Below are 144,179 nucleotides of genomic sequence, written 5' to 3'. Positions count from 1 at the left end.
CAAATGATTCTACAGTAATCCTTTCGGATCTTTTTACCTTGCACACTAGTTTTCTTGACAGTTTTTTGAGAATGAATGTCCTCTGGCTCCCATTGTCGAGCAGAATACGTGAGTAGCACCCACTGTCTTGTCCCTCCGTCCACGGAGAGGCTGTCTGCAGTAGTATGCACTTGTGTTCATCAGACTGCTGTGCGCGCATGTTGCTGGACTTGCTGGTGTCTAACCGGTCAGGTTGCGCGCTTTTACGCACTTGCTCAACATCACCGCTTTGCTGCTGTGCTGATTTTCCTGCAGGCGTACGTGGTCGACACATGGATGTCGCGTGCCTTCCCTTGCATGTTTTGCAGCGTACGTTAGCGCGGCATATCTTCGCCGTGTGGTGAGGTCTGGTGCATCTGAAGCACCTTCGTTCCCGTTGCAAGGCTTCTTTCTTCTGTTGCATACTAGTGCTTCTTCTGCAATCTTCTGTGTAGTGTCCAGTCATCTCACAGAAGATGCATTTCTTAATCGATATGCTTTGAAGCGTAGATGTTCTGTGCGGTGACTGGGTCACGTCGTATTTTTCCTCTCGAGTTTCTTCTCTGCTGCGTATATATATGTTTAAAAACTCCATAATTTCTTTCAAACTGCTCGTGCTGTCTCTTGACGCTGAGTCAGATTCCGTAGTTGCTGGTCTATTGTCACCTTTTTTTAACTCCATCTTCATCTCAATCCTCATATCCACCGGTAGCACAGATTTTACAACAGGAGCTATCACTGTGGCGTAACTACCCATTTCCCCTCCTAATGACTGCAATGCTCGTGTGTTCACTTGCAACTTTTGGAAGAGTTTCTTCAACCCATCTACATCTTTAGGACTCTTCACTGCTTCCAAGTTTGCAAGCTCTTTTATGTAGGTTTCTTTAAAATTATCTTCTCGTCCGAATGTTTCTTTCAGAAGAGCGACTCCATGCTCGTAATGCTGATCAGAAAACTGCAAACCTTCTATAAGGAACGCTGCCTCCCCGCTCAGAGACGCCAGAAGGTAATTAAATGTTTGATTCTTCGGCGTGTTCGCTCTGTTATGCACCGATGTCTCAAACTGATGCCAAAACCTTGGCCATGCTGTTTTTTCCCCATCAAACTTGATCATCTCAAGACGTGGCAACTTAACAAGCTATTGCGTCTCCGAGATTTGGTTAGTACCTTGCACTGAACTCGCCTGTTCTGTGACTATTCTCGTAGTCAGTTGCGTCGCTTGTTCTAACTCGCGTAATCGCTCCTCTATTTTTGTCGTTGCAGCAACGACCTTCATCTCATAATGCAAAACTCTTTCAAATTCTGCCTCCGCGTCGTCTTCTTCAATGAACGGTTCTATCTGTTCGTTAACTTGTCTTAACGTCTGTGACACGCTCTTCATCTGGTTCAGAAGCGTCATAAGTTGCGCTCGATCGGCGTCTTCTTCTATCTTCTTATTGATTTCGCTCGTAAGCATCGTCACATTTGCTCGAAGCGTCTTCCGCTTCTTCGATAGGACCTCTTTATTCATGCCTAAAACGTGTTGAAAGAGCTCTTGCCTTTTTATGTGCGTCTCCAACAGTTGTCGGTCGTGGTCCTTCTCTCGACGGTTCGTCTTTGAGCCAGACGCCGCTGCTTCCTTTTTCAACCCGTTGTTGCGAATGGGGTTGAAGTCTGTGCGTCTGTCTTCAGACCCTCCTGGTCACGGCACTTTGTTTAAAAGGACCAGAGAGACCGCAGAACCGATACGTCTTCGGTTTATTGTTGACAGAACAGGAAAAAAATATGCAGAGCGTGACCCTGGCTACTTCTTCTTCCTCGCCTCTGAGCTCCATCTTCCATCAGTTTTCTACATCCTTGTACTCCCTGATTTGGTGTATTCCCGTGAGCTCCTAAAGCAAGCCTACATATTCCACGGTGCCTAATTTCTAATCTCGCTTGAACTTCTGACCTCATGCACAAGACCGCATTGCCAAACGTCAGCCCAGGAACCATGACTCCTTTCCATATTCCTCTCACAGCATCATACCTATTGTAATTCCACAGTGCCCTATTTTTCATCACTGCTGCCTTCCTGTTACTTTTAGTCGTCACGTATATTTCGTGTTCCCATAGGTATTCGGTCCCATTGCTTATCCTTACGCCCAGTTATTTGTATTTATCTGTTATCTCTAGCGTGACTTCCTGTATTCTAAGCTCACTACCTTCGTTATCATTAAAAATCATGACTGCTGATTTTTTCCTTACTGAATCTGATATCTAACCTATCTACCTCATTACCGCAAAAGTCCAGCAATCTCTGCAAATCTTCCTTGTTGTCGGCCATTAGCACTATATCATCTGCGTACAATAATGCTGGTAGTGCCTGATCAATGAGTTTTCCTTGTTTGACTAAAGAGAGGTTGAAACCAAGTTCACTTCCCTCTAATTTGGCCTCTAATCCTTGTAGGTACATCATGAATAACAAGGGTGACAGCGGGCACGCCTGCCTAAGTCCACGTTTCACCACTGTGGGCTTGGATACCTGTTTTTCCCACTTTATAACTACCTTGTTAGTTTTATAGATTTCCTTTAAAATATTAGTGGCTCCATCTTCCACACCCAGTGTGTCTAGTATTCCCCACAAGTTTTCTTGAACCACGCTATCCTACGCTCCCTTGATATCGTACGCTCCCTTGAATTTCTCTGCAGGCCGGTAGGAAGCTTCACAGCGCAGCGCCTGATCTTGTGAAATGGCGCAGCCATGCAGGCAGGGCATTCAATCCCCTCCCTATTTTTTGTATACTACTGTCCTTGTGTACATCGTAGAACACATAACAGTAATGATAGCAAAGAGATCACTGATTTGGGTAGTCTTGGTGTTTTTATTTAAAATCGAACAACGAGGAAGCTGCTGAAGTTTGTGCCTGTATACAGCTGCTTTATATGGAGATGAAACTTTAACGAAAAAAAAATGTAATGATAAACAGTAAGCTCATAACAAACAACATTTCTCTGAGGGTGCATGGAATATATGTCCCATGCAAGGCTATGCATTGCCATCCTTACTGCATTAATTATGTACACGTACTGCAGGGCATGCAAGTGTATGCAGACATACGCTGACGAAATGACATTTTTTGCTACATACACACGTGCACCGCACCAAATAAGACGTACGTGTTTGTATAGTCAGGGAACACTCGTGAATATTGATGAAATCACACAGCTGGCTTACAGTATAAGACAAACACGATTGCGAGCAATAAATTGCGGCGCTGTTTAAAGAGGCGGACCCAGGTTACGAGGAGAACTATCAGTATGGCATACACACCACGTGTCAAGCTTTTGCAACATCTAAAGAGACTAAATATGGAAATTTGCCTTTGTAAGTTAACATGGCAGCACCAAATGGAGAAACCACACGAGAGAACAATTCATCGTGGACTAAAGAATGTGTTTTAAATATTATACACAGCTTTGCAAGATAATATCGGCGAGTTTTACTCGTCTAGGTGTGGGAGGTGTAGGCCTGATAAAATGCGATGTTGCTTCAGAGCCTTCCTTTCGTAATACTGCAATTTTATTCAACTCTCTCAAACGCGGCACCGTAAATTTCTAATGGGTGCTCGAACATAGCAAGCAGGTCACGGGGCAAAATCTTTGTAACATTTTATTACCGAAACAGCGATACTAGCGATGCTTGAGCTGCACTTGCTGTTTTCGATATTGTAACCTCCTCAATCTCATCACTGTGATCAGAAAACAGAGAGGAAAAGTAAAACAGTAGTACGCAGAGAAATATTCAATTTCAAGCCCTTTAGCAATACCATCTAAACAAATTGCCAGTTCACTGGGCTTTGAATTCTCGACGCAAACAAACAACTCATCAGGGATGCAAGCTTGGCTTGGCACTGGCTTGGCCGTTCATTCAGAGCCGAAAGCCGCTGCAGAAAACTGTATTGCGGATCGGATTGAGACAAAATATTTTATACATTTTTGTTTTCTTTGTTTCATTTCTCTAATTGCTCTTGTGATGCCATGGACCGCGCTTCGTGATCTCATGTACCGGCGCACTGTTCTTAAGCTTAGTATGGCGCACGATAATACGTGATTGCGTGCTTTTATTTAAACAGGTTCGCGAGTATGGCAGCAACACTGCAATGTCGGGAAGTGGATAGTAGTAGAACCAGTAGCAGCTGCATGCCCAGATAGAATGACTCAGGAATGTGAACCCGATGCCTTTTGTGTTGGCCGTTCTGGCAGTTCCGCCGACTGTATAAAAAGAGACAACCCCGTCGCTTGTCCTCTTCTCTTTTCCTTCGGGCATCAGCGAAAACATTGACGGACGACGTGTTCGATTTCACCGTGCACGTGAGTATAGGTTGGTTTTTCATTCGAGTGAATTCTTGTTCAAATTTGCAACTTGTCGACTTCATCCTGATCACCTGTCGCCGGCAATAAGTCACATACGTGTGATAAGTAGGTGAAATGAATGATAATGCACATTTTCTGCTTTATTTGCGGGACTTAGCTACACCAGGACGTGAGGTAAAGCCTTTGTCGCCTAGCCACTAGCAGGAAAGATCGATCACTCGCAACCTTCAATTCACGAATCAACGCGCCTGCCTTAAAATTAGTAAGCTGCTCACAAAGAAATCTCACCGAGGCAATTTTGTTTTCTGTGAACAATGCACCGTAGATTTGTCTTGAATAACAAAAAAACTTGAAAAATAAATGTCGCGACCTTTTAGAAAACGCAGTGTCTAAGGGCTAGACGCGGCATTTTGTAAAAGGCTCATTAAATTCACTCTTTTTTCGTTGTTTCTGCTTGAAATTATTATTGTCTATAAATTTCATGGCCCAATCTTTCACTTTGGCTGAAAATCTCGGCGGCAAAAATTTTGTTCAGTGTCCCTTTAAGGGCAGGTGTAGATGCCATCATTTCAGTCGCAAATCTTTTTGCTAGTCGGTCGGCTGGTTACCAATAAGGGTACAAACTAGAGTTCCAGATTTCGTCAGCAACACATCATCATGGCTTCATCATATGCTGCATTATATACATTCTATTCTCCTTTTTAAATAGGTGTACCTATGGTCCACTGTTACAGAAAACAAGCGAGCTCATGGACAGTGAGCCATGTGGTGCCAACTGACAGCGAGGCTTGTGAATGGGACGCATGCGCATAGAATCGGGGTGCGCCCAGTTTTGTCTGCCATTTTTCCGCCTGTACGCATGACAGCATTGAAAAGCGCACCCGTATTTTAGCTGCGCAATTTATCTAGCCCAGTGCCTCCTGCTTCAGGGATTTCCTGTGAGCACAAAAAATGCATGATTTTAATCAATGCTGCAGTGTTTTGCAAGTTGTCACCGTAAAGCACATAATATTTTTCGCATAATGCTCACTGCAACTGGCAAGTTTTGATGACTCAAAATGCTGTTCAGGTCTCATGTAGCAAACATTTTAAGCTCGTCCTCGTGACCATTGAATATTGGTTTATTAAATAATGGAAGGCAGAGTTGGTATCAGATGATTTACTGTGTGAAAAGGAAAAGTGCGAAGGACCGTGCCTCGCAAGTAAGCCCCGAGAGCATGAGCAGAGAAGTAGCAGATGAGGATGCGCATGCGCTGCATTTCCAAATCTCACCAGCACTAGTGCTTGACAGACTGCTGGCCACGCACTAGCGTGTTCCTTCTGAAACAGGACACTGGCCCTGTAAGGAAGTTCTTAAAGAGCATAAGTAAAACGTAGAATGGGCCCCCTAAATGCACCCATCCTTGAACCATTGGGCTTATGAATTAGTGCCCTTTTCAAAATAAAACTATTCTGAGCAATAAATTGTGACAGAACAGTGCATGAAGTTTAAAAATAGGAAAAAAGTCTTTAAATGTCCCCTTTATACATTGTGTTTATGTGATGTCCCTTCTGCCGTTGTCGCCCTCTCCCGCCATGCCCGGGTAACTCCTTGGGTACCTACGGCAGTTCACGTGCTGCAGGGCGGTTTGTTGGGGGCTCGTCATCTGTTGCTGTGAACGATGTTGAAAGGGAAGCATTGTGGTTTTTTGTTGTCTTACTTTAACGAGCTCATTGAATCAGCAAGGCCTCGCACGTTCACTCGATACAAGACCAGATAATGAAGATGTGCGACACGTACACCAGCCACCGCGTATACCGGCTGCCTGCCACAACCTACGAGGGCCTATTATCTCGCTTTCACTACAAATTGCCTGGGCCAAAAACAAGTTAAAGCTCAAAAACTCTTGAGCCGCAATTTTAAGAGTGGATGAGCGAAGCGCAGCAGCTCCCACCGAAAACTAGTCGTGCCGAGCTAGGCAAGTTTACAAGAGATATAATATTAATATAAATATATTGTCGCGGCCCACACCACCAAGGTAGCAATGCCCCCCGAGGAAAATATTATACAAGGCAGATAGAGACTTTGCGCGGTGTGTGCCACGGTAATGCCGGTCATCACTTTTTTTTTCTCGCGTATGTTTTAACACCTTTTTCACTTTGTATTTTACTTTTGTTGTACGCTAATGTACAGTAGAGTCGCTGAACATTACGGAGACCGTGTATAGAATTAATTGACTAATTTTCAAAAATCCTGGCCCTCCAACTTGAACCGATTGGCTATACTTCAAAGTGAACTAATATTGTTTCCCATTCTTTATCAGTTTGTTTCAATGCAATACGCAAATTTCCGCGATCGCCATCATGATTTTAACCGCCTCCCTCACCATCATGATTTTAACTGCGGACAAGTTTGTATGTACAGTATCTTGGTAAGCTATATCTGTTTGCAGGTAAATACTTGGCTATGGCACTTACCCGTAATGAAGTTGCACCTGAAGATGCAAATATTGCAAAGTTTCTTCAAGTAGCTTTTGTTAATCTGCACCAGCCAAATACGCTGGTACTTTTAGGAAAATCGCAATGAGCGTTCTCAATTTTAGGTAATAACTTTCAGCGAAGAAACACCCTAAGCTCTGCTCCCTCTGCGTGGACTACTAAATCAACTTGCCTCACTAGCTGCTCATAATTCCTCAAACTTACATCGTGAGGCAAAACTAAACGGGTGCAAGCACGAGGAGACAACATGGCAGTTGTAGGCGATAGATTCGGTAGGTGCCTGGGGATGTCGGTGGCGCATTTCGGAAGTGAAGAAAAGGCGCTGCCAGATGCACGTGCACACTTTGTGTAGTTGCTGTATTGGACAGCAAACTTTTTTTCTTATCTGGGCAGTTTTACCAAAAGAAGCTTCATCATATGGCATGATAAATGAAGCGAATCCACAGGTTGAACCACATCAATGTCTCGCTGTGCGTTTGTACTTTTTTTAGCTCGCAAAACTTATTTGTACATATAAGTGACAACTTGCCAGTAATAAGGCAGCACTCGTTTCTTTACCATGTGATGATCTCCGGTGTGCTGCTGCCTCAACATTTCAAATTCTAAGCGCTTACACCATTGTATGCTAACTTTTCCTTCAAAGTGAGACAAGCCACATGTGTATCGTAGATCAAGAAGCATGCCAGTTTCACGTACTTGTAAGGTGAACTTCAGAAATGCACAGTTGATCAAAAATATTAGTTTAATGGTGCATCTACATAGCAGAGCACCTGTAGCACCAATTAAATCATTTAGCATAGCTTCCACGTATTCATTGTACATCTAAGACTACCAATTATTGTGCTGTTCCACATTGTCCATGTGGCTATCAGGCACAGAATAGATCATTGTTGCATGTGGCAGTACTTTGTATGGCACACTAGACAAGGTCGAACAAGCTGTCAGCTGCAGTGTGTTCAGGAACAATTTATGCTATTTTGTACAGACAGTGCTGTCACACTTCATCAGTGTGCAGTTTTATCGAATATCAATAAATATACCGCAACATCCTTATTTACATTAGGCATATTGCAGAGAACAATTAAAAAGCATTGTAGCATAATGTGAAAGATGTCAGTTTTTTTTTTCAATTTTAGCACTCTATACACTATAATTTCTCTTTTTCATTCATGTAAATTATAAGCTACCATTTTTCAGTGTATGTTTCCACCTGTGGTTACAACATAACATGTAAGGCACTTGGTACCTCTTCTCATTATTCATAAACATTGATTTTTTCTTGAAATTTGAGGCGTCTTCTTTATTAGAGCTGCTCTGGACTTGACATGAAGTTCGTTATCAGTGCATGAACAAAATTGACGCGGTATCTTGGCTACAAACTTTACCACTTTGATTACAGCATGCCAAAGCTGTTTGCTGTCGTGACGTTTCCCGAAGAACAAGATAAAGTGGCCGTTGTGCCACTCTCGTGGCTAACGGAAGACCGGGTCTAGTGCCACTGGCCTCCAAAGAGGAGGGGTTTTCGGGTCGAAGAATTGGTTCGAGACCGGGTGGACCCAACTGCAGCCTGTCAAAAGTACGCAGTTTGTCTTGTGGCTCGTAGCAGTAAGTGAAGTTTTCGAGTTTTTTGTGTTTACCTTGGGCACATCAGAGTAATTATAACAAAAAAGAACAACTTTTCACCTAGGAAAAACCCGAAATTTCGGCACATTAACATGTGCCACCTTCCTTGTCCCTTAGTTTTCTTTGTTTTCTTATTGTGTTTTTATTCACACACTAATTTCTTATTTCTTATTCACACAATAATTTCTTATTCACACACTAAATTAGGCATGCCACTTTATCTCAGTATCTCTTTCCATTTTTTTTAATGCAGAGCACATCAGATGGTAAGGCTGTTGTGGGCTGTCACTGTTGCTTGGCCTGACACCTGCAAATCTACATACAGCACATTGAGCGCATGCTCACACTTAAAAGAAGTCTTCTTCCTCTTCTCTGAGTGTTTCGACAGTGTTAATAAGGTGGTACGTTCCTCTGTGGCTATGTGCAGCGTTAATATTCTGTCTAACAAAAAAAATGAGCCCTCAAGCGTACACTTCTTTTTTATTGCTCCACAAACACGACAATGCAAACCATGTGTGAAAATTACGAAAGTAAGCTGGCAAAAATAAAAAGAAAAGAAAAGAAAGGATACAAAATAAAAGAAATAGAAACACAAAGATAAATACAGAAAAAAGTGAGGAACGAGGAGAGGAGGAAAAAAAACCAAAGAGAAACAAAAAAGGCTCCACACTTCCTTTAGGCTTAGCAGCAGCAGGGCTAACCTGCCTTAATTCTTTCCTCACCTCATTTTTCTATTTGCCCTTTCCTCTGCCCCTCTTGTTTCGGAAGGGCATAGAAAGCATGATATAAACCTGCTATGGTAGGCACTTATGAAAAGAGACTGCAAGTTCGGTATAGTGACAACCACTGTTCATGGATTTTTCACTAGGCAAATAGTCACATAACACTTTTACTTTCTTTGAGGCTGTAGCCGACGCCAGCTGAAGAACAGGGACCAACACTGCCAAGTAATTAGTCGTACATATCCCCGGAGACTGGTGTGCATCATGCGTCTGTGTAATGCACAGCCTTCTCATTCTGGCGCATGCAACTTACTCTATGATAATTTTCGTGATGATGAATCCACGCATTGAAAAAGTACTGGCTTGAATTCTTCAGAATATATATGAATTGATTAAAAATTATATTAGACACCTTGTGTCACCGACGTTCGGCATAGCAATCGCCATGTGGGAACACAAGGCTCAAAACAAACAAATTATTAGGGTGACTGAACAGATGTCACTGTCATGAAGTCGGAGCTTCTGAGACTCTTGATCCTTTTCGTGGACACCATGCACATCGTCCACTAAATGGCCACCTATTAAAGCAAGCAAGATGTTGCCATCAAGCAGTCTATCTGCTTGACATGTCCACATGAGCTAGCTTCAAACAGTCTATAAAAATTGTCTAATTAAGTTCGTTAACTAAAAGTTAAAGTACTCCAAATCGCACTTGAGGACTTTAGAAGGGTCGTTGTAGGTGCTTGTAATGGAGCATGTGTAACATCCTAGTGGATGAAGATGCAGCTGGTATAAGCTGTCTTGGAATCATGACGAAGTTGCGGTACTGCGGCAGTAGCCATAGTAGTTCGCAGGCAATCGGCATAGCAGTGTACTCAAGCAAATGTCAATTCTGAAGTAAAGAATTCGCAAGGTGCACAAAGTGTAGTGCCAAAAACTAGCTCTGCAGACGAGCGCTGCGTGTTTTCTTTCAACGCTGTGTGAAGACCTAGTAAAACTAAAGGCAGGTGCTCGGTCCATGGAGTTATTGAGAATTGTGCTCGTGACGCTTTTAGTTGTGCTGATATTTTGGGGGTGAAGTTGCTGCTGAAAATGTATTGCTCTGGGTGTTTATTGGAGGGTGAGAGCACATTGTGATAATCTGCTGTGGCAACTTCTGAATAGTTGCCTTGCACGGACAAACTATGTCTTAGCTTTAAGTTGTCACGACTTGCTAGGTTTGCCGCCCGCTTTGCAATACTGTGATCTATCCTTAATTTGGTTGCAGTGCAACACAAAACGAAAGCAACAGGGAGTGAATTGACAGCATGGCACTGTGTTGTTGCTTTTCTTTCTGTTGTCCTCATCTTGACTTTTGCTGTAATTCAAGTTAAAAAGTGATTGCAACCAGCTGGCCCAGCATGCCGTCTACAGTTGAACCCCGCTACAATGAACACCGCTACAATGAGTACCAGCTTAGTGAATTTGTACAAATTGTTAGTGTTTCTAACCAGGTCACTTTTTCATTGATAGTAGAAACACATATTAAGATATGTACTGCAACATGACACTTCCATGGGTCATGAAATTGACTGCTAACAATATGTACGACTGATAACTTTTAAAGCATGTAGAAACATTTAGAACTGTTAAGGAGAGATGTGGGTCGAAAAACAAGAGTTTTCTAAAAAAACTAACAATTTTTGTTCTCACCTGTTAAGAATAGAACCTTTACTGTACCGAAAGAAGATATATATGTCGACACTCAACCAAAAATGCTTTAATATTGTGTCTAAAGAGCATAAGTTGGTTGTTAAAAAGTTGTTAGAGTGCAGTCTTTGAGGACCTTAGCCCTGATAATGCGCCGCCACTCGCCATAGTCGATCGCATGAGGCGAAGAGCCAGGCCTCACTCTTCAAATAACTACTGTTTTCTTCACTGCTTCAGTGCAAGAAATGAACAGAAGCATGCTTTTCCCAGTTTTTTTTAATGCCGCGACTGGCTTTTATATTGTGTGTTATGGATCAGGGATAGCCACTGTGTGTAATGTAGAGCCTACTTGCGGGGCTCATGTCTCGTCAAGCAGCACAGTTGAAAGCTTTTCTTGTGTGTTTATCTCTGTTATGGATCCGGAAAGGTGTAGTTCAAGCGATAGCTGTGCTGCCACTGGGAAAGCTGTTGTGGCAGCGCTTCCTGTAGGAATGGGCTATGAGCAGTTGGTCCGATTTGCGGCAATTTTTGGCTTGAACTTTGGCCAATGCATCATGAGTCATTTATAGCCACCAGCAGGAAAGCCCGTGATTTGGCAGTAGACGTCGTCTGTGGCAGTCTTGCGAGGTCGAAAGGGCTCGCAGTGAGAGACATTGGTGGGGATGACATTGCCGTTATGTATGACGGTATGTGGCACAAACGCGGCCACAAGAGCCACAAAGGTATCGGTATTGTTGTGTCCCTCGACACTGTATTTTGTTTAGATTTCAAAGTCCTGTTGAAATTCTGCATAGCTTGCAGGCACAAGGCTCTGCCAGATAGTGTTTGGGAAGGGTTTCATGGCCCTGTTTGTGAGGGAAGTGTGTGAAGAGTCTGCTCGAAAGAGCTTTGAGGGATAAGCTTATGGTGCTGGCGCATTTTAGTGGCAGTTGCCACTACATGAAATATTATTGTTTTTTGTGTGAAAATTTCATTCCAATTATTGCATTTTTAGTAAATAAACAATCAGTTTTAACCAACTCGTTTCTCTCAAAATAAATGTTGCCATTTTTCGCAATGTGCCCCTCTTTTTTCGGGTACTTCTGGTGCTTGGATCTGCATAAAGTTCACCCAATCTGTTCCAAAGTACGTGAAATGCGGTTATCTTGATTCAATTTCAGTATTTCTATATAGTAAAAAAATAATTCGATGTAAACTTTTACTAGGGTAGAATAAACAGACTTTCTATGTTGTAATTTTTTATGTCTATTACATAATTTGTATACATATTCTGATTGGCTTTCTGCATTCTATACTTTATTTAAAATATTATGAACTATCAGTTAGTAGTGGAAAGAGAAGGGGGGGAGGCTAGAGGTTTTTGCTTTGTCACGTTGCGGGACTCAAAGTATGCAGCTTGCGAAAAAACTAATTATATATTTAAAATCTCCATAAAAAGTTCTGCAAACAGCTCAAGTTTCATTGCTTTAAAACGGTTGTTTTGGTGTCATTCTTCAGTTTCTGATCATATCTGTGCCAGTTCGCTGTCAATATTTTCTAGGGTTGCAAATTTATTTCTAGGGACGTTTGTCTTTCTGAGAATTAGACCGGCACTCTTTAACTAGTTGCGTGACCCTATGTTGCCTTTATCATGATTTTCTCTGAAAAATCTTTCGTTCGCAGGCACTCTTGAGAAAGCCGAGTGCCGTGCCACTGGTGCACAGTACGGCCTAGCGGCAGACACAACGGAGCAGTCAGGTAATTGCTTACATTCATTCTTTGCTTACATAAAATTGTAAGCTGGTGCCTGCTTACCATGCCTGTTAAAGAAGGTGAAACAAGTTCGGAAGAGATGATGACCACTTTGATAATTGAGCTAACTAGGAGGTTAACCTGAAGGAACCATTCGGATATATTTGGCAAGCTGAAGTGTAAACCAAAACCGATGTTTATGAATAACACAGTGCCTAAATTTCCAGTCTATTTGGAACCTGTGGTCATATGGTAGCTTCCAATTCTTAATGCCCCAAAACGTGGTAGTGCTCATTGAATCCAAGGAAAAAAATGGAGCTTCCATTACTGCAGTATTTTATTTTTAAGGATACGGTATAAGCTTCTTTTGCCACTTCATGCAACCTTAAAAGGTTCACTAATCTGTTTCATATCTAACTGTTGTTTAAAATAAATGTACATGCATAAACATTCTTTTTAGGCAGCGAAGACCACAATGAACTGGAGGGTGGTTCATTGCCTGTGGTGGGGTTGCCCGAACCTCGTAAGTAATTCATAAAGTAATTCTCAAAGATACTTCAGTGAACAACGCCTGTGTTATTACTGTGTTAAAATACTTGAAATTGTTTTTTTTTCATTAAAGTCAACTAACAATTTACGTCAGAATAAAAGTTCAATGTGTGACAGCGTATAAAACGACACTACAGGTAAACCTCGTTGTATCGAAGCTGAAGCGGGAGTCTTAAATTCTTTGTTATAGCATTAGTTTATTTTAGCCCATATTCTTTTCTACCAACCATTAACCAGCAAGAGAGAATGTGCTCGCCACTGAATATCACAGCAGCCTGCCTCGCAGAGAAAATCATTTCACACTTTGTTATAACGAGGTATTACTGCATTATCAGCAGCAGTGCCCTATTTGCCGAGAAATTAAGGTAAATGCACAAGAATACACGTGCTGTAGTAGGATATTATCAAAATGATCCCGGTGACATCAGACGAACCGCCTACAAAGCTACATGGCATGATCAGTCTACTGTAACCAGGTGAAAATTGAACTATTGAACCACTCGCGCCATTCACCATAGTAACGCCTGGGAGTTTTTTTTTTTTTTGTGAATCAAACTGAAACGAACAAGCAGCATTTTTTTAAGTCTCTTGATGCACGGAAGGTTCTTTATTTAGTACAGCTAGTTTGAATGTTAGTGATAATTGTAGGCTGTAACTGATGTCATCAGGATCAATGTGCTATTTTGACGCATGTGTTTTCGTTCATTTACCTTAGTTTTTTGGCAAGTAGGGCATTGCTGTTGATAATATTGTTGTTTTAGACATTATACATTGAGCTTTCACTGTCACGTAAAATGTTACTTGACATTTGTGTCCCTCTAACAAGTGGCGGGAATCTTGCCGCTGTGTTGCTGTGTACACCAGTGCACATTCACTAGTCGTTTGTTTTCACATATGCTGAAGAAAAAATGCTGTTGGCACTTCCAACATAGCACCAGTGCCACACTTTTCAACATGCGGGTCTGGCATCACACTGTTCTGCGTCCTGTGTGCAGGCTGTGAGCGGCAATACATTTATAAAGTGGGCAGTGGTAACAGTCAGATGTATGGTACAGTCGAATCTCGATGATGCGAACTCGAAGGGCCCGAAAATTTGTTTGAATTGAAAGAAGTTCGAAATAATGAAAGCTAAACAAACGGAGGGCTCTCTGTGCAGTGGTGCATGTGCATTGAGCTAGCACACGAGGGGGAAGTTTAAGAAGACCTACATTTATTCACAAATCACGGGACATCTGGTATTATTTGAGGTAATCGGTAATGCACGTCTGCACACGTTTGCCTTGCAGTGAGTCAATCAAGTTCGTACACGTTTTGCAAAGCACTTCTACTTCGGCTTCAGCATTCTCCTGGCAAGAGAAGTTTCGCGCAAAAATGTCCATCGCCGACATTTTTTAAAGATGACAACGACCACTGCGTGGTGGAGCCTCCCGCTCTCCGCCACGCAGCTGTAGCATGGCCAGCACGTGACGAGAAAGGAGGAGGGTCTCCACATGGAGAGAAGCAGATCAGTATTTGAGAGAAAACCAACACTCCTCGGCAGCTTTTTTTTTTTTTTTTGCTCTCTTTCGCGATCGTCGTTGAATGAAGAAGGGCTACATGGCAGGGAAGGGAAAAGAGCATGTCTGGAACCAAATCGTGAAAGCCCCCCCCCCCCCTTAAGGCGCAGAGCCATGCTCCTGCAAGGGCTACAGAAGTTAGTGCCTTTATCCTTTCCTTTAACCACACAATAATTCATTTAGCGACGGCTTTCTTTTTTTCCCTGTCTCTTTTTGTGTGCAGCGTTGGAAGGAGGTGGGATTCTTGGCAGGGACGGATAAGGGAGAAGCGTGACACGGGCGCGTCGCAGATCGGCATTTGAGAGAGCAAACATTCCACCCCAGCCTTTTTTTTTCCTTTTCATTTCCTTTGCGGGCAACGTTGAGGTGCCGTAGGTGCTGCAGCGGAATTGGGCCGGGTGCTGAGAGCATTTTCGGAGCGTGGTATGTTCGAATTATTAGTCGGAAGTGCTTGGGCGTTTGAATTACCGGGTCTTTTCGCCTATTGGAATACACATAGCTTTGACGGGGCCTTATCGTGAGTTCGAATTAACCAGAAGTTGGAATTAAGTATGTTCAAAATAATGAGATTCGACTGTATCATGCTTTGAGGATTCAGTTAAACGAAGCGATAACCAGCCAGCACATGGATTTGATCTTGGTGATAATAAAAAGATCTTGAATATAGCTACAGATTGAAACATACGTTTTCCAGTTTGAGTATTGTATATGCTCTCGTAATGAATGCACACCTTCTCCTGAAAAATTGAATCAAAGGTGGGAGTGAGCTTATTATGTGGGGTAAATTTAATGAAAACTTTTGAGGGATCAGCAAAAAATGTGGTTATGCAAAAAAAAAACGTCATGAAGCTTAACGTTTTACAATTCACATATGCAAACACTGTTTGGAAACAGTAGAAAGTAGATTCTCTGTTACACTTCACATCCTCAGTGCTTGATGGTGCTATCTTCTGCAAGCGATCTTCGCACCACCCGTGCAACCCATGAAAGTGTTTCGCCGCTTTCTATTCTCACTATCGTTTAACGTGAGACGTCTGTCTTGAAAAACTTTTTTCTTATTTGTCTTAATTGAATGAAACTTATTACACTTATTCAGTTTCTTCTGCAGATTCCAAATGTATAAGTAGATTTTCGATGGCTGCGTTAGAACAGAGGATGTTAAAGTTTTGTAATACACAATTGGAATATTTCTTATGAGGCTTTTAGCAATTTTACGATGTCAATTACAAGACCAAAGTATATATCCAGATTACCAAGGAGCTGGCATAGCCTACGATGCTAATTTAATAGTTTGTAACAAATTGTGAATGTAAAATAAATAAAGGGATACATACATGAGAGAAATTTCTGCCACATATTGTTTACTATCGTCATGAATTACAATTTGGTGAAAAAGGTATAGAATATGAATAGCATAATCGGCCAGATCTATTCGATAAAACACATTGGTATCAACCTTCTTAATGTGAGTCATTGAAACATGTCAAAATTCCCCGCAAGGCTACGTATTACGTCTAAAAACATGAAACTGACAAAAACGCATTTGAAGTTTTCGTTTCCTATAAATTGATGTGGTGTTGCGACATAACTGTGTAAATGGCATCCAGGGTGTTGCTTTGTTTCTCGGGAACAAGATAATGCCACTTATGTTACAACAGATAATTAAAAAAGACAGGGGACGTGTTGTGAACAAATAGAAACAAAAATAAAAAGGCACGTGGCAGCGAGCGAAGGCGGGATGGGGGGGGGGGGGGAAGCACGTGGGACTGCAGCGGATGAACGTAGGGTGTGTGTTTAATATGTGGAAGAAAAAAAATCAAAGTTTTGCCGACTGAAAGGGGGTGACTTAGTGAGTGCGTTCATGACGAGAGTAAACACGGTTATTACTTTTTCAAATCTCTTTTGAAAGCCACGAAAGATCTGTATGTGGTGCAGCCTAACAGAAGATCCGTAAAGGCAAATTATGAATTCGTCGTTGTACGAAGGCCTAATTTTTTCATGCGCACCATAAATAGTGCTCAAAATTTGATTGCATATGTTGTTTTCATCCTCGCTCTATTCCATGCTGTTTATGATGTAAAAAAAAGTAGCACGCTGAGAATTGGTGCTGCTTTTGGGCAACATTTGAAAATGGCGGGATGCATGAATGCGGAATACTGCCGCTTACACTCAAATCACTCTTGTGGTCACATCCCACTGTTTGCAGCATGTGTTGTGTGTACACAGCTGTATATTTCCTAGCTAGAAAAAGTTTAGTTTAGATAATTCACGCCATTTTCCATGTAACTATTCCACGATTACACACACTGATCAGCAGGCTTTAAATTGCACTGAAGGACACAGGTGCCATGAAAATTCATAGTCGATTCTTTCAAGAAACCGCATGTAAAGGCTGAAGCTTCATGTGTACATACACACACACACACAGCATATTGTTTTTTGTACTTTATGAAAGCTGCCAAGGTCTCACGTGCCTCCAAGCGTAACCTGTCTTATTCATTCTCCATCACCGCAAAAGTTTTGTGATTTTCAAATAAAAGTACTTTGCGCATGGCCACGTTTGGGTAATTTTTTGTGTAGGTGTTATTTGAGCAGCCCACAGTGTTTACTTTTTAAGCCTGTATGTATATGTTGCATTATAAGGATGCAGAATGTGTGTGGCTGTACAATATAGATGAAGTGTAAAAATTAAGTGTGTCTATTGTAGTGTTCTTGCAACCAATCTTACCCCCGTATTCTAGAACGTCCCTCCACTCAACGCTTCACCTTCACTTGAGATGGCCGATGGGAGCGTCGTCTTTAGGCGGAGAAAGTCGCTGCATGTCAGCAATAATCTGCTGTGATTCTCGAGTAGCGCAGCGTCGCTTTCAGATGAGCAGCGGCACAGTGCTCAACTCTGTCAAGTGAAGTGTGAAAGTCGAGTCGAGGAGCGTTTATGAATATGAGGGTTAGTTTTGTTGTCTTGTTAACCTGCCATTAACACTGGATTGATGCTACTTTGCTCTAGCTGCACAGTGCTCTCCAAGGCACAAGGAGGCACCGCAGGGGGAAGGTTCGGAGCAAACCTTGCGTGAGTTTTCTTTCATTGTTACACTATGCACGTATTAAGTGATGGACTTTAATGTATGCTATTTGTATTGTGCAAATTTTTGGGGACATACAATTTCCAACACTTATATGTTCTGACGAAAATCACGCAAGAATGAGAGAAGCTTGTGCAAAAATCATGCAAGAGTGTAAGAAGCTTGTGCAGAAGTATGTGAAATGAAGTTTTGAAAATTTGTGGCAATGTGTCATTGTACAGTGGTCAACAGTCTTGCTCAGCATGCTTGACTGCAGGGTTCCCGGCTGCACAGGCGCATCTATGGAGTGCCTGATGCATGATGGGCCAAATGTCAGCCTGCACAGTCCCTATTAGCGCACCTGCTGGGAATTCTCCCTCTTTGTTTATCGTCCGGGCTTCAACACTGTTATAGCATTAAGAAGTGCTGTAGGTGATGCAGCACCACAGAAAAAAAATTATTGACCATCTCCCCGAAGAGAATCCTGATGGGATGGGAAGCAGCAGTGGTATACCCGATGTTGACTTGGCTGAAACAGGCGTCAAGGCGGGCGCTGAAAGAACAGGTTGAAGTGAAACTGTGTAACCTTTACTCGAGTAAACGTTTCTTTGCAACGCAAAGACACGGGAGGCGGGTTGGAGTTTCATCGCAGATAAAGGAGCCGAAAGAGTATTTCCACTCGATCGGCGGTTGAGCATTGCGGGTGGTGGAGAGGGGGAAGCGATAGAAAAGCCTGTTGCGAGCGGGTGGAGAAGCAACACCACCTGGGTTTGTTGGGAGCTGCTGCGGGTGAGGGAAAGAGTGATGTCAATGTGCAGCTGTGGCTTGACCTACTTGGCATCGTTCCAACAACTGTGGCTGGGCAGCGCAGTGAGGCGCTTTAGCATGGAGACAGGGATGAACAGGTTACACAGGCTGCTTCGCATCTAAAGAAAAAATGTGGTGTCACTAGACTTAGTACCCTATGGAAGAAATGCTGCAAAAGTTATCTTCAGTCTGTAGTGTTTGCAGGTTTGCATAGGATGCGGGCCAAGACGATTTCTCGTGTTTTAATTTCCTTTTTTTTGCGGTTTTGCTACACCGTCGGCAGCACCTCTGATGGCCTAAACAGTTATAGCCACGACAAAAAACAAAGAATCTATGTGGCATTCTTTATAGATTGGCAATGCAGCTCCGAGTGCAATGCTCTGGTATTTTAGAGAAGTATGTTAATGTCTGTTCCTATTCTTGAAATGCCGCCCTTAGGTATTCGAGTAGAATAAAAGCTGAGAAAATTCATTTTGAGCCATTAAATATTTGCATGGTGATATCTTTGCAGGCAAGTTGAAAATAAAGTATTTTTATTGGTGGTGACATGTTGAACCTAACTGTACCAAAGCATCACCAGTTGTATACTGCTGCTCTGCATAAAAACTTATTGTTCCTTCTGTAGTTGCAAGACAGCCAGTAAAGTTGGTATTACACTTGAGAGCGATGTACCGAGAAATGCACCGGGGAGCGTTTCTTCTCTATTAGATGAGGCATCTCTTATCAGCAGGGTACTACTACATATGCATTTTTTATCAACCTGTATTTTACTGTAGGCACACTGGTGCCTTTTATCCCCGTTTGTCTGTTACATCAGTGTCTGTTGTAAAGGGGATCAACTGTGCTACCTTTTTTTTTTCAAATGTAATGAGTTCTTTTTCCAGATTATTGTTTTTTAAGGTGGAGCCTCACATTTCGATCAAATACTAAAGATTCTATTTTTCCTTCTAGATGCTATGAAGTCACTCCTTGTGTTACAATGGAGTGAACACTGTTATGAGAAAAGCTACTTTATGGAGTTAACTCACTCCATATTGACTTAACACACAGAATCGGTGGAAACTACACTTCATTCTAGCTGCATTAGGAATAATGTTCATCTGCATACTTCTGTTTCTTTGTTTGTTGGCTGGAGGTTTGGAGTATAGGGTGGCCAGAGGGCACTGTGTAGTCTTTCTTGATCTTCCCAATTCTATCAACATCAATTGATAGGCGTATGGGGAAGCCAGCATGCAGAAACAGCGGTGCAAACATGCAAGATGTTCACCATTGCATGCAGTCAGTTGCTTTGAGCAACCTACTGCATACAATTAACTATGAGTCGTGAACTAACGCTGCCCTATGTGTGCCTCCTGGAAAGCTTCAATGGTAAAGTGATATATATGCGCAGATGCAAAGGGAAAATGCTAACCTCAGGGCCATTGTCGAGCAACTCAGGGCAGAAATAGCCGACTTAAGGAAATCACAGCAGGTTTCGTCTCCGTCTCCTTCAAACACAGTTCCCTGTACAGAGGCCACATCGGATGCGAGTCACGATGAGGTACCCATGGACGTCCATCCAGGGGCAAAACCAACAAAAAGGAGAGCGCTAGCACAACCGGCCAATAACGAGGACAGAGATTTCAAAACAGAAGTCAAGGAAACTTTGAATGATATCAAAAATGCTCTCAGGGTGGTGGTCGAGTCGATTGCGGTATTGGACAGCAGAGTCACAAAGATCGAGGCTGACCATGTTAAAGCTTTACAATCAGCCGAGGCTACTCCGGCCCAAGTAATACCTAAGGTCAAGATCGTGCAGAAGGTGGCAACCCGTAGCGTCTCTCAGGAGACAGCTTTTGAGGGTCCCAACAATGGCGGGACACCTTAAAAATTTTGTAATTTGGCAGTGGAGCTGCTGGGGCTTCCAATCAAAGAAGGCAGCTCTCCAGCAGTATATTAAATCCCAGCCAATTCGACCACATGGTATTATGGTACAGGAGACGCTTACGGAAACAATGAGCCTGCCAGGCTACACCCATCACATCACGAAACCTCCAGATGGCCGCGGTATCTGCACGTTTGTGTCCAAGAAGTACATTTACATTGAGCACAATTTGCACATGGCAAATAGCGAGATTGAACACTCTCTTTTAGAAATTATACCTGGCAGCAACCTTAAAAATAGCATTTTCATACTCCACATATATAGCTCTCCAAAAGGCAGGCACCATCGCTTCACCTCATTGTTATCAAAAGCCGTTACGATCGCTAGGAAAGTGTACGCACCCATAGTTATAGCGGGGGATTTCAACGCACCCCATCAAGCTTGGGGCTACCCTCGCACCACTGCCAAGGGAGCCGAGCCGAGCTCTGGCAAGCGGTATCGGATCTGAATCTTACTTTGGTCACTGACCCCACGTTTCCTACCCGCACTGGAAATTCTTGCTCTAGGGATACTACCCCAGACCTCACCTTTGTCACAACCATGGGGGAGCTATCATGGTTAAACTTAGGAGAAAACTTGGGGAGTGACCATTGTATTTTGAGTACGACATTACAAATTCAAGCAAAGCTCCTAAAGCTTTCAAATTTACAGATTGGGACCTCTTCCGTAAGATCAGAGCGAAGAGCGCAGAAGAGAATAATGACTCACTGAATTTCGACAAGTGGCTGTCTCAGCTGGTCGAAGACGTCAAGTCGGCCACCAAAACAATAGAGACTGATCTACCGGTCAATAAAATGGATAGTAGGCTTGCTCATCTTCTTGAGGCTAAAAGCGCCCTCCTAACCAGGTGGAAAGCACACCGTATGAATCGAAGACTGCGAAAACGCATCGCAAGTCTTAACCAAGAAATAACAACTTATTGTCAGACGCTGGAAAAACAGCATTGGGACGAGATTTGCAACAAGGTGGATGGTCAGATGAAAGTTGGGGGAAAATGGAACCTCCTCAAACACCTGCTGCAGGAGACCAAATCTAAATCCAACCAGACGCGCTTGGTAGACCGAATACTGCACTCAGAAAGGAAGGTTAAATCGGACACGGAAATAGTGAAGTGTCTGGCACAGAGATACCTCCCTTTGGACACAACCCGGCCTCCTTCTGGCTACGCGCAATACACGGGATCACCAGCCTTCGAGTTGGACAAGCCCTTCCAGGAAGAAGAGGTCCGCACCATCTTAAACAATCTTAACGGGAACTCCAGCCCGGGCCCGGATGGCATTACAAACAAGACACTACGCAATTTAGACGATGACTCTATCACCTACCTCACCAAAGAAATCAATCGTATTTGGGAGACGGGGACTTTCCCTGAGCAATGGAAAAGGGCGTCGGTTATTCTCATACCTAAACCTGGCCGGAGTCCCAGTTTTAGCAACTTACGACCCATTTCACTGACGTCCTGCATAGGCAAGGTCGCCGAGCATGTCATCAACGATCGAATATCAAAGCACATAGAGAAGACTAACCTGTTTCCGTACAACATGGTAGGTTTTAGACCACACCTATTTACTCAGGACGTCATGAAAATGCTGAAGCATCACATCATAGATCAGGAGACAAAAGACGTTAGAGCTATTCTCGGTCTGGATCTTGAAAAGGCCTTTGACAATGTCTCGCACTCCCACATACTTGCCTCCATCTCTTCTCTCAACTTAGGAGCCAACTTTCACAAGTTCACCAGCTCGTTCCTCAGGAATAGAAAAGCCACTATACAGCTTGGGGATCTCAAGTCTGAGCCCTACGATCTCGGTTCCTTCGGCACCCCGCAGGGCTCAGTCGTCTCCCCACTGCTTTTTAACATTGCAATGTGCGGCCTTGCTGCAAAGCTCTCAAACCAAGAGGGCATCAAGTTCGCCATTTACGCGGACGACATCCCCATATGGAGTGTCGGTGGCTCGGAGGGCTGAGCGGAGAACTCTCTTCAAGAGGCCGTAGACTGTGTTGAAGTCTACATAAATGAAATGCGCCTCAAGCTCTCGCCAGCAAAGTCTGAACTTTTCTTATATCGACCCACGAGACGGGGACCCAAACCCAAAAACTGGCAACCAGTGGCTGACATCTACATTAGGCTGCACACGGCATTGGGGCAGCGTATTCCAAGGGTGGACTTCATACGCGTTCTGGGCATGATTATCGAGGCTAATGGACAGAACGGCCGCACGATCGACCGTCTGACTTCCAAGGCGGAAGGGGTCATCCGACTAATCTCACGCATTTCCAACAGTCGGGGTGGTCTTCGAGAGCACAACCTCCTCAGACTATTCCATGCATTCTTGATGAGCCACATAAGCTATGTCGCATCTATGCACAGGTGGCAACTCCACGAAAGAAATAAATTGAACATCCTCATAAGGAAAAGCATCAAGAAAGTTCTTGGCATTCCTATGCGCACAAGCACTGAGAACCTTATGATACTTGGAGTCCACAACACGCTTGAAGAAGTTATCGAGGCTCAACAAATGGCACAGGTTGCCAGGCTTTCGATCACACCAGCGGGGAGAAAGATTCTGATTGACACTGGAGTCAACCCCCTGACGCTCGAAGTGCAAAATACGCCACTCGATGATTATATACGCTCTCGCATCAAAGTATGCCCCCTTCCACGAAATATGCATCCACAGTACAACGCGGGCAAGCGTGTCGCTCGAGCTTCCTCTCTTTTAGCTCAAGCTCACAAACAATCGTCTGTTTCATGCTTTGTTGATGCCGCCCAGTATGGCGTTTCCGCTCGCTTTGCGGTAGTATCCGTAGATACTAAGGGTCAGATTTTATCCTCGGCGTCGGTTCGAACCCCTTCTTCTTACAAAGCAGAACAGATGGCCATTGCACTAGCACTCCTTGATCCACAAAGGACTGATATTTATACGGACTCTAAATCCGCTGCTAGGGCCTTCGCTTCTAGTTCCGTTTGCAAGGAAGTTTTGAGAATTCTCGCTCACAAAGAACTCACCCACCACACAATTTTTTGGTTCCCTGCTCACCTTGGCTTAAGGGTTGGAGGCCTTCCCAATGTCAACGAGCTTGCCCACTCAAAGGCGCGAGGCTTCACTTACCGCGCCGGGACTTGTGCTTCTCACACAGAGGAGTCAGCCAGCGGCCTTCACTTTAGGGACATTTTGACTACCTTCAACGAGATCACGAAGCATTATCAATTAGGCCGTAGGTCATTTCCATTGCCACACGAAAAGTTGTCTAGGCCACAGGCAATCTCTCTTCGCATGCTTCAGACGGGAACATACCCTAGCCTCGTAACCTATAGCCAATACTCCGATATTTCAGAACTTTGTCCAGACTGCCAGAATCGCAGTGATTTTAACCACATGCTCTGGAGGTGCCCCTCTTTACAAAGAAAAAATGAAGAATTTTCTGAGAACTCCTTTCATTCAATGCTCACGAGTCCGGTTCTCATACAACAACTCAAGGCTGTCCAGAAGGCCCACGATGCGGCGGTGAGGCTGGGCCTCCCCGTCCCAACGTGGGAGCGGCCCGCGATTCTTCTACCCCTATAAAACGGGGGTAGAATCCTTCAGGACCCCAATAAAAGTTTTTCATCCATCCATCCATCCGGTAAGAAAAACTCCCTACTAATAATGGTTACATAATGGCAAGCCAATCAGTAGCCAATATTCGTCGTGCAGAAAACATCGGTGTAATAACGGCATTTGATTGGCTGCAATGTGGCCCTGGATTGGTCCAATGTCGGTCGTACATCGGTAGCCAATATTCGTCGTGCAGCGAACATTGGCGTAAAAATGGCATGTGATTGGCTGAAATATGGCCCAATGTTGGCCGAACATTGGCAGCTTTGTCGGCAATACGATGGGCCTTCGTCGGCATATCTACAGAGGCCCAATGTTGGTTGCATACTGGCTAAAACATCGGTAAAACGTCGGCCCATCCCTGGCTTGAACGTCGGCCCGACATCGGAAGAAGTTGCACTTCCGACGTCGGCCCGACGTCGGTGCCGATGTTAGCCGGTGTTAGTCCAAGATTGGTCCGACGGCGGCGTGCTGCCTGGGTAGTTTTCTGCTTGGCCTAGTGGGATTTTACGCCAACTTCGTTCCTCATTTTTCGGATGTTTTACAATCTCTGGGGCATTGCTTTGAGGCAACGAAGCCTTTCCTTGGACGTCAGCGGCCGAAGAGAGTTTCGCTCGTTTTTAATCTCTGCTGACAACTTTCAAGGTTCTACATTTGTTTGACCCAAACCTTCTTGTCATCATTACGACCGATGCCTCTGGATATGGGCTAGGCGCTGTGCTACAACAAGACAGCAAGGGAATTATACAGACGGTTTTCTTTGCCTCCCGGTCCTTCAGCTCACAAGAACGGAAATATTCTGCAGGTGAACGCAAAGCTTTAGCATGCGTTTGAGCTTGTGAGCTTTGGTACGTGTATCTTTGGGGTCGCCTTTCATTCTGCGAACTGACCATAGTGCCCTTCTTACTTTATTGTGAACTAAGTGTATTGGAGATTGACCATTACTCATTACTCGTTGGTCAGCGTGACTGCTGTGCTACAACTACACTGTAGAGTACCACAAGTGAAGTGATAATGTGGTGTCTGATGCATTCTCTCGACCACCTTTACCTGGAGAAAGCAGTCAGGTCACTGACAATCAATTTGTATGCCTTTTTTCTCCAGGAAACAAGCAGCGAGTGCATCTAGCAAGATAATCACAAAATTCATGGACTTCTTTTCATCCTCTTGACCTCAAAAAAATCTCTGTAACGAGGCTTATCCCATATTTCCATGTACATGCAGAACTATTTATTGTGCACGACTTGCTTTACCGTGGTGAAAGGATTGTAGTTCCAAGTAGCCTTGCTCCTCGTTTGATGGAAGTCTCACAAGAATCGCATCCGGGGTTCATTCGTACGAAACTTATACTGCGAAAGTTGTACTGGGGGCCTCGAATGGGTGACCATGTAGAATAACTGGTTATAACATGTCTTGTTTGCCAGTCATGGGACAAATCTGCGCAGCCTAGTGCAGCCCCTGTGTAGCCAGTAATTTTCCCTGACAAGCCTTGTGAGAACATTGCCAGTGATATTATTGGCCCCTTTCAACAAGCTCCCATCAATTGCAGTTATGTGGTGTTGTTTATTGATTGTCACAGCAAATAGCTATAAGTTTCTTTCAAGACAGGTTTCTAAAGCGAATGTCAAGAACTTTCTGTTATAAGTGTTAGCTTGTTATGGCTACCCGAATGAAATAGTTTCAAATGACGGACCACAGTTCAGCTCAGCTGAATTTGAGGAGTTGATTCGGGAACGTGGCATAGGCCATTGTTTTTCTTCTGTTTACCACCCGCAAGCAAACTAGCTTGTAGAAAGGTTCTACGGAGTCCTCAAGTCTGTTTTCCAGATGGCAGTATACGAGCGGCATGACATCCGTGACGCCGTAACTGACTCTTCCGGCGTCTACTGCTGCACACCTCATGCCACAACTGGAGTTTCACCCGCCGTTCTCCTGCACGGACGACTGCCACGAACTCGCTTAAGCATTGTTAGATTACCCCATTTTTTGTTTCACGAAAATTCAGTAAAGTCGATGAAACGGCTGCGTCAGCGTGGCCAAAAAAAACAAGGTTCTTCTAAACTTTGCACTGACTGTCGTCGTGGTGTTCGGACCAGAAACTGCCCTCGGCAGCTACATCCGTGGAAGAAAGCCATTTCATTCCGGGAAAATATCCTCGCACTTTTCGAAACCGAAGAAAATCATTAAGCAACCAGGGCCAGCCTTATTTCTTTTGGGAAACGGTCGCGTATGAAACTCTTCAGAATTTCCAGCAGTGCACACGGAAACCACGGGGAAGCTGAAGAGTAGTCCTCCTTCAATTCTGAATTGGAATCGGCCCTCAACGAACGAACCTTTTTGAAATAGTGCACTTGTGAGTGAACAACACAACTGTCCACTTACGCCACGGCAATGAACACAAACAAGCGAATGCTTTACTGCAGTCGGAACTATCTTCACTGCAGAACAAAATGTCCTGCCAGCCATCACGCAAGAGCCGACGAGGAAAAAAAACTCCATAGAAGCACTATAAGCTACGCAAGCGACAGTTTTTTTATATATACAGCCGGGAAAGGGTTGTATATAGGAAAGAAGATGAGGATGAGTGCATAGGATATGGAATTAGAGTATGATGTTAAGGCACCGGATGCAGCGTTCTTGTATGTTCTAAATACAATAGCTTGCAAACCGGCCACGAGCACGCTATGATAATAGCATATAGTCATTTTTTACAAGACACGCAAAGCATGATAATCATGTTTATACCTGTCAGTTACATTTGATGTCTATTTACGTCACGTGATTCTAACTTTTGTATAAATGAAGCTTGCGAAAGGCATGCGAGCGCATCATGACTGTGGCATGTAGTCATCTCGTTGCATAACACGTGTGTCATGATTTTCATGTTAGGGCATGTCGCTTGCGTTCGCCTTGCAGTCATGTCATATTATACCAGTTTTGATTGATCGATTAGTGGGGTTTAACGTCCCAAAACCACCATATGATTATGAGAGACGCCGTAGTGGAGGGCTCCGGAAATTTTGACCACCTGGGGTTCTTTAAGGTGCACTCGAATAAGAGCACATGGGTGTACAACATTCCCGCCTCCATCGAAAATGCAGCCACCACAGCCGGGATTCGATCCTGCGACCTGCGGGTCTACCATACCAGTTTTGAAACATGTCATGTGAGCGAAAGCACCGCGAGAGCAGCAAGACCATGAAAAGTAAATTATGACATTCTTGACATACATACTATGTTTTTCAGTTTATGACCAGTCACTTATGCTCGACATACAGTCATGTTATGCCATACCAATTTTGGTATCGATACCATTATCGAAACAGCCAGGAGAGCTAAAAGTCGTAGGCGGCTAGATAGATAGATACGATCTAAGTCGTGAAAGTTCGCTATGAAAGCTTTGCATATGAAACACGGTTTTCAGATAAACGAGCTGAAAGATAGAAAATGGCTGAAAAGCGAACAGACACATTCACACAGTGCAGCTATTTTATTCTGTCGCTGAAAGCTTGGTAATAGATTCGAAAGTAATTATTTTAATGCGAAGCATTCCTAAGCGAACTTCGGTGACTTGGCACGTATCTTTCTACATATCTAGCCACCTACGACATTTAGCTCTCCTGGCTGTTTCGATAATGCTATCAATACCAATCTTGGTATGGCATAACATGACTGTATGAAGAACATATTTGACTACTCATGACATGAAGATCATGATATGTATGTCATGAATGTCATGATTTACAATTCAAGGTCCTGGAGCTCTTGCGGTGGTTTCGTTCACATGGCTTGTTGCTAAACTTTTATAGTATGACAGGATTGTATGGCAAACACGAGCGACAGACCCTAACTTGAAAATCTTGACATGCGTGTTATGTAACAATATGACTACACGCCATGCTCATTATGCGCTCACGGCCGTTTCCCTAGCGTCACATATAACAATTTGGTATTACGGTGCGTGAATGAATTACGAAGGTATGTGACTGGTGCAAACATGATAAACATGAGATGCGGGGCATGTAACAACATGAGTATACATGCCACGCTCATGATGCGCTCGCGGCCGCTTCGCCAGCTTCATATGTACCAAACTCGGTATTACGCGATGCGAGTGGACGAAATAGGTAAAGACGCATCCCAGCATGACAATCACGACATGCGTGTCATGCAACAACAAGAATACATGCCGCACTCATCATGCGCTTGCGACCGTTTCGCTAGCTTTACATATGCCAAATTTGGTATTACGTGACGCCAATGAATGACGAAGGTATGTAACTGGTGCAAACATAATAATCCTGACACGCTTGTCATATAAGAACATGACAACATACCACGCTAAGAGTGTGCTCGTGGCCGTTTTGCTAGCTCCACATATACTAAATTTGGTATCATGTGACGTGAAGAGATGACGAAGGTGAACGACACATTCAAACATGATAGTTGTGACACGGAAGTCATGTACGGCATCCTTTACCTCTACCTCATAACGCTGTGCTGATTTTAAAGTGACATATTGACTTCTTCGTGCTTCGCATATCATCGATTCCCACTGTACGTGGGATCTGCCAAATTTTTCTTTGGAGCCTCTCATACTGCTTGCTTCGTCTAATTTGTGGGCTACCTTTCAGCTCCGTCCGCATTGGATTATCGAGTTTCGTAAACATTTTCCAGCAAATTGACTGTGGTTTGGCCTGTTTTCAATCCTAACTACTTCAGAATTTGGCTCGTGTGATACTAGCATCATTAAATGCAAGAAAATGTTACATTTGACAATCCTTAAGGATTTGAACCTAAGCAAACACAACAAAGGCTCTGCGACGCGATTTCCATTAGCTCAACTATTGCACCGAAATGCTCGCACACGCTATTCGGTATAATTGCATAACAACATTTGTCATATCCATTAGAGTATACCCGCTGTGAGCCTGCATGTTATTCACCTTGAAGGACGCCGAAGACGGTATGAGATTCACAAACGCAAAGCTTGCTGGTTGAGCGATGAGCACCTCAGTACGTCACTGACATTTATATTTATTTATTTATTTATTTATTTATTTATTTATTTATTTATTTATTTATTTATTTATTATATACCCTAAGGACCTCTGGTACATTACATAAGGAGGTTTTTAAAGCAATGCCCCGCCACGGTGGTCTAGTGGCTAAGGTACTCGGCTGCTGACCCGCAGGTCGCGGGTTCAAATCCCGGCTGCGGTGGCTGCATTTCCGATGGAGGCGGAAATGTCGAGGCCCGTGTGCTCAGATTTGGGTGCACGTTAAAGAACGTCAGGTGGTCAAAATTTTCGGAGCCCTCCACTACGGCGTCTCTCATAATCATATGGTGGTTTTGGGACGTTAAACCCCACAAATCAATCATCAATTTATACAGCAATCTGTGAAAACAGCACTTTTTAACAAGAAAATAAGACAAGAAAACATGCGCAGGATACACATTCTGTCAACCAAGATAAGCAAGAAATAACACAGCAAGGTTTTCACATGCGAGCACATTGAAAACGATGCACGACACGTTATACAGCAATGCCTAAGATTGTCCAACACATTCAAGGAACGAAAATAATGCAGACTGGAAAGATGATCGCTGTGTATGCGTTACAATGCTGGCAGGCAGAGAGTTCCACTCGGTTATCGCTAAGACAATGGGTGAGTATTGGTGTTTTTTGTGCGAGAAAATATAGGTTCAATTTTATCATCATGGTCAACGCGTGCGGAAATGTACAAAGCAGGGTGAATGAGCGTATGGCGACACGGCGAATCACTGTGGTATAATTTGTGGAAGAAAAATAAGCGGGAATATTTCCTGCGCATGGCAAGAGGGGGAAATTTAAATTTTTCCTAATGAATGACACACTTTCATAGCGGGAATAACATGACAAAATCACGTATCCGTAAATCACGTAATCACGTTTACAAGAGAAGTGTATTGCTTGGGGCAAAATTTACACTTGCTGATGGCCATTTTTACCCTCGGTATCTAAAGTGATGGACAAGCACAACACACACATGCTGTAACGAAGCTAAGAGCTGAGAGCGCCCGAATCGAGGTGCTTCGAACAAGAAGAGCGAATATAAAGGCGCACAAATTCATCATAGAGTAACATCTTTGTTACTCAATGGATTCATGGCTGATCCCTCGTGGTGAGTTGAGCCCCTCTCTTGAGCCCAACGAACCAGCCAATAGTGTCCCTGGATGGCCTTGTAGACGTTGCCTGATAACTTCCTATACACAGCTGACTCTCGACAAGCGTTTTTACTTTCGTGCATGAACTTTTATTTTTTCAAGAAAAATTCACAGTAAGCGCCGAGCGCATACGATGGGTCTGCCTATGGGTGCGTTTTTACTTCCGACTTGCTTTCAGAAATACAAGTTCTGAGCCACAAAATAGAAAATGCTCTTTAGGAAAAGCATGATTGTGGAAATAATGCACAAAAGGACACCCTTCTAAAATCTCCCCCCCCCCCCAAAAAAAATGATGCCATCCCAATTTTCACTGTACCCTGTGCGCTTAAAAACCACCAAGATGATGCAGCATTTCGAAGAAGACGAAACGCTGCCGACCGTGTCTTAAACAACGATGCCGAGTATTCTGAAGCAGGCTGACTTCAAGTACAAGGTACGCTCTAAATGCATTTATCTCAGAAGTGACTCGCATTTTGCAGTGTCACCGCTGGTTTCAGTGGAGCTGCGACTATAGATTGAAGCTTTGATCAGTACAATGATATGTGAGCTCTTTCGATGGGGTCACGGCAATTATGACGTGGAGTGTGCAGAATGGCGTCGTTCAGTAGCGTTGCATAGAAAGTAGCACACATAAAAACAAGAAACCATGCTCTTATATATTAGTCAGTATGGCTTAGAATTATTACATTCGATGGTATCTCAAAAATAATTTATTCCATTAGTGAAGCAAATAGTTTTTCGCTTATGTCTGGCATCAACATCTAAGAAGTTCTCTGATCTCACAAAAACTCATAGCAACAGCTGAAATATAAAATATGAAAAATCAACAACGAGCCAGTCTCAAAAATTGACCACTTCAAAAATAAACAAAACCAGAGCGTGCGAGACCACACCAGCTGCTAAATTAGCTGTAAACACTTTTCTGCACATATTGTGGCGCACTTTTGATTCGTGGAAGTTACATTCATATAGGGACGAAATTATGTAGCGCGCCATGAATGGCTAAGGTCATGAATGGCTAAGGGCGTCCACAGCATTGCCAAAAGCTTATGAAACGGAGTATATCTTCACGCCATCATCAGCAACAACTTCGAAGATATCTGTACTTTTTTTCGAAGATAGTTGCTGTAGTTACCACTCACTAGTGGTAACTACAGCAACTACAGATTATCTCACCAGCTTGATGTTTTTTTAGCGCTGCCAGTGTTCTTTCGCGCCTCTTAACAATTCGGCACGGAGGCAAAGTATTCGCGACGTTCAGTTTAAGTGTTCGCAATTATACTTGCACGGCCATTGGATGATATAAAAACTTATTTTATTTATTTATTTATTTATTTATTCATTTAATACTGTAAGCCTTTCTCAGGCTCGTACAGGGTGGGTGGGCAAATATACACAGTCGCGTACAAACCAGGCAATATCGCACATAGCGGAAGAAACAGAATCACAAGATTATGGTGAAAATAAAACTTGAACGATGAAAGCAATTGTACAAAATCATGGACAGGTCACAAAACATCGAGGTATCAGCAGGGGGTACAGTGATCAGTGTGTTCAGAAGCGCTCACAAACATAAAAAAAAACAAAAGTTGCTTTTAGTCTTCATAAAACAGGCTTTCTACATTCCGAACAAATGAATCTGCAGAGGAAAGATTAACGCATTCACGGGGCAATTTGTTCCACTCTTTCACTGCTGACGGGAAAAATGAATATTTAAGTGAAAACACGTGACATAAAGTTGAATTTCCTATCATAGAAACGAGACACATACAACGCAGGCTTAATACTGTTGTCTGTCTCCAAGGCCACTACACAAGAAGTTCCAATGGTTTCCGGAAACTGCAAGACAACTTTTCGGCGAGTTTTTCATCTTACTATTTCTTCTTTATTTTCTTTTGGTTGACGCTCTTTCGCTTACAGATTTGTTCGCAAAATGGTTTTTTCGCTCGCTGTGATTCATCAGCCCCCATTTGCAGTGGAAGTACGTAGGCGTGGGATGAACCATGAGACGCGACGATATCGTAGCAGTCTGAAAATAAAAAAAAAGAGATTTGTCGAGTTTGCATACCGTCACTAAATAAGTTGTGCCTCAAAAATTGAGAAACAGTGAGGCACTGTGCTGTAACTGGAAGCATCAATTGGGGAGGGAGGGGCAAAAGCTACCGAAGTAGGAAGCTTTGTCATGGGTGATAAAATCACCAAGTATTAACACTGAGTTTTCGCATGTTTTTAATACGTCGTTCAGATGTGGTGGTGATGCTATGTCATAAGCCACCTTCTACTATTACGTAAGAAGTATATTTGAAGTGCAAGGGAGTTTGCACAGGCGCACAAAAACAACTTTCGGCTAGCTTTTGCTTACTGTGTATCGTAACGAAGCTGAGCGTTCACTTCTCTGCAGTTGCGGCGACAAGGAAACGTTGCCGAGGTCCCTAAGGTGTGTCAGATTCCTGCACCTTGCGACTTAGAGAAAAGGCTGTGCTTATCATAGGCGTTTACTCGGCTGCCAAAAAACATGTATTTTGTTCCTAATTAAGCGGGGTGGAGCGAAATGTGGGAAATCTGTTTTCAGCTCTCGTGCCAAACGTTATAGGTTCAGTCGTAACTGCTCTACTTTTATTGCAATAGCAATTGTATGGACACTCTCAGCTGGATTTCGCCGTAGGCGTCAGCGTCCATATCATGCGGCGTATTTGTATACACATGTATATATATGAAAACGCAAGAAAGAAAAAAAAATGACTCCATATCCACGAAGTGAATGATGATGAGTGGGCGAAGCTCCGGAGGTAAACCTGGTAAACTATGAATCCTCCGTACGTTTTACCCACTCAATTTTATTACAACGCTGCCCCTAGCGTACGTGGCCGCCCTAAATCGAACTATTGCCATCGACCAATGACGCGCGCCATATGTTACACCATTCATATTTTATAGCATCTCGCATCTTTCATCATCAACTACAAATACTGCCGTCTGGTTTACAACATCTTGCATTCTTTCGTCAGCCTTATCCATCCGGGGACTCCGAGCGCGCGCCAACAGCGAATGGATTTTATTACAACGCTCCCCCTAGCGTACGTCGCCGCACTAAATCGAACGATTGCCTTCAACCAATGACATGCGCCATATGTGACATCAATCCTATTTTATAAGATCTCGCGTCTTTCATCAACTACAAGTACCGCTTTCTAGTTTATAACATCTTGCATCTTTTCATCATCAGCTACAAGTACCACCATCTAGTAAACACCACAAGAACTAAACGAGAGGTGGCTACATACAGGGGACGGTACCGCCATCTAGTGAACACTGCAAGAACTAAACTAGAGGTGGCTACATACAGGCTACAGGGGACGCACAGCCCACGCCCTAAGGAGCTTCGCCCCTAAAAATCTAGGATGTCTCCGGCGCGCGGAATCGAACGTGGGACTTCCGCGTCGTGAATCAACCACTGAGCCACCAAGCGGTACCTCCTTCAACGTTCAAACCGCAAGCTATTTATACCTGCCACCTACCACTGTTGGCGGGAGTCTCGGGGAGGGGGGGGACTATTTTGTTTTGAACATTATCAGCAAGATGGCGCATTGAGCGTGCAGCAGCTCTCATCTCCCACGCGTACTTTGGCCCACAGAGAGGAGGGGAGTGGACGACCTCTCGAGCATCATACGTCTTGGCTGGCGTTAAACTTGCATTGGAACAATTGTGTTGTAGTTACGGGGCGCACAAAGGTCACTTCAATCGTTGCGCATCCGTTTGTGAAAAGGGTGCGCATTTCAGACACAACAAGGTAACAACTCGGACGCTTATTCATATTCATACGAAACATACCTGTGAGTACGCTTCGTGTGGGGAATGAACGCGGGGAACGTTTTGATCAGCTGGCCATTCTGCGTGGAACCTTCTAATTTGTTGCTATTACCTTCACTGCTTCGCCTTTGTGGCAAAGCTGTGAGCTTTTACTCCTTCTATTTCCATGTTTTTTGGGGATAATTTCAGTCCCATCACTCTAATTTGTTTGAAAATTGAACACTAAAAAAACAAACAAATACACATAAACGGAATAGATAGCATAATGACAATGTTTGTTACGGCGCGAGATGCAACAGCTAATGAATCAACAAAAAACTGAAAGTTTTATTGGGCGAATCTGGGCCCAGCATTGAAAGCAACCCTCGTACTATAAGAACAGCGATGATCATAGCCATCAGCGATAGATGTCTACTTGTGCAGTGTCTACAAATTCCTCCAATCTTATATGCACGATATATATATATATATATATATATATATATATATATATATATATATATATATTTTTATATATATATATATATATATATATATTGTACGTGGACGTTAGGCAGGGTTGGAGGCAGAAGAGGAGGAAGAAGAGGTTAGAAATAAAGGAGATGGCTGACTGACACCCCAGCCCAGTACTAAGTATTATTACAAAATGGCGCAGCCGCGTATACTTTCTGTGTGGACATTCAAGATGTGAGTGGACTTCATCATTAGAGCAAATCAACGAGGTGGCATCCGGGTCTTGACCGCAACGCCTCAAGATGAAGAGGAACTAGCACTTCCGGAAGCAGTGAGCACTGACGCATTTGTTTCCTATATAAGTACTAAAATGAAGCTCACTCTAGACTAATTACTTGCTAAAAGAACGGTGAGGATCAACAAGAAACTTCAGGATTATGAAAATTTCATGCTGACTCCAGTAAGAAACGACGCGAAGCCTGCAACTGCTGCTTCGCCTGACAGTTCTGTCGAGTTGATCAACAAGTTTCTTGAGCTCCACCAAGAACATAATAGCAAGACCTACATGCAGTGCACTGGAGCATCACCTTATATAGTAAGTGTACAGTCTTTGCCTATCATTGAAATGAATGTTTTTCAAGCAGACTAACAGACAGCTGTATGGTAAATGTGTTGATGTGCATACTTTGAATTTTTTTAGAGGAGTGTTTTCAGGGAACAAAATAGGGTCTATTGCTGTCAATATAAACACTGTTTGCACCAAGGAGCGTAATAGCTTCGAATTGCGTTATTCATGTATTGTCTAGAATTTCTTTGCGCTGTGCCACTTTTCAGCACAAGGGTTTTAACATGCTTTGTTAGTGTGTTGCGAATGAGCCAAGCTATGTAAATAAACAGAGTAATATTGCAGACATGTACGAAATATTGATGCACAGGCCTTTTCTTTAGCATGACATTTTCAAGGGCTTTATTGTGTTTCTTATAAAAACTGCTTGTCTGTAGTGTATTAGAATTGAACTGCAACGTATTAGAATTGTTGTTTTATAGCCATTCATCTTATTATTTACCCCACAATATATGTATGTATGTATGTATGTATCTTTTAAATGATAATTCGTTTATCATTGATGAGTAAGTTTGGTACTGATTTAGCTGAATTTGTTTCTAATTCTTTTTCTTCTGAGCCATTATACACTCAAATTGTTTATACTGCATAAAAATAAATGTAAACTTACACAAATTATGTGCATTCGAAGAAGTTGTTGCATTTGCCAACTTCCAGTCATGAGGAAGAAACGGTATAAAATGGAACCAACCGGCGAAGATTAGTTTAGAGCATAGCTACTCTACATGGCATATCTTGTACACATTTCTTTCGTCGAATATGTCGATTTCAACATACCAATTTTAATCGGAATAAGCGAACTATCACACGTGGTTGCATATGTGTGTGATATTTATGCATATTGTATCGCCGGTTGGCAATTACTTTTAAGGTCACAAACTTAGTCAAGCTGAATACAGGAATTTCGTCCATGCACCGTTCTTCTGTACTGGACCTGTTGGTAATAAAAAATAAACTTCGGTTTAAAACTTTATTGTAGTAACCAAAAGGAGAGTATCTCTCTACGACACAAATCAAATTGCCATTGTTCTCTTTTGTTCTGGACAATAGGGGACCCTCACAGCAGAACTCGATTAGCTGCTATAGTTCATTTTAACCATTGACAGCGACATTACACTGATGCACGCAGCATTACAGATAGCAGGAAAGAAGACACAAACTAATCACTCTGTTTGTGTCTTCTCAAACATTCCGTGCTCTTTGCTCTTGCTGCATGTAATGATGCCACCAAATTAGCACAAAAACATGTCCGAAAAAAGCACTCAACTTGGCCGCAAGCAATTAGCTCGCTGCAGGTGTAGATTTTCTTCGAAACACCGTGACGACTGATCGCTAGTCGAATATCCAAACACGTGAAAAGTAATATACCAAGTATGATATTGGTATTTCAGCACTGGGCACTTTTGCCATAAGAGAGGATGGAGGGAAAAATTATGATCCCTGAATTATGTGATTTATGAGGGAGCACGGCACAGTGCTTCTGGGTAAAAATGGGAGTGAACGAAGAGAGCGTGAAAGCCACTTTTTCAAAAAGTTAGTACCCGCTGCCACGCATAATCTCAGGCTGGCCAACCTCTTAAAAGAAAAAAGTGCTAGGTGACACTGTGAATCGAACCCAGAACCTCCTAGATTGTAGCTGAGTGCTGTAACCACTCGTCCATTGCAGCAGTGCTTCCATTCTACTGCTGATATATCTTCACTGCTTCGAATGCCGCCACATGCAAGAACATGTGGTGAAGCTTGGTCAAAAGTAGAAAAAAAATAGTTATAATGCGTTTCCCTAAGGTTAATAGAAGATAGAAACCGCCACGTGTGGCTGTATAACCATGCACTGTTTATTTTGTACGTTACTGACAATGTTACGATAGCCGGCTCTAATCTACGCTACCTTCTCGTTTGCCAAATATAAATAAAAAATAAAAATATATATCAGCTGGTGACAACGCTAATCAACTATTATGAATGCACTGTCACTAGTGTCATTTTCACTGGATGAATGCTCAAAATGTTTTCATTATTGTTATTTAGCAAGACTTGGCTCATTCACTCACAACTCTCCTAATTAGCATTGATTTTCTCACATCTAAAGACAGTCGCACTTCATCTCGCTTTCTGTGTGGCTGTCGCTCCCATGAAATACGTACTCCACTTTTTTATGCTCTCCAAGCATCCGACGCTCCTTTGCGGAAACTTTACCTGACGTCTGCCGGACCAGAAAATTGTCTTTATTATCTATCAAATGCAAGCTTTTGTGGAGACGAAACGAGAGTCTGTCTCTCTCTCTCTTCGTCCTTTTTGCGTGTGATAACGTCTCTCAACGTTAAGACTGGTATACACGTCCCTTGCTTTGTTTGCTCACTCAAACAACGCTGGAGGAAATATTTGCACCGTGTTTTGTTAAAAGGATTAGCACTGAAACACCTCCCGACGAGTCTGCCTTGTTTTACGTAGACACATAGCTAAGCGTAAGCGTATGCACGTTCTCGCATTCCGGCTTTATAATAATGCTGCGGTGCACGGAACCAGCGCAATTCCACTCGCAATTTTATTTGATTACTGCTGTTCTCTACTTCTGCACAATTTGTCTGCAGGCACAAAAGTCGCTCCTGTGTCTTGTAACAAGAATATTGTTACGGGGGAGATTGATTCACCGAGAGCTGGTCTTGCTAACGACTTAGAGAGCGCACAGGCAAGCAGGCCAACGGTAGAAGCTCGAGAGTGCAACCCACAACAACCACGTTGTCGTCTTCTTCATTTGGGTGCCAATTCAGCTGTGTCGGGGCGACAGTTCCATACACGTATCATCACCCCGGCCCGTAAGGCACTGTCTCGGTGCCTGTTAAATGAGCGAGTCGGCGTTGTAGGGCTTGAGACGAGAAACGTGAACTACTTCCGTTCGGGGTGCAGCAGCTGATGAGATTGTGGTAGCGGCAATCTCGTAGATCACAGGTGTGACCTGACGAATGACTCGGTAGGGCCCAGCGTATCGCGATAGTAGTTTCTCGCAGAGGCCAACACGTCAAGATGGGAGCCACAGGAGAACAAGAGATCCCGCAGAAAAAACGGCATCTCTATGTCGACGGTCATAAAGGGACTTCTGTGCTGTCTGCGACGACGATAACCGAGCGCGCGCTACCGCGCGTGCCGTGAGGGCCCGGGTGATCGCAACCTGAGCGTACGAAGTGGAGGATGGGTGGTCGGATGAAAAAAGTGTGTCGAAAGGCAGTAAGGAATGACGTCCGAAGAGTAGATAAAAAGGGGAGTAGCTCGCTGTTTCATGACGCGACGAGCTATAGGCGAAGGTTACAAACGGAAGAGCTATGTCTCGATCAGTGTGGGCGGTAGATACGTAGATGGCAAGCATGTCTGTCAATGTGCGGTTTAGGCGCTCCGTAAGGCCGTTAGTCTGAGGGTGGTAAGATGTGGTGAATTTGTGACGGGTAGCACCAGATCGGAGTAGATCATCAACCACACGAGATAGAAAGTAGCAACCACGGTCTGTGAGCAGGTGAGACGGGGCGCCATGCTGGAGAATAATGTCGTACAGCAGGAAGTCAGCAACGTCGGTTGCGCAGCTGGTAGCTAGCGCTCGAGTGATTGCATACCGAGTGGCATAGTCTGTGGCCACTGCAATTCATTTATTTCCAGTTGTAGAAGTAGGAAAGGGACCTAGCAAGTCCAACCCCACTCGATAAAATGGCTCGGCTGGAACTTCAATAGGTTGAAGAAGACCGGCAGGGGGAGCCGTAGGCTTCTTTCGGCGCTGGCAGAGGTCGCATGATGCGACGTAACGGCGAACAGAGCGGTAGAGGCCCTTTCAGAATACTCGTCGCCGAATGTGGTCGTAAGTTCTGGAGACTCCTAGATGTCTAGAAGTTGGAGTGTCATGGAATTGTCGCAGAACATCCTTTCGCAGGTGATGCGCTACGACGAGTAAAAGTTGCGCGCCGTCGGGGTGTAAGTTGCGGCGGTACAAAACATTGTCTTGAAGTAGGTATATGCTAAGTGAATGGTCAGCATAACGCGATTGAAGGAGGTCAGTGATGGTGAGCAGCGATGGATCTCGGCGCTGTTCGTCGGCCACGTTCAGAAAGTCAGTGACGGCTAAAACGCAAGCATCAGATTCAAAATCAGTGAAGCTAGGTGGATCAACAGGGTGCCGGGATAAGCAGTAAGCATCACTGTACAGCTTTCCAGATTTGTAAACAACCGAGAACGTGTACTCCTGTAATCGAAGTGCCCATCGGCCGAGTCTTCCTGTAGGGTCCTTAAGCGTCAACAGCCAGCAAAGCGCATGATGGTCCGTGATGACTGCGAACGGACGTCCGTATAAGTACGGACGGAATTTCGCAATAGCCCAAACAAGGGCTAAGCATTCCCGCTCAGTGATGGAATAATTTTGTTCCGCTTGCGACAAAAGGCGGCTAGCGTAGGCTATCACACGGTTGGTGCCATTCTGTATCTAAGCGAGTACAGCACCAATGCCATGGCCGCTTGCATCGGTGCGAAGCTTTATTCGAGCCACTGGATCAAAATGAGCCAACACATGTGGTGATTTGAGGGCGGTAATTAGCGACGCGAAGGAATGTTCTTAGTCCCTTCTCCAAGAAAAGGCCACCTTCTTTTTGAGGAGGTCTGTGAGGGGCCTAGCAATATCCACGAAGTTAAAGACAAAGAGGTGGAAGAATGAGCAGAGCCCAATAAAACTGCGAACTTCTTGTGTGGAACGCGGAACTGGGAATTCTCGGACTGCACGGACTTTTTCAGGGACGGGTTGAACACCAGTGGCGTCAACAAGGTGGCCGAGTAGTTTGATCTGCCGGCGTCCAAATAAGCATTTAAACGAATTCAATTGGAGACCAGCGCAACAAAAAACGTCGAAAATTGCTGAGAGACGAGACAGGTGACTTTCGAAGGAGGGCGAGAAAAGGATTACATCATTCAGATAGCAAAGGCAGGTCGACCATTTGAAACCGCGAAGAAGAGAGTCCATCATACGCTCAAAAGTAGCCGGGGCATTGCACAACCCAAAAGGCATGACCTTGAATTGGTGAAGGCCGTCGGGTGTGATGAAAGCTGTCTTCTCGCGGTCGCGGTCGTCGGCCAAAGTTTGCCAGTATCCGCATCGAAGGTCGAGGAATTAGAAATAGTTGGTTCCGTGGAGGCAGTCGAGCGCATCATCGATTCGGTGTAAAGGATAAACGTACTCCTTGGTGATCCGATTCAGGTGGCGATAGTCGACGCAAAAGCCCCAGGTGTTGTCCTCCTTTTTAACTAAGACCACAGGGGATGCCCAAGGATTCGATGAACGCTCAATGATGTCCTTACTCAGCATTTCCTCAAACTCCGTCTGTATAACTTGACGCTGAGCATGTGACACGCAATAAGGGCGTTTGTGGAGTGGACTGGCGTCGCCGGTGTCGATGCGGTGGGTTACGCCACTTGTGCGGCCGTCGACGTCAAAGATATCCAGGTAAGAAAATAGAACACCCCGGAGCGCTGCAACTTGGGAAGGTAGGAGGTCGCTGGATATCATTTTGTCGAGTAACGCCTTATATTGCGACGTGATGACAGGTTTCGCCATGGTCTTAGTGTCAGGGGTAAATGAACAAATCGAACATTCATCAAGGGTGGAAAGATCGGCTAAAGTGATGCCTTGGGGAAGAACTTGGGTGGACGTAGAGAAGTTCAGAAGTGGAACTAGCACCGTGTTGTTAGCAACAACCACTAGAGTATGTGGTAGTGCGATGTGGTGCGTAAGGGAAAAATCAATCAGGGAAGCCACCAGATAGTCTCCATCAGGAACGGACGGGAAGGGCGACAGAGGAATGTGCATAGCAGCCTGGGGTGGTAGCCGTAGAGACTCCACGGATCGTAGCCGAGTGCGACTTGGAGGAGTGAAATCGGTGCACAAAGGCAATTCGAGCCGTAAGATACCGGTAGAACAATCGATGAGGGCAGAGTGGGCGGTTAAGAAGTCAATTCCAAAGATGATGTCGTGTGGGCAAGCATCGAGTACTGCGAAGAGAACGGAAGTGTGGTGGCCAGCAACAGTAACGCGGGCAGTGCACATACCAAGCACCCATGTTTGACTTCCATTGGCAACTCGAACAGTAGAGAACATAGCCGGTGTGAGAACCTTTTTCAGGTGAGATCGAAGTGTAGAACTCGTAACAGATACTTGGGCACCAGTGTCAATTGGAGCAGTAACGGCTTGGCCATCAACGAACACCCGAAGTAAATTGCGTCTAGAATTTGAAGCCGGTTGAGGGTTTTGGTTCCAAGTCGTCAACGCAGCGCCACCTTCAGAGCTGCACTCGTCAGTTTCCCGGGGAATAGCCAAAATAAACCGGTGACGGAGAGCGGCGGCGTTGAGGGGAGCGTGACGGCCGACCCTGAGGTGATGGCGAGCGGCTAGACCAGTTTCTTTGGGCGACGACGTCAGCGTAGTACAGTTCGGAACGTGGAGATGAACAGCGAGCTGAAGGGTCCTGAATATGGTTATCAGGTAAACCGGGTTGCGAATAGTGTTCACGGTCCTGACGTCGGTCGACCTTAGGAAAGCTCGGCCGGAAATACCACCTGTTGCGGCAATGGCGGGAGATGTGCCCAACTCGAGAGCAAGAAAAGCAGATGGGTCGATCATCGTGCGTGCGCCACCCAGATGTATTTCGGTAGCGTGGTGGAAACCGAGGAGTCGCAGCTGGCGCAGCGACAAGTGGAGCAGAGTGGTGGTCAGCGTTGTGGACGGGAGTGCTCATGGGCTGCGGCATAAGTCTGGCGGGCTGGGGAACCTGGACGCCCAGGTTAGCAAACTCCTGACGTATGATGGCTTGAATAAGCGAGACTGTTGCCCAGTTGTCTTGATCAAGGGGCTGATAGGAAGCGGGTGGCACGGCTTCCAGCTCCTGGCGAACAATCCTTGCGATAATGGCAGGAGGCGCAAGTGAACGGGGCGCTGCAGAATCCTCGCAAGACGAAGTCGCAGCAGTGTTTTGGTAGTCTTGTGATGTGGTGGGTTATTCGCCTGCTTTTAGCTTGTTCAAATCGTCGGCATTCAGATATGATGAAACCGACAGTGGTGCAGTTCTTGCACATTAGTATGTTGGAAGCGTCGTCAGCAATGCCTTTCAACACGTTGCTGATCTTGTCCGCCTCTGACATGTTTTTGTCAGTCTTCCGACACAGTGCCAGTACGTCTGGAATGTACGTGAAGTACGACTCCGTCAATGATTGAACACGCGACGCGAGTTCCTGCCTGGCTGCCATCTGACGAGCAACTGACCGACCGAACAAATCGCGAAGCTTTTGCTTGCATGTGTCCCAGCTGGTTAGTTCTTCTTCATGCGTCTCATACCAGGCGCGTGCCATACCCCGTAGGTAGAATAGAATATTTGCCAGCATAAGCGTTTGTCCCACCTGTAGTGCTTGATGACGCACTCGAATAATGTGAGCCATTCTTCGACGTCCGTGCTGTCCGTCCCGGAAAACGTGCCAGGGTCAAGAAGATGCGGGGGAATCGCAGGTGATGGAGCCAGCGCGGATGGTGAGGCCTGAGTGCCGGTTTCAGGCATCGTGGCTGAACAAAGCTGGCGTCCACTGTGGAGTTCCAGAGCCGCGTTGTGTGAAGACCCCACACGTTCCACCAAAAGATGTTACGGGGAAGATTTATTCACCGAGAGCTGGTCTTGCTAACAGCTTAGAGAGCGCACAGTCTTGCAGGCCAACGGGAGAAACTCGAGAGTCAACCCACAACAACCATGTTGTCGTCTTCTTCATTTGGGTGCCAATTCAGCTGTGTCTGGGCGAAAGTTCCATACACGTATCAATATATATATATATATATATATATATATATATATATATATATATATATATATATATTCATAAATATATATATATATATATTTATATATGACGCTAGATGCGGGAGACGTGGCGTGGCTCATACCCCATGTTTATTCCGTTCTGCACTTCTTCCTTCTCGGCTTCTACCATTCATCGCTTCATACGTCACACGATTCCCCCTCCCCCGAAAGAAGGCATGGATTACGAACAAGGAAAAGTACACAAGGAGAGGTTGAGAAGTCACAAATGTCAAAATGCACAATTAGTTTCATGGCCCCGTGGTGTTCCATAACCTCGCAAAACTTCAGGAAAGAGTGCAGCAGTCCGGTCAACGCAGGAGTTGTGGTGGGCGAGGCTGATGGTTGCGTCCTGGATAACACAAGAATGCTTTGGACGTGGAGATAGCGGAAATCGCAGCTGGCATTCTTGTTAAGAACAAACGAGGTTCGAACGCCTTGCAGAATGGACAGTTCGGATATCGTAGGCATGGAATTCTTCGTCGTGGCACAGGTCGTGCAGGCAGCTTGCGTGCGCGTTGATCGAGGTTGATTGGGTACTGCCGGTGTTTCTGCCGAGTACAAGGGGTGCTTTTGTGGCTTTTGGAGATTTTTCTATGGCGATGTCACAGATGGTTTGATGGAAGGCACATTCTTGATCTTTGGTTGAGAATGTATCCACGACGATGGGCCTTTTTGCAATGTTCTTTGAGCCTTAAAAGTGGTTTCGATGAGGTTTCCTTTCGTCGTTGACAATGTTGAAGTATACGTTGACGTTGTAGTTTCTTGGTTTCGTCGACTTGCTTGTGGTGTGACATTGATCGCGTTGTGTCAGGATTCTTAGCAAGTCCTTCGCAGGCTTCTACGACGTGAACCAATGCTGATGTTTATGGCACAAAACAATGTGCGGGGTTTCGTGCACTTGAATCTTCTGTATTCATAAATCGTTCATTGTTGGTGGTTGCCTGAAGATTACTTGTGTCATCAGAAGTCGCACCTGTGCTTTTGTTTTCATTGTTGGCTGTGAGGTTGCATACTAGACTCACTTCACTTCGATCTTGTAATTGATTAACACTAGACGCTTCTGCAGAAGACTTTCCTTCACAAGATGCTGATTGTGAATGCTTCTGTCTTTGTGGCACTGCTGAGCTGAATGCCAAGTCAGTTTGCAAAGTACGCATGCGGCATGAAATATTAAATGCATCTCGGTCATCAATAGCAGATTCAATTCTTTTATGCAGCAGTGAGTTGAGCATTGGTGATATATCCGCGGATGAGGAACCAGCTGGAAGGTTGGAAACACGACCACGTGGTCTTTCTATGAGCATGTGGCTAACTTCACCTGACGGGAATTGTACATTCATGCTCTGTACTCGAGTGCGTGAAGGCTGCTTATGACTGCGATGACTGAGTTTGAATGCACTGAGAGTGTGTGGGCTAATCGAATCTTCATTATAGTCTTGAAACCAGATGATCATTCCTTCTTTTATCTTTGGCCAAGACTCGTCGTTGTCGATTATGTGGGTGACGTAAAACTTAAATGTCTCACCGGTGACAAAGTCGCTGAAGTTCGTAACCTTCTCCTGCTTCGACCAAGATGCAGTGGTAGCGTGGAGCTCGAACAGGTCGAACCAGTCCTGTACAGATCCATCGTCCGCTGCTCCGGTGTACTTGGGAATGGGAAGGTCGGTCGATGGTTGTGCCATGATTCCGGTAACTGCTTGCGCGTGAGATCACCTCCTCTGTGGTAGATATTCAGTTGAGGCGTGTTGCGGGTGGCTTCGTGAATGATGTGTGGCTGACGAGCGGTGGCCAGGTCTTCATCCTGTCGACTCGAGTGACGCGAGATGCGGGAGACGTGGCGTGGCTCATACACCATGTTTATTCCGTTCTGCACTTCTTCCTTCTCGGCTTCTACCAATCATCGCTTCATATGTCATATATATATATATATATATATATATATATATATATATATATATATATATATATATATATATGCGTTATAACTTACCACGCTTCCTATAGCGTTATCATTGGTGGTGCTATCACACCAGAGAATCAATTGTATGAATCGCGTCGTGGGCATTGTGTTCCAGGCATGGCGTTGTGCACTCTATCCTCCTTTATGAAAAGGGACATGCGAACGCGTTCCCTGCGCTCTACAACGGCTGCCTCCAGCACCATCCACTGACAGCAATAGAAAAAACGTTCGCTTCCAGCGACATCTGTTGCCAAAACAATAATAACGAGTCATGGCCTTTAAGAAAGCGTCTCTAGATTGCACTCCTTCGCCGCGCGCACAAAGGGTGATGCCTGCCATGCGTAGCGTGCTACCAACATATCAAACGTTGTGCGCGACCACGGCGCAAGCTGCAGTGTTCACGCGATGTAGCCGGCTGTGCGAGCGGTGACGGAACGTAATCTAGCGGCGCTTGTCTACCGGCAGTGAATTTTGTGGCAATAGATGACGCAAAAAGCGAACGTGCTTTCTTCACTTGATGGTGCTGGAGGCAGCTGCCGCAGAGCGCAGGCCACGCGTTCGCGTGTTCCCTTTTATAAAGAACGGCACTGTACATGTAATACAGCATGACGGCCCTTGCATATTGCTCATCACATTCCAACCAAAAGCACTAGTACTAGTACTTGAACTGATATAGCGCATTACGTGGAAGAAGAAACGGCCGAGCAGACCGACACAAGAGGACAGAGCGCTAACTTCCAACTGAGCTTTATTGTCAAATTGCATCAAATAAGTAGACCGGCGCAAGCATACAAAATACAAAACCACCCTAACGCAACGACAAGATAACACACAACATCACACCGTCACATATCACACATTCATAGGCGGTTACCCTGATTAAGGAAGGCCACTTCATGTTCAGATAAACCCAAAGAAGGGGCGCTAATACCTGAACATGAAGTGGCCTTCCTTATCTGAACATGAAGTGGCCTTCCTTAATCAGGGTAACCGCCTATGAATGTGTGATATGTGACGGTGTGATGTTGTGTGTTATCTTGTCGTTGCGTTAGGGTGGTTTTGTATGCTGTCGCCGGTCTACTTATTTGATGCAATTTGACAATAAAGCTCAGTTGGAAGTTAGCGCTCTGTCCTCTTGTGTCGGTCTGCTCGGCCGTTTCTTCTTCCACGTAATGCGCTATACCAGTTCAAGTACGACGAACCAACTCGCCCAATCTTCAACACTCGTGGACTAGTACTAGCTTAGTTTAGCCGGTGAAACGCGCTTCTTATATTAGGAAGCTTTAGTCGCTGAGAGTTATTTCGATCATCATCTTCATTGATATTGGAGGATATGGGCAGCAGGGCATAGTGCAGATGTCCAACGCTGTTCTTGTTGCCTCTTTCTTACTCTCGTTAAAACTAAATACTCGCTGCAATCCATAAAAACGAGGAAGCTTTTCCCACACGTCACCACTAGAATACGCAATCATCCTCTCCCTTAGCACTACGCACTTGTTGGCGTAATTGGCAGGGGTCACTCTTCGGCTACTTGGTCTTGCAAATGTGAATAAGTTGCACTGAGTCAAAATGTCAAACTGTTTTATAAGCTGCGCACACTCACGAACCGTTTTTCAATAACCATGAGGTTTCAGAAAATAGGCCATGCGGGTGCATGTTCCGTTCATGCGTTGCAGGTCGCATGCCTAACCACGCCTGGGCTCACGCCGCTCTAAAAACGTGGCTAAGAGAACACTGCCATTTCCGTTCGGATATCAAGGCAAAAGTGCGCTGATGCATCCAGGTGGCAAGAGCTAGCTGTTTTCGGCGCTGAAAGAGAGAAAAATTTTCGTTTCACTCACGATGCTCTGCACGAAGCGCTTATTGGGAATGCAACTATCGATTTCGTATAAGCCTAGTGTATATAGGTGAATTTATTGCCATATGAAAAACATAATTCCACATTGGTATCTGCAGGAGCACGTAGGTAACCAGAATGTGAGGGGAATTGTTTTTCTTGATTGATTGATGTGTGGGGTGTAACGACCCAAAACCACGATATGATTGTGAGCGACGCCGTAGTGGAGGGCTCCGGAAATTTCGACCACCTCGGGTTCTTTAACGTGCACCCAAATCTGAGCACACGGGCCTACAACATTTTCGCCTCCATCGGAAATGCAGCCTTCGCAACCGGGATTGGAGCCCGCGACCGGTGGGTCAGCAGCCGAGTACCTTAGCCACTAGACCACCGCGGCGGGCGGGAATTGTCATTCTTGAAAGCACTTGCAGCAGGAGAAAACACCTCAACGAAAGGCAGCGCGCAAGTCGTGTTGTGAGAACCAGTATTGGTCAGTATTTGATTTGTTCAAGGAACACAGCATACACAAATAATAATATACTCAAGATTCCAACTTTACTAACAGCATTGCTGTTGCGCTAATATTGACGTATGGTGCCTAGTGATTCAGAATTATGGCTCAAGTTTTTCTTTTATTTTTTGAAATTCTTGCTCACTTTACGACGGGCTTCCGTTAGTGGGATATGCCCGAAGCAGATATCGATCGGGAGCTTACTTCTCCCTGGCAGAAAACTAGCTGGAGGGCTGGTGGTCGATAAAGGAGAGAGTGGGATGATTTGCTATCGATGAATTGAAGCACGCGGTGAAGATCTATGCGCTCTCTCTTTCTCTCTCTCTCTCTCTTTATATATATATATATATATATATATATATATATATATATATATATATATATATATATATATATATATATATATATATATATATATATATATATGTGTGTGACGTATGAACCGATGGTTGGTAGAGGGAGACAAGGAAGAAGTGAGAATAGAATAAACATGGCGTATGAGCCAGGCCACGTCACCCATTCATCATAGCGTCACACCAGTCGACATGATGAAGACCTGGCTGCCACTCATCAGCCTCAAATCATTCACGAAGCTACCGGCAATACGCCTCAACTGAATATCGACCACAGAATAGGTGATCTCAGGCGCATGCAGTTACCGGTCTCATGACAGAACCATCGACTGACCTTCCCATCCCCAAGTACACCGGAGCAGCGGACGATGGACCTGTACAGGACTGGTTCGACCTGTTCGAGCTCCACGCTACCACTGCATCATGGTCGGAACGGGAGATGGTCGCCAACTTCACTGACTACATCTCTGGTGAGGCATTCAAGTTTTACCTGACACACATATTCGAAAACGACGAATCATGGCAAAAGATCAGAGAAGAGATGATTACCCGTTTTAACGACTATGACGAGGGCTTCCTTATTACCGACCATCTGCACACAACAACACTCGGCCATCACAATCCGCGCTCATTTCTGAAGAAACATAGCCTTCCACCACGTTTCTCTTCACGAAAGCCTGTGTTTTCAAAGTCGTCGCTCCAGCGAATGACACGAGACGTTGCTTACCCACCTAATCCACTTCCTTTTTCGTCTCAAATACGTTGTCCACCACCCTGGTTTCAATCACGCGGTTCTTTAAGTGCTCCTGACGCTCACCGTTTGCCTCATAAGGACGCCGTGTTCACGATAGACGAGCTGACACACCGAGAAATTACCCTGTCAAGCCATGCTCCCTCCGCACGGGTTCATGCATTGCCGTCCGGTGCATACACACTCGACAGTCGACGCAACACCGAAGGCTCAGACGCATCGAACGTCGCACACTGCAATGTGCAAGAGCCTCTCGTAGTGAACAGGGTAGAAGAAGCTTCTGAGGAACTTTCTACCAACTCTGAAGCATTATCTTCATTGCCCGAACTGCATGACAACAGCCCACAGACTACCAGCTGCCGACTGGGCACCACTTCAAGTTGTCAAGGAAACCAGCGCGATGTTCAAGAAGGGATCCCGCCGCAATACGTTCCACAGCAGCACCACCAACGCGAGCAAAAGCAAGTCCAAGAATCGCAGACACTCCAACGGATACACCGACAAGGACGACGACGCAAAGCAAGCCTCTTAAAGCAAATTCAAGACGTGAGGCATCTTCGCATATTGGATCGGCGCCACAAACGCATTTGGCGCAACAGATCAAGACTGCGCCTGCGAAACCACAGAAAACGACGAAAGAGACGAGAACGCACCATCTGTACAACGCAGAGACCAAGACATCATTCTGATGTCATCAGCTGCGACCGTCGCACACGCCAACTGGAAGCACACTGTCTGTTCCCGCCACGACACACAATTCGACAAACAACATCCGAACTTCAAATGCTACAGGCACTACCACTCTTGTCCGTTCCTCGCAAGAACTCAACCCATGTCACCACCAGTGCAGATCTCTAGGGTGTGGTTATGCCATCCAGAACGCAACAGTCAGCCTCGCCCACCAGAACTCTTGCATTAACCGGACTGCTGCACTCTCCACTGAAGTCTTTGAAAGTTTACGGAACTCCCCTGGAGCATAGAACCAATTGTGACTTTTGACATTCGTGACTTTTCAACCTCTCCTTGTTTAATTTTTCTTGTTCATATTTCATGCCTTCTTTCGGGGGAGGGGGAATCGTGTGACGTATGAACCGATGGTTGGTAGAGGGAGACAAGGAAGAAGTGAGAATAGAATAAACATGGCGTATGAGCCAGGCCACGTCACCCATTCATCGTAGCGTCACATATATATATATATATATATATATATATATATATATATATATATATATATATATATATATATATATATATATATATATATATATTGAAATTTAACGGACATTATAAAAGTATAGGGGAACTTATCGGGCTGAATTTTAATGTAATTGTGAAGAAACAACAGTGGGTGAAAAGATAACTTGCCGTGGGCAGGAACCGAACCTGCGACCTTCGAATAACAAATCCCGCGTTATTCGAAGATCGCAGGTTTGGTTCCTGCCAACGGCAAGTTATCTTCTCACCCACTTTTCTTGGCAATATTGTTTGTTAAATGTCATTATTGTGTGAAAACACGGAAAAAGAGCCTTTTATTATACACTTCTTTTCCTTATATATATATATATATATATATATATATATATATATATATATATATATATATATATATATATATATATATATTGTCACGGTACAGCGTGAACCAAAGGCAGATAAACGTTGACACAGGGACTGTCAGCAGCCAAAACAGCAAGATCGCCTTCTTTATCTTCAATCAGCCAGAGCTCCACTACCTGGTGTCCGCCAAATCCCCTTATTGTCGTTTTGGTCCACCAGTACACACGCGTCATTTGCCCCCCCTCTTAATGAGCATCGCCCCGATGCTAAACCAGTAGTGCAGTTTTTTTTTCTGTTCTTTAAGAAGTTTCTTGCGCAGTCACTACCTTTCATAAGGTTTCATGCGCACAACGTGGACTAGCTCTGGACGGTGCTGGCGAAGCCTCGTACTATGTGAACTGTCGGGGACGACCTCGTAGGTAACATCACTCAGTCGTCGCAGTACTAGATATGGCCCAAAGTATCTTCTTAGGAGCTTTTCAGAGAGTCCTCGTTTCCGTATGGGCGTCCAAACCCATACTCTGTCGCCGGTCTGATAAACGACTGTTCTGCGGCGAGAATTGTAGCGGCTCGCGTCGTACTCTTGTTGTTGCTGGATTCGCAGGCGTGCTAGTTGTCTTGCCTCTTCCGCTCGTTCTGTAAACATCTTGGCGTCCGGTTCGATGTCGTCGCATTCGTGCGCTAGCATCGCATCTAACATGGTTCGTACTTCCCTTCCGTGAATTAGGCTGAACGGGGTCATCTGGGTTGTTTCTTGCTTGGCAGTGTTGTATGCAAACGTGATATATGGCAAGATTTCGTCCCAATTTTTGTGCTCGACGTCTACGTACATAGAAAGCATGTCTTCAATTGTTTTGTTCAGACGCTCTGTAAGGCCGTTCGTTTGCGGGTGGTAGGCGGTGGTCTTACGATGGGTTGTTCCACTCAGCATGAGGACTTGTTCCAAAAGAGCTGCCGTAAATGCGGTTCCTCTGTCTGTGATTACGACGCTTGGTGCACCATGCCGCAGGACAACGTTCTCGATGAAAAATTGTGCCACCTCCGCTGCTGTACCTCTCTGGATAGCCTTTGTTTCAGCATAACGGGTAAGGTAATCAGTCGCGACAATAACCCAGCGGTTCCCAGCAGTAGAAGTAGGAAGTGGGCCCAAAATATCCATGCCAATCTGGTCGAATGGTGTTCTTGGGACCTGCACGGGCTGCAGGAGGCCAGCTGGTTTAGTCGGCGGTGACTTCCGTCGCTGGCAGTCGAGGCAAGTACGAACATGTTGTTTTACGGCTATGGTCAGTCTTGGCCAGAAGTAGCGCTGCCGTACTCTGGCCAATGTTCTTGTGTAACCTAAGTGGCCTGAAGTCACCTCGTCGTGGCATGCTTCGAGTACTTCGGAGCGAAGGGCTGCTGGGATGACGAGCAAATACGCAGATCCTGTCGAAGAGAAGTTTCTTTTGTATAGTACTCCGCTCCGTAAGCAAAATGATGAAAGCGCTCTTACAAAAACAGTTGGTGCCTTCTGAGATCTTCCCTCCAGGTAATTAATTAGGGCATGTAACTCAGGGTCGCCACGTTGTTGCTGTGCAATAGCGGTTGAGTCAAGCACGCCGAGAAATGCTGTTTCCTCCTCATCGGATAGATTTGCCGATTCAATGGGTGAGCGGGATAGACAGTCGGCGTCCATGTGGCGCTTTCCTGACTTGTATACGACAGTCATGTCGTACTCCTGCAGCCTGAGACTCCAACGCGCTAATCTCCCGGTAGGATCTTTAAGATTTGTCAACCAACACAGTGAGTGGTGGTCGCTGATGACTTTGAAAGGGCGGCCGTATAAATACGGACGAAATTTTGTGACCGCCCATACCACGGCGAGGCATTCCTTCTCAGTCGTGGAGTAATTGGTCTCGGCGCGTGTTAGTGTACGGCTTGCATAGGCGATTACTCTTTCTGTGCCCTCTTGCAGCTGCACAAGCACAGCTCCCAAACCAATATTGCTGGCATCAGTGTGTAGCATCGTTGGCGCTTTCTCATCAAAGTGGGCAAGCACTGGAGGCGTCTGTAGTCGCTGGCGGAGGTTCTTAAAAGCAGCTTCCTCTTCGTTGCTCCATTGGAAAGCAACGTCTTCTCTCGTGAGGCGGGTCAACGGTGATGCGATGCGTGCGAAGTCTGCGATGAATCGCCTATAATACGCACATAGTCCGAGGAATCGTCTGACAGCCTTCCTATCAGTCGGCACCGGGAACTGTGCAACAGCTGCAATCTTTTCAGGATCAGGACGAACGCCTGCGTGACTGACAACGTGGCCAAGAAATTGCAGCTCTTCATAGCAAAAGTGGCACTTTTCAGGCTTCAACGTCAAGCCCGCAGACCGTATGGCTTGTAAAACTGCCTCAAGTCTTTTAAGGTGCTGGTCAAACGTTGCGGCGAAAACTACGACATCATCAAGGTAGACCAAGCAGGTTCTCCACTTCAACCCAGAAAGTACGGTATCCATAAGTCTTTGAAAGGTAGCAGGCGCTGAACATAAACCAAAGGGCAAGACTTTAAATTCATATAAGCCATCTGGTGTCACAAAAGCAGTCTTCTCGCGGTCTCTTGGGTCTACCTCAATTTGCCAATACCCACTCCTTAGGTCCATCGATGAAAAGTAACGAGCATGTCGAAGTCTGTCGAGAGAGTCATCTATACGAGGAAGTGGATACACATCTCTCTTTGTCACCTGATTGAGTTTTCGGTAATCTACACAGAAGCGCAGGCTGCCATCTTTTTTTTTCTAACGAGGACTACAGGTGACGCCCAGGGGCTTTTTAGGGCTGAATGACGTCATCTTCTAGCATTTTGTCGACTTGCTCTTGTATCACTTCGCGTTCCTTTGCAGCCACGCGATAAGGGTTTTGGTGAATCGGTCTCGCCGTGTCCTCGGTGATGATTCGATGCTTGGTGAGAGGCGTGCGGCCAACTCTTGATGTTGTCGAAAAGCAGTCTTTGAATTCGGCCAGTAGCTCAAAAAGCCTCTTTCGCTCGTTCTTAGGCAAAGCAGTGCTAACGTCAAGGACTGGTGTCGAATCAAGTTTTGGCGCCTCGTCGACTACTGCCAAGCAGCCTTCTGCGTCTGTGATTTCGTCGAAGTAAGCGACGGCCATGCCTTTTGGAAGGTGCCGGCGCTCATCACTAAAATTTGTCAGAAGCAAGTCCGTGCGTCCAGCGGCGACACTGACGATACCTCTTGCGACGGAAATGCCGTGTGTGAAGAGGAGCGAGGTTATTCGATCTGCTACTCTTTCGCCGTCAAACTGGACAGCGGCTGCCACAGAAACCAGCGTGCATGACCGAGGAGGGAGAACCACATCGTCATCAGTTAGACGCAATTGGTTTGGTCGCGCCTGTGTACAATCAGGTGCGCCCGAACTGTTGCGGAATGTAATCAAACTGTCTGCGATATTGATGACGGCGCCATACTCTCGTAAGAAGTCCATACCAATAATTAGATCTTTGCAGCATGCGGCGAGAACGACGAACGACGCAACGAAAGAAGAACCTCCTATGTCAATTCTCGCTGTACATCTTCCAGAGGGCATCAATAACTGACCACCTGCCGTCCTTATTTGAGGGCCTGTCCACGGTGTCTTCACTTTCTTGAGGCGGATGGCGAGGTCCTGACTGATGATAGAAAAGTCAGCACCGGTGTCGACTAAGGCTGTTACTTTCTGGCCGTCAAGAAAAACACTCAGGTCAGCGGTCACAATGTCGTCGCTCTCACGTCTTGTCGGATTTACAGCGTCGTGTGATGGGGGCTTTTCGTCGTCATCTTCATGGCCTGCAACCTTACCCCCGGAGGTCGCCGCCCTCAGTTTCCCCGTCGCGGGCTGGGTGACCTTCTTGCGTTAAGGTCAGCGGAGGTACGTCGGTGTGACGAAGGTGAATGAGCAGGAGAAGGAGAGCGGGATTGACGTCCCAAACCTGGCTGGCGGGTAGGTATTGCCTCCTCGTCAGAAGTACGGTATTCGTAAAAGTGAGGACGGGCTCCATGGAAAGATGCGTCCTCCCGGCGTGGTATGTATTCTTCGTTCGCACGTCGATCGTCAGACCATGTTCGAAGAGGGCGGAACGGATCACTGCGGTGCCAGCAATGACGGGCAATATGACCTGCACCTCCGCAGTTAAAGCATAGTGGACGTCGATCAATTGTGCGCCATGCGTCTGTTCTTCGGAGGGGTGGACGTCTGAACCTCTATTCTTGCGACGATGTCCATGGTGCTGCTGTGGACGCCTGGTGGTACGTCGGTTGGCTTGGCGGTCGGCTCAGGGTCTGCTCTTGCCGTGGTGACGTAGGGGCCGTCGGCACTGGATGATATGGCGGCGATGGACCAGATGGTGAACGTCGCAGAGCATCGGCATAGCTCATGGGACGGTGCTCGTCACCAGGACCAGTGGTAGAAAATGCGTGGCGGATTTCGTCGCGTACCAGTTCAGCGACGGACGCAACCCAGCACCTCCACCAGTGTCACGGTACAGAGCGTGAACCAAAGGCAGATAAACGTTGACACAGGGACTGTCAGCAGCCAAAACAGCAAGATCGCCTTCTTTATCTTCAATCAGCCAGAGCTCCACTACCTGGTGTCCGCCAAATCCCCTTATTGTCGTTTTGGTCCACCAGTACACACGCGTCAATATATATATATATATATATATATATATATATATATATAGGGGAATATAGAGTACGATGCACGTTGGTTTCGCACGGTATATTCTGACCGACGACGTTTCGGCTGGTCGACCAGCCTTTGTCATATATATATATATATATATATATATATATATATATATATATATATATATATATATATATATATATATATATATATATATATATATATATATATATATATATATATATATATATATATGTGTGTGTGTGTGTGTGTGTGTGTGTGTGTGTGTGTGTGCGTGTGTGTGACGTAGGAAGGCAGTGACTGATGGACTGATGGTAGAGGATGAGGAAGAAGTGAGATAGAATAAACATGGCGTATGAGCCAGGCCACGTCTTCCATTCATCTTAGCGTCACACGAGTCGACAGGATGCCTCATCATCGACGCATTTCTCCACAAGACGCCCTGATCACACATGGACTACCGTACAATTGCCTAGCAGTACACATCGACGAGCATCATGTCAGAACCATCTGCTGAACTTCCCATCCCCAAGTTCACCGGAGCAGCGGACGATAGACCTGTACAGGACTGGTTCAACCTGTTCGAGCTCCACGCTACCGCTGCATCATGGTCGGAACGGGAGATGGTCACCAACTTCACCGACTACGTCTCCGGTGAGGCCTTCAAATTCTACCTCACCCACATATTTCAAAACGACGAGTCATGTAAAAAGATCAAACAAGAAATGATCGTTTAGTTTAAAGAATACAATGACGACTACGACGAAGACTCGCTTATAACCCACCATCCACAGACAATCACGCTCGGTCGTCACAGTGAAAAGCAGCCTTCACGCATTGACCAACCACCTGCTTTTCCATAGCGTGGATCTTCGGTCGCTCACAGCACCCACCTCGCGTCTCACACGTTCACTATGCTCCGAAATACAGCAGAGAAGCTCGGAGCATACTAGGTCAAGCCCGAGACCTACAGCTAAGTTTAATGCACCATAAGAGCTCGCATCGTTCGTTGCACAGAAACGCAGCCATTCCCTACTGAAATTTGACCAAACCACGCCTGCGACGGCGTCGCCATTAAGAGCGCAGCCATCTGAAAGCCCGAACACAGGAGGCTCGGAAGCGACTCCGACAGGTTGCCAGGTGCCAGAAGCCTATGTAATCAATGCTGTCGAAGGCGCCTCTGATGTTCCTCCAGTTAAATCTGTCCTACCAGCTTCGCTCCCTGAAAAGCGTTGCAACAGCTGCCGACTGGACATTACATCAAGTTGTAAAGAAAACCGGCATGCAGTTCAAAAAGCGCTCCCAACTCAGCAGGTTCCAATACAACCGCAGCAACGCCAGCAAAAGCGAGTCCAAGAATTCAGGACACTCCAACGGATACACCAACAAGGACAACGATGCAAAGCGAGCATCTTAAAGCAAACTCAAGACGTGAGGCATATACGCATAAGGTATCGGCGCTACAAACGCTTTTGGCACAAGCGATCAATACTGTGCCTACGATTACATCTCCGAAACCACATAAAACGACGCAAGAGACGAAAAGGCATCATCTGTAGAACGCAGAGACCAAGACAACATTCCGTCAGCCACGACCATCACACTCGCAAACTAGAAGCACACCATTCATCTGTTCCCGCCACGACACACAATTCGACGCATGAGACATTCAACCTTCCAACGCTACAAGGACTCCCAACCTTGTTTGTTTTTCACTACTATCCAGGCTGTGTCATCCTCATTTTCCACGTCGAATGCATGGTTATGCACTCCAAAACGCAACAGCCATTCTCGCCCACCTGAGGCCTCCAAGATGTCACTGGACTGCCTTTCCTGTGAACGTTTTTGTGCAAGTACATGACTGCCGTGTTACATGGAGCTACTCCATTTTGTGATATTTTTTTTTCTATGATGAGACACCACTTGTTGATGTCTCATAGTTTGTAGCTCACGCATTCTTTCGGGGGGAGGGGGAATCCTGTGACGCAGGAAGGCAGTGGCTGATGGTAGAGAATGAGGAACAAGAAGTGAGATAGAATAAACATGGTGTATGAGCCAGGCCACGTCTCACATTCATCTTAGCATCACATATTATATATATATATATATATATATATATATATATATATATATATATATATATATATATATATATATATATATATATATATATATAAATAGATATATATATATATATATATAATTATATATATATATATATATTTATATATATATATATATATATATATATTGCCACATGATATGCTTGGGTGAGATCCAGGAGTGAAAGAAGACAAGGACTATCTATCTGAGCTGCTGCTTGGCTAGTCGACTCAACAAACCCATTAAACGAAGTTTGTCTTAAGAAACGTGACAAGACTGGTGGAGGTGCTGGGTAGGGTCTTGGGCATCGGGTGGATCGTGAGACGTTGTACCCAGCAACGTGACATATATATATATATATATATATATATATATATATATATATATATATATATATATATATATATATATATATATATATATATATATATATATATATATATATATATATATTGATACAAAACAGCCGCTAAACACGGCTGCATGAAAAAGGAGGACGAAGTGGGTTTTTCAATTGGATGCTGGTCTGACGCCATCTTGCTCGTCGGGTTCTCTGCGCTGTAAATAGCTCATTAAACAAGTTACTCGTAACATTATTGGTGGAGGTGGACGACCCCCGTACCTCGATGGAGACGCGCAGCGGTCGCACCATCGGCAACCTTTCGACTGCTTCGACTGCTGGTACTTCCTCTACGCCGCCCTCATCAGTCCAAGCCACCACCTACGTCACACTACCGCACCTCCGGGATCCCGGCACTTTCTCCGGTGATAGTACGATCGATCTCGACACTTGGCTGAAGTGATACGAGCGCGTCAGTGCTACTCACCGATGGGATCCCACGCTCATGCTCGCCAACGTGCTTTTCTACTTCGACGGCACTCCCCGAACATGGTTTGAAAACCACGAAGCCGACATAACAAGATGTTTCAGCGCGCGAACAAAGGAAAAAGGACAGGGTAGACAGAAAGAGCGCTGACTTCCAACTGCTCTTTCTGCTCTTTCTGTCTACCCTGTCCTTTTTCCTTTGTTCGCGCGCTGAAACATCTTGCAAATATGACTACGCACCAACTAGCCCAAGTTTCCACTCTTGCGACATAACAAGCTGGGATCTCTTCAAAGAAAAGATACGTAACCTGTTTGGCGATTCATCTGGTCGTCAGCTCGCTGCGAAGAAGACTCCTGCCACACGGGCCCAGTCTTCAACCGAATCGTACGTCTCTTACATTCTTGGCGTCTTGGCCCTTTGTTCCAAGGCGGACCAGTCCATGTCGGAAGACGAAAAGGTTAACCACGTCTTAAAAGGCATTGCTGACGATGCTTTCAACCTGCTGGTTTTTAACAACGTCTCGAGCATCGACACAATCCTTAAAGAATGCCGACGTCTCGAACAAGCTAAAGCCCGCCGCGTAGCCCAAAGCATCGTGCGCCTTCCGAACACAGCGGCCACTTCTTCGTGTGACGACGCCTTCCACCAGGCCCCTCTATGTAACAACCTCACACGCACCATTCGTCGAGAGGTCGAGGCAGCACAACCGGTAGCCACGCCATTACCGACGCCTGCGTTTTCCCCGACCACCATCTATTTAATGCAAGCGGTCGTTCGTCAAGAGCTATCGAATGTCGGCCTACATTCTGTTCCTACCGTATACTCTGCTGAGCCTTCTTATCGTACTCCTTCTGCACCTCGCATACAACGCAATTCGTCCGAATGGCGTACTCTTGATGACAGGCCCATATGTTTTAACTGTCGACGCGTTGGTCATATCGCTCGTCACTGCCGCAGCCGCTGGGCGCCACCATCCCATTATGCACCTCAGTATCACACCACTTCTGCTCGCCAGGCGTCCCCACCACTTTCTCCATCAACGCCGACCACATTTTCCGCTCCTACAGCACCTCTGAGCAGACCTCGGTACGACCGGTCACCGTCCCCTGCTCGTCGTCAGTCCCGGTCGCCCCACCAACGCCGTGCTGCCTCCCCGACCTATTCACAGCATCTCCGACCGGAAAACTAGGCCGTGCAGCTTCTGTCAATTAACATTAACAACGAACCGGAACCTTTTGGACGTTACTGTCGACAATGTTCGTGTCAGTGCATTGATAGATACTGGCGCGCATGTGTTCATTATGAGTGCTAACCTTCGCCGCCGACTTAGAAAAGTTGTCACGCCCACCCTCAACCAAGCTGTACGAGTCGCCAATGGAGGAACTGCCGCAATTCTTGGCATGTGCTCTGCGCGAGTGTCTACTGGGGAGAGAAGCACTGTCGTTCTTTTCGCCGTTATAGAACATTGCCCTCATGACCTCATACTCGGTATGCATTTTCTAGCCACGCACTCTGCCCTCATAGACTGTTCAGCTGGCTCTCTCCATCTCGATTTACCACTCTTTTCCGACCCGATCAGCCCACTGCAAACCAGCCTCTGCTGCATTGATTTCACGCGCCTCCCTCCTAACTCTGTCACACATGTCGACTTATCCTCCACGCCGCCAGTACCTGATGGTGATTACATGGTGGCCGCGATTCCTGCAGTGATGCTTACGCATGGGGTTGCTGTGCCGCATATGATTCTGACGATTAAGAGAAACCGCACCTTCCTTCCACTGGTCAACTTTTCACTCACCACCCAAGTTCTCCCACAGGGTATCTCCCTGGCCAAAATTACTGCTCTCCAAGATGACCATGTCGAGCCCTTCAGAGTTGACGATTGCTGCAGCTCAGTCAGTGGTTCCACTCCATCACGTTCTTGGGGCGCCGACATCGAGCGAATGGTGTCATCGGACCTCACGTCTGAGCAAGCTGCAGCGCTTTGCCACGTTCTTGAGGGCTATCGTAGCATTTTCGACTTTGCCAGCAACTTTTTGGGCCCAACGACCATTGTCACCCATCGCATAAATACTGGCCATGCAACCCCAATTCACCGACGCCCCTACCGTGTGTCGGCGTCGGAGCGCGCAATATTACAACATGAAGTCGGCAAAATGCTTGCGAAAAACATAATCGAGCCTTGATGCAGCCCCTGGGCTTCTCCAGTCGTCCTTGTTAAAACTAAAGATGGAACATGGCGCTTTTGTGTCGATTACCGTCCCCTTAACAAAATTACCAAAAAAGACGTTTATCCTTAACCTCGCATCGATGACGCCCTCGACTGCCTGTACGGTGCCACTTATTTTTCAACTATTGACCTTCGATCAGGGTACTGGCAGATAGCCGTCGACGAGATGGACCGCGAGAAGACCGCATTCATCACTCCTGATGGTCTTTATCAGTTTAAGGTGATGCCCTTTTGACTCTGCATTGCACCAGCCACATTTGAAAGAATGATGGACTCATTGCTCCAAGGGCTTAAATGGTCCACCTGCTTGTGTTACCTTGACGATGTTATTGTTTTTTCGCCCACATTCGACTCGCATCTTGATCGTTTGTCAGCTATTCTGGACGTTTTTCTTCGAGCCGGACTCCTGCTTAACGGCTCCAAGTGCCGCTTCGCTCGTCGTCAAATTTCCATGCTCGGTCACGTTGTCGATGCTCAAAGCGTGCGTCCAGACCCAGAGAAAATTCGCGCAGTCACGAACTTTCCCGTTCCGAAGACCACAAAGGATGTCCGCAGTTTTGTGGGGTTGTGCTCATATTTCAGACGCTTTGTTAAGGACTTTGCGACCATTGCACGCCCACTCACAGGCCTCTTGAAGAAAGACGCCTCGTTTACCTGGGGCCATGACCAAGCGTCATCGTTTTCGCAACTTACGACATTGCTTACAACGCCACCAATCTTGGCTCACTTTGATCCATTAGCCCCAACCAAGGTTCATACGGACGCCAGTGGACACGGCATAGGAGCTGTGCTATTGCAGCAACAACGCGGACACGACCGTGTTATAGCCTACGCAAGTCGACTTCTATCTCCAGCCGAGCGCCACTATTCCATCACGGAGCTCGAGTGCCTCGCTCTTGTATGGGCAGTCGCCAAGTTTCGCCCATACCTGTACGGGCGCTCATTCCGTGTTGTCACGGATCATCACGCGCTCTGCTGGCTAGCCTCCCTGAAGGACCCCACGGGATGTCTCGCTCATTGGGCTCTACGCCTTCAAGAGTACACGTTCTCTGTAATGTACAAAACAGGGCGATTACATCAGGATGTGGATTGTTTATTCCGCTACCCTGTTGACGAAGCAACCGATACTGACGCCATCGCGGACGTTTTTTCCGTGTCGCAGCTGTTAAACATTGGCGAAGAGCAACGTCGGGATGCTTCTTTACGAGCCATCATTGACATACTGGAGTCAACGCCTCGCGACCCGTCCCTACGAATGTTTTTGGTGAAAGACGGGATCCTATATTGCCGAAACCTTGATTCCTTCGAATCAGACTTACTTCCTGTCATCCCAGCGCACCTGCGTTCCACTGTCCTGCATCAACTTTATGACGCTCCCATGACGGGCCATTTGGGCTTTTCTCGCACATACGATCGGGTACGACGTCGGTTTTTTTTTTGGCCTGGACTTGCCCGCTCTGTTCGAAGCTATGTCGCCGCTTGTGAGCCCTGTCAGCGTCGCAAAACGCCGTCTTCCCTCCCAGCCGGCTACCTTCAGCCGATCGACGTTCCCAACGAGCCTTTCTTTCGAGTTGGAATCGACCTGTTGGGCCCTTTTCCACTCTCCATAGTCGGAAATAAATGGATTGCTGTTGGCACGGACTACGCGACGTGGTACGCAATCACACGAGCACTCCCGACTAGCTGCGCTACCGACGTTGCGGACTTTCTGCTGTACGACATAATACTAGTGCACGGTGCTCCCCGTCAAGTTCTCACTGACCGTGGCCACACGTTCTTATCAGCTGTCGTTCATGAAATCCTGAGGTCTTGCCATACCAAGCACAAATTTACTACTTCGTACCATCCCCAGTCAAATGGCCTCACGGAGCGCCTTAACAGGACCTTAACCGATATGCTTGGCAAATACGTTGCGCCAGACCACCATGATTGGGACATTCATTTGCCGTATTTGACGTTCGCCTACAACTCATCTCGTCACAACACTGCCGGATATTCGCCCTTCTATCTACTATATGGCCGGGACCCAACTCTACCTTTAGACACGTTACTACCTGCGGCCACTGAATATGCTGGTGAAGCCATTGCTCGCGCCGACCACGCGCGCCAAGTCGCCCGTAACCGCCTACAGGCTTCACAGGCGCGCCAACAACAGCTCTACAATTCTCACCATAGGGACGTGCACTTTTCTCCGGGTTCTCTCGTGCTCCTCTGGTCACCTACTTGGCGTGTGGAACTGTCGGAAAAACTGTTGTCGCCCTACACTGGATCATTCCGTATTGTTCGCGAAGTGACAGACGTCACGTACGAGAATGTTCCAACCGATCCAACAAAGTCATCGTCAGCTCCGAGCGACACCGTTCACGTGGCTCGGCTAAAGCCCTATTACCCCCCTTCGACATCATCTGCGTAAATTTAGCACCGGGAGGGTGCTTCTACCGCCGGGGGTTATGATACAAAACAGTCGCTAAACACGGCTGCATGAAAGAGGAGGACGAAGTGGGTTTTTCGGTTGGATGCTGGTCTGACGCCATCTTACTCGTCGGGTTCTCTGCGCTGTAAATACCTCATTAAACAATCATAACATTATATATATATATATATATATATATATATATATATATATATATATATAAAGAGAGAGAGAGAGAGAGAGAGAGAGAGCGTGCTGTGCTTCTTTAAGCAGTTTGGTTTTGCTATAAAAAACTATTGGTATAAACCCTTGTTGCCTTCCCAGCCAATATCTAGGCGTCGGCATTACGTTCTGCTACTAATTAAATCACTAATAAATATTTAGTTATGAAATATATCTTATTTCACATTTATATCAATATTTTAGAGTTGTTGTTTATACGGTGAATTTATTTCACGTAACAAATTCTGGCGAGGTTAGTTCTTAATAAAAATCTAAAATACTGTGCGTAGTTCCGGTGATTCATCGTCGAGTTTCCTAACCGCAATGCCGGAGAAAGCGACGTGCCCTTCCAGGAGCACAGAAAGGGCGGTTCCTGTGCTAGCAGCGTCATGCATGAACTTTTCTTTGCGTAATTCGAGTGATGACACGTCGCGTGAGAACCTGGCCGTGCGAGCGAAGTTGCGTTAAGGCATGCATTATCTAGAATAGGGGGAGTGTTGATTGATTGATATGTGGGATGTAACGTCCCAAAACCACTATATGATTATGAGAGACGCCGTAGTCGAGGGCTCCGGAAATTTAGACCACCTGGGGTTCTTTAACGTGCACCCAAATCTGAGCACACAGGCCTCAGGGGGGAGTGTCCGAGCACCGGCTCCCGCATGGTCTTTTGTGCTGAAAAGGCCATGTCTGCCGTGTCTTCTAGCTTCAAGTTCGAGCGATAACGTGCACCTTCGGTGGCGTTCACGCAAGGCTTCGGGCTCAATGTAACACTTGGACAAGAGAATACTCATGACCTGCGGACACAGACAACGTGCACCCGTTAATGGTCAGTGTACTGTTTTCGTAGGTACTAATTAAACAGAGTTCAATGTGCGCTGCAGCAGCTCTGCGGATGTAATTAATTGATATATATGATTATGGGAGACGCCGCAGTGGAGGGCTCTGGAAATACTTACCACCTGGGTTTTTTTAACGTGCACCCAAACGCATGGCCAGGATTCGATCACTCGGCGTATGTCGGCTTCTAGCCATTTCTAAAAGTAGCATGCGTCCACAGGGCTGTCGCACATCCTCAATGATAACTATCGCTTATCGACTTGACAACACCATGCGTCTTTTTGTGTAAGCAATTTCATTTGTCATACAATGCTTGGTGCAATCACTTGTGAATGACGATTACTTACTTATCACACATTATGTCAGCACTGGGGAAAGTGCTTGAGATCGTTTTGGAGATTAGCTTTGGGCTACGGCATCATATCGTTTCTATCAATGCTGGAGTGTTCAGCGTGCGGGTGCAAACGTAAAAGAAAATCACCGCCTAGGCACGGTACATATGGTTAACCAGTGAAAGCTGAAACGTGCAGCCCCGGTGTTCAGCAGTGGGTTCAGCCCGACGTTGGATTGAAGCCTTTCACAATTATTCGTTACGTGTTCGTGCTTCTTTTTGTGGTTAGGCGCGCATTTGAAGTTTCAAGTTTGTTTCACCACACAGTTACACATTGGTTTTTTGTTGGTCACAACAGAGATTTATAGTATTGTGTAAAATGCGGGGGAAAAGTTGCGATAAAAACGCAGCTTGCGTAGCCCCACATCCCACCATAACAAAGCAGAAAAAAATTATGGACCATCTCTACGAAGGGAACCCTGATGCGACGCAAAGCACCAGCGGTGCGCAAGCCGTTGACCTGGCTGGAACGGGTGTCGACGTGGTTGCTGGAAGAACGGTTTGAAAGAAACTCTGTGTAGTGTTTACTCGAGTAAACGTGTTTTTGAAACGCAAGGAAATGAAAGGCGGGCTGGGGTTTGTGTAAGTCTCGTTGCAGATAAACTAGCCGGAGTGTTTCCACTCGACGTGTGGTCGAGCGGTGCGGGCGGTGGCGAAGGTCAAGGAAGAAGGAATTGTGTTCCAAGTGAGCAGAGGAGCCGGCGGCTGTTGCGGGTGAGGGAGAGACTGACGTCAGTGCGCAACTGTCACATAACCGACCTGGAATCGTTCCAGCAACTGCGGCGGCAGGAACGAGTTGCGGTGCTTTTGTACGGACACACGAGACAACATTACACAGGATAGACAAAAAGCTGCTTCTTTTCTAGAACTGACAGCATTCATGATAGAATAATTTTCGCTCACACTGACACATGGACAAAGAAAAGAAACGATAGCAGTGCTTTTTAAGTGTCATTCATAAATTCTCGCATTGCCCTCACACAGGGCAAAGACGGGGGACCAAGGCGGCGGGGTTCGACACTTCAAGGTTAGGTTGGCGCTGGTGTCGTTCCCTCACTTTGGCCTCGTTCCCTCGCTTTGTCCATGTGCCAGTGTGTGCTAAATATAAGTCATTCACACCAACTAGATTTTCTTGTAGCACTACTCCAATTAGCATTTATGAGTTACTCAGTGCTTGGCTTGGGTTTACCACATTGTTCATTTCACATGCCACACATTGTGCCTCGAATGATCACAGTGAAAGAGGAATGTTATGAGCGGTTAAATATGTTTTGCAATCTGTTTATCAGTGCTTGTTCTCGAAACAGGTTGTCACAGACGTCGAAGCCATAGGCAGTGTGCCGCTGGAGATACTCCCGCCGAAAGCGGGCATTCACCGTGGCAAACGCGCTGCTGCAATGACGCCGCAACTTTGCGTTGTTGCATGTGTTTGACATTCAGCGGTAGGGTGTGCAGGATCCGCCCGCTACCAGCGCTTGCGTTCCCGTTAGTGATTTAGCGTCGCTTGGAAGTGTGATGCGGGGTTCTTGTTGCTGATTTGTTTTTCTCCCGGGCTGAGCCTCAGAGAGTTTTTCTAATAAGGACAAAGCCGTTCGGTTTCCAAGAAACACACAAAAAGTTTAATTGAAAAGTAAAAAGGCAAAGATTCCTCACAAAACAAAACACTTAATAAACAGTTGACTGGACATGACGAAACACATCTGTAAACACCCAACAAGAACGTTCAAAGTCAGTAACTAAACCTAACGTTCGAAAGGGGCTGAGTGATGGGAGTAGCGCAAGAGTATCGGTGCAGTCTCACCCACAAGTTGGTTTTCGGCGGTGATGAGAAACCGGAACGCCGTGACTCCTGCGTCAATGCGTGGGCTGGACGAGGACGAGGGAACGCTGGCTGCTGGCGACACGTCGAAAAGCCCTACCAAATCGTGATGGTTTCGGCTTGAGGAGCGTGGACACGTCGGAGACGGGAGAACGCAGGCTGGTGGCGACGCGTCCGGGAACTAGGGTCGACCTAGTCAAGCAGCTGGGCGCACAGCTCGCCTGCCGGAACCAAAGTCCGCAGGCCCTGGAAAGGAGTTCAGGACCGGATGGCCACGGTCCTTTGGAGCGGGAACCCGACAGCAGGAGGTCCCGGCCGGTGGAAGTCCTGTAGGCTCGGGTCCGGAACCCAACGGCCCATCTTCAGCGCCCGGTCCGGTGACGACCTTCCGCTTGCACTGCCTGCCTCGAATTCCCCTTGCTCTGGTCTCCCCAGGCTCCTGCTTCAGCTCTGGCCCACTTGTCTCGTTCCCATTGGAGATACTACTGTTTCGTGGTGTCAAGCCATTGGGCCTTGAAATCTCCGTGTTCGCTGCCCATTGGATGTTTTACCTTTTGTTTACTTCACGTCCTGCCACGCATCCTCGTGCTTGACGCTCTTTAACGTCGTCATTCTTGTTTAAGCAGCACCGCACGTGCACTCTGGTATTTCTCCTTTTGTTTTTTTTTTTCCGTGACGCGCACTTTTCGAAGGCGCGCACTTTGAACGCGCACCACACATCACATACGCCCCCCTTTTATTCAAGTTTTTTTTTTTTTTTTAGAAAAAAAAACTGCCGATGAGTGCGCGTTCTGCACTACGTCACAATTAAACCACATATTTGCACCACGCAGTTCAACACATCACCGGGCTACAGTTCGCTACATCGTCCAAATGTCCACACTTAAACTTTAGATTCACCCAATTGCATTTAAAAGTTCTGAAACCCGGAATAAACCTTTTTACTACAAAATCGACTATGGACAAAGCTACTTGTGTCCGCATCTAAAAGTCGAAGTCCAGAAAGAGCTACCGGTTTTCTAACCCTACACTCAGGTTATCGCGTCGTCCCAAACCAGACGCACTGCCCTTCTCGCACGTTTCGAAAGTAACTGTGGCAAACATGCTTTTATGCACTTTCGCTGAAACGCGTGTCTGCGCCCCCGCCGGCCACATGAACGCTTACCGGTCACAGAGGAACAGGGCGCGGTCTCGAGCCGTCGGCGTCGACACGAAACGCACTGAGACACGAATGTCCAAATGCCACAATCTCTCACACAAATGCTTTCTTTTAGTTCACCATCTAATGAACACAAGCTCGGGGTGCCCTCAGCAAGCCCAAACGCTCCGACAAGCGTGTGAGGTTCCTGGATTCTTGAGAAGGGATGCCGTTGTGCTCGGTCATTATACAGCTCATCTTGAGTGGACTTAATTATAGGTTCAAAACCAATCACGTTCTCAGGTTCAAGACCCTGTCTGGCATTCTCCATACCTACTATCGAGCCCACCTCCGATTCGATACTGTTTATTTTGAAGAGTGCTTCAGCACTCCCATCGTGTTTTCTCGGACAAATAGCAGTTACGCTATCCTGTGAACTAGAATCCCCTCTCTCTCTGAGTGAGATATACGTATGGTCTAGGACCATTGACGTGGTGCCTGCTGCTACCTCTGTCGGTACAAAACAATCAGTGGCCACTATATCAGAGCCTTCATGGCATTCGCTGCCATCTTCCCAATGACGTTCTAGCGCTCCTTCCATGGAGCTATTGAGAGGTAGCCCTACCCCTTCCCGAAATGTGCTCGGCCTCTGAGACGTTCTGATACACACCTCATTCTGAATGGAGCTTCTTCGTTCCCTGCTATCGAAGCTTTGCTCCACAACATTTTCCACAGCTTCTAGGTCGCCCATATCCAGGCGCTCTTCTTCATAGGTGCTTGGCCTCTGAGACGTTCTGATACACACCTCATTCTGAATGGAGCTTCTTCGTTCCCTGCTATCGAAGCTTTGCTCCACAACATTTTCCACAGCTTCTAGGTCGCCCATATCCAGGCGCTCTTCTTCATAGGTGCTTGGCCTCTCAGAGGTCCCCAAGCAGCTAACGGGAGTAATATGTTCCCAGCCAGAGAAGCTTTCCGTCGCTTCAACAAACTCCTCATGACTCCTGCCTTCTTGGCTGTCCACCTCTCTGCCTTCCTCTATCTGAGCTTCTCGCTCCGAAGTAAGGCTGTCGCGAGGCTCGAGGCCAACCTTGCAGGAATCGACTTCCCTCCAGCAAACGCTGCTATCGGAGCAAACATTCACCGCTTGCTCGACCTTCTGCATCGCCAGCTGCCCCCTTTTCGCCATCGCAAGCTCGAGTCGCCGCTCGAAGTCCACCCTCTCTAATTGGAGCTGCTGCTTCAGTATGCGTGTCTGACGCTCTAGCAACACTTTATTTTCACGCGTTACGCGCTCTAGCTCCTCCTTCTTAGCTCTAAGCACCAATTCAAGCTTTTCCTTCGCCGCCTTTCGTTCTGCAGCCCGTTGCTCACGCTCCCTCTCCATCCGCTCCTCGTACCATACTCTAAACTCCGCTCCCGTCAGTCCCATTTTATCCGCCAACTCAATTAACTCCCACGTGTTCGTCATCGTGTTAACCGCGTCAAAAAAATCTACTGGAAAAACAAACGACTTTGTCCTGTCGCTGCGGACGCCAATTTGTGATGCGGGGTTCTTGTTGCTGATTTGTTTTTCTCCCGGGCTGAGCCTCAGAGAGTTTTTCTAATAAGGACAAAGCCGTTCGGTTTCCAAGAAACACACAAAAAGTTTAATTGAAAAGTAAAAAGGCAAAGATTCCTCACAAAACAAAACACTTAATAAACAGTTGACTGGACATGACGAAACACATCTGTAAACACCCAACAAGAACGTTCAAAGTCAGTAACTAAACCTAACGTTCGAAAGGGGCTGAGTGATGGGAGTAGCGCAAGAGTATCGGTGCAGTCTCACCCACAAGTTGGTTTTCGGCGGTGATGAGAAACCGGAACGCCGTGACTCCTGCGTCAATGCGTGGGCTGGACGAGGACGAGGGAACGCTGGCTGCTGGCGACACGTCGAAAAGCCCTACCAAATCGTGATGGTTTCGGCTTGAGGAGCGTGGACACGTCGGAGACGGGAGAACGCAGGCTGGTGGCGACGCGTCCGGGAACTAGGGTCGACCTAGTCAAGCAGCTGGGCGCACAGCTCGCCTGCCGGAACCAAAGTCCGCAGGCCCTGGAAAGGAGTTCAGGACCGGATGGCCACGGTCCTTTGGAGCGGGAACCCGACAGCAGGAGGTCCCGGCCGGTGGAAGTCCTGTAGGCTCGGGTCCGGAACCCAACGGCCCATCTTCAGCGCCCGGTCCGGTGACGACCTTCCGCTTGCACTGCCTGCCTCGAATTCCCCTTGCTCTGGTCTCCCCAGGCTCCTGCTTCAGCTCTGGCCCACTTGTCTCGTTCCCATTGGAGATACTACTGTTTCGTGGTGTCAAGCCATTGGGCCTTGAAATCTCCGTGTTCGCTGCCCATTGGATGTTTTACCTTTTGTTTACTTCACGTCCTGCCACGCATCCTCGTGCTTGACGCTCTTTAACGTCGTCATTCTTGTTTAAGCAGCACCGCACGTGCACTCTGGTATTTCTCCTTTTGTTTTTTTTTTTTCCGTGACGCGCACTTTTCGAAGGCGCGCACTTTGAACGCGCACCACACATCACAGGAAGGCTGCCAGATCGTTCCAGCGCAGTTGCTGCCGGCACTTGGCCTCCCGGGCTTGTTTTTACCTGGACTACCCCACCGTCAAGTCAAAAGCAATCCCTCTCAAGTTTCTCCTGTGGGCGCATTTCTAGAAAGACTTCAGGAGCAACTGATTTGCATGTGCCCGACGCCTCACCTGCGAGGAGACAGACGACGTCTGTCACAACGCAGGCAAGGCACACGTGCTTGGGTACGATGCTACGAACAACGTAACTGGTAACACAGCTATTGAAGACCACCCGTGACACCACTGCCGGACAGTTGTTCGTTTCTCCTAGCCATATACTGTAAAGAAAAAAAGACCACCTGTGTTTGAAGACGTACTTTATATAATGGCTTTTTTTTGGCTTGAGACTGGTAGCTTGAATGCAATTCTGCCAGCACATATACATGGTAGTCTTTAAATTGTTCAGAACACGCCTAGCCAGTAACAGGAAAAGCTCCAACTTTCAACGGCGCGCGTTATGCTATCACCGCAATGCGTGGTTTTCTCTCGTTCCTGTTCCACGTTTTCGTTCTATGCTTACATCTACCATGACGTTCAGCGTTATCACAGAATCGATTGACTTACGTGGCTGTGGGAGCTATGTGTGGTAGCTCTAGTATAATCCATGGCTGATGTCAACGCAGACTGCATCCACGCACATTTGTGTCGTGCGAGCGTTCGTACTGGCGTGCGTTTACTTCAGTAGTTGGATTGGTTACGCTTGTGCAACCCACAGTTCATAAGCGTTCACGGCATGCCCCTTACTGCCAGAGGATGGGCTTGGTTGTCGGAATATGTCGGGGGCTCATTCTGAAAGCAAACTTAGAAGCGGTTTCTAAGAAATGAAGTGCTTTTAATAGGGCTAGGCAGTGCCTATTTCAGACCCGTAGCCAGAGATTTTTTCGGGGAGATTTCAGGGGGACTTCTTGAAAGCCTTAAAAAACTCTTATTTTCGTTATAAATTATCGGAAAAGCACCCTGCTTTATCTAATTTTCGGGGCTGGGGGGGGGGGAGTTCTTGAAAGCCTCGAGAAACTCATATTTTCATTATAAAATATCGAAAAAACACCCTGCTTCATCAAATTTTCGGGGCTGGGGTTGGGGACTTCTTGAAAGCCTTAAGAAACTCTCATTTTAATTATAAATTAGCGGAAAATCACCCTGCTTCATCTAATTTCCGCGGCTTGGGGGGGGGGGGAGTTCTTGAAAGCTTTGAGAAACTCTTCTTTTCATTATAAATTATCAGAAAAGCACCCTGCTTCACCTAATTTTCGGGACAGGGGGGGGGGGGGGCTTCTTGAAAGCCTTAGGAAACTCTTATTTTCGTTTTAAATTATTGGTAAAGCACCCTGCTTCATCTAATTTTCGGGGCTGGGAGGGGGGGAGTTTTGAAAGCTTTGAGAAACTATTATTGTCATTATAAATTATCGGAAAAGTACCCTGCTTTATTAAATTTTCTGGGCTAGGGGCTACCCGCCCCCCTCCCCCACTACGGGCCTGGCCTATTGTTTAACGCTTTTCTCACCTGCTTTTACGTGAAAATATCATTTTGTTGCAAAATTACATTTTAAAAACACAAAACTAAGTTGAATAAGGCAGTAATAAAATGAAATTGAATTCAAAATTAGTCCGTCTGCGTGCGTTTGTGTGGTGGTTAATCCCATACCACCGGATCACTTCTCCAGCACCTTCATCCTAGTTGACAGTGACGCTGGGGAAAATGAGAGTGTCGCTACGGTCTGGCGCCTCCTCACCACTAGTATTGAGAAAATCAACAGCAACGTTCGCTCTGTCAACGAGGCAGTCAGTCCTACATTTGCTTTCGTTGAATAAGACGACGTAAAAAAAGAAGAGAGTGGCACCTACAAAAAGGAGCCTATATTCATTGCGTTTGTTGTGTAAATGAAGCTCACGTCATATTAAGAAAGGAAAGGAAGACAACGACCGGTTGTAGTGCGAAGCCACAAGAAAATGCGTGAGGATTTCTAAGGGACAAAAAAGAGTCGCAGTTACCGAGAAATTTGTGCTGGTCTGGAGACCCCGGACCCGGACAAATTTTCGGCAACTAAGAAGCTGTTCTCTCTGAAAAAATTTGTGAATATTTCCTTGTGGCTTCATGCTACAATGAGTGGTTGCCATCTTTCGGATGGATGGATGGATGTATCTGGCTGTGTCCTTTAGATATGACGGTGGCTCACGCTGCCTAGCTATGAAGTTAAGTACTATCACTGTGTGTTTAAGGATTAACTTTCTCTCGCCCCTCGATTGTAGCCACCAATCAGCCTCCATCTGGTTATTTCTACCCACTAAAAGTCTATTTCGTGTTCACTGTCCCTAAACCCCAATTCTTAAAAACATTCGGTACCATTATCTTGGACTATAGAGTGGAGCCCTTTACAAAACAATATCAAATGTTTAGCCGTTTCTTGCTCCTCTCCACACGCACTACATACCGTGTCTGTGCCTTCGTACTTTGCTCGGTACGTCTTGGTCCGCAGTACTCCCGTTCTAACCTCGAAGAGCAGGGTGGGCTCGGTAGCTGTCCGAACGCACAGCCTAATTCGTTTGCCTTCATCATGCAGGTACTCACCATGCCTTCAAAGGCATGCTCATGCTGGACAGGAGCGATCCCATAGCAAGCCACAAGTTCCATTCTTTCTACCGTCACAATTTTTTGATTTATTTATTACCTTAAGGAATAAATATGGAAATATAATACTCATATCCCCGGTTTTTTTGCATAACTTGATGGTATGCACATCACATCCAGCAAGAGTGGATCTACAAAAGGACGGTCCTGAGGCCCCTTGCTTACTGAAGTCAGGCAGCAAGAGTGGGTGTTATATTTCACCTTCATGCACTTTCAGTTGCAAAATTGCCCTACTTTCATAACGTGATAATCAGGGGCCACCTTCTTCAAGAGTACGGTTGAGCTGTAAGAGAACATGTACTTGATGTAGTGGCAACAACACTCCGAAACGAGTGTTTAAAAATTTGTAAATTTGTTCTGACAAAAGTGAAGCAATCTCTTTTTCTGGAATATCCTTCTACAGTTCTCCGAGATCAATCTGAATAATTTTGGCCAGTATTGAGTGTTCGTTGTATATTGTGTTTATAGCAACAGATTTAATTACTTTCCAAATTCTAGAATAACACAAATGGAGACAATCACTATTTACGTGGAGGGCTATCCGTGTTGTAAATATTGATATGCGTACAGTTACAGTTGAAGTTGCATTAACTCCAGGCAAATACGACACATTCGATTCTGAGACCGGGTCACTTCAACCTCTTCTATGGCTAGAAGCCTCCTTTAGTCGACACTGGACTAACACCTACGTAACATTAACTCCCGGCGGCAAACGCACAGCCTTAGTGCATCGGATCGGTGAACGTGACGTAGGGCTTGAGTCTGGAAACATGCGCAGTCTCAGTAGCTGGTGAGGTGGACGAATGCTCGGGGGTTAGCGTCGAGATCTCGTATGCGACTTCGGTAACTCGGCGAAGAATTCGGTAAGGCCCGACGTAGCGTGGCAGGAGTTCTTCGCTCAAGCCAACGCAATGAAAAGGCATTCAGAGCAAGACCAGGGAGCCAGGGTTGAAACTCGCGTCACGGTAGTGACTGTGGTAATGACACTTTTGATTGGTCTGAGACGCCAGGAGTTGATTACGGGCAATGCGACTTGCCGTAGCCACGCGTACGATGGAGACGTGCGCGTAGTATGTGGCTGAGTTTTCCTCGGAAGCAAGTAGTGAGTCTAGGAGCAAGAGCCGGTCACGGCCTTTTAACGGATAAAACGAAGAATAACCAGTAATGTCATGACGCGACGATTTGTAGGCAAATGTCACGAATCGTAATGTGCAGTCTCAATCCAGGTGGTCCTCAGACACGTACATGGATAACATGTCCGTGAGTGTACGGATCAAGTGCTCAGTAAGTCTGATTGTTTGAGGATGGTAAGCGGTGCGGAACTTGAGACGTTGCAAAAGAGCGGAAAAGGTCATCGACAACTTTTGAAAGGAAATATCGGCCTCAATCAGTCAGTAGCTGAGGCGAGGCACCATGGTGTAAGATGACTTGACGGAGAAGGAAGCCAGTGACATTCGTTGCACAGCTGGTAGGAAGGGCTAGCATAATGGCATAACGCATCGTATAATCAGTCGCTGCGGCCACACACTTGTTACCCGCAGACGACGTTGGGGAAGGATTAAGGATGTCTAGGCCATCACGAAAGAATGGTTCGCTGGGGATATGTATGGGCTGAAGGTACCCAGCAGGAGAGAGAAGGCTCTTTGCGGCATTGGCAGAGTACGCATGACGTGACGCAGCCTCGAACCGAGCGGTATAGGCCAGGCCAGAAGAAACGTCTGCGCACACGATTGTAAGTTCGGTAAACACCCGAATTGCCAGCGGTGGCAGCATCGTGTAATTGCAAGAGGATAGTTAGTCACAAATGCTGAGGAACAACGAGAAGTGGTTCATCACCATGTGGTGCCATATTGCGTCGATATAAAGTACAGTCGTGCAGAAAAAGCATACCGAGAGCGCCGTCCTGTGGTGCTGATGTGAGGAATTGTATAAGGAATCGCAAACATGGGTCATGGTGCTGCTCATCGGTGATGTGTATGAAATTGCAGTGCGGCTAAACACGGTTATCTGAATCAGTTTCGGTGGTGTGAGGTGGATCAACAGCAAAGCGGGAGAGGCAGTCGGCGTCCTTGCATAGCCGTCCAGACTTGTAGAACACTGAAAATGTGTATTTGGAGGCGTAAAGACCAGTAACCGAGGCATACCGTGAATCTTTAAGTGAGGAGGACCAACATGAGGCATGATGGCCTGTTACCACGGTGAAATGCCGCCCAAACAAACATGGGCGAAACTTGGCCCAGACAAGGGATAGACATTCTCGTTCTGTGATCGAGTAATTGCGCTCCGAGGCCGAAAGAAGGCGGCTAGCATAAACGATCACACGATTGAGCTCTCCTTTTCACTGGGACAAAATAGTACCAATACCATGGCCACTTGCTTCCGTACGGACTTCCGTGTGTGTAGGTGGTACAAAATGACCCAGAACGGGCGGATTCACAAGGGGACTCGTAAGCGTGGAAAATGCCCGAGCTTGCTTAGGTCCCCAACTAAAAGGGACTCTCCTTTTTAAGGTCATTTAAAACCACGTAAACGAGAGTCCGTCATGCGTTTGAAGGTGGCCGAAGCATTACATAGAATGGAAGGCATCACTTTGAATTGGTAGAGACCGTCTAGAGTGACAAACGCCGTATTCTCGCCATCTCTGTCATCGACTGCAATTTGCCAGTAGCCCGAACGTAAATTAATCTGAGAGAAATAACTGGCACCGTGTAAGCAGTCTAGTGCGTCTCACCTACGTAACAATATAAACACACCTACACATTCACGCAAGCAAGCTGATGCCTTCATTGAACATGGTGAGGCATGCAAGGGCTTTCAGCAATCATACCAGCGTACGAGTCTCCGGATGTCATCTTACTGTCATTTATTCCTGGTAGTCTAGGCGTTGTCGCAATCGCGCAATACTTGCAAGCATTGATCGACTGAACGTTGTACTTCTAGAACATTTCAAGACCTTCCATGGCAGATTATAGCCAGGGCAATTGCTGCGATACAGTTCACTTTTATGGCACATGAAGGTGTTGTGATATGAAGACTACGCACTAACGTTAAGCATAAAAAGAGCCATTACAGTTTAGGCAGTCCAAAACTCGTAATAAACATTAGTTATATAAGACATGACTAGGTATTCACTGCAGTTACGTTTGAAACAGTGGATGTAAAGGAGGGAGTCTGCCGGCCTCGAAAACCTGAAAACGTTAGAGAATTTTGACCCTCCTGGAAAAGTGAGGGAATTTTTTTAAAATCGGGCCTGGTCATGGAAAGTGACTGTAGCTTGGCGACCATCACAAAAATAAGCAATAACATGGACCAAAGCTTAAAAAGCCACTCTTAGGGCTGCAGCTATACTGAGCATCTTAAGCTGTGTGAAAAAAAAAGTGCGCGATTGTTCGCTTCTTAGTGAAGACGTGAAAGGATACACCTACCAAAAGAATAAAGTATCCTGACCGTATGACACCCGCTATTAGCGTTATTAATATTAGCCGTAAAAAGGCACAGCACTCCACTACTGTGATTTTACTTTGGGTCCCTCGCCTGTATACCTGTTGATCTTGCAACATTTTTTAGAACAGTGAACTGAAAATGTAAAAGAATAAAATGAAGAACGCCTAAGTACGTGACGTAAGCACAGGAAGTACAGTCAACCACAAAAAGTTTGCATACCACTTGACCAAATGTCAAGTCGCAGTGCTGGGCTGGAAACTGGTCTCGTTATGCACATGCCTCTCAGTTTTGTATTGCTGAATAGTGCATCGCTGCTTAGCAGCTTTCATATGAAGCGCTTGTGTGCACTGTTACTCGCTTTGCTATTTTCATAGCAGGATCGAACGTATCTGTTGTACTTTGAACAGCAATCCGATGGCTAGGTATCATTTCTTGATTAAGATTGCGACTGATGACAATTATGCCCATAGACTATTCTTGACACAGGAGCAGGAGGACGCAGGTGCCAAAGAGTGTGTCATGTTAGAAAGTGAAAGGTGAAAGTTGTTTTTATCCAGTCCAACAAGAGACAGGTCACAAATTAAGGGAGGTATGCAATCAAAATCATTTTAAAAGTTTATTGCGCTATGCTTAACACTTAACTCAATTATATCATGTGTAAAGCTAAATCACAAGCGGGGCACTTGCAAGGGGTGTCCTCTCCAGCCTAAACACCAGGAAAGTCTGAACTCTCTCAGCCCCCCTTCCCTTCCTTCGCTCATGACTTACGCCAACTATACTGCTCGTATACTAGCTGCATACTAGCATACCGCATGTTTAGTAATAATTATAAATATTTTTTAGATACTTAAGTGATGTTTAAAACTTCAGTAGTCGTTATAAACATGAATATGCTCCGAAAACACCAATATCAACCTTAGCGTTTTTTGTTGATTCAAAGATGCTTAAGGCTGCTCCAAAGCACCATTTTTTCTGCTCCAAAATCTGTTCCCAAAATCAACGTGTCGCTTCCATCACTGCAAATGTCTTGGGGACATGCAACAACCGGCCGATGTGTTTTGCATGCGGCGGCCATGGCCATATTGTTCGATGCTGCCATCGTCGCGTGCCAGGCCAGGCTAAACAGATGACCGATCACAGAGCTATTACATAGATCTACCCCCTTCTTGTTAAGAAATTTCGGATCCTCAGCCAAGCACGTCTTCATGTGACTATATGGCCACTTATTCTTGTCGCTCACCTGCACCCAGTTTTTGCTCTTTGTCACCCACGCATCGACGGCCAGCCCGTGAAAATGAGGGTAACTAGCCGTCACAATTGACGTGCTTACATGCAGCGAATGGAGAATCTGTTGGGCCTATAGCTGCCTGCACTTTCCGACTCACCATCGCGAACGAGCACTACATTGTTGAGTTTATCGTCCTTTCCTCCAGCTCTCATGGCATCATCTTTGGCTGGAATTTCTTATCGCGTAGTCACATCATTAGAGATTGTGCCGGATCTGTACTTGAGCTGCTCCCGTTGTTCGACCAGCCTTATGACCACACACATCAAGCCGCACACAAGCTAGTTGTCAGAGAAGACACCAAAGTTTCACTGACAGCAGCTGTTCTGCTCTCTTTGTTTTTTTTTATCACCCGCCATGTGTGATGAAGTAGCTTTCTTTGAGCCATCAAGCCTTCTTCTAAGCCGGTAACCACTTCTTCTCCCCTTATTCCACCGTCTTAGTTTCTAATGGAGCCAGTACTCTCTGTCTCACAAATCCCTTTTCTTCTGTTTAGAGGCAAATCTCTTCGATTTATAAAGAACAAATTTTCACCATGCAGCAAAAATTGTTTTGAAGTCGCCGCCGTCAGTGCCCACTACTGTGATGTACCGGCTTTCGAAGTATTCGATTTATTGATTGCAGACGGGCTGTCGTCATTTGAACAATCTGATCTCATCTAGCTGCCATACCAGTTCTGCGAATTTTTCAATGCTGCTCAGCCTGCACTTGGCTGCACTTCTACCACGCTTCATTACATTGATGCCGGCTCTCATGCGCCAGTGCGGCAACGAATGTACCGTGTTTCCACGGCAGAATGTCAACTCATTACCAAACAGGTGGGTGATACGCTGCAACGCGTATCACCCACCTCCGTACACCATTACTGTGTCCGTACACCGTTACAATCTCCGTACATCGTCACTCGGTGTACGGAGACTTGGCACGTACCTTGTCCTTGCACAAACTATGGATTTGAAACACTACGTTACCGCCTTCTAAGTGTGATGAACAAATGGAAACTAACAACTGATAATCTGCGTATATTGTCTAAAACTGAAATGTTACATCGGATGTGCTGATTGTGTTGTAAACGAATGTTGGGTGATTTCTGTAATGGTTATTCAGTTTTTATTCTTTCATACATTGCTTTGTTATGAATATTTATGTATGTATTTCAGAGTTGTGATTATATTATTTGCTGTCATGGGCCACATGCGTGTTTTTTTTTTGTATTGTCGCTTTCCGCTGCCTGTAATTTTTTGTAATTTTTCTAAATATGTAGTTTGGATTTTTTCTGGCTGAAGGGGCCAGTCAAGCTGTGAAATGCAGCTTTTTTTCCCTTCGCACCAAACCACGTATACAGTGTATTTTCGTGTACTTGTCACGTGGTTGAATAAACTCAAACTCAAACTCAAACTCAAACGCAGCGTCATTTAATCTTCACAGAGTCTATGGACCTCATCCGTAGCACTTGTCAAAAAAAAAGAATGGTTCCATTCGCCTCTGCTTGGATTACCGGCACCTAACTAAGATCACTCTAAAGGACGTGTCCCCTTTACCCAGAATTGACGTTTCCCTTCATACTTCACAAGGGGTGGAGTTATTTTCATTTTTAGATTTGCGCTCAGGGTATGGGCACGTGCCTCTTGCAGATGCTGATTAACCGAAAACAGTCTTTGTGACACCTGGCGGTCTATACGAGTTTAATGTCATGTACTTCAGCCTCTGCAATGTGCCTGTCACCTTCGAGCGCATGATCGACTTGGTTCTTCGGGGTTTGAAGTGAAAAATATGCTTCTGCCTTCTCAGCGATATTGTTATCTTTGCGCCAGACTTTGCAACACACCTCGAGCGCCTGAAACGCGTCCTCGCGTGTCTGAAGAATGCGCAGCTCCAACTCAACCTTAAGATGTGCTACTTTGCTGCACGGCAACTTACAATTCTTGGTCATGCTGTATCAAAAGACGGTGTGCTTCCAGAACCAGCTAAATTACGTGCCATCGGCAACTTCCCCAAACCATCGACTGCGAAGCAGTTACGCAGCTTCGTAGCGTGATGCTCCTACTTTCAGTTCGTGCACAACTTCACCCCTATTATTCAGTCGTTGACCCAACTTTTAGCAGCGCCACAGATATTCCGTCATAGTCTTCTGAATGGGATCAAGCTTTCTCCACCCTTCGTTGTCTCTTCACCGCCAATATTGTGTCACTGCGATTCTATGGCGGCAAATGGAGTCCACATCGTCACCGGCGGCTCTCGCTATGCTTCTCACACAACGCCAGCCTGAAGTCGCCAATTATGTCATCGCATACGCCATCAGTGCTCCCAGTAAGGCTGAATCAAACTACAGTGTCACCGAGACGAAATGTTTGGCAATTGTTTGGGCGCTTGTCTAGTTACGCCCATGCCTTATTGATAGCACTTTTGATGTAGTAACGCACCATCATGCAATATGCTGGTTGTCATCGCTGAAGGATCCATTGGGTGGTCTGGCCTGTTAAGCTTCACGTCTTCAAGAATACGACGTCCGCATTTTTTACCGTTCCGGCCGCATTTATAACAATGCTGACTCACTGTCGTCGTCCCCACTATTCCCTCACATAGCACGGATTTTATCAGACAACACGTTGTCAGCTCTTGGTGTGGACACCATTTCTTCTGCACAACGCATTATCCATGGATCACTTCGCTTCATGGCACGTTATCCGAGGCACTGATTCTTCCGACAACTCGAAACCTGTGACGCCAGGCTCCACACTGTAGTATTCGGGATGGCCTTTTTTACCGGAACAACTATTCCACAGATGGTAGGAAGTACCGCTGTGCTCTACAATATGTGCGTCGTTTCGTTCCGATCCACAATGTGCTCACGCCAGTGTCTACAACACCTACGAGTGCCTACGGAAAAGGAAATATTGCCGTGGAATGTTTGCCTTCGTTTGCCAGTTCATTCAAGCGCTGGACCACAGGGGCGTCTGCGTAAGCAGGTGTTTGGTGTGTAGCGACACCATGGATGGACCCGTATTAACGGCGGGGGGGGGGGGGGGGGGGTTCTCACCAGAGAAGGATTGGCCACCCTGGTGCAGTATCTGGCCACTACCTCCCAAATGCATACGTCAATTAACTCGCGGCCCTCAGTCGCCAGCAGCTGCGAAGCAACTGACCCCGACGGCGTTCAAATCTGCAACGCAGCAGAGGGTGCTAAGAATCTTTGGATTCGGACAGGCCGCCATTGAAACCTGAACTTGGCAACGTTCAATGCTAGAGCCTTATCTGGTGAGGCAAGTCAAGTTGTACTATTCGAGGAGCTAGAGGGTCTTAAATGGGATATAATAGGGCTCAGTGAGGTTAGAAGGACATACGAGGCCTATACCGTGCTACAGAATGGGCATGTCCTTTGCTATCGGGGCTTGGTTCACAGAAGAGAACTGGAAGTAGGGTTCCTAATAGAGGAATATCATAGAGTAATACTATAGCAATAATGAAAGGCTGGTAGGTATTGTAAATAAACTCAATAAGAGAGACAAGATGAAGGTGATACAGGCTTACGCGTCTACATCGAGCCATGATGACGCTTCAGTTGAAAGCTTCTATAAAGACGTGGAATCGGCAATGAGTAAGATAAAAACACAGTATACTATACTGATTGGAGAGTTTAATGCAAAAGTAGGGAAAAGGCAGGCTGGAGAGCAGGCAGTAGGAGATTTTGGCATCGGTACTAGAAATACCAAAAGATAGCTACTAGTAGAATTTGCAGAACGCAATAATTTACGAATTTCGAATAGCTCCTACCGAAAACGAGGAAACCGTAAGTCGACGCTGTTTTCCATGAACACATGAAATGGGATCATCACACGGAATTTTTATACAAAAAGCTTTGCAAAGTCTTGGGTGTCTTGAGAAAATGTTAGGGTTTATTGCCAGTTCCTCAAAAACTTCTGATATATAATGCACTCTTTACATCACATCTTAGTTACTGCAACCTAATTTGGTGTAATGGAACAAACCACTTATTAGTAATCTTTATTTCTTACAAAAAAGGCGCTAAGATCTGTTGCTAACCTCCCTTTTAATGTCCATACTTCAAAATTATTTGCTAAATACAAAATGATCAAATTAAACCTGCTCTACGAATATTCTTTAGCAGTCTCTTTTAGATCTGATACCATAAAAGGTCGCGGCATCATACGTAATTCAGCTAACTTGCAATTAAATCCTTCAACGCGCCTAAACCGACACTCTAAATATTAGCATGTCCCGAGACCGCATACAAATTATGGCTTTCAGACATTGAGTTATTGCTTGCCGAATATAATAAATAAATTAGGAATTAATTATAAAAATGTTCGCAAGCTCTCTAATATTTTTATTTTAAATATGCTTTATTAATTTTGTGTAGTATTATTTTCTCTTTGATTACTTCTTTCTTTCGATGTATAGCATGTGCGTTTTCGGTTAGTATAGTTAGTTCATGTTTTTTTTCTGATGCAAAGCATGTGCATTGCTGATTTAAACTGTCCTGTGTTTAATTTGATTTTGCCGTTTTTTGTCGCCACAGTTGCCATGGGGATATGTGGCTTGGTCAAGCTGTTTTGTACAGCTTTTCTTCTCTGTCCAAGCCACCTATTGTACAACTGTACGTGGTAAATAAACTAAACTCAAACTCAAAACTCAGGACATGGAAGAGCCCTAATGGCGAAAATAAGAACGAAATGGACTTTATAAGGAGTGCGCACCCAGGCATCGTGGAAACGGTTGGCATGGCACGATGCAGTGACCATAGAATGGTACGGTCTCGAATTCGCCTAGACTTGAAGAAGAAACGACAAAAACTGATACGCAAGAAGCCAATCAATGAGCTAGCACTGAGAGGGAAACTACGGAAATTGAGAGTCTCGCTTCATAACAGGTGCTCGGCTCTTATTGAGGAAACCTACCTTAGCGTAGATACAAAAAATGACAATCTGACGAGAATCATTACGAAGTGTACAGTGGAAGTTGGAGGCAGGGTAGTTAGACAGGACACCGGCAAGCTTTACCAGGAAACAAAGAGTCTCATTAAGAAGCGTCAAAAAATGAAAGTTTTAAGTACAACAGACAAAATAGAACTGTCAGAGCTTTCGAAGTTGATTAATAGGCGTAAGGTATTCGATGTAAGAAGGTATAAGAAGGAGAGAATCGAACACACTCTAAAAACAGAGGAAGCGTCAAAGCGGTGAAAAGGAAACTTGGGATGGGGAAAAATTGGATGTATGCACTAAGGGATAAAGAAGGCAAAATAACTACCAAAATAAATAGGATAGTTAAAATAGTGGAGGAGCTTTACAGAGATCTGTAAAGTTGCCGGGGCAACCACGACCTTGATACTATAATAACTAGCAGTAACCCAGATGAAACACCACCAGTAATGATAGAAGAAGTCAGAAAAGCCTTGGAGAGCACGCAAAAAGGGAAAACTGCTGGTGAGGATCAGGTAGCGTCTGATCTGCTGAAAGATGGAGGACAGATTGTGTTAGAAAAACTAGCCAACCTGTTTGCGAAGTGTATCTTCAGAGGAAGAGTACCAGTGTCTTGGAACAATGCTTACATCATCTTGATACATAAAAAAGGAGATGACAAGGGATTAAAGAATTATAGACCGATCAGCTTGCTCTCCGAAGTATACAAGCTATTTACAAAGGTAATTTCTAACAGAGTTCAGAAAACATTAGAATTCAATTAACCAAAGAAACAAGCAGGATTTTGAACAGGCTACTCTACAATCGTCCACATTCATACTATCAATAAGGTAATAGAGAAATGCTCAGAATATTGCTACATGAATGTATATTGATATTCTAGGGGACGACGCGCGCGTGTGCCTGACGAGGAAGACGAAGAGTTGGCTCCGCTCAATCGCTGGTGAACCGGGCACGCCATTATCGCTGGTTTTGAATATATCTAATCCCCAGCCTCATCGTTACGGCGTCTCTTCTTTTCCGTAACATATTTGGTGGAGGTGTAACGTTCCCCATCTTCACCACGAAGCTTCGCAGTGGCCGCACCATTCAGTCTCCGGCCATGGCTACCAATGACAACAGCCTGTCAGCGTCTCCATCTGTAGCTCCAGCCACTACATACCTGACGATGCCAGCCCCCCGTGATCCCGGTACATTCTCCGCACAACCTGGGCTCGACGTCGACTACTGGCTCCGTATGTACGAGCGTGTTAGCAACACCCACCGATGGGACCCTACCATGATTCTCGCCAACGTAATATTTTACTTGAACGACACCCCACGGGTCTGGTTCAACGCCCACGAGACCGAGCTCACTAGCTGGGATACCTTCAAGGAGCGACTACGCGACATCTTTGGGGACCCGTCCGGTCGCCAAATGGAAGCGCGAAAAGAACTCGCCACTTGTGTGCAGTCGTCAACGGAGTCGTATTTCTCGTACATACAGGATGTGCTCGCGTTGTGCCGAAAAGTCGACGAGCAAATGACAGAGAGTGACAAGGTGGGCCACATACTTAAGGGCATCGCGGACGACGCCTTCAATTTGCTTCTCTACACTAACGTCATGACCGTAGATATGACTATCAAGGAATGCCGCCGCTTCAAAATGGCCAAAAGCCGCCGTGTTCTGCCTCAATTTACGCGGCTACCAAACGTGAATGTTACATCCACTTGCACCAATCTCGGTGCCACACCACCCATGCAGGACCGCGTGACACGAATAGTTCGACGGGAGCTTGAGGCATCAAGTCCGGCACCATTTCCTCCACATCCGCTCGACCATGGCGCCGCACAAACGCCTCCACCGGTCTCCATGGTTCAAGCCGTCGTGAGGCAGGAAATTGCAAAGCTTGCTTTTCCTGACGCCTGCTCTGTCTCCCGACCCGTCTCCAGTCCAATGATAACAAATGCACCACGCCATGACTTACACTTTATTCGCGATCCCGCAATCCGGCGGAATGGAGAACTGCAGATGACAAGCCGATCTGCTTCCGCTGCCACCGAGTTGGCCATATCTCCCGCTACTGCCGCAGCACTTGGGCGCCCTCAAACTGGAGCCAATTCCTCTAATCGACCATACGAGGACTCCCGTCGGTATTCGCCCAGTCGTGTGTACCCTTCTTCCGACATCACCAACAGCCACTCCACTGCTCGTTCACCGTCACCTCAACGCCGCCGTTCCCCATCGCCCCAACCACGCCGCTATCCGTCGCCGGTCAACTATGAATCCTGTCGGACGGAAAACTAGATCATGCAGCTCCGGGAGGTAGTGCTGCATCGCTTGCGAATGATCCAAATCCTCCATTGACGCTCCCCACTGATACGAACTTGATTGAGGTGTATGTGGATGGTATTTCTTTGACGGCGTTAGTCGATACCGGAGCTCAAGTGTCCATAATGAGTGCTCTTCTGTGTCGCCTGCTCAAAAAAGTCCTCACGCCTGCAGCAACTGAAGCCCCTCGTGTCGCTGATGGTGGAACTGTGGCCATCACTGGAATGTGTACCGCTCGTGTTAGTATTGCCGGCCGCCATGTTCCCGTTTTATTTACGGTGCTTGCAAATTGCCCCCACGACCTAATCTTCGGCATCGACGCATTCTGCCCTCATCGATTGTGCCGCCGGTACTCTCTGCCTAGAACGTCTTCTTCTCCCGGATTCTCACCCTGAGCTCCCGAACAGCTTGTGCACACACTGACTTCTTCCGGATACCTTCTAAAGCTCTCACATTCATCGAATGGGCGACACCCTCTCCCGTGCTCGACGGTGATTATATCGTGACGCCGATTACTGATGTTCTCCTGGCGCGTGACATTACTGTCCCACACTCTGTCGTAAGTATGGCCTCTAACCGAACATATTTACCTGTTATCAATTTCGGTTTCATAAAACAAGTGCTACCGCAAGGAATTTCGGTCGTCACACTAAGGCCCTTAATTGACGACCGCGTCACCTGTTTTACGGCAGACGTATGTCCCGAGCACCCACATCACTCGCAGGATGCCACGTGCCTCGACGCGACATTACGCTCCATGATAGCCCCGGACCTCAAACCTGAGAATTCAACCCCGCTTTATCGCCTTCTGGTTTCATACCGCGACATATTCGACATCGACTACCGTCCACTCGGCCAGACTTCACTCATCAAGCTTCGCATTAGCACAGGTGATTCTCATCCCATTCATCGGCGACCATACCGGGTGTCTGCCACCGAGCGTAAAAAATTTCAACAAGAAGTCACCAAGATGTTAGCCAAAGGAATTACTGAACCCTCTTCGAGCCCTCGGGCGTCTCCCGTTGTGCTCGTTAAAAAGAAAGATGGCACGTGACGCTTCTGCGTGGATTACCGTCATCTAAATAGAATCACGAAAAAGGACGTGTACCCTTTACCCCGCACCTCCACCAAATATGTTACGGAAAAGAAGAGACGCCGTAACGACGAGGCTGGGGATTAGATATATTCAAAACCAGCGGTAATGGCGTGCCCGGTTTACCAGCGATCGAGCGGAGCCAACTCTTCGTCTTCCTCGTCAGGCACACACGCGCGTGGCCCCCTAGAATATAAATATGCATGCATGTAGCATACGTACAAGTCAGGACGCCTACATCAGGACGCAGACTGCCTGTCGCGCTACCCGGTCGCTGAGTCGAGCACTATGCATGACACCGACACCGAGCCTTGCGTCTTTTCCCTTTCACAAATGACATGCATCGGTGACGAGCAGCGTTATGATGCGTCCTTGCGTGCTATCATTGAGCGCCTCGAATCACCATCTTCCAGTCAGTCCGATCGCTCATTCGTGCTCCACGATGGTGAATTATACCGCCAAAGTTTTGAGCCGGATGGACCGGCTCTGCTGCTTGTCATTCCAAAACACCTTCGCTCGGAAGTTCTACATGAACTTCATGACCTTCCGACTGCTGGTCACCTTGGTGTGTCACGCACTTACGACCGAATACGCCGATGCTTCTACTGGCCAGGGCATGCACGCTCAGCCAGAAGATACGTTGCGGCTTGTGAGAAATGTCAGAGCCGCAAAACGCCATCGACACTTCCCGCCGGACGCCTTCAACCACTTGATATTCCGTCAGAACCGTTCTTCCGCGTTGGCTTGGACATACTTGGCCCTTTCCCCTTGTCTTCCTCGGGTAACAAGTGGATAGCCGTGGCCACCGACTACGCCACGCGTTATGCCATCGCACGAGCTCTCCCAACAAACTGCGCCACAGATGTCGCCGACTTCCTCCTCAAGGACGTGATTTTGCAACACGGAGCCCCACGGCAGCTGCTTACAACCCGTGGCCGCACCTTTTTGTCGAAGGTCATAGCCGACATCTTGCAGTCCTGCAAAACGAGACACAAGCTGACTACGTCATACCACCCGCAAACCAATGGACTCACGGAGCGTCTAAATCGAACTCTTACAGACATGCTCGCTAAGTATGTTTCTACCAACCACACCGACTGGGATCTCGCGTTGCCGTACGTCACATTTGCCTACAATTCTTCGCGCCATGACACTGCCGGTTACTCTTCAATTTTTCTGCTGTTTAGCCGAGAACCAACATTGCCTCTAGACACCGTCATACCGTCCCCTGGAGTACCGACCAGTGAGTATGCCATGGACGCTATCACTCGGGCCGCTCACGCACGCGAAATCACCCGTACTCGCCTTCTGACCTCTCAAGAGAAGCAACGGCGCTTGTATGACCAACGACACCGCGACGTACACTTTCCGCCCGGTTCTTTGGTATGGCTCTGGTCTCCGACCCGTCAAGTTGGCTTGTCACAAAAACTGCTTACTCGCTACACAGGCCCATACCGAGTCCTTCGTGTGATTACTCCAGTAACATGAAATTGGTCCTGCCTCCCCGTTGCCTTCATGTGTCCAACAGGCTACCGATATTGTACATATTGCGCGCTTGAAGCCCTACAACTCTCCTAGTGACGTTGACATCTATATGCGCCGAGACGGCGCTTGCGCCGCCGGGGGTTACGCTACATGCATGTATATTGATATTCTAGGGGGTGACGCGTCTGTGTGCCTGACGAGGAAGACGAAGAGTTGTCTCCGCTCGATCGCTGGTGAACCGGGCACGCCATTACCGCTGGTTTTGAGTATATCTAATCCCCAGCCTCGTCGTCACGGCGTCTCTTCTTTTCCGTAACAATATAACCAACCACTATGCATAGCCTTCATAGATTACGAGAAGGCGTTTGATTCAGTAGAAATATCATCAGTCATGAAGACACTGCGGAATCAGGGCGTCAATAAAGCATATATAAACATCTTGGAAGAAATGTACAGGAGATCAACTGCTACCATTATGCTTCACAAAAAAGCAGCAGAATACCAATCAAGAAAGGTATTAGGCAGGGGGATAAAATCTTCCCAATGCTATTTACCGCTAGCTTACAAAAGTTTTCAGAGGCCTAGAATGGGAACAGTTGGGGATAAGAGTTAATTAATAGTACCTTAGTAACCTGCGCTTCGCCGCTGACATTGCATTGATGAGTAACTGAGGGGACGAATTGCAACTCATGATTACAGAGTTGGACGAGGAGAGCAGAAAGGTGGGTCTCAAAGTTATTCTGCAGAAAACGAAAGTAATATATATATAAGCTCCCAAATTATGACAGGTAGATTGCCGCTATCCCTCGAGAGGAAGGTATATAACAGCTGTATCTCGCTGGTACTTAGCTATGGAGCAGAAACCTGGAAACTTACAAAGAGGGTTGAGGTTAAATTGAGTATGAAGCAGTGAGCAATGGAAAGAAAAATGGTAGGTATAACCTTCAGAGACAAGAAGAAAGCAGATTGGATTAGAGAATAAACGAGGGTTAAGGATATAATAGTTGAAAACAAGAAGAGGAAAACAAGGGCCGGCCATGTAGCGCGTAGACAGGACAACCGTTGGTCATTAAGGGTAACTAACTGGATTCGCAGAGAAGGCAAGAGAGTTAGGGGGAGACAGAAAATTAGGAGGGCAGATGAGATTAAGAAGTTTGCGGGTATATACTGGCAGCAGCAAGCACAGCAAGCACAGTGAACTGGCGGAACATGGGAGAACACTTTGTCCAGCAGTGGACGTATTCAGGCTGATGATAATGATTATGATGATGACATCACATACATTTTGATTGGCTTGCTCATACAAGTACATAAATAAGAAATGCCTCACTGGTAGTCACAGATTATGTTTTCGTGGTTTTATAATATCGTGCAGGATATTGTATTGAAGAGCTTGCTTTGTCAAAATGATTTGAAAATTGAGCTACAATTTTTTCGCATCTGCTGGGCACAACTGCAAGTAATATTGGGGTAGCTTAAGATTGTGACTTCACTATTTCCATCCATAGTCGAACAATAGTCTAGCATAAGTCAATTCAGTAGCTTCCATAGCCGTATTCAATTTCATAGACGTATTCAATTTCAATAGCCGTATTCAATAGCCGTATTCAATTCAATAGCCGTAGTTTCGCTTGACCCACGTACGAGCAACGCCAGCAAGAGTCGCCTGACCTTTTAAAAAGTGGCATTGTGATCCTTCGCAGAAACGTCCTTATCCTTTTCGAGGAGGGTCTGGAACTCTCCTAGAGCAAGCCGCATTTTACCCAACAAAAAGGCACCGTGTCTCGCTGAAGAGAGTTGCATACGAGGCTAGTCAGAACCCTTCGAAAAGAGTCATGCATACTTTTTTATAGTTTAGATAGGCTATCTCATTAACCAAAGGTAACTGCTCGATTCTGTGAAAGGCAGCTAATTAGTGCGTGTATTTCAGGACACGCTTTGCAAAAATTGCTTTTGACCCAGTGGAAATGGTTCACTGTTGCTGAGTTTGTTAGGGTACAACTTTTGTGGTTCGTTTTTAGGTGGAGTGAAAATACCTGGCTTGTGGAAGGGAGAAAAGGTCCCAGGCGGAGCTTAGGTGAGTACATTATTCGTCCGTAGGTGCGGCCTTCCTGGTATTATACTTAAGGCATAAAGTTTCCTATAAATACAGTAGAGGAAACTCTGGCGTTAGTGTCTATGGGAGCTGCAACGCATGGCGTTTCGGCAAGCGTTATCCTCCTCAGACCTGAGAGTAATGGCACGGAGAAATAACTTTGACCAAGTTCTTATACTTACTTTTGCGTTACATAAAACCCCCCCAAAAATTATTTTGAATGTGCGCAGAGCCTAACAACAAGTAATTGTTTGTCCCCCTGCAGGGACCCTGAGTGTATCCTTAGGCATTGATAGGATTACGTATGCATTTTTGTGTATTTGGAAACAGCCGCAAATAACTGTTTTGAGGATGAGCTTTAGAGACAGAAAGATTAAATTGATTTTTATTAGTTTTGGTGACACATTTAGAGCAGAAAAAAATCACTTTTGGGACGTTCTTAACCCCACACACTAGTGAGTCAAGCTATCAGCGCAATTCCTTTGTGACAGAACTCACGAATGGAATTCATAGAAGCAGTCACTTCCAACTTTTATGCAAAGGTACACGTCGCACCGAGCAAATCTGTGGCGTGTCTTCATGCTGCAGCCAGCGTTCCGGCACCTCGCTCCATCTGGTAGGTCGTCCTTGATTGGCAAATGCAGTGCGTCTGTTTTGCGGAAATGTTCTGATGGCAGAGCTTTTGGCCTCTTCCTTGGTGGGATGTCTAGGTCATCTTCGTCTTCTTGACGAGTTGCGATCACCTTCTGCCATATCAATGCTTCGGCCACGCAAAGCTTGAAATCATGGTACTCTAGAATGTTTTTTCTTTGGACGCCCTCTGCCTTCTTGTCTGCTCTGTACTGAAGCCAGCTGTTTACGCAAGCAAGATCAGACATGTGAAGAATTGTACGCAGTGTCCACCTGTTTGTGCGGCTCCTTTGAGCATACAGGGAGAGCATTCTGTCAGCTAAGTCAACACCAGCCATAATTGCATTGTAGTTTCTGATGATGGATGGGCGCAGGACACCTAGAAACTTCTTGTCTTTCTTGCACCATCTTTTGCACTTATCTTCAGGCTCCACTCCAAAGGCAGCCGACAGCATCACAATAGGCTTTTTGTCGACCCATTTTGTGCAAGCAAGCCTGCTGTCTTGTCGCAGTCGCTGCTCCGAAATGCCCCGAGATTTCTTCAACAAATCCTTGTCATTTGTGAAATGGGCCTCTTTTGGCATTCTGTTCTTCATCAGAGTGCCGGTGCCAGAAATGCCGTTCTTCATGAGCTCATCCATCAAACCGACTGAAGAAAACCAACGGTCACAGTAAAGCGTGGAGCATGCAGGCACTGTCTCAACCAGCTTCAAGACTGAGTTGCCCGATATGCCAAGGCCAAAGGGTCTGGTAACGTCTCTTTGCCTTTGTAAATTGCAAAATCGTAAATCAACCCGTCCTTTCCTGCGAGAACAAAGTTTTTCAGCCCCACAGGATTTGGTTTGTTAGGGATGAAACAAAATCATCAGCAGCAACAGCCGCGATGGCGGCGGCGTTGACAGCACACAAACACGCACATGAACCCAATGTCCCTTTGCGAGGACACTAAACTTAGTAAGCTGCGAAGGTCCTAATAACGTCAATGGTTTTCTCTAAACGGTGTCAACGTGTTCTCCAGGCATTAAACCTTTGAACGCCGTTGCAATTTTTTAAAATGAAAAGTGTTAAGACCAACATTAAAGCGACTTACCTGGCCGTCTCGCATAAAACGTGCTGGCGCTGATTGCCGCTATGTTTTTTCCCGAGTGGGAAAGAGAAATTTCGCCGAGCTCAAGGTAGATGGCGCCACAGACCTTGTCCTCCTAGAGGGAGATTGGTTCTCTCCACTGCAACAGCCGTTGTAGTTTTCGTCGCCTGTGAACCAATGTCTCTATGGGGGGACAAAAGGTTTGAGGAGGTTATGATGGGTAGTACATGAATTTGCCTAGTTTTCGCAGTTTATGTTTCGTTTAGCTTCGCATGGCTTCTACCTGTTTTGTCACAAAACAACAATCAGCATTAGCTTATCAGTTACGCTTAACGATTGTCTTTTAGGCTCACGAATGCGAATTTGGTCACGAAGTTCAAATCAGTTGGTTCTTTTTCTTGGAATAAAACGAAAACACCGCAATGAACGAAGCGACAAGCGGAGCCGCAAGCCACAGTCAGTAAGGCTAGGCAAATCCATGTACTACACCCATCATTCCCATGGTCACTGAATGATTGCAGTGCCAATCTCTTCTCTAGTTAAAAAAACTCATAGACTTCGGGCTCATGTGCGTCAGTGCTGTGCGCATGTAAGGCGCCGACGAGACAACACTACTTATGAGCAACTCCACTGCGAGAACCGACAAGCTCATATTTCACATCATACATGCTCTGGAATATCTGTCATGGTGGGATAACAGATGTCCCTCGGAACCTCTCGGAAAAGCACCGAAACCAACCTCTTCAGAAGCATTTTGCTCACTCTTGAGAAATGAAGCCTCTAAATTTAAATACAGCTATAAAAGTACTACAACTACAATACATTATTCATAGAACTCATTTTGGATGCTGCCACCAACATCCTGGTTCAAGCTGCAGGTTGTTTTACTCCAAAATCTCGACTGATAGTGACTGCGCGCAAAAGTTCTCGATTGCTTTTGCTTTTCAATAGCAAAACGTCTACTTCAACCTAACAAGAACTTTATGCAGCGCGATGGCGTGAATTGAGAACACTCAGCAGTAACCTCATTAATAAACTAAAGTAGCTTCAGCCTTTCACCGAAGAAGCGCGAAAAAGTAGTGATAACTGAATGTTTAAGTACGTATGTTGGTAGAATATGTGCTGAAGCTAAGGAGCCCTGATCTTCACTTACAGTCCCTACTGCTTTGTTTTATTCATGCTCAACATCGAGAGTCAATATAACTATGAATACCTTGCGGTCTTTCCTTATTACTCGTGTGGCGTGGAAGTAGACAAGTCAGCATTTGTTTGTGTAGTGATATCAGACTCTCTTTTGCTGTAGTGTAAGAGCTTTGCAGTAAATTGTGCTGATGTATTCAAGCAATCTTTCACTGCTGTAAACGCAGGCGCCTCCTATTTTTTTATTTTTTTGAAATAGCTAACTTAGTTTTTGTTTTTTTCATAGACCCTTTTCAATGACTACGCTTAGGGAAAATAAACATCGTTGTAATTGTTATGCCTTGCTTCACGTCATGAATCAGATAAATTAAATTTGTGTAGTGGCGGTGGGGAGGGGAGCAAAACAAAAACAAAACCAGTACAAAGGAACGCGCTAACGCGCTGCAGGGATATGTACACACATACAAATATCACTTTAGCACTATCTGAAGTTACAAAAGTATGACTCTATTAATATACTCGTATGGCACGTAGTGCATACGTTTGTTATTGCAACAACAATTTCACAACATAAAGAAATGAATAATTTTTTATTATATTTATACTACGTTGTCTGATCAACTGTATCAACTGAGATATTTTTAGGAAAGATTGAGTAGAAAAAAGGTTGAAGCTGGCATTTTAGGGTAAAAACATTTTGCTGTTCCCACAGCGAGTGGATGTGGTGTATAATTCATCAAGAGAGCTATGATGATTTATAGCTGTGTAAGACTGATTTATCTGGAGCAACAGTTTAGGCCGTAGTGCCTAAACTACGTACAGGGGGCATCTATCTACGTACACGGAGCTGATCTCATCCCAAAGATGCTTTCATTTTCATTGGTCTAGAGCCTGTACGAAAAGGTTTATTTGAAATCCGGAATATTTCCTGCAGTGCTATGTCTACGTTCTTTAAAGATTTGTATTAAACAATATGTCCGCATACGATAAAGAAGTCGACAAACTGCCTCGTAAATAAACGCTCTGTAAAACACTTCAAGCGGAAACTACGTACGCGTAGAATGACAGTGTAAGTGTGTTGCGACGAAGTAAAAATAACATTTGAGCCTTTACAAAAGAAGTGAGAAAAAACAGGGACGCCACGACTGGAGAGTCAACGTCAATAAACTGGCACAAAACGTACCAGCAGCAATAACTTAACCATTAGGTGGATAATTCGTTGCATTTTTCTACTACGTACTATTTTTTCCGTAAACCTTACCCAGTAACTGATAGCAGCACCTTACGGCCGTAACAGAGCGCTATTCTTCGAAGACCACGCAGCCGAAAACCGCCCTTTTTGTGGCCGCACGTTTGAGTATGCGGGACAAAGACATTTGTCATGCAGTTTCTCGCGCGGGTTCGCGCCTAACGTTCATCTCTGCTTCGATGACGTGTGCGCGCATATCGGGCAACCCTGGGAAGCGAGGCAACCCACATGGTGTTAACGCTAAATTGGCTGTCGTTGCTGTGATTGCAGAGGCTTCACCTCTCCGAGCTATTTTCTTTGTCACGCCAGCACCTAGCGAGCACGAAAAGGCTGTCATTTCCGAGTGCGTGTCGCAAGAACCTCAGCCGCGCCCATGGCGTGAGAGTTGTGAAGCTTAAGCGAAGACCTTCACGACTGGAGAAGCCTGTTCAGTCGCAAGAAGCGATCACTCTCGCACACATTCAAGTTGCCAGTTGCACGTGCCAAGGCTGTTATTTTTCACACTAATCCAAGCTGAACGCCCTTAATACCATTAGACACTCTTAGTTCAGAGAGCAATCAGAAGAATCACCCCTGACTCACGTGTTGGAAAATGCAGTGCGGAAGGGCCCTCTAATGTGCGTGCTTTTACTAAGGTATAAATATGACTCTTTTCCAGAGTACTGCGCAATGTTCGTGGCAGTGATTTATATTTTATATGTGTCGACGAATTTTCCAGAATAATTGCGTTCGACACTTTCACAGTCTCGCTGTTATGAAATGTGTTTTTAATACTTCAACAAATAAGTCCTTCTTGTTTCTCAGTTCACCTACACAATAACGTATCACGCCATGACTTGGCACCAGTGCGGCCACCCCATATTCCGTTTGGCGGCCTGGTGCGTAAAACAGAGTGAACGGTGGATACGGGTCACTCGGGGGAGAGGGAGCCCAAATCGGAAAGTAGATTGTGCAAAACGAAACCTATTGGGTTGATCTTTTTTGTTGTATTAGCAATTATAAGGACAGTGTCTGCTGGTTTCTGCCGTAGCCGCTGCCATCATTTACGTATATAAATAAATATATATATATATATATATATATATATAGAGAGAGAGAGAGAGAGAGAGAGAGAGAGAGAAAGAAAGAGAGATGCGCTACAGCCTTCTCTTTCTGCGGAGCGAACATCGTCTTTGCGGCAGGGCTCATCTGCGTGCGGGCTTATCTCATGAACGAACAAGGGGAGGGGGGGTATCATTGCTGCGCTATCGCGGAAACTATCAACGCGCGTCTCTTTCCCCCACAGCACGCGGTAGCAGCTTCTACAGGCTGCACAGTCAACAACAACAAGCGGTGCCGAAAGTGTACCTGGAGCAGCCGTCCACGTATAGATACTCTCTACACATAACAAACTACCACAAGCGGTGACACACGACGTATAGCCTTTAGTACCAACACGCGCTGCTCACTGCAGGCACTTCTCCTCAACACCGTCACTCAAGGGGTGTGCATTATCAGTCAAGGAGTGTGCATAGGATCGTGCCTAGCGCCCATTTTATGTGATTTATTTTTAGCCAGCCGTGATCCTGCCATTCAGAATTGCTTTAAATCTACAACTGCTAAGAAAATATTCCACTATGTTGACCACTTCCTCGTGCTGTTTCAGGCTGGAACCTCGTCGGTAGTTTCATCTTTGACTAGTATTTTAGAAATTTGCAGTAAGTGTCTTTCTCCGCTTGCTATAACACTGAAGTTCTGGACAGAAGAAACATTAGGTTTCTAGATATGATGTTAACGTTGAGTCCTTCACACGTGTGTTGGGCCAATGAGCCGCGCACAAACAAGGCAATTCTTTTTTTTAGATCGGCACACTCAAATGTGGTGAAACGCGCTATTGCTAAGACTTGCTACACAAACGCTCTGCGAAGGTCCTGCCATCACATGATTCGGTCCAGCTTTAATCAGCAAACTAACCGCCTCACTGAGGCTGGTTTCCCGATGTACGTTTTGACCGCCATTGCTGAGTGTCTACTTCGAGAAATCAGAATGAGCCCAGAGACTAATGCTCGAACACGTACAAAGGATAAGGGACGGGACAAACGAAAGTTTGTCGTTATTCCCAATACCCACGGCATCACCCACAACATCAAAAAAGTGGCCAGCAGGTGCGATATAGACCTGGTTTTTTCTGCCCCAGATAAGCTGGCTAGGATGTGCAACGCCATGACACCTGGTTGCAGCGAAGAGCTAGGCTGCAAAATCAAGCATCGGAAGAAGTACGTTCCATGCATCGAAGGGGTGGTGTTCTCTCTACCCCTATCCTGTGGCAAGTGGTACATCGACCAAACAGGCAGGTATTTAAATGAGCTGCCAAAAGAGCATACTCACGCCATCTCTTTTACAGTATCGGGCCATCGTGAAATTCATTACCGAGACTGCGGTTGTGTCCCCGACATTCAGCATTGTACCTTCAATAGGCGTTATCGGAACCAGATGATACGTGAAATTCATGAAGCTGCAGAAATACAAAGGCTGGGCAGTGTATTTGTCAGCAGGCCTTCGATTGCTCTATCACAAAAAGAAATAGATTTTCTTCAGAACGTTGGCACACGTGATGTTCATGGGCGCGTTATCACGATGATTACTCGGTTGTTAGGTGAATTCTGCTTTCATTCATTTGTCATTTCTCCTATTTGTCAGATACTACTCAAGTATATATTGCGTGGTTCCAGCAAATAAATCTTATTGTAAGTCAATGCCACTGTCTGTCTCTTTCTGTTCTTGTCCCTCGTTATTGGCGCTGTTTTTATGTGAATTATGTGAAAGATAATTAAATAACTAGTGAAAATATAACAGAAACATATAGAAGTAAAATAGTGTGCGGGTTCATGTAAAACTACGTCAGAGCTATGTCTTATGAACTGAAGAGCCTGATGATATGTGGAGTTTAACGTCCCAAAACCAACATATGATTATGAGAGACGCCGTAGTGGAGGGCTCTGAAAATTTCGATCACCTGGGGTTCTTTAACGTGCACCAAAATATGAGCATACGGACGTAGAGCATTTCCGCCTCCATCGGAAAGGCTGAGCGCCCTTTAGATAGGATGATAGTGATGGGCGTTCCACCACAGCTGAGGGCAGGAAATACTAAATGGTTGCAGTTCTCGGGAAAAAAGAATACTGAAACATGTTGGTGTGACTTGAGAAGTCGGCTACTGTTTTATTATCATAGGAGTGAGTAGGCGGCCGGTGGGACTCTTTTAGATATGTATCGTTTTTATACCATGATGAAAACGATAAAATAGTTTCATTTGTTTGCGTTATCACTGATTTGCTCATTTTTCTAGCTCAGCCATTTCTAGAATAGATGTGTCTGATGTCTCCCGGATGTATTTAATAAAGATGAACCTAAGTGATTTCCTTTGTATTTTAAATGCGAAGCATTTTTTAGTGAACTTCGGCTACGTTGAGCGTATCTATCTATCTATCTATCTATCTATCTATATATATATCTATCTATCTATCTGGCTGCCTAAGACTTTTAACTCTTCTGACTGTTTCGATAATGGTATCGATACCAAACTTGACATGGCATTACATCACTGCATAAATAACATATTTGACTAGTCCTAACATGAAAATTATGATATGCATGTCATGAATGTCATGAACTACATTTCATGGTCCTGTAGCTCTTGCGGTGGTTTCGTTCACACGGCATGTTGCAAAACTGGTATGGTATGGCATGATTGTATGGTGAACACAAGAAACAGAACCTAACAAGAAAATCTAGACATGCGTGCCATGTAACAACATGACTACATGCCTCACTCCTTATGTGCTCGTGGCCGTTTCGCCAGCGTCGTTTATACCAAATTTGGTATTACAGTACGTGAATGGATGTCGAAGGTATGTGACGTGTGCAAACATCATAATAATGAGATGCGTGTCATGTAACAACACGATTACATGCCACACTCATGAGGGGCTGGTGGCCGTTTCGCTAGCTTCACTTGTACCAAGTTTGGTATTACGGGATGTGATTAGATGACAAAGGCATCATACTGGTGCAAACGTGATAAACATGAGATGCGTTTTATGTAATAACATGACTGCATGCTACTTTCATGATGCACTCGAGGCCGTTTCGCTAGCTTCACATGCACCAAAATTGGTATTACGTGGCGCGAACAGACGAGACATAAGTAATTGACACATCCAAACATGATAATCAAGACATGCGTGTCATGTAAGTGAGTGAGCGAAAACTTTATTTTGGTCCAAAGGCGGCAGTGACTGGACGGGACCTGAGGCCCTGCTAGCTCAGCCAGGTGGCTCCGCCCAGGATGGTCCCGGGAGATGGAGTCTCTCAGCGATGTCCCGGGCCCTCTGGACGGCCAGGAGTTAGTTCACGAGTTCCGTGCTGCACGTGGCAGCCACCCAGGAGGTTTTGTCTAGTAGTTCTGACTCCGAGTTAAAGAGGCACAACCAGAGCATGTGTTCAAAATTACAGTACTCGTGGTGACAGTGCATGCAGTGGGGTGAGAAATCCGGGTCGAGTCTGTGCAGTGTGGTTGGTGTGATGTACGTTTGCATCTGTAGTTGCCGAAGTGTAACTGTTTGTCTTTCATTCAATTTAGTGTGTGGTAGAGGGAAAACTCTGCGCCCTAGTTCATGAGCTGTGGTGATCTCGTGAAATGTTTTCGATGGATTCTTGATGTCCATACATTCCTGTTCGCTACCTCTCTGAGAGGGCCGCTCCTCGCCGTGGGTAGCTAGTTCGCGCGCTAGCTCGTGAGCCCTCTCGTTTGGATTGCCGGTCGGGCAAGACGAGAGATTCCCCATATGGGCCGGGAATCTTGCAATATGTGTCCGGAAACTTCCACTTCATTTTCCTGAGTAGGTACTTTATTCGTGATGTGAGCAGCCGTAGTAGAGACGAAGCCGGATGAGAACGACCGGATGGCTGTTCTTAAGACCGAAGCGTGTCATGTAATGACATGACTACATGCCACACTGATGATGCGCTCGCGGCCATTTCGCAAGCTTCACATATGCCAGATTTGGTAATACATGACGCCAACGGATGATGAAGGTATGTGACTGGTGCAAACATTATAATCATGAGATGCATGTCATGTGAGAACATGACTACATGCCACAGTGAACGTGCCAATACATTTCGATGTGACGCGGTGCACGGGCTCACCAGCGTTCATTTCGTCGCGCCACGCCAGCGTTGCCACGCCAGGCGCCGGTCCTGCCATATACTCGCAGGCACGCACCGCGCTGCGTTGCTTTCACGCATGCGCGTTTCAGCGCGTCCAGCGTCCCTCTGTCACGAAAAAAGGTAGACGCAGTGTTGTCTGTGTAACGCATCGGTGCGAAACACAGCATGTGGCATTTTGCGCAGGTTGCCGTCAGGCCGCGCTGACAGACGCTGGTCGCGCCTGGCGTCAGACTAAATATATAGTGCTCAGGTTTTCCTAACGTAGCGTCGCTATTCCCAGTGTGCGTGCGCGTTAACGCTAAGTTGGAGTATATTTGACCCTTCATGATGCGCTCGCGGTGGTCTTGCTAGCTCTATATATACAAAATTTGGTGTTACGTGACGTCAATGGATGACGAAATATATGACTGGTGCAAACATGATAATGCTGACACGCGTGTCATGTAAGAACATGACAAGATACCACGTTCATAGCGTGCTCGCGGCCGTTTCGCTAGCTCGACTTATACTAAATTTGGTATCACGTGATGTGAATAATTAACGAAGGTAAACGACACATCCAAACATAATAATCATGACATGGAAGTCATGTACGGCATCATTTACCTCCACCTTGTAACATTGTGCGGATTTTAAAGCGACATATCAACATTTCTCATTCGTGCTTCACATACCATAGCTTCCCACTGTACGTGGCATCTGCGAGTTTCCTTTTCAATATTTAAATGTTTCTTTTTGTGAATGGATCCCAAACAGCGGCACGGTACTCCAGGAGTGTCCAAATGAATGCTTTTTAGGCTCAAAGCTTAACTTCTGGAGAGAACTTTTGCAAACGCCTCCTTAAAATCGTGAGAGATGATGACTCCCAGATACCTAAAGTTAATTACTACTGCAAGAGGTTTATTATCAAAACAGTAAGGAAACGTTATATGGGGCTTTTTGCGACTAATTTTTCTTTATAGCTCAAAACACAACTCACACAGCAAAGAAGCACAGACGTGCAGCGCTTCCCATTTCTATTTCTTCTTCCCTTTCTCAGCAAGGATGTGCTCATAGAGATGGATACGTCATAGAAGTGCTCCTTATGCATTACTTCAGAACATTCCGCATGAATATAGTAGTAGGATCGCAGTGTTCAATGCAGCCTATATTTGTACGATTTAGCAGCAATGTTTTGTTAATGAATAAACGCTGTTCTGTAAGAATTATTTTTTTTAAATTCGAAGCGAGCCTCAGGGAACGCGTGACGGCACTGAAGCAGATTCGCGAGTTGGGCAAATTGGTGGATGTTTATCGTAGAATAATTTACAGCGCGACGGGTAAAAAAGGTGTGTACTCTGAGTCTGTCCGTGTCTAACCATTTTTATTTTCAAGTATTCTGCTTTAGCACTTATACCATTTCTATCTTCTTATGTATACTTGTCTGGACACCTATTTCTGGATACTCTCGCAGTTGTCTCAGTGCCTTAGCGCACACTAAAATTGTCATAAGATAGAACGAGAGTGAGACGAACATAAGTATCTGGTCATGGCACGACGACATGGTCAAGTATGATTTGAGACTCCTTCCTTCAGTCGTAAGTCTTACATACCCGTACACCTTGGTATCCGGTAAGCGAGTATGCGCCTTTTGTACATACCTAGAAACGGCGCCAACAAACATAGGTGATTTACACGTGACAACCTTTATAAAGCTTGCCCGATCTCTTTGTCTAGGAATCGGTGTAACACGAAAGTGAAACGTGTCTTCAGAGGGGCAGTTGAGTGCTTATTGTAATTTTTGCACCACAAGGGCGATGGACTGAATGCTACAGTAACAAATTATTCTGTCACACGAAGAAAGAAAAGCAAGCAACTCAATACTAGGAGTGCGCAGCTCAAGCAGAAGCCCGCACGAAATGAGTATACACAAAGCGAGCACGGACAAGCAACTGTCACAGCTCGCCACTTAGCGTGGTGCTCAAACAGAAAGAAACACGCACGAAACAAACGCACAAGTACTAGGCGCGACGTGTATTATTTCATCGTGTGTCAGAAGCGCGCTCATTCCACAAACGTGGCCTTGACAGTTAGTGAAGTGACTTTCGTGCTCTCCCAAATCACTAGCTAAGCACGTGCGCACTACACACGACGTCTCGTAGAGGCACGCACGCATGGAAACACGAGGGGCGACAACCTTTAGAAGCGCGCTCATCATCCACCCCTCACTCCATCTCGCTACTGCTGACGAAAGTGCGCTGAAGATGCGGAGCTCTGAGGAGTGTCAACAGTATATGGTGTACATAAATAGCTTGGCGTTAGCAAGCTGAAAGACTTGCACTCCGTGGCTTTACGATATTGCGCAACGTGACATAGATAGGTCGTATATAGATTCGATACCCGGCGACGGAACTTTTCTCGTGTTAGGGGTGAAGCTCCTTAAAGCGGCACCCGTTCGTTCCTCGTCGTAGTACGTAACATGTCTAACGCTTTGACCTGCAAGACGGTGATGGTGGGAGATTTTTCCTATGCGTTGTTGAACAATAAAAAATTCGCAGCGTGCGCGGTAACTGAAAGCCGAATTCTCCTGTCTCTCAATCCCAATTAGCACCCACTGGCATGTACATTGAGCACTATCTGACAAGAAAGGGTTGCTACGTCATACTCGCTGGGCGTAACATCCTTGGTTTTAGAAAGGTTTAGCGAGCGTTGGGCCGCAGTGCCATGAATACACTGAACTAGTATATACCGTGAACTCTAGGTGGTTAAAGGTGGGAAGTAGACACGAAGCGCAAGCCGTAAGAAAGTGTGCGTGTGCCACGTCTCGTTTAGTTCTTGGAATGTCCGCTGGATGACGGTGCTTCTATATGCGGTATATATGATGAAAAGATGCGAGATGGTGGTACATAGAGTGTTGACTACATGGATGAACGGACACAACGACAGATGCATGGACGGACGCACGGATGGCTCCACGGACGGATGGACGCATGGACAGACGCAGGGGCGGATGCATAGATGAACGCAGGGACGGACGCATGGATGGACGTGTGGTCGCACGAACAGACGCTCACACGGACGGACGGATGGACGCATGGACGGTCACACACATGGACGCATGGACGGACTGAAGCAAGAACGAATGAACGGACGGATGTTTCTCCCCACTCTTCATCATTCACCCCGTGTATTTGCTGCCATTTTTTCATTCTTCGCATGCTGTTAATATATATTTTGCAGCGTCATACCCATGACTGAAATATGCCAGTGGAGCCGTAATAGACGCCGACACAAAACTTGTGCATGTTTAACTCCGTAATCGGCAGTGTTGGTCCAACGTCTGCAAAGAACTTTTATAAAAATCAGGATCCCAGTAGGAGTAAAACTCAAGGATTTGGTGTGGCAGTCATGCATTCTAGTGGAGGACAACGCAAGGTATTGAATTTTCTTTAAAAACGGTACTATGCAGACACCAAGGTGCCGTAACGTTCATTGTATTTACCGTGTCAGCTATCTAAAGTGAATTCAAAGACATAAACATTGCACATGGTATACTCCTGCTATACAAGTTCTATGTCAGGTTAACATCAGTTTTGGCTTCATTGTTGGCTTCACTTTTATAACAGTCTCAAAAACATTATCTACAAGCAACAACATTCAGCAAGCTATGAATAAGCATTGCTTGGCAACAGAGGACTGAACTAACAAATTATAATAACATCATGACACCGTAGCGTGCACTCGGCTTTCTTAAAATTTTCATCCTTGCTCTATTTTGAGTGCTTACGTTATGTCCTTTCATAAATTTTCCTTTAAATGCCAGTGGAGTCAAGACGAGGAGTGAGTACGACTTCACTTGCGAAAACACGTCAATGCACCCTGCAATGCCTGTCTGCAAGAAAATAACAAATGCCGAAGAGACACGTAATCACTGACTGCTTCGCATGATACGAATACCCACAGTTCATGAGATCTGCTGAAATTCAACTTGACACTGTGTTATTTCAGGGTACATTGAGACTTCAGTGGGGTATATGCGCTATGAAAAAGATGTTGAAATTTTCAGTCTGCCATAAAATCGCTTGCTTGTTACAGGGTGTCACAAATCTACGGGACGTGACTGCATGACGAAGATATATGAATGGTAAAAACATGATAATCTTAAGATGCCTGTCATGTAAGGACATGACTACATGCCACACTCACGATGCCCTCGCTGCCGTTTCACTAGCTTCACATATACCAAATTTGATATTATGTAATGTGAATGTGATTATTAGACGTAAAGTATGCGATGTAAGAAGGTATAACATGGAGAGAATTGAACATGCTCTTAAAAACGGAGGAAGCGTCAAAGCAGTGAAGAGGAAACTTGAGATAGGCAAAAGTCGGATGTATGCACTAAGGGACAAAGAAGGCAAAATAACTACCAATATGGATAGGATAGTTAAAATAGCGGAGGAGTTTTACAGAAATCTGTACAGTAGCCGAGACAACCACGACCTTAATACTATAAGAACTAGCAGTAACCCAGATGACACCCCACCAGTAATGATAGAAGTCAGAAAAGCTCTGGAGAGCATGCAAAGAGGCAAAGCTGCTGGTGAGGATCAGGCAACATCAGACCTGCTGAAAGATGGAGGACAGGTTGTGTTAAAAAAACTAGCCACCCTGTTTACGAGGTGTCTCCTCACAGGAAGGGTACCAGAGTCTTGGAAGAACGCTAACATCATCTTAATACATAAGGAAGGAGATGACAAGGACTTGAAGAATTACAGGCCGATCAGCTTGCTCTCTGTAGTATACAAGCTATTTACAAAGGTAATTGCTAACAGAGTAAATAAAACATTAGAATTCAATCAACCAAAGGAACAAGCAGGATTTCGAACAGGCTACTCAACAATTGACCACATTCATACTATCAATCAGGTAATAGAGAAATGCTCAGAGTATAACCAACCACTATACATAGCCTTCATAGATTACGAGAAGGCATTTGATTCAGTAGAAATATCAGCCGTCATGCAGACACTGCGGAATCAGGGCGTAGATGAAGTATATATAAACATTCTGGAAGAAATCTACAGGGGTACAACTGCTACCATAGTGCTTCATAAAGAAAGCAACAGAATACCAATCAAGAAGGGTGTAAGGCAGGGGGACACAATCTCCCCAATGCTAATTACCGCGTGCTTACAGGAGGTTTCAGAAGCCTAGAATGGGAACAGTTAGGGATAAGAGTTGATGCAGAATACCTTAGTAACTTGCGCTTCGCCGATGACATTGCATTGCTGAGTAACTCAGGGGACGAATTGCAACTCATGATTACGGAGTTAGACAAGGAGAGCAGAAAGGTGGGTCTTAAAATTATTCTGCAGAAAACGAAAGTAATGTGCAACAACCTCGGAAAGGAGCAGCGCTTCGAGATAGGTAATAGTGCACTTGAAGTTCTGAAAGACTATGTCTACTTAGGGAGGTAATAACCGCAGAGCCTAACCACGAGATTGAAGTAACTAGAAGAATAAGAATGGGGTGGAGCACATTCGGCAAGCACTCTCAAATTATGACATGTAGATTGCCCCTATCCCACAAGAGGAAGGTATATAACAGCTGTATCTTGCCGGTACTTAGCTACGGAGCAGAAACCTGGAGACTTACAAAGAGGGTTCAGCTTAAATTGAGGACGACGCACCGAGCAATGGAAAGAAAAATGGCAGGTGTAACCTTAAGAGACAAGAAGAGAGCAGAGTGGATTAGGGGACAAACGGGGGTTAAGGATATCATACTTCAAATAAAGAAGAAGAAATGGACATGGGCCGGGCATGTAGCGCGTAGACAGAATAACCGCTGGTCATTAAGGGTAACTAACTGGATTCCCAGAGAAGGGAAGCGGGTTAGGGGGAGACAGAAGGTTAGGTGGGCAGATGAGATTAAGAAGTTTGCGGGTATAAATTGGCACCAGCAAGCACAGGACTGGGTTAACTGGCGGAACATGGGAGAGGCCTTTGTCCTGCAGTGGGCGTAGTCAGGCTGATGATGATGATGATGAATGTGAATGGACGACAAAGGTATATGACACGTCTAAACATGATAATGATGGCATGCGTGTCATGTGAAACATTACTACATGCTACGCTCATAGCGCACTCACGGCCATTTTGCTAGCTCCACATATACCAAGTTTGATATCACGTGACCTGAATAGACGACGCAGGTACATCAGACGCCCAAACATGATAATCATGACATGCGCGTCATGCAAAACATGAATACATTTCATGCTCATGGCATGCTCTCGACCATTTCGCTGGCTGCCCATATACCAAATTTTTTTAATCATATGGTGGTTTTGGGACGTTAAACGGTACATATCAATCAATCATATACCAAATTTGGTATTACGGGATGTGAATTAACGACGAACGCAAACACCTGGCGCAAACGTGATAATCATGGCATAGAAGTCATGTACGGTCTAATTTACGTCCGCCTCGTAACGTTGTGCTGATTTTAAATCGACATATCAATCCCCGCTTTCGCGCTTCGCATATAATTAATTTCCACTGTACGCGGAATTAGCCAATTTTTGTTTAATGTTACTTATTTCTTAATGAACTTCTGCACGTTTGAAGAATCTATCTATCTATCTATCTGTCTGTCTATCTATCTATCTATCTATCTATTTTCTATCGCCTACCTCTAGACATTATTGCATGGTTAATTTAAATGGCAGGACATGAATCATAAAATTATGAAAGTCGTAACATGCATGTAATCCGCCGTGTTGGTCTAATGGTTACGGCACTCAACTGGTAAACTAAAGAACGCAGGATCGAATTCCGGGTGCATGATGTGAGTGTCTGACGAACACAAATAACAGTTGCAATCAGAAAATCACAACATGTATATCATGTGCCGATTGAGCGGAGCGCTGCGCTCATAGTGTACTAACGGCCAGTTCTATATGCAGATGTACATCAAAACTGCTATTGTGCCGCGTGATTATAAAACGAACGTGGAGGAGATGCGGTGAGATTAAAATAATGGCAGGCTTTTTCATGTTCGTATGCCCCACTAATGGTGCGCTCGCGGCCATTTCACTAGCTTGGTAAGTACGAGAGATTGGTATTGCGGGAGGAGGCTGTATGACGCACATGAATAATAAGTGGTGACAAAATACAGGTCATCTTTTCTTGCCTTATTTCTTAGCATAAATACACCGTTTCATAAAATTTTTGTTTGTTACAACCTATGTTTTATGTTCTTCATTTAGTAACATTGGGCCATACCGATATTTGCGTATATCAAAATAATGAACTGACCGCGAGTGCACTATTCATGACGTGTAAATCATGGTGTACATAAAATTCACGTGGTGATTTTCGTCTTCACACCTTTCATTCGTGTTCGTGGTACGCTCATTCCTCAAAATACAAATTTTGGTAAATACAAAGCTACCTATCCTACTGTGAGCCAACCATGAGCGCGGCATGTAGCACATGTTTTACATGTTAAGCATGCCACGATCTTCAATAAACCACCTGTCATTCATATTTGTCGTAGAAATGCTTCTCGTCATACACATTGGCATATATCGGTGTATTTATCTAAACCACCACGTGTGCTCAGAGACATGAGCGAGGCGTGCGAGCTGGACTGTTCTTTTTTTTTTGGAAGGGGGGGGGGGGGACACACCGAGTGCAGAGATGAAGAAAAAAGGAATGCGGCACTTTCCCTCTCCAGTCACTTTCGATGACTGATTAAATGACAGTACGTTCAGATGATCATAAAAAAGCACAGTGCCATCTCGCGACAATCTTGTAAGCTCGACCACCATGTTTTGTTGAGCACGAAGACGTAACCTGTCGCTTATCAGAGAAGCCTTTACGGTGCATGTTGTTCATTACTTATTTTTATTCCGTGATAAATTTCTGAAGCCTCGTGTGCTCTTCAGTCACCGAGGACGGCTTGGCAATGCCAGAAACAAGGTACAGGACCAACTTGAATTGAATTTATAAGTTGCATGAACTAAGAAAAGAATGTACTTACGTGAACTTTTTTGTCAACAAGATTGTAACTTTGTTTAGGTTTGGAAATGACCGGCGAATGCCGGTAATTTCTGAACCTAAACAAAGTTCCCATCTTCTATCAGATTCTCAAACGGTCCCACTGGTAAAACTTTTCGTTTTGGAAAAGGTTTGCTTGCGCAGTCATATTCACTCTTGTGCTGAAGTTTCACTCAACACTAGCCAACACAAGCCTTACAGAAACACATACCGTCATTCCCTGTGTGGGAACTGCGTTTCTCAACTCTTTCATAAACACGCCTATTTAAATTGTTCACCAATAATGGACGCTTTCAAACGTAAATTGTGGCATGTCCAGTTTGTTTTGCATGCACCCAGAACTTTCTAGCAGTCAGTCACTAAACTTTCAGTTTGAATATGCTCGAATTCGCAACCTAGAGATTTTGACAGACTTTGCGTGAGCCAATGTACGTGTGTTCTTGGGACAATGCACTGGGCTGGCAAACTTAACAGAAGTGCGTGCTACTTTTGGTTACGCTACAGTGTAAAGCTGACTAATCTAAAAAACTTTGCCAGGTAAATATCAAATTAGGGTGTCAGCTTCACAATCTTACCATGCTGAGTGGTAATATTTGTCAGAAATTTATGCTAGCTATTTACTAGAGAACTGGTTGTTCGAGCTTGCATGGGAAAATTTGTTCTATAAAAGATTGTCCCCGAAGATCCGCCGAATGTAGAAAGTGTGAAGGTGGGTGGCCTCTTCAGCCACTTCCCGGATCCTCGGAATTGCTTGTATTGTTATATCAGACACAGGGCTGCATCAGTGTCCACTTCACTCTAGCGGTATAGTCGTCACGCACGCATGGGTGCACATCTTTGCCTTACAAAACACGCGCCACTCGAAGTTATCTTGCAAACAAACCTTAATCGAGTGACAACGGAGCTTTGAGTACTAGGATGACAGCCCGAAAGGTACAACTTCTCATGATGACGACGTAGTTGTCACTCTGACACATCCGCAGCCGTCCAGGGGTTGGTTTTGTTCATGGCTTGAAGTAGTCTTCTACACCACACGTGCGTACCTGCTGATTTTTGTGCCCAATCTTAGAGCTACTGTGATCACTTGCGAGGTTCACATGTCACTGGGGCGTGATCTGCTGGCGTCGGCTGCTCAGGTGCTCCTCACGACAAGAAGGCTGCTAGAGTACAGATATCTAGGCTCCGCACCACGTAATGGTGCGAGACGTTTCAGGACTGCACGCGATTTTATTCTTTTTTTAATACTATCTTAAAAATACAAATAAATACGCTTCGACGCATATAATAAAATACCAACATGTGTGGCAAGAAAGGTGGCTCATGGAAAGAGGTGACGCTGGACGAACTTGTTAAGTTCACTGCACATCTAATTTATTGAGAGAATATCGGTCACATCGTGGCATACATTTGTAATGAAACACGTGCCTGCTCTTTTGGTAAAAAAACAAAAAAATGTTAATGAATGTGCACAGGTGCATCTTTATCACGCGAAAAACCAAGCAATTCTTCATCGCATTGCATGAGCAACGAAGTAGCATCTCGTTTAACATTTTCTTTGTTTATATGAATTGAAAAATTTGTAGGATATTTATTATTTTTTTACTATTCCTTACAAATGTATGTTCTTACATACATTTCTATTTATCTACACTTCTATTTATCTTACAAATGTATGTTCAGAAATTTTTTAATAATTTTGCATATACATATTTATTGCATTGTTTACCAGCTGGCAGCAAAAATTCACAGACATTTCTCATTTTATTTCATTAAATAATACTTTTCTTGCTCTATAACTTCCATCTATTTAGAAAGAGCAATTCATTGTGCATAGTTCATATGCTCCAATGCCTGCTGGAGTGCTTTCTGAACAGCCAATCACTTGATTATCGGGACATATAAAAAATAGCCACTTTCTCACGGTAGCGAATGACAATAAATTCGCATAGACTGTAGCGCCAGATTGCCCTTTAAGTATTTTTGTGAAAAACTCTCTTCGGTTGTCTATCGGGCAGCCAAGGATACGAAGCACGAAACGAATGAGCAAACTCGGGCCCTTTTGAGAGTCTGGGTGACCTCTTTGACATGCGCAGGTTGAACAAAAATATGAATGTGTGCTTTGCCATGAGATAGTGCTTGCTTGTGTAAAGTATTGATAAATCCGCAGAAAAAATCAAATCCAAGATAACAAAGTTCACTGTTATTTCTTTATTTGATTTGAGTACATGGAGAAACACGAAGACAGAGGAAACAGGCAGGGAAGAGGCTCACAACTGCCACCTTTGGGGGCACAAAGCCTGCGTGCTCCTTTGGAATGAAAGGCTTAGAGGAAATAAAGGTAGAAAGAAGGAGAAAGGAGAGGAAAGTTAAAAAAAGGGGGGGGGGGACAAGCACACGCAAAAAAAATTAAGTAGTCACATAAAAACGCCTATAAAGGTAACAATCGGACATTCCACTACAATATGAAGGGGTGGGGCTTTCGACTGTTCATACTGTTTTTAGTAAAGGTCATGGAGAACTGGGACGAGCGCCTCCATAAGCTGTTCTGCGGCTAGTGCTACTAGTGTCTGGTGACCGGCAATCAGTGATCTAATAAGATTGATCAGTATCTGAAGTAGGTTGATGAGCTGGGCATCGTCGTCGACAGAGTCCGTTTTGTTTGCAATCTTTTCCACTGTAGCCGGGGCCTTAGTAAAAACTACTTCCGGCGCTTTGCGAGAAGCGATCTTTTCAGAGACTGCCTCGGACATTTTCTGTGGAAGCGCCGGCCACGATGTTGCTGAAAGGGAGAAGTTCCGCTTCTGCTCTTTCCTCTGAGGTACATTTTTATTACTGTACTTCAGAAGTGTAGGTACATGAGTTTTGCCTTCTACAGCATGTAGACACGTACTGCGGTTGAGAGTCTTCTCTCCCAATGCTTCAACTTTGGCTTTTTTCTTCAGAACCTTTATTTTTTTCTTCAGGGTGGGACATTCCTTGTCAGTTGCCAAGTGCTTGCCATTACAGATAGGGCACTGAAATGTCGAGCTGTTGCAAAACATTACGTTGTGCTTTCCGCCGACTTTGGCACAAACCAAAATACTTGTGCAGAAACTCTGCCCATGTCCAAGCTTCAGTCATTTACGACACTGTAAGGACCTTGGTACGAAAGGTTGAACTGGGTATCGCACTTAACCAGTCTTTATGTGATTCGGAAGCTTTTCTGGCTTGAAAACAATCTTTACACACTTTGACGAGCCTAGTCTTCGGACGCTGATCATTTTACATGGAGGCGTGCAAAGGATAAGGCTCTTCAAAACGTCATCTTGAAGTTTTTTGTCGACGTCTGATATAACACCACCTGTTACATTCGTGCCCTGGGGTATAAAAGCCCGCGTGTTGACACCACAGAGATGCGATAGTCGAGGTAGGGTTTCTACCGTCTTCGAATCTGTTGTGTGAACAGCTATGATATTCTTCCGTGGGATCACACGAACCTCTTGAACCACACCAGGCTAAGTTGAAGAAAAAGTCATGTCGCTTCTGCTTGGAGATAGCATTGAGGCTTACCGTCATGTCAACAGGCACGTAGGCTACAGTCGTGATCTCGATGTTGTTCTATATGACAGTGTCCACACTTTAGGACGTTGTCGGAGACTTCCATCTTGGACGACGATCCTTAGCAGGTATGAAGGCTTCTGAGTCATCCGATGTAGTATAAGGCTTAGAATCGGGAGCTCCCGATGCCACTGAAGAGCTGAGGTGCTTTCTTGCGGTGGGAGGTCAGTCCCTGTTCAAAGACGCTTCCACTACCTTGTATTCCATAACAAGCTTCACCGGAAAGGCATTCCAGCAAAGCAGAAGTCTTGAGCGCTAGTAGAGATGGCACTGGCTGTTGCTGATGCACAAAAAAGCACGAAATATATGAAACTTGAGCAACAACACCTGGAATACCAGCCGAAACGTGAAAACTTTCCTATCCGATACAGGTAAGTAAACACGTCCGCTGAAGGTGATACTGATTTCCCTTGCACTAGTCTTGCTTTAAACATGCACGAGAATTTCTTTTCTGGTAATGTTCCTGTATGACATCTAAGCATGTTTGTAAATACTGTGACATATTTACCCATCTGTAACGAGCGAATAATGGTGAATGTATAACCGAAGAGCACAATTTGTAACTTTTTATCATATCAGCCTGCCGATAGACATCGATTTGAACTGTGAAGGCCATTTTATGTTCGCTTGTAGCGCGCAATGGAAGATCGCAATTACATTCATTAAAAATAGGGAGTAATAGTTAAGTGTTTCAGCGGGCCAGCAGACCCAGTGAAGGAGTAGGAGGGGGCAGTGGGGGTCAAGACTACAGGAAGTTTATCAAAAATCACCGCATATCCGTTGAGTGAATGATGATAAGTGGGGCGAAGCGTCCATCTGCCTGTTCGTGTGTACGTCTATCTGTCCATATGTCCATCTGTCTGTGTGTGTGTGTGTGTCTTGTCTGTCTGTCGGTCTGTCCGTCCCTGTGTCTGTCTGTCTGTCTGTCTCTCCATCCGTCTGTTTGCCTGTCTGTCTGTTTTGCCCGTTACACTTGACACAGGACAAGGTTAGACTGAGAGGAGCTTCGCCCGTAAAATTAGTGGCGTATCAGCGTGCTTCGCTGGCAAAGGTCGTCGCAAGATGATAGTCTTCTGTCTAGAGAGAGGCAGTAAAACGCCAAGTAGACGTTATGCGCAAAAAAAAAAAAAAAATGGTGAGTAGCCACTGCGTGAGATATGGGCGCCATCTATCATGATTTTTTAGAAACAAAGCTTTTCTAGAACAAAAAGCAATTGGTAGGTGGCAGCACCATGTAGTTTTAGTGAACGTTAAGACACATTTGTTTTTCGTTCATTGCGTCGTTGTCTCATAACGAGCCGCTGTCACCGTTGTTGAAAATCGCGTGTTTCTCCGCTCGCGGCTGCAACTGCGCAGAGCTGATATACGAAACGGGCTAGGTGACAGTGAGTTTAGGCAAGATTTATGTACGGTATAAACAGAGGCATTACAACTTCGGCACTGGCGCCGACAGTTTAGGGAGCTTGCACTGAAATGCGACAAGCCAGGATTCCTTCGGGCGCTCTCAGACGCCCTCGTCTGCTCTGCCGCTATCATCTGCTGCTTCTGGTCGCCCCGCTTGGTTCTTTTAAAGACCCTTGGTATAGCTTACGTCAGCAGCCTCCAATCAGGAACCGCCGATAGATCGCACCCATGAGCGAGTGATTTATCGCGCGTTGCATAAGACGCACCAGTCTAGATGACGTCCACTGCATCATCGGGCTGGAGTTGGACCCATAGGTGGCTTGCCACGTGTTGCGTAAGACACACTGTTGACGGTAATGGTGTCAGCCGGGCTCGCTCGCTGGCTTTGACCCTGGTTGCCTTTGTAGAAGCAATGACATTTATATTTGCAAGATGTTTCAGCGCGCGAACAAAGGAAAAAAGGACAGGGTAGACAGAAAGAGCGCTGACATCCAACTAACTTTATTTCACAGAGTGGCAAGAATTTATACGTCTAAAAAGGAATATTACAGAGCATGACGGAAAAAAAAGTCCAATCTACACACCAGTAACAGCACGTGTGACGGGTCCTCTATTGCCTCAAAGCCCAGCCAGGTAATCACGTTCAGCCTGTGATAAAGCAACCGATGAAGTGCTTACGCATTTATCTCCTAGCACGTGTATTTTTTCGGCTTCTATAATTTCTCGGGTAAGGTGGTCCCTGTGCCTTGCACACTTTAAATTGGTCAAGTGGGGCATTGCTAACCTCTGCCTTGCCAACGCCTTATAGAAGTTCTGCCCCCACATGGTACACCGCAGCTTTGCTCAACAAGTGCAGCGCTTCACCAAAGCCGGTTACCCTGCACACGTACTCGTTTCAGTGGCGAAAAAGCTGGTCACTGTCGTGAAGCGAGGCGACAAACCAGATAGGCGCAACAGCGTCAGAAAGAGCCGGCCAGTCGTACTACCGTACGTGCACGAAGTCTTACACAGGCTAAAAAACATTGCTCGAGACGCCAACGTTCTTGATGCTTTTTCAGCACCGGAAAAATTGCAGAAGCTTTGCAAACGGGTCAATTCACCTCGCGCAAATTTGGCCGCGTGCTCTGTCGCGCACAGGACATGCTACGTGCCATGCGCAGTGGGAGTCGTATACTTGATTCCACTGACGTTTGGGTGCGTCTATGTCGACCAAACCGGCAGGTGCATAAACGACCGCCTCCGAGAACACCGAAACAATGCGCACAATGTGGTACAAGGGCATCTTGGCATTCATTGCCGAGATTGTGGGTGCACCCCCCTCTTTGATTAGTGCTCTATATTGGCAAGGCACAGGTACCAGCTTACCCGAGAAATTATGGAAGCTGAAAAAATACACGTGCCAGGAGGTAAATGCGCAAGCATTTCATCGGTTGCTTTATCACAGGCTGAACGTAACTACCTGGCTGGGCTTTGAGGCAATAGAGGACCCGTCACACGTGCTGTTACTGGTGTGTAGATTAGGCTTTCTTTTTACCTTCATGCTCTGTAATCTTCCTTTTTAGACGTATAAATTCTTGCCACTCAGTGAAATAAAGTTAGTTGGAAGTCAGCGCTCTTTCTGTCTACCCTGTTGGGATGATTGATTGATTGATTGATTGATTTGTGGGGTTTAACGTCCCAAAACCACGATATGATTATGAGAGACGCCGTAGTGGAGGGCTCCGGAAATTTTGACCACCTGGGGTTCTTTAACGTGCACCCAAATCTGAGCACACGGGCCTACAACATTTCCGCCTCCATCGGAAATGCAGCCGCCGCAAGTTGGGATGAGTGAAGAAAACGACAACGACGGAAGTGCGGGGCAAGGCGCGTGTAATGTGCGCGTGAGTGTCAGCGAATCAGCTGATGACCTGTGGTGGCCCATAGAGGTGGCGTGCCACGATTGGGCCACGGGCGACCATCACGTGGCAGTGGGCTTTGTGGCTGGGGACGAGCCGAAGCAGCGGCAGACGGGACAAAAGCGTCGGACGCAGGCGATCCAGGTTCCGGCCAGGGAACGCGGCCGTCCACGCTGCTGCTGTCTAACCACCAGCTGGGGCGGCATTGCCGGCACGAGTACTGCATCTCGGGGTGCGGCCTGGCCTGCTGTTCTTTTCCTTGCCGAGGGCATCGCGGATCTCTGTGAGGCGTCTCCACGGTCAGCCGTTCGGCACAGCGATGAACGTGGCCTGGCTAATGGTCACGGTTGCGCCGAGCATCGCGTCTCGACGCAAGCTGTTCGCTGGACGGGCTGGCCATTCCCCGCATAGAGCATCGCGTCTCCGATGCGGGTTGACTGCTCCGTAGCCGCACCCGTGCCATCAAGCGCCGGTGTCACCAGAGCGTCGCACATTAGGGACGAGCCGAAGCAGGGGCAGACGGGAGACAGCGGGCCGAAGCGTCGGACGCAGGCGATCCAGGTTCCGGCCAGGGAACGTGGCTATCCACGCTACTGTCGTCCAACTACCAGCTGGGGCGGCATGGCCGGCACGAGTACTGCATCTCGGGGCGCGGCCTGGCCTGCTGTTCTCTTCCTTGCCGAGAGCATCGCGGATCTCGGCGAGGCGTCTCCGGGGTCAGCCGTTCAACACAGCGATGAACGTGGCCTGGCTAATGGTCACGGTTGCGTCGAGCATCGCGTCTCGGCGCACGATCTTCGCTGGACGGGCTGGCCATTCCCCGCATGGAGCATCGCGTTTCCGATGCGGGTGGACTGCTCAGTAGTCGCACCCATGCCATCAAGCGCCGGTGTCACCAGAGGGTCGCACTTCGGCAAGGGACGAGTGAGATGTTCTGCCGGGCGAGACGCGGGCGTGTGTACGGAGGACCATGGAGCCGGGCGAGGATTCAGGGTGGCCGAGGATTCAGATGCCAGGGGAGTTGCTGGCTGAATCGAGGATCGCCGAGCGGTGCCCAGCCGCACCGAGCGACGCGCCAGCCTCGGAAGTGGGCCACGAGCTCACGAGCTGTGCACTCGAGGGTACCTGGCTGTGCCCTGGCCAAGGCGAGGAACGCCGGTGAGTGAGCTGCCGCTCCGCAGCTGTAGCGAGCAGAATTTCAGCGCAGCTGCAGCGAGCAGCATTTCAGCACGGCACAGACGGTGCTGTGCTGGCCAGAACCCGCACGTGGAACTGCTACGCCCGGGCGGTGATCAAGAGCTTGGAAACGAGGTCCGAGGTCGCGCTGGTCCAGGCATCTCCGCCACCACAGCTGGAAGGTTGAGGCCAGGAAGGCAGAGAAAGCGGTGCGCCGCTCGAGAGGACGAGTTCCTGGCAGCGTTCCTGAGCCAGACGTGAGACCCGTACGTGTCGGCCAGGTCGAGCTCCGGTGTGTCTGTTCAAGGTCCAAGGTCGAGACCTGCCGAACGGCTCCTGCCTGGGTGCAGTTGCCGGGAGCAAGTTCGTGGACGAGGCCTACCGGGTGTGGTCATCGTGAGCCGTGGCCTGATCCTGGACCTCCGGAGTTGCGACCCTGACTGCTGAGTTGGCCGCGACGTCCGACTCAACGGCGCTGCACACGGTGGCGTATCCGTGCGTCGTCAGCCGTTCCACCCATGCCATGAAATAAAAAGTTCATGTTAATCCTTTCTCGTCCGCTATCAACAAACATAGTGACGAACGTCCTTAACCATCACACCTGTCCTTTTTTCCTTTGTTCGTGCGCTGAAACATCTTGCAAATATGACTACGCACCAACTAGCTCAAGCTTCCACTCTTGTCAATGACATTTAGTTTGGACTCCCTGGCATAACATCGTGCTGCCAGCGTCGCGTAATAAATGACCTATCGATGCATATTTAAAATGAAGTAACACGCTCCCTACTGCTGGCGTATTGATGTTGCCTCTAATACGCATAATACTACTTTTATTACTTTTTAACGATAACTTTTACTAGCGTGAACGAAGACAATACGCAAAGAGGGGTGGTTGTTAATCAAGGGGTTAAACGTTTGTTCTGGTAGCAATGTTCCTAGGTTTGGTTATAGTCATGTTGGTCTAAAGAAAAAAAAAAGGAAAATTGCCGTCAACTTGGGTGAACTGGCTACGTAGCTATAGTTAAAACTTTGACAGATGCAGCATAATACAACGTGTTATTCGTCAAATCAATCTTTTCCTTCAGTGATACTGAAAGATGACTAATACACGTGTGTTCAAGTCTAGATATACCACGCTTCAACAATTTCTATTGTTGTACGTCTTGTTCGGTTTAACATGCAGAACTTCAGTTTCATTAAACAGAGGCTTACATGAACTAAAAGAACAACGCACACAATGCTATGCTAGACGTGTTTTCGGCCTGGAAAAAAGTGAGAGCGCACTATAGAGTACGCTGTGATTTCTTACATTCATGGCGCGGCCCACAACCTGAAGAAGCCGGCAGATGTGACGTCGAGGTTGTTTTTTCTGCCCTTGAGAAGCTGCCTAGCATGTGTGGTAGGGCAATCAACCCAGGGGCTAGGGAGACCACCACCTGCCCAACTAAGCATCAGAATAAGCTTGTTTAATGCGTTCATGGCATGGTGTATTTCTTACTATTGTCTTGTGGTAAACAATAAATAGGGCTAACTAGGCGATGTTTTAATTGGCGTCTCAAGGAACAGGCTTACTGCATTTCCTCGATCGGAGTCTGGCCACCAAGATGTTCATTGCCCAGATTGTGGGTGTGCCCCTGATTTTCGGTCATGTGCGGTTGGCAAGCGTTATCGGTACCAGCTTACCCGTGAGATATTGGAGGCCCTGGAGATTGCTAGGCTATGTGACGGATGCGTGAGTAGGCATTTGGTGGCCCTCTCAAAATAGGAAGTTTCCTTTTATCTGGTTGACTGCACGAGCTCCCCGCAGGGGCGCCTGCGCAAGTAGGCGTTTGGTGTGTAGCGACACCACGGACCCGAGCTAACGGGGGAGTTTCTACTCCCTCCCACGCCTAGCCGTGCATCGCTTTGCCGTGTCCAGGGAAAAGGGGATCCTGGGGGTTGAGCCGACGCTGGGTAATTGGACCGATAAGGCCCCCCGGCAGAGGCAACACACCTCTTTGCACCGGCTTCACGTAGACGGCACCCCTGGGCTGACCCACCCAGGGGAAATCGGCAGTCGCCTTTTTCTATCTCTTTCTCCCTACATCTTCGTCTTTTGTTCTCACTTTACATCTTTTCTGTCTTCTCCTCACTTCATTTTACTTCCAATTTTTCCTGGCGGCAAGGGTTAACCTTGTGTATGTGCTCTGTCTTGGGCACAATATATTTGGTTATAGCGGCTGTGTACAGCTGACGTTGACATGCCTCAAATAAATTTAGGACTTGTCACGTCCCCGCGTTGGGCTCCATGGTGGGCGGCTGGCATGGCTGCCGAACTCATATTTAGTTGATGGCTTTTTCTTCTCTCCATTGCACGATCGTCCTCTTTCGAAGAGAGGGCGCACCGAAGACTTTTGCAATTATTTCAGCAAACCGAAAGAAACCATTCCCCGCTATTATGTAATCCATTGTGAAACCGCTGAAAAGAACGCCAAAACTATTTCGCCTTTCGTTATTTCCAAATGCCTCACCACTACACTTGGACCAGGTTACCAGGCTACAAGAATGACCAGTGGGGATCTTTTCCTCGAGGTAAAAAATCAGAGCCAGTATGAAAACCTCTCAAAACTAGAATCGTTTGGAAACACACCTATCTCAATTACACCACACCGCTCACTCAACACTTCCCGAGGCGTTGTATCTGATCAAGACTTGCTTGACCTGACTGAAGATGAGCTCCTCGAGGACTGGAAGGACCATCAAGTGACACAAGTACAAGGAATCAAAATTAGGCTTGATAAGAAGGAAATTCCAACAAAACACATAATTGTGACATTTTTCACCAGTACTCTGCCTGAACATCTCGAAACAGGATACTTGAAGTTGAATGTGAGACCCTACATTCCCAACCCACGACGTTGCTTCAAATGCCAGCGTTTTGGTCACGGCTCTCAGAGTTGCCGCGGCCAACTCACCTGCGGAAAGTGTGCCACCACAGGACACGCTACGGACGAGTGTAAGGTGGAGGATGGGGTCCACTGCGCAAACTGCGATGGTGCTCATCCCGCATACTCCCAAACCTGTCCAACATGGAAAAAGAAAAAGAAATTGTTATATCAAAATCACACAAAACATTACTTTCCGAGAAGCCCGTCAACAAGTATCTGGTCTTTTCACAAACAAACCATCGTTCGCCGATGTAGTGCAACAGGGGGCAGCACTACAACGGCCTGCGGTAACTGCCCATGCCAGGCACAGTGTGCCCAGGTGGTCGCCAATGCCCCCACCCACGGCGGGAACAGCCAAGGCTGCCCTGCCACTCGTCCCCACGGCGACAACCACGGCCGCTGCAAGCTCTTAGAGCGGCCAGGGTATCCCAGCACCGAAGGAGGTTCTTTCGACCTCTAGCCCAAGAGGACCAAAGGTTTCGCCCCCCGAGGTGAAGGAGACCCCAGGGTTGGCCTATATGAAGGCCTCGTCTCATCAGGCGAGGTCCCAAGCCCCAAAAATCAGCTCGCAAATGCGGGCCCGCAGTTTCTCTGAAGAGGCAATGGACACCACGGTACCCCTGGTGCAGAAAGATCGGCGTAGCTCCCAGGAGCACGCCAAAAGAAATAAAAAGCCAATAACTGGGCCCAGTGACGGCCCTGTTCTTTGAGTCTTAACGCTTAGCTTAAGAAGCAGACACACCCAATTTTCCTTTCACACAGCACTACGTTACCTCCAATATGCCAACACAAATAATACATTGGAACTTCAGAGGACTCCTTAGAAACCTCGATCATGTTCAAGAGCTCTTTTGCAAATATTCGCCGAAAGTGCTGTGTGTACAGGAAACTCATTTGAAATCTAAAAACACGAATTTTTTGCGTCGGTATGTTCTCTTCCGAAAGGACAGAGATGATGCTGCGGCATCATCCGGCAATGTAGCCATTATTGTTAATCAAAAAGAAGCATGCACACATTTACCACTGCAAACAACACTAGAGGCAGTGGCTGTTCGAGCAGTTCTTTTCAACAAGCTCGTCACCATCTGCTCTCTGTACATACCCCCACACCACCGTCTTGAAAAACTAGAATTTGAGTCCTTAATAGATCAACTACCCGAACCTTATTTGGTCCTTGGTGACCTGAATGCTCATAGCAGTCTATGGGGTGATTCTCGCTGCGATGCACGAGGTCGTCTCATTGAACAGTTCCTTTGTTCCTCCGGTGCCTGTCTGTTGAATAGGAAAGAGGCAACATATTATAACCTCTCCAACAAAACCTACTCTTCCATAGATCTCAGCATCGCATCTCCTTCACTTGTATCATTACTTCAATAGAAAGTTCTAAATAATCCCAACGGAAGTGACCATTTTCCTGTTGTTTTGAGTACACAAAGATCATACGAATGTCCTTCACGAGTTCCCAAATGGCTTATACACAAAGCCGACTTGAAACAGTTTCATAACAATGCTCAGTTATGTTGGACTGACATATGTGGGCTAAGCATAGATGAAGCTGTGCAGTACTTCACAGCTCTCCTTATTAACGCAGCAGCCAAATGCATCCCACAAACATCTGGACAGCCCGGCAAGCGACACGTCTCATGGTGGAACACAGAGTGTCGTAATGCACGAAAGGAACAGAACAGGACATGGAGGTTGCTGCGAAACTCGCCGACAGCGGAAAACCTTGAGAGCTTTAAGAAAATAAAGTCTCAAGGTAGGAGAACGCGTTGGCAGGCCAGAAGAGAAAGCTGGCAGAAGTTTTTGTCTAGGAAGAATTCATACACACAGGAGGCTAAAGTCTGGAACATGGTCAGTAGGATAGCAGGAAAACAAGTACACACACTTCCAATCGTCAACACTCAGGGCGATACCTTGGAAGATCAGGCAAACTTCCTCGGTGCACACTTTGAACGGGTATCCGGCTCGTCCCACTATACTGGCACTTTCCAAAAATACAGAACAAGAATAGAAAAGCAGAAACTCGAACACAAAACCACTAGATACGAGGCATATAACCAAGGTTTCAGTCTAGCATAGCTCCGAACATCTCTAAACTCCTGCAGTACTTCTGCCCCAGGTTCTGACCGTGTGGTGTATGAAATGTTAAAAAACCTACCAGCAGAAACACGAAAAACCCTACTCTGTTTGTACAATGCTATCTGGTTTTCTGGCACTATCCCTATCTCCTGGAAAGAGGCTATAATTATTCCCATTTTGAAAGAGGGCAAGGACCCTTCTTTAGCTTCAAGTTATAGGCCTATTGCACTTACAAGCTGCTTGTGCAATGTCTTCGAAAAAATGATAAACTGGCGACTTGTACATATCCTTGAAACAAACAATCTGCTCGACCCATTTCAGTGCGGGTTTCGGAAAAGTAGATCCACCACAGACCACCTTGCTCGTATCGAGGCACAGATCAGAGACGCCTTCGTCCATAAACAATATTTTCTCTCTGTGTTCCTCGATATCGAAAAGGCCTATGATACAACATGGCGTTGTGGAATTCTAAGAGACCTGTCTCACCTTGGTGTGCGCGGAAGAATGTTTCACATAATTGAAAGTTACCTGTCAAACCAGACATTCCGTGTCCGTGTGGGCAGTGTTCTCTCCCAAACATTTGTCCAGGAAACAGGCGTGCCACAAGGTGGTGTACTTAGTTGCACACTTTTTATTATCAAAATGAATTCCTTGCACTTGTCCATCCCCAGCAATATGTTCTATTGTACATATGTCGACGACGTTCAGCTTGGCTTCAAGTCATGCAACTTGGCAATGTGTGAGCGGCAGGTTCAGCTGGGTTTAAACAAGGTCTCTAAACGGGCAGATGAAAACAGATTTCGACTTAACCCACAAAAAAGCAAGTGTGTCTTGTTCTCTCGAAAGAGAGGCATGCACTCAGAACCCGACATTTAACTGAACAAACAACGTCTGTCTGTTAATACGGAGCATAAATTCTTAGGATTAATCTTGGACAACAAGTTGACCTTCGTACCGCACATCAAGTATTTAAAAACAAAATGTTCAAAAGCCATGAATGTTATAAAAGTATTGTCACGTACTACTTGGGGTAGTGATAGGCAATGCCTCATGAATCTGTATCGAAGCCTCATTCGCACCCGCTTAGATTATGGGGCCGTTGTTTATCAGTCTGCAACTCAAAGTGATTTGAAGATGTTGGACCCCGTGCACCATTTGGGCAACCGCCTTTCTACGGGTGCTTTTCGCACCAGCCCCGTAGAAAGCCTTTACGTTGAGTCAAATGAGTGGTCGCTTCATCTGCAGAGAACTTACATGTCCTTTGTTTATTTCCTTAAGGTGAAAGCAGACAAGAAGCACCCCTCATACTCTACTATTAATGATTTGTCGAGCTCCATTCTGTTTCAAAACAAGCCTTCGATGAGGCAGTCCTTCTCAGTTCGCCTGAAGGGTCTAGCTGAGGAAACTGGAGTCTCACTTGAACACAGTTTGATGGCTCCTGTAGCATAGCCGCCACCGTGGCGATGGCAGACTATAGACTGTGATGTGTCTTTTCTAGAAGTTACAAAGCATGCGCCTATTGCCCATATTCAAACATACTTCCTCGAACTTCAACACAAATACACACGTCCTGAGTTTTTTACAGATGCCTCCAAGTCTAACTCCTTTGTGTCCTACGCTGCTGTCGGCCCATCCTTTTCGGATGCTGGCCCTCTACATCCAGGCACAAGTATCTTCACAACGAAAGCCTATGCGATACTTGTGGCGGCTAAACACATCAAACAATTACAAATACAAAAAGCAGTAATTTATACAGACTCCATTAGTGTGGTAACGGCTCTGCACAGTCTTAAAAAACAAAAAAAGCCCGGTCTTTGTCTCACTTTACTCCATTTTGTGCACACTCTACACACTCAAACAACATGTTGTAGTGTGCTGGGTGCCAGGGCACCGTGAGATTCAAGGCAACGTGAGGGTGGATCAGCTCGCTGCATCCGATCAAAAAGCACTGCCACTACACCCATATCAATCCCGGCCCTTGATCTTAAGCCATCTCTCAAACGAAACCTCAGGGTATACTGGCAGAGCAAGTGGGATACACACACACAAAACAAACTACACGTTAATAACCCATACCTTGGTCATTGGCTGCCCGTATCGAAATCGCGTCATACAGAGGTAATACTAACGAGACTTAGGATAGGACACACATACACGACACACACATATCTTTTGTCCGGTGGCGATCCACCATTGTGCGACAGATGTGGTGAAGCATTAACAGTCCTTCACACGTTAATCCAGTGCAAACACTTAGAAACTCTAAGAAAACAACATTTTCCATCACCCTACCGACAACATATACCTTTACACCCTGCAATGTTCGTCGGTAGGGAACCACTTTTTAGTCATAAATCTTTGTTAGCGTTTTTAAAAGCACTTCATAGTTTTCATATCGTATACCCGGGCATTCCGTAGCACAACCTCTAAAGAGAGGTTTTTGCTGCGGTGGCTACCCAAGAAAGCACTTGCCTCACGGCCCCTGGACGCAAGGGTACGAACGAGTGAGGCACTTGTGCTAATGCCAGACATGTCCACCATCGTTTTTCTTTATCACCAACTTTTGTCACCTATTCACACCACACACACCTTTCACGGCATGGTCATGATTTTATTACTTGTATGTTTTTACCCGCCTTGTTGCAAGGAATCTTATGGCCCTTATACAGCCGCTAGTCGCAATCATTGTCCACATTCTTTGTCCCATGAACTGGCGCTCTTTGGCCATCAAATGGCCCTTGCGCCAAAACACATTATATATCATCATGACTGCACGAGCTATGAGATTTCTTCTTACGATCTTTATTTTTCGTTCAAAATGCGAAGCAATTCTTAGTGAACTTCGGTGACTTTGAGCGTATCTATCTATCTACCTATCTAGCCACTTACGCTTCGGTGCTCTCGTGGTCACCCCTTAACTTGCCGTGAACCAAAATTAGCATGGGAGGATAAGATGGTTTGACGGACATGACGTGCTGAACAAGACATGAATGATGCCCCAATATCTCCGAGCACGCCATCAAGCACTTCTCGTCAGACAGTGGAACTTACCCACGGGCAAGTATGTGCCGCTGGTGTGCGGGTATGTGCAAGAGGAGATTAACACTTAGTATTAACCCAAGAATGTCGAGAACTCACATGGGCAATTTTAAGGCGCGAGGATTAGGAAATAACCCACATCGGTAACGTCAACCCAACGAATACGAAGAATAAATTTCAGTGTTTGAAAAAACCCGACATAGGCAGCGTTTACCACCCGACGAATGCAAATAATACATCTCGAAGTCTCAGCAGGTATCAAACCCAAGAATTCTGCTTGGCAGTCAAGCATTTTACCACAGAGCTGCGCCAGGTCTAAAAACGCCTTTTCAAATAGACGCTAATCTTCGTGAAACGTCAATTGTAGTGTCAGTGCTGCCTAGCCAATTTTTAAAAACATTACAAATGAACTCCTTCGATACAGCCGTCACGTCGGGTTAACGTCAATTGTGGCTTTTTGCCATGCGCTAAAGTTGATTATTGTAGCTCTGTCCAGGGCCAGCATCTTCACGAGCATCAGTGCTTCATATCAGCTTCTGGTGTTGCTAATACAGATGTTACAAACGACATCGTTGCGCAAGTGCAAACAACAGGTTTCATAAGCATATGCAACTCTTCAACACATGTCTGTGCGTGCAACATTTGTACATATATTTAGCGTGATTTCATGACGGGTCCCTTAATGAAAAAAATTGCAACACGGTCACCTTCCCTCCGTATGCTTCGCATAACGTAGATTCCCAGGTACGTGGGATCTGCCGAATTTCTGTTTGACTATCACTTTTGTTTCTTCTGTTTTCGTTCCGCTGCATAAGTATGTTCGTGTAGTTTAAAGAATAAATTTTTTGTTGTAAGTCGGCATTCTGTCTGTGTCTTTATTCGTCTGGTCTCTCGTTTTTCATGCTGTATCTTTTTCAATATGTCGTACAAACACGTGCAAGCGACCACTTTAGCCATCAAATGACCCGTTTCCAATATGTTAACGGTGAGCCATTGACGTACATCATGTGCCACTGGCAGTCCTCAGAGGTCTGTATTTCGGCACGTTTTCGTCATCAGTAGCGAGTTCGCAAGACGAGTGCGTGTTGTGGGCCCATGTTCTAAAGGTGGTTGTGCGACGCCACCCCGCACGTCGACTGGCTAGCGTTGCTCCATATGGCCGGGTCAATGTGCCTATAGATGTTATATTGGGTGGTAACTCGCTCACGCGCGGGCTCATCACGAGATTCGGGCGCTCTTTACATCTTGTGCTTCCACCGCAAGCTTGCTTTGAAGTTACAGTATATATTGTGACGGGGCGAGGTCTAGGCTTATAGGATAGCGTCCACCGAGAATTGGCAGCAGAACAAGATGTCCGAGTTGCCTCTCGCGCAAGCACCTAACGCACAGGCGTCTCCTTCATCTTCGCAAAGTGCCACGCTTGCTCCTGTTGATGATGCACCGTAACATCACTCCCCTACGGCGGAAGCGCCGTCACGGCGCTTTGTACGGATGCGACGAATGAGGGGGGTGATACGGTTTGAGTCTGGAAACGTGTACAACGTCTGTCTGGAGTGAGGGGGACGAAGAGGCATTGTTTAGGGGTGCGATCTCGTAGCTCACGTCACTAAGTTGTAACACTTTGTAGGGGCCATGGTAGTGTGATCGTAGCTTCTCTGATAAGCCGACTTGGTGGTTTGGTGTCCAGAAAAGTACCAGATACCCCGGCGAGAAGTGCACGCTTTGGTAGCGACTGCGATAGCGGTCTTTTTGGTGTGCTTGCGACAAGTGCAGCCGATCACGGGCAAGCTGACGGGCTGCATGAGCTCGAGAAACGACATCGCTGGTGTACTCAATAGACAAGACGGCAGCCGAAGAAAAGAGCGTGTCAAATGGTAATGCTGGATGTCGGCCAAATAGCAAATAAAACGGCGAATAACTAGCTGTGTCGTGTCGTGAATAATTGTACACGAACGTGACAAAGGGGAGTGCTTTGTCCCAGTCACGGTGATCTGGCGAAATGTACATTGACAGCATCTGCGTCAGCGTTCGGCTCAGACGCTCGGTCAATTCAATTGTCTGTAGATGATAAGTGGTGGTAAGCTTGTGCTCAGTGGAGCAGGCGCGGAGAATGTCATCCCCAAAACGTGAAAGAAAGTACCTTCCTCGGTCAGTAAGCAGCTGCCGCGGAGCGCCGTGATGAAGAATGACTTCATACAAGAGAAAGTCAGCGATATCAGTGAAACAGCTTGTCGGCAGTGCTTTAGTGATGGCAAAGCGTGTGGCGTAGTCTGTGGCGACTGCAACCCATTTATTTCTGAAGGTGGACGTAGGAAACGGGCCCAACAGGTCAAGGCCGACACGGAAGAATGGTTCCGTCGGTATGTCAATGGGCTGTGGAGGCCAGACGGTAGCACAGAGGGGCGCTTGCGGCGTTAGCAGTGGTCGCAAGCAGTGACGTAGCGAACCACAGAACGATACATTACGGGCCAGAAAAAGCGACTTCTCACACTATCGTAGGTACGAGAGACGCCTAGGTGACAGGCTGTAGGTACCTCATTTAGTTGTTGGAGAACGCTGGTACGCAGGTGATGGAAAGCACGAGTAGTAATTCCGGGCCATCCGCGTTGAAGCTGCGACGGTACAGAATTCTGTCGTGCATTTCGAACAGGTGAACGGAAGGGTCTGTTGAAGCAGAGGTCTGACGATCGATGATGGAGAGTAACGACGGGTCACGTCGTTGTTCGGTGGAGATTTCACCCAAAGCGTGGATGAAGAGAACGCAGCGGTCTGAATCAATGTCTGTCATGTCGAGTGTTTCAACCGGATAACGTTACAAACAGTCTGCGTCTGTGTGCAGGCGTCCCGACTTGTAGTGGACCACGAACCAGTATTCTTGCAGACGGAGCGCCCAGCGACCGAGACGTTCAGATGGGTCCTTTAGCGATGACAGCCAGCAAAGAGCGTGATGGTCTGTAAGAACGGAAAAAGTTCGGCCATACAGGTAAGGCCTGAATTTCGCCACAGCCCACACTAAAGCTAGGCATTCACGCTCAGTGATGGAGAACTTCCGTTCGGCAGCTGAAAGAAGACGACTGGCGTAAGCAATCACGCGGTCCTTCCCGTGCTGTCGTTGGCCAAAGACCAATCCAATTCCATGGCCACTGGCATCGGTCCGAAGCTCTGTAGGTGACGCAGGGTTGAAATGGGCTAGTATTGGTGGCGTAGTCAGCAGATGGATAAGAGCCGAAAAGGCGTCCGCTTGCTCTAAGTCCCATGCGAAGGGAACGTCCTTCTTTAAGAGATCAGTAAGCGGTCGAGCGATGTCGGCGAAGTTGCGGACAAATCGACGAAGATAGGAACATAGCCCTACAGAACTTCGGACGTCCTTGGTTGAGCGTGGTTCAGTAAATTGTTGTACTGTTCGCACCTTTTCGGGATCTTGTTGAACACCATCGGCACTGACAAGGTGGCCGAGTATGGTGATTTGGCGACGTCCAAAATGGCATTTTGCAGAATTAGGCTGGAGAGCAGCTTTTAGAAAAAGATCCAGAACGGCTGACAAACGTGTTATATGGCTGTCAAATGTAGGTGAAAAGACAATGACATCGTCCAAGTAACATAAGCAGATGGACCCCTTATATCTTCGGAGAAGGGAGTCCATCATGCGCTCGAAAGTTGCCAGCGCATTACACAGTCCAAACGGCATGACTTTGAACCGTCGGGCGTAACGAAAGCGTTTTTTTCACGATCCATGGGGTCGACGTAAATTTGCCAATAGCCGGACTGAAGGTCGATAGACGAAAAGTATTGGGCACCATGGAGGCAATCAAGGGCGTGATCTATCCGAGGCAAAGGGTAGACATCTTTGTGGGTCACTCTGTTTAAATGGCGATAGTCCACGCAAAAGCGCCAGCTGCCATCCTTCTTCTCAACGAGCACGACTGGGGAGGCCCAGGGGCTGGATGAGGGTTCTATTACGTCTTTAGTAATCATTTTTTTCCACTTCATTCTGAATTACTTGGCGTTCCTTGTGAGATAGGCGATATGGACGCCGCCGTATAGGACTGGCATCACCAGTGTTGATCCGGTGAGTTACTGTAGTTGTTTGGCTGAGAGGGCGGTGGTAAAAGTCGAAAACGTTTCTACATGATGTTAGCAGACTACGGAGGCTGGCAGCTTGCGCTGCAGTGAGGTGGGGAGCAATTATCTTGTTAATGTCATCTGCAGGTAGAGTGTAATTGCTGCCAAGACAGGGGGTTGTAGTATCGGTGTCCAAACCAGTAATGTTGCAGCTGTCAGATGGAGATAGGGTGGCCAAAGACATGTCTTGCGTAATAACTTGAGTCAAGAGACTCACGTTGACTAGTGGTATAACCACTGTGCTATTAGGGACGGCGACAACTTTGTGAGCAAGGGCGACGTCTCGGGCCATCAGTACGTCGACTATAGGAGTGACGAGGTAGTCACCATCGGGCACATGACGTGAGCACGACAAAATGACATATGTAGCACCTTGCGGAGGCAAGCGAACGTGGTGACGAGAGGATGAAGGGGGAGAATAGTCAGCTCGAAAATCGGCAAACTGCGGCAGTTCAAGCTGAAGAGCACCAGTGGCACAATCAATGAGCGCAGAGTGACGTGACAGGAAGTCCAAACCAAGTGTTAGGTCATGAGGACACATTTCGATGACGGCAAACTGAACTAATGTAGGGTGACCGGCAATAAACACACAGGCTGTGCACATTCCTTGAACGTCAGGGGTCCTCCCATCAATGACACGAAGTGTGCGGGAAGCGGCAGGCGTGAGCACTTTAGGTAGGCGTCGGTGAAGGTTCGCGCTCATTACAGAAACGTGCGCTCCAGTGCCTATAAGGGCAGAAATAGCCACACCGTCAACGTCAACGTCTAACAAACGTTGTCTCCTCGGAAGCGTCCATAGAGGATTTGTGGAAGAAGTCGGAAATGCAGCGTCACCTGCATTTAGTTAGCAAAACTAAATGGGCGCTGCACCATTTAGTTTTCCGGGTAGGCAGGAGCGGGGTTGAATAGGGACGACGGTCTGCGAGTCTGCGGTGGTTGAGACGACTGGCGACGTCCTGGAGGCGAACGCGACTGACGACCATGCGGTGACCGAGATCGGCTGTTGAACCTTCTGTAGTTGTTTGGCGAAGAAGGCTGCGTGGCAGATGCGAAGCGGGTGCTGTCCTGTCGGTAGTGAGGTTCAGATGAAGTCCGAAGTGGCGAGGACCAGCGGTAATTGCAGTAACGGACGAGCACCTCCACCAACACCACCACCCAGCACCTCCACCAAATGTGACGGGGCGAGGTCTAGGCTTATAGAATAGCGTCCACCGAGAATCGGCAGCCGAACAAGTTGTCCGAGTTGCCTCTCGCGCAAGCGCCTAATGCACAGGCGTCTTCTTCATCTTCGCAAAGTGCCACGCTTGCCGCTGTCGATGATGCACCGTAACAATATTTATTGAGAACACGAACGTAACTTGCCTCGCTGCCACGGCCGCGTTTAACAAATGACCACGTTGCGCAGCCACGAAGAAGTAATTGTGACCGTTGTTAGCATTCATTCAGGTGCATACTTGTGCGTACTTTTAAAGACAATAGTCTTTCTTGGGGACCTTTGACGGAAAATTTTTGGCCTACCTGCCTGCCTGCCTGCCTGCCTGCCTGCCTGCCTGCCTGCCTGCCTGTCTGTCTGTCTGTCTGTCTGTCTGTCTGTCTGTCTGTCTGTCTGTCCATTTGTCTGTTTCTCTGCCCTTAGTAATCTCAAAAGGCACCAGACGGCCGACCCCATCCGCAGCACCCACCAATATTACTCAAGCTTCAGCGTTCATAGTAGTGCGATTGTCAATTGAAAAGCAATTTTTGCGCATACCCGAGGCGCCTTAACAGCAAATCAATGTTTTGTTTGTGTGTCTTTATACTACCAGAGGAACACACAAGTAACTCTAAGGGCTGTAGCGTTTATCGCGCTGCGGTGACAGCGCAACGCGATGCTCAAAAAGTTGTTTCCAACGACAATAGTTGCAGCGCGAGAACAAAACGACAACACAGAGACAAGAGGGACACGAAAGATACGAGTTCTAACTTCCAACTGAGTTTATTGCGCAGAGCACGAAAATATATAGAGGAGACAGTAACCATGTGACAAAAACCTATTGGCACAAAGAGCAGAACATGAGTAAGAGAGAAACAAAAAGCAAAAAACAAAAAGAAAAAACCACAGAAAAACGGCAAAGAAAATCTATAAGAAAACAAAACAGAAAAGTAAAGATAATATAACTACTTGTGCACACTGCAACCTTCGAGAAACCTGAGTTCCTTCTCAGGCAGAGCCACGGAGGGCTTGCTAATGCAAGGCACCTACCTGTTCGCGTGCCATCTGCGCGGCCTCGACAATGACTCGGGTGCGCTCATTTCTGTGTTGTACAGCGTCGCTGTGTCCTTGAAAATGGGCACACAACTGCATTCAGTGCAGTGCTGAGCAAGAAAACAATCTTTCCCGTTTCTAACATTGTTATCGTGTTCTCTCAGCCGATCGTTCAGACACCTTCCGGTCGTTCCGACATAACAAGCACCGCATGAAACGGGGGTTCTATAGACAATTTCCCGGGAGCATGTCGCATACCTGTTTCTATGTTGAACTCTGCATTTCGTTGATGACTGCGTTTTCAAGGGGTTTGTAGATTTGGTGAGGCTGATTAATTTGAACGGCGCCGAGAACATGACACGAACTCCAACGCGTTTTCCGATTTTCTTCAGCCTTTGTGTTATCTCGTGTTTGTATGGAATCACGGCTATCCTTTCACGTTCTGTATCGGTGTTGCTCGGATTCTGTCGCTGCCTCTGCTCTGCCTTATTAGTCCGCAAGATAGTCTCAGCAACGGAAGCGATAAACGCCTCGGGGAACTTTAACCCGTGAAATTTAAGCTTTGAAGCTCGAAGATATATTGATACGTGTATGGAACTGTCACCCCGACACAGCTGAATTGGCACCCAAATAAAGAAGACGACAACATGGTTGTTGTGGGTTGGACTCTCGAGCTTCTCCCCTTGGCCTGCATGTCTGTGCGCTCTCTAAGCCGTTAGCAAGACCAGCTTTCGGTGAATAAATCTTCCCCGTAACATCTTTTGGTGGAAGGTGCGGAGTCTTCACACAACCCGGCTCTGGAACTCCGCAGTGGACGCCAACTTTGTCCAGCCGCCATGCCTGAAACCGGCACTCAGGCCTCGCCATCCGCGCCAGCTCCATCACCTCCCCCCCCCCCCATCTTCTTGACCCTGGCACGTTTTCTATGACGGACAGCACGGACGTCGAAAAATAGCTCACATTATTCGAGCGCGTCAGCAAGCACTACAGGTGGGACGAAACGCTTATGCTGGCAAATATTCTATTCTACCTACGGGGGTACAGCACGCGCCTGGTATGAGACGCATGAAGGAGAACTCACAAGCTGCGATATATGCAAGCAAAAGCTTCGCGATTTGTCCGTCGGTCAGTTGCTCGTCAGATGGCAGCCAGGCAGGAACTCGTGTCGCGTGTTCAATCATCGACGGAGTCATACGTCACGTACAATCAAGACGTACTGGCACTGTGTCGGAAGACTGACAAAAACATGTCCGAGGCGGACAAGATCAGCAGCGTGTTGAAAGGCATTCCTGATGATGCTTCCAACAGACTAATGTGCAATACCTGCACCACTGTCGACTCCATCATATCTGAATGCCGACGATTTTAACAAGCATGAAGTAGGCGAATAACCCACCACATCACGAGACTACCAAACACTGCTGCGACTTCATCTTGCGAGGATTCTGCAGCGCCCCGTTCACTTGCACCTCCTGCCAATATCACAAGGATTGTTCGCCAGGAGCTGAAAGCCATGGCACCCGCTTCCTATCAGCCTCCTGCATAAGAAAACTGGGCAACAGTCTCGCTTACTCAAGCCGTCGTACGTCAGGAGTTTGCTAACCTGGGTGTCCAGGTTCCCCAGCCCGCAAGACTTATGCCGCAGCCCATGAGCACTCCCGTCCACAACGCTGACCACCACTCTGCTCCACTTGTCGCTGCGGAAGCTGCGACTCCTCGGTTTCCACCACGCTACCGAAATCAATCAGAATGGCGCACGCACGATGATCGACCCATCTGCTTTTCTTGCTCTCGAGTTGGGCACATCTCCCGCCATTGCCGCAACAGGTGGTATTTCCGGCCAAGCTTTCCTAATGTCAACCGCCGTCAGAACCGTGGACACTATTCGCAACCAGGTTTTCCGGATGACCATATTCAGGACCCTTCAGCTCGCCGTTCATCTCCACGCTCCGAACCGTCCTACGCTGACGTCGTCGCCCAAAGAAACTGGTCTAGCCGCTCGCCGTCACCTCAGTGTCAGCCGTCACGTTCCCCTCAACGCCACCGCTCTCCGTTACCGGCTTATTCTGGCCATTCTCCGAGAAACTGACGAGTGCAGTTCCTGGAGGTGGAGCAGCATTGACGACTTGGAACGAAAACCCTCAACCGGCTACAAATTCTAGACGCAATTTACTTCGGGTGTTCGTTGATGGCCACGTCATTACTGCTGTAATTGACACTGGTGCCCAAGTATCTGTTATAAGTTCTACACTTCGATCTCGCCTGAAGTAGGTTCTCACACCGGCTATGTTTTCTACTGTTCGAGTTGCCAACGGAAGTCGAACATCGGTGCTTGGTATGTGCACTGCCCGCGTTACTGTTGCTGGCCACCACACTTCCGTTCTCTTCGCAGTCCTCGATGCTTGCCCACACAACGTCATCCTTGGAAGTGACTTCTTAACCACCCACTCCGTCCTCATCGATTGTTCTACCGATATCTTCCGACTCCAATTGCCTTTGTGCACCGATTTCACTCCTCCAAGTGGCACTTGGCTACGATCCGTGGAGACTCTACGGCTACCACCCCAGGCTGCTTTGCACATTTCTCTGTCGCCCTTCCCGTCTAATCCTGATGGAGACTATCTGGTGGCTCTCCTCATTGATTTGACCCTTACGCACCAGATCGCACTACCACATCCTATAGTGGTTGTTGCTAACAACACGGTGCTACTTCCAGTTCAGAACTTCTATACGTCGACCCAAGTTCTTCCCCAAGGCATCAATTTAGTCGATCTTTCCACCCTTGATAAATGTTCGATTTCTTCTTTTACCCCTGACACTAAGACCATGGAGAAACCTGTCATCACGTCACAATAAGGCGTTCCTCGACAAAATGATATCCAGCGACCTCTTACCTTCCCAAGTTGCAGCGCTTCGGGGTGTTCTATTTTCTTACCTGTATATCTTTGACGTCGACGACCGTTCCCTGGGCCGCACAAGTGCCGTTACCCACCGCATCGTCACCGGCGACGCCAGTCCACTCCACAAACGCCCTTATCGCGTGTCACATGCTGAGCGCGAAGTTATACAGACGGAGGTCGAGAAAACGCTGAGTAAAGACGTTATTGAGCCTTCATCGAGTCCTTGGGCATCCCCTGTGGTCTTAGTTAAAAAGAAGCACAACACCTGGCGGTTTTGCGTCGACTATCGCCACCTGAATCGGATCACCAAGAAGGACGTTTATCCTTTACCCCGAATCGATGATGCGCTCGACTGCCTCTACGGCGCCAACTATTTCTCGTCCCTCGACCTTCGATGCGGATACTGGCAAATTTTGGCCGACGACCGCGACCGCGAGAAGACAGCATTCATCACACCCGACGGCCTTTGCCAATTCAAGGTCATGCCTTTTGGGTTGTGCAATGCCCCGGCTACTTTTGAGCGTATGATGGACTCTCTTCTTCGCGGTTTCAAATGGTCGACCTGCCTTTGCTATCTGAATGATGTAATCGTTTTCTCGCCCTCCTTCGAAAGTCACCTGTCTCGTCTCTCGACAATTTTTGACGTTTTTAGTTGCGCTGGTCTCCAACTGAATTCGTCGAAGTGCTCACTTGGACGCCGGCAGATTAAACTACTCGGCCACCTTGTTGACGCCACTGATGTTCAACCCGACCCTGACAAAGTCCGTGCAGTCCGAGAATTCCCGGTTGCGCGTTCCACACAAGAAGTTCGCAGTTCTATTGGGCTCTGCTCATACTTCCGCCGCTTTGTCTTCAACTTCGCGGATATTGCTAGGCCCCTCACGCATCTCCTTAAAAGGATTGTGGCCTTTTCTTGGGAAAGGGACCAAGAACATTCCTTCGCGTCGCTAATTGCCGCCCTCACATCACCACCTGTGTTGGCACATTTTGATCCAGCGGCTCGAACAGAGCTTCACACCGATGCAAGCGGTCATTTAATTGGTCCTGTACTCGCTCAGATACAGAATGGCACCAACCATGTGATAGCCTACGCTAGCCGCATTTTGTCGCAAGCGGAACAAAATTATGCCATTACTTAGCGGGAATGCGTAGCCCTCGTTTGAGCTATTGCGAAATTCCGTCTGTACTTATACGGACGTCCGTTCGCAGTCATCACACACCATCATGCGCTTTGCTGGCTGTCGACGCTTAAGGCCCCTACAGGAAGACTCGGGCGATGGGCACTTCGATTACAGGAGTACACGTTCTCGGTTGTTTACAGATCTGGAAAGCTACACAGCGATGCTGACTGCTTATCCCAGCACCCCGTTGATCCGCCTAGCTCCACTGATTTTGAATCCGATGCCTGCGTTTTAGCCATCGCTGACTTTCTGAACGTGGCCGACGAACAGCGCCGAGATCCATCGCTGCTCACCATCATTGACCCCCTTCAATCGCGTTATGCTGACCCTTCTCTTAGCAGATACCTACTTCAAGACAACGTTTTGTACCGCCGAAACTTACACCCCGACGGCGCGGAACTTTTACTCGTTGTACCGCATCATCTGCGAAAGGATGTTCTTCGGCAATTTCACAATGCTCCAACTTCTCGACATCTAGGAGTCTCGAGAACTTACGACCGCATTCAACGACGAGTATTCTGGAAGGGCCTCTACCGCTCTGTTCGCCGTTACGTCGCATCATGCGACCTCTGCCAGCGCCGAAAGAAGCCTACGACTCCCCGTGCCGGTCTTCTTCAACCTATTGAAGTTCCAGCCGAGCCATTTTATCGAGTGGGGTTGGACTTGCTAGGTCTCTTTCCTACTTCTACAACTGGAAATAAAAAAATTGCAGTGGCTACAGACTATGCCACTCGGTATGCAATCACTCGAGCGCTGCCAACCAGCTGCGCAACCGACGTTGCCGACTTCCTGCTGTGCGACATTATTCTCCAGCATGGCGCTCCGTCTCACCTGCTCACAGACCATGGTCGCTACTTTCTATCTCGTGTGGTTGATGATCTACTCCGATCTTGTGCTACCCGTCACAACTTCACCACATCTTACCACCCTCAGACTAACGGCCTTACGGAGCGCCTAAACCGCACATTGACAGACATGCTTGCCATGTACGTATCTACCGACCACACTGATTGGGACATAGCTCTTCCGTTTGTAACCTTCGCCTATAGCTCGTAGCGTCATGAAACAGGGGGCTACTTCTCTTTTTATCTACTCTTCGGATGTCATCCCTTACTGCCCTTCGACACACTGCTTTCATCCGACCACACATCCTCCACTTCGTACGCTCAGGATGCGATCACCCGGGCCCTCACGGCACGCGCTGTAGCGCGCGCTCGGTTATCGTCGTCGCAAACAGCACAGAAATCCCTTTATGACCGTCGACATAGCGATGTCGTTTTTTATGCGGGATCTCCTGTTCTTCTGTGGCTCCCATCTCGACGTGTTCGCCTGTGCGAGAAACTACTATCGCGATACGCTGGGCCCTACCGAGTCATTCGTCAGGTCACACCTGTGACCTACGAGATTGCCGCTACCACAAACTCATCAGCTGCTGCACCCAGAACGGAAGTAGTCCACGTTTCTCGTCTCAAGCCCTACAACGCCGACTCGCCTATTTAGCAGGCACCGAGACAGTGCCTTACGGGCCGGGGTGATGATATGTGTATGGAACTGTCGCCCCGACACAGCTGATTTGGCACCGAAATGAAGAAGACGACAACGTGATTGTTGTGGGTTGGACTCTCGAGCTTCTCCCCTTGGCCTGCCGGACTGTGCACTCCCTAAACCGTTAGCAAGACCAGCTCTCGGTGAATAAATCTTCCTCGTAACAATATTGTGGACGCACGACCTATTTACGGCATTCTCAAGACAGGTTCGTGCTATGCCTCACTTAACTTGCGGTGAGCGAAAGAAAACGGAAGTAGAGGTTTCTGCGCACGTGGTTCATAACACCATCAGATGTGATTTAAGCTAAAAACCAGTCTTAAATCCAAAAAGCGTAACTCTTCATTCTCGGGCATTTCATGTGTCAACCCAAGAGGCTTTAAACAATCTTCGAACCATAGCTCGGCATACTCAATCATGAGCACAATCACTCACACTCATTCATACTCAATTGAAGGTGGTGAGTGTGAAATTGAGTGAGTACTGATGAGTATGAGGAGGTGTGAGTAGAACGTGAGTGAGTACTTATGAGTATAAGTAGGAGTGATAATGGACGTGAATGAGTACTTTCAGTATGAGTAGAAGTGAGTATGAACGTGAATGAGTATTCTGAGTGTGAATAGAAGTGAGTACGGACGTGAGTGACTACTCTGAGTGTGAGTATAAGTGAGTATGAATGTGAGAGTACTCTGAGCGTGAGTACAATTGAGTATGAGCATGAGTGAGTATTGTGAGTGTTAGTAAGAGTGAGTATGAACGTGAGTGAGTACATTGAGTGTGAGTATAAGCGAGTATGAACGTGAGTGAGTACTCATAAGTGTGAGTAGATGTGAATTTGAACGTGAGTGAGTACTCATCAGTGTGAGTATCCGTGAGTATTAACGTGAATGAGTATTCATCAGTGTGAGTAGGAATGAGTGAGATCTTGTGAGTGTGAGTATGAACGTGAGTGAGTACTCTGAGTGTAAGAAGGAGAGAGTATGAACGTGAGTCAGAACGTGAGTGAGTAGGAGTTTGAACATGAGTGAGTACTGATGAGTGTGAGTATTCGTTAGTATGAACGTGAGTGAGTATTCATGAGTGTGATTAGGAGTGAGGGAGAGCTCATGAATGTGAGTAGGAGTAAGTACGAACGTGGGTGAGTATTCATGAGTGTGAGTAGACTTGACTGCGAAGGTGAGTGAGTTGCTGTGATTGTAAATAGCAACGAGTAGGAACATGAGTGAGTTACTATCAGTGCGATAAATATTTGTAACCATCGCAACGGCATCCTCAATACATTGGAAATAACGGGCACTATGGCATGCAAGCTTACTCTACGTAAAAGCCTTCAGTTAGTTTGGAAACTGGGGGAGCCATCCTACATCAGATGGGGGGGGGGGGGCGAGGTGACCGCGCGAAATTCGCGTTGAGGGTAGCCGTCTCTTTTATTGTAATTTGAATTTTCTAGGCTGAAAAGTTTTGAAGTGCCTGTCCCTATAGCTACCGTTCTTGCTGCACTAGCCTCTTGCGCCTTCAGTCTACGCAACCCGCTGATAATACATGTAAAACAAGGTCTTGAGAAGCCCTTAGACAAAAATCGCCGCGCGAGCCGGTTCAGAAAAAAGAAATGCACTGCACAAGCGACAAAAAAAAAACGCTGAAATGGCCCGCGAGAGAAAGCACATTGTGTGCGTGACGCACATTGTGCTCAGAGATTTTGCAGTTTCCATCTCTGCGTTGTCCCTCAAGCGAAGGTTGCCTTGAACGAAAACCTTAAGTGATCTCATGACCTCTCAAACGCGAAGCTGTGTGCAAACTTTGCCTTCTCAGTGTACCATTAAGAAAAAGAAAGGAAAGCTTGAAGGACGGTCGAGCTTCACTGTCAATAGTATAGTATGCGATAGCGTAATCGGACCCTGTTCGCATCGCCGTTTTAATCTCTACCCTCACTTCAGTTTGCGGCGGCTTATTATGCCTTGAACAGTGCAGACACAATGTGCAATAAGCGCCCAATCACCCTTGATAATTTATTCTATCATTCACGGAACGCGCGCTAATACAAAAACCCACATAACGCCACTCGTTAATTACCGTTTTATTCGGCTGTCCACGATAACCCTGCGTACGTACACTGCCAATGAACATTAACCGCGTCCGTAGATCCATAAATAAGGCTCCTGCAATCGTCAGTGCCGGCACGGAGCCAATGAAGTCTCCGCGTGAGCGCGACCCACAGAGAAATGAAAACATCTCCGAAGATGCGCACAATTTCTCGAATGCAAAACTGCCGTACGCAACGCATTCCATCTGAAGGCGAGGCAGAGAGGGGAGACGCCGTCTCGACGGTCGCGCCGGGCCACAGAACACCTACCAGTGACTGGGCGACCGCGGCGCCCGCCTGTCCCGCTAGTGCAGTCAGAAGGGGCTAGGGACAGTGGAACGAACGAAGCGGCCGAGCTGGATGACATGGCTACATCTTGGATTCTGGCGGGTAATCAGCGGCGGCCGTGTAGTATACTGAAGCTGTCGAGAGCGTCTCTATTTCGCGCGCGTGCGTACTAGCCTAGGAAAGCGCGTTTTGAGTGCTTGTAACACATTACTGAGATTCTAAACGATGTCTCAGCGTCTCCTTTGCGTCATGGCACACAAATGAATGTGCAGGTGCGTCGTAATTGCGCTGAGTTATTGCCTGTTTGTGGAACCTACCGTTCCTTAAAGAAAGCGACAATGGTTCAGCTCGATTGTTTATTGAGTAACCTGAGTACACGTAACGCTACCTCAATATTAATATTCATCATCGGCCTGACAACGTTCACTGCAGGACAAAGGCCTTCCCCATGATCCACCACTCAACTCGGTCCTGTGCTTGCTGCTGCCATTATGTACCCACGAACTTCATAATCTCATCTGCCCACCTAACTTACTGTCTCCCCCTAACTTGTTTGCTTTCTCTGGAAATCCAGTCAGTTATGCTTAAGGACCAGCTGTTATCGTGCCTACGTGCTACATGCCCGGCCCATGTCCATTTCTTGTTCTTGATTTCAACTATGATATTCTCAACCGCAGTTTGTTCCCTGATCCACTCTGCTCCCTTCTTGACTCTTAAGGTTACAACCACTATTTTCCTTTCCATCGCTCTCTGCGTCGTCCTCAATTTAAGCTGAACCCTCTTTGTAAGCCTCCAGGTTTCTGCTCAGTAGGTAAGTACGGGCAAGATGCAGCTGATATACTGTAGCAAGAGAGGAAGACGGGACGGCGGCCAACGTGGTCGTGTCGTTCTCTCGCCACTTTATTATCAAAGGCGATTGCCAACGCGGAGCGGCAGCAGCTGCCACGTCCGAACCACCAGGCCTGGTGCTCGTTCTCCACCGCTCGCGCCACGAGCTGTCGCATGAGCTTCACGAGAGGCGCAGCGCAGTGGCTTGAAAAATAACGATGATGATGAATGGCGATGATGATGACACTGCAGATTACTCTCCCCCGCAGAAATTAAGCCGGAATGGAAATAATGAGGGCGTATATACAAGCGAGTTAGGTTCGCAAAACGAAACGGGGTCCATGAGCAGTCCAGGTCGTCAACGGGAAGGGACAATCGGCAACCAGTGGGTCTCTGGCGGGCGACACTGGGAGAAACGCAGCGGGCAAAGATGACAGTGCCGGGTTGCTGTGGCCATAAACACGAGCTTCCCACGATGACTTGGCGGGATCACTCGAGAGCGCACCCGGTGCTTCGAGAATCCGTGTCTGACAAACGTACAGACAGGTGGAGCTGTAGGAGGGCACCGGAGAGGCTGTGCCGGTGATGGTGGCGAGATGGTGCTATGCATTGAAATGAAACCAGGACGACCGAGTACTGAAACATAAAGGATGCGGAGGCGTCTCCAACAGCGCACATGACGCCGACATGGCTGTTGACAAGGAGCAGTGGGCTGGGAGTTCCGGCCCGGACGTAGCCGTCGATGGAACACCAACCTGAGCGTTGCAGTGTGGCTGACATGCCGGCATGGATGACCGAGTCAACGGGCGTGAAAACGCCGTGGTCAAAATAGCGCACGGAAGTCACTGCAGACAGTTATGTCCACTGTGATTGGTCTGCCGATGTTCCGCGCAAAGGCGGTAGTCGTCTGGGTCATGATGAGGGTCATATCTGAATTTAAGGTAGATTGTTCCTTTGTGGTGTCGCCCTTCCAAGGCTCCGGAGGTTGGTCAAGGGATCCGGAAGGCGTGGGCTCTACCGGAGACTTGGCTGGCGCACCCGTGCTCGTCGGGGAAGCCTGGTGGATGTCCGCCTGTGTGGTGGTTATGGATTGTGCTGGCTGCTCTGCCATTAGCAAATCTGTCATCTGGTCCTTGGTCATTGTAGCAGCATCTCCGAAGTTCTGCTGTAGCATGTCGCGGGCAACAACTTCAGCTGCGGGAGACGTCAATGGAGATGGTAGTGGCTGCTTGCAGGACGTGCAGACTGCCAAGGTTGATGGAAGATCATGTTCATTGGATAATGTCTGCTGTGTTGGGGGCTGGCTGGTCCCGACGAAGCAGAAGAAGAACACGGCCGATGGAGACGTAAGCGACCGGCGGGGACGCCGACCAGCCCGAACACGCGGGTTGGCGCGAAGCGCCGAAGGAAGGAACAACTGCACTCCATGGTTACCCAACACACACTGATTTTATTTACAGTCGCCTTGAAATCCTGGATGCCAGAGCGGCGCCCCCTGGCATCCTCACATGTCAATCCGAAACCGAAACCTACAACACAACATCATCCCCTCCTCGAAAGAAGCACACCTATACATTGTTTATATTTATACATGATCGATGTACGTTAGAACACATGAAAATTCAGAGCACGGCACACCGAACTCACACACTACGAGTCCTGAAAATGAACTGAAAATATGTACATTGGAAGTGCTGAAAATGCACTAAAAATTGTATACAACTCAGTACAATATAGATTTGGAGTTCTACGTCACGTAGTCTTCGAACCAACGCGGCTTCTGCCGCTTCCGCTTAGGGCGGGCCCTTTTGAGTGTAGAATCAGGTGCAAGAGCAGAAGAAGATTGTGAAGGCTCCGAACAAGCGTTAAAATTTGCGGTCTCATCAGAGCTCGCAGCTTGAGCTTCGGAAGAATTTTGTGGATCGGAGTCCGGTTCAACGGTCTCATTGATTGATTGATTTGTGGGGTTTAACGTCCCAAAACCACCATATGATTATGAGAGACGCCGTAGTGGAGGGCTCCGGAAATTTCGACCACCTGGGGTTCTTTAACGTGCGCCCAAATCTGAGCACACGGGCCTACAACATTTCCGCCTCCATCGGAAATGCAGCCGCCGCAGCCGGGAATCGAACCCGCGACCTGCGGGTCAGCAGCCGAGTACCTTAGCCACTAGACCACCATGGCGGGGTGGTTCAACGGTCTCAGCGGTATTTGAAGGTTCGAAGTGAACCGTAAGACTTGGTGTACTTGAACCAGCGACACCGACTGGTAATTCCTCCCCCCTTGAAGAAATGCCTGTACATGGAGGCTACATGTAATAATCTGATGAATAATTGAAAGGCGCGGACGGAACATGATGGGGAAGACTTTTAGGTGTTGAAGGCAAATCCGTATGAAAAATAACAAGGTGCGAAGCATTCCAGATGTTACCATCACTTAAGCGAAAAGAAGTGGGGCTAACCTGGCCCAAGACTTTGTAAGGACCCCGATACTTGGGGCGCTTGCCTGGCACACGAACCTTGACTAGATCGCCAGTGCGAACTTTGGACTGCTTTGCACCTCGACGGGTGTCGACATAATTTTTCATTGCTTGTTGACGAGAAATAACCCTGGTACGGATTTCATCAGGAGAAGACACTGCTATGTTACGAGGCAAAGAGACTATGTCGAGAGCAACTAGCGGTTGCCTACCGTGGAGAAGTTGAGCAGGAGACACTCCGGTGGTGCCTTGTGGTGTGAACCTGTACGAAGCTAAACATTCAGTCAAGACTTGCTTGAGAGGACGGTGCTCTAATTGGGCAATCTGGATATGTTCCTTCAGAACGCGAATGAAGCGCTCGATTTGCCCATTTGATTGGGGATAGAAAACTGATGACCTCAAGTGCTGAATTTCTCGTTGTGAAAGAAAAGCCTCGAAATGTTGGGACTGAAACTGTGGACCATTGTCCGTAACTATGGCATCAGGAAAACCTTCCCGGCTGAAGATTGAAGACAGAAACTCAATGATGACCTCAGAAGTAACCGTATATGTGAAACAAAACTCTGGCCAATTGGAATGGTAGTCAATGAGAGAAACAATGAACCAGGCATTTTGCGGAAAATTATGCAAAGGACCGATGATGTCCATGCCGAGTTTCTGCCAAGTCCGATCAGGCCACTGGACTGGCTGCAACGGAGAAAATGCAGGTTTGGCAGACTTGTCAGCTGCCTGACATATATGGCAGTTGTAAACTGCATGCTCGACCTGCTTGTCTAAGGCTGGCCACCAGTACCTGTCTCGGAGATTCTGTTTGGTGCGGACAATGCCTGGATGGGCCTCATGGGCAAGCTGTATTAGCTTGTTACGGAAAGAAGCAGGGGGAATCACGCGTTCATCGCGGAAAAGCAAGTCCTCCACACAAGGCAGTTCCTGTCGGACTGCGAAGTAAGGCACGAATTCAGAAGCAGGAGCACCTTTGGAAGGCCATCCTTCACGCAAATATTTGAGAACTTGAGACAAAGTGGAATCTGCAGCTGTAACTGCCTGAAGCTCAGCTTTAGTAATGCAGAAAGTAACTAATGAAACAACTTCCTCATCCCTCTCTTCAGTAACCGGTATCTGAAGAGGAAGGCGCGACAGTGCATCAGAAACCACGTTATTAGAACCTTTGCAATAATGAACGCTGAAATTATAATACATGAGTTTGGCACACTAACGGGAAATGCGAATGGGGCGGCGGCCTACGGATTCTGCAGAAAGAAGAGCAACTAGTGCTTGGTGAGCTGTACGTAGTGTGAAGTGCCGGCCCCACAAGTAAACATGCCATTTCTCACAGGCAAAAAGACACGCGAGAGCTTGACGCTCTCCTACTGAATATCTGCGTTCAGCAGGGGTCAACGTACGAGATGCAAAAGCGATAGTGATCAGCTGATCACCTCCGAGTTGTTGAAACAGTGCTCCCAATTTAACATCGGACGCATCTGTCGTGATGACGATGGGAAGCTTCTCATTGAGAGTACTAACAGCTGGCTGTGAGGCCACTATTGACTTAACTCGAATGAAGCTCTGCTCAGTTTCAGCTGACCAGTTAAAAGGCTGTGCTTGTCGAAGTAGAGTACGCAGTGGTTCAACAAGATCAGCATAGTGAGGAACAAACTTGGCATAATAACCAACAAGACCTAAAAAAGATTGCAAGGTTTTAGCATCAGTAGGACATGGGGCATTGACAATGGCCTGAACTTTCGATTCAACAGGTGTCAAGCCGCGAGAACTGACATTATGTCCTAGAAATTGTAACTCATTCACAGCAAAATGCACTTGTTATTAAGTTTCATACCACATTCACTGATGCGGTTGAGAACAGTATGCAAGTTAGCATCGTGCTCTTCGCGAGTACGTCCCCACACCAAAATGTCATCCAAGTAACAAAGGGCGCCATTACAACCCTTAAGAGTAATTGACATCATTTTCTGAAACACTGCAGGGGCAGATGCAAGCCCGAAACACACGCGGCGAAACCGAAACAAGCCTTCGTGCCATACAAATGTGGTTAAGTCTCTACTGCACTCAGAAAGTTCAACTTGGTGATAAGTGGACGCAAGGTCCAGCTTGGAGAAACATACCGCTCCGGAGAGCTCATGCAGCAGTTCTTCAATATGAGGAAGTGGAAAACCATCTACGACGATCGCCTTGTTCGGTTCTCTTAAGTCGACAGATAGTCAAAGGGATCGATCTTTTTTTTTAACGACGACCAGTGGAGAAACCCAGTCGGAAGCAGAGACAGGCTCGATGATTCCACTGCCTTGAAGGCGAGACAGTTCCGCAGAGGCTTGCTCACGGAGAAGAGGAGGATTGAGGCGCAGCTTGGCATGCACAGGGCACACACGTACCTGGTCGACGCATCACTTTATGCACAAAACCGCGCACACAACCCAGTTCACGGGTGAACAGGTGGTGGGATTCAGAAGGCGCGCTGGCCGGAAGATCATCTTGGACGTCGACTTGAGCGCACGTCATAGACGCACCGACGATGTTGATGGACAAAGCCCTGATGGCATCACGTCCCAAAAGCGAGCTGCCATTGACAGTTACATAAAAAGTAATGGAAGCAGTGCGACTGCGATAGGAGATCTGAGCTGTAAATTGACCTAAATTATCAATCGTTTCCTTGGAATATGTTTGTAGAACGACGCGTGAAGGCAAAAGCTGAATATTGGAAAAATGACTATGAATGTCAGCGGCACTGATTAAAAAGACTGAGGCACCATTGTGCACGAGAAATGACAAGGGCACATGGCCTACTGAAACTACGATGCTGGGCTCGGACGTAGTGTGGAGGCAATCCACATTTAAAACAGTGACCGTATTGGTCTGTGCAGTGCTCGAAGGAGCGGACGAAGAAACTGGTTCAGGAAGATTTGCTGGACGGGAATTGCATACGGACTGAAAATGTCCGATTTTTCCGCACACAAGACAAGTGGGGTTTCTCGTGGGACACTGCGCAAAATTTGCGAAATGCCGAGCCGCTCCGCAACGAAAGCAATGCGCGGTTGCGCTTGGAGAAGAAAATTGCGAATGCAATTTAGGAGCTCGGTGCTGTTCCTGAAAACCAGAATTTGGCGGAATGGGGTCGCCATATTTCCGGCTTCCTCGCCCCCGTGACGCAGAGAGGCCGCCATGTTGGCCGCCACGGAAGGACTGTGCAGGCGGGCGTCCATGTTGGCCGCCGCACCGAGACGAAGATGAAGGGCCGCCATGTTGACACGTCCCGTGAAACAAAGAGCCGCCGCCTTGGCCCCCCGCAGCAGAAAGTTGCTGCACTGAATGCGGAGCGAATTGCTCCAACTGGGAGCGAATAAGCTCGTCCTTTCGCGCAATCGAGAGGGCTTCAGATAATGAAATCGAGGAGCCTTTTTGAAGCATGCGGCAGCGGACGTTTTGCGAGGCTACCCCGGTGAAAAGCTGATGGCGGATCATATCGTCCTCGAGCGCGCCGAAGCCGCACGACGCGGCGAGCGTTCGAAGAGAAGTAATAAACTCGGCGGCTGGCTCGCCAGGCCATTGTCGCCTTTCTTGGAATTTTACGCGTGCGAGATAATCGCACGAGACATCTTTTAAATGCTCATCGAAAAGAGCAAAAGCATTCTTGAAGGCATCGCCCGACGCTGGCGTCGGCGACGCGTTGGTGGCTTCCAAAGTATAGAAGAGCTTTAACCCGGCAGGGCCCAACGCGTTGAGCAGCAGGGCCTTGCGACGCTCGGGCTTGCTGGCGTCTTCCCCGGCCGCGTCTGCGTAGGCCTTAAACACCAATTTCCAGTCCGCCCACGGAAGTGGCGGGTCTCTGGGCGAATGAAGAAATAATTGAGGTGGAATAGAAGACATCATTTCAAGCAAAAAGAATGGAGAGGTGCAGACGAGAAGAAAATGACGCCAGTATACTGTTCGAAGACGAAGGCAGAGGCGGCGTAGCTGAATGAAGAAATGAAGCGACGCTGCACGCAGTAGCCACCTTGCTGGGAACAAAGAGCGTCTGGGGCTAGCACGACCACGGAGAACGAAATGGGTTCTTACAGGTCCTCGTCGCCATTGCTGTGTTGGGGGCTGGCTGGTCCCGACGAAGCAGAAGAAGAACATGGCCGATGGAGACGTACGCGACCGGCGGGGACGCCGACCAGCCCGAATACGCGGGTTGGCACGAAGCGCCGAAGGAAGGAACAACAGTCGCCTTGAAACCCTGGATGCCAGAGCGGCACCCCCTGGCATCCTCACATGTCATTCCGAAACCGAAACCTAGAACACAACATGTCGACTGTGGAAGCTCCGAAATCGGGTGCTGAATAATGGGTGAAAATATCTCGTGCTCAGACTTCGAGGCGCGCCGCAAGGTAGCCGTCATGGAGTCTGGGGTCGCTGAGGTGTCGCGTGCCATTGATGTCACAGAAATT

General features: G+C 46.6%; 1 long non-coding RNA gene across 1 annotated transcript; it reads right to left on the bottom strand.

Moving 5' to 3' along the window:
- Positions 1 to 30,627: 30,627 nt before the first annotated feature.
- On the bottom strand, positions 30,628 to 118,335 carry LOC142814701 (uncharacterized). The gene is made up of 3 exons (XR_012895032.1): positions 118,105 to 118,335; positions 116,970 to 117,074; positions 30,628 to 32,330 (listed from the first exon to the last, which is right to left on the bottom strand). It is a non-coding gene; the product is annotated as an uncharacterized LOC142814701 (long non-coding RNA).
- Between the last annotated feature and the right edge of the window lie 25,844 nt (positions 118,336 to 144,179).

This window comes from Rhipicephalus microplus, chromosome 4 (genome assembly GCF_043290135.1).
Source record: "Rhipicephalus microplus isolate Deutch F79 chromosome 4, USDA_Rmic, whole genome shotgun sequence".
NCBI lineage: Eukaryota > Metazoa > Arthropoda > Arachnida > Ixodida > Ixodidae > Rhipicephalus > Rhipicephalus microplus.
The sequence above is the reverse complement of the archived record's forward strand: the minus strand, read 5'-3'. Positions and strand labels throughout refer to the sequence as shown.